Source organism: Taurulus bubalis, assembly GCF_910589615.1.
Source record: "Taurulus bubalis genome assembly, chromosome: 18".
Lineage (NCBI taxonomy): Eukaryota > Metazoa > Chordata > Actinopteri > Perciformes > Cottidae > Taurulus > Taurulus bubalis.
Genome location: NC_136606.1, coordinates 5,983,369 through 6,127,547, shown reverse-complemented (window position 1 = coordinate 6,127,547; position 144,179 = coordinate 5,983,369). Strand labels below are relative to the sequence as shown.

The 144,179-nt window shown below is 40.8% G+C and overlaps 2 protein-coding genes across 2 annotated transcripts; one reads left to right on the top strand and one right to left on the bottom strand.

The window, feature by feature from the left end:
• Nucleotides 1-12,456: 12,456 nt before the first annotated feature.
• Nucleotides 12,457-27,025, top strand: cdh19 (cadherin 19, type 2; the record flags this gene model as incomplete). The annotated part of the gene is made up of 11 exons (XM_079233944.1): nt 12,457-12,702; nt 12,848-13,142; nt 14,499-14,618; nt 16,575-16,742; nt 17,788-17,978; nt 19,366-19,619; nt 20,884-21,020; nt 22,330-22,451; nt 22,718-22,835; nt 24,761-25,012; nt 26,508-27,025. 11 exons carry the CDS (start codon nt 12,457-12,459, stop codon nt 27,023-27,025), a joined length of 2,421 nt encoding a protein of 806 aa, XP_079090070.1.
• A 20,953-nt stretch (nt 27,026-47,978) lies between these two features.
• On the bottom strand, nt 47,979-141,877 carry LOC306751033 (cadherin-7-like; the record flags this gene model as incomplete). The annotated part of the gene is made up of 11 exons (XM_079234544.1): nt 47,979-48,493; nt 56,057-56,305; nt 58,850-58,967; nt 69,143-69,264; nt 71,562-71,698; nt 72,781-73,034; nt 75,076-75,263; nt 77,144-77,311; nt 98,747-98,866; nt 109,921-110,215; nt 141,641-141,877. The coding sequence occupies 11 exons, from the start codon at nt 141,875-141,877 to the stop codon at nt 47,979-47,981; spliced, it is 2,403 nt and encodes an 800-aa protein (XP_079090670.1).
• Nucleotides 141,878-144,179: the final 2,302 nt, after the last annotated feature.

The window sequence follows — 144,179 nt, the reverse complement described above, 5'->3', positions numbered from 1 at the left end:
AAGAAAGGATAATTAAAATGTCTGATTGTCTATAAGCCCCCCAAACCATGTTTTGGGGGCGACTGTAGCTCAGGGGGATGAGTGGTCATCCCGAAACCGCAAGGTACCCGGCTCGGTCCCCGGCTCGGTCCCCGGCTCGATCCCCGGCTCGATCCCCAGTCCCCCAACAGCTCACACGCTACGTGTTTCTGAGCAAGACACCAACCCCCAGCTGCTCCCCGGGCGCCCCAAAGGGCCGCTCACTGCCCCCCAACCAGGGATGGGTCAAATGCAGAGAAGAATCTCCCCAAGGGGATTAATAAAGTGCATGTTTCTTTTCTTTTCGTTGCACACTGTGCAGCAATTGTGTGTTTGTATAGGTACCGTTGCTCTGTGTCACAATCTCGGTTTTGATTTAGTTTGTTTCCTGTTTTATTTTGAAATTCCCTGCCTCTTCTGTCCCGCGGTAGATCTTCACCTTTTTTTTCTTCTGTGAACACCTGTGTTGTATTAGTCTGACGACTTTTGTGATCAACAAGTCTCATTCAACGTTAGCTTGAAATGGTAACGCTGTGCTCGATACAGTCATGTGATGCAGAGGAGAGGATAACGAGTTGACTTCAGTGTGAACAGTGAGCTGGTTCTAACATAGACCACTTAATCGGTATATCTTAACAGGGTGTTTGCAGTACATACAGAGTATATGTGTGTGAGAAATCCCCTCGCACAACACGTTAGCCATTTTCCTGGTAATGGATCTCAGAAGCAACGCGCTCTTAGTGAAAGACCTTGACGAACAGATCTTAACTGCTCCGCCCAATCATCGCTGCAATGTGGAACAGCTGTCTACCAGCAACACCAGCACAAATCACTCATTAATCACCTGTTTGTCCTAAATACTGCAGCACAGAGGTGGCCAAAAAGGGTGCCGGCAATTTTATGCTTTCATTAGCGGCTAACAGCAATGATTACCCCGGAGGGCACTTGAAGGTGATCTTCGAGTTTTGTACAATTCAGAGATTATTATTATTAATAACTCTCAACCCTGGTTAGGAAAGCTGGGTGAAGCTGGGATAGCAGCAGCTTCATGATAAACAATATGTTTTGTTGGTGGGATAGAGAGATTACGAGTCTCTGCTGCAACGGAGATGAGATCACAAAGAAGCTGAGATGTTAACATTGTTCCTGTTGTCCTTATATAATGCTTTCCTGTCGCAGGTTTTAGACTTACCACTTTTGTTCGTGTCCCCAGAGGTGCCTGCTTTCCCGCCGACTCAAGGTAGAGGACATTGTCGGGACACGGCAGCTTATACATGTTAATGTCCCCTTTTTCTTATTCCACTCCTGTTAGATTGATGGCTCGGCAGTGGTTCTCATTGATCAATCAGACACAATCTGCGTCTCAAATGAACCCAGGCCAGGGGGATTGTGCATTCTTCCAGGGGAACCACATCCCTAAGGGTATGACAGCGCGCTGCACTGGATCGATTGTTTTCAACTTATTTGTGTAAATACTTTGTAACCTTGCCGATTTATCATCTTCATTTCTTTGCCACTGTGTGAGAAAACTACAATAGATATCAAGCCAGCCGGCTGACACCGGCCCTGACTTGTAATTTCCATCTTTGCGGTCAAGTCTGGAGAAGGATTACAGGAATGATGAGAATTAATTATGCATTTCATGAGCATGATGAATACCGCACGTTAAACTCAAAACTATATTTTCCCCGAGAACAGAGGAGTCGGCTCGCTCCTTGAGTGACTCCTTTGAGGAATCCTGACAGTTCTCACTCTCAGAAGATGATACTTCACCAACATAAGAAACGAAACATTGACTTTCTTACCACAATGGAAAATGTAGTGAGTCAACTTAACACTGTGTGGACAAGTCTTGAGAATACTGTATTATAGTTGTATCTAAGTAAGTAAATGGACTGCAGAGGACACTTATTTATGACACTTGTCTTGAGCTATGCGTGGACACTTTAGGCTACATTTGTGATTTTTGAAGTCACGACCTCAGTTCCATCTAATGTGTCCTCCACGATTTGCCTCATACCTCTTGTGGCATTGGTCCATCATCTCTAATCTTGATGTTGTCAGTTTAGAATTTCATATTATGAGTAAAAGCTGGGTAGCAAACTTACAAATTATTATTATTATTATACAGTCCAAAACAACAAGCAGAACCCTTTTGATTTGGTGTCGACGTGGCATCCTTTTTGTGTGTCATTAGTGGCTAATAACAATCTAGGGTCGTCGACCCCCAGTCTCTTCTTGCACAACAACACTTTGGCCACTTTCCAAGGGAAAAAGAAAACAAAAATAACATGTATTCAAAAGCACAGTAAGAGTTTTTCCTAAAAAACAATGACTCCCACAGAACAATAATCCCATTCGATCGCCACTTATGACCCAGTAGAAGAGCAGAGACTCTGCCCTCTGCCTGTATCGTCTGTTTTCCTTTCCTCTTGCTGCGATGGGGTTGTTTCTGAGTGTTCCTCTGCTTCTCGCTCTGCCTCCAGCTCTCCTTCCTCTCCCTCCTCTTCTTCCTGCTCTGTTCTGCCCTCCTCCATCCATCCCGACTGAGGATCGCTAGTGTCGCTGAGCCAACTTTGAACGTTGTGTGTTTCCCAACTGCAAACGGACGCGTCCTACTTACTGTTAAGTGTTCTGGGGGTTTTTCAACCTATGATTACGGTTTCAGATCGCCATGTGGCAGCATATGGCATTAGTGCTGTTGCTATGGTTATCTTCATCTTGATTAAGCTGTGAAATGGAGGTGGCTGCCAGGAAGTGTAACTCTAAATGTACCTTTTTTACATTTTTTTCTTTCAATTATATTCTCAGTTGTACTCAACATAGAAATATGTCTCCCGGATAATTATGATGATATCCAATATATTTACTCTACATATCAGTATACGCATAATCACGGACTCTGTTGCTATGTGGAAGACGCACAAATCAGAGCAAATTTAAAATGCTTTGTTGTTGCAGATGGGAACACAATGGTTTGCTTGGGTATTCTATTCAATGCTACTTTGTACTTCTAGTTGGATGACTTCTGTGTATTCTTGCCCTGCTGTGAGTTAATAGCTGAGTTTTCTGAACTGATGACTGTAAATGTTGCAGGACCTTTACTTGTAGCAAGCTTAAGATTCTCTACTAAGAATGCACTACTTTATCAAATGTACCTTGTTACTTGGAGCTACATATTTTATGGACAAACCACTTTCTGTAAACAAAACATTGCGTTCTGGTTCCAGGAGATTTCCCTCGCTGCCCAGGCGTTCAGTTAGTGCTCATTTGAGGCAGATTCCTGGAGGATTTAGGAGACCTGAAATGTCTCACAAGTAGTCAGCGAGCAGCTGGTTGAGAGTTGGCCGCCGGCCATTAGTCGGCTGGCTAAGCTGGTTCAAACATTACTTGAAACCACAACAGTATTCATAGATAAACGGCGACGTATGAATTTTAGCTTTCGTTGAGCGGTTCCAGAGAAAGTGACCAGGATTTATATATTATTTATCAGATGAAAGATGTTTTTATTTTTCTTTCCCTCTCAGACTTTTGTTTAGATGTCTTTGCAACTTTTCAATTGTGACCCAATTTATTTTCCCCTCCATCAGCCCAGGCGGTTGACAAATGCAGGGTCTCATGTGGAGGAGGCAGACACCGAGAGGAGATGCTGATGTTTCCTGTCGAATAGAGAGATCCACCTCGGGCAGCGGCGGCTCCGTCCTTATTTGTCATAAGCGTCCGCTGTTTCCCATGGCTAAAGACAAAGGCCACCGAACGTATGAGGAACATGCATTTTTAATGTGACATTCTCATCAAATCCACCACAGTGGACTGAGCAGAATGCCAATGACGCTTTATTCTTCTTCCAATTACAGCGAGGCGATGCAACAATATGAATATAAGCCGTGAAGGGCACAACATGACAACGCCTGAACCGTTCAGCACTTTGTCTCCTGTGAGTCTGAACTTGTGAACTTCGTATTGATGTTTCTGATTAGGCATTAACTTGCTTTTTAAAGAAATATTCAGAAATCATTAATCAGAAGAGCACAACATTGGGGGAAAACAACAATGCACGCCTGTATAGAAATAATCAGTTTAATGTCGGAGACACGATATCTTCTCTTCGTGCCTCCTGTGAGGAGTCTGATGTCTTCGCTGATAGAGAAATATACAGGATACAAACATGCAGTTTATCACCATTACAGTGTAAGTTATTTACACATGACATCCCTGTGAATGCTGATTTGACCGGACTCACCTTTTATCTTGTTGCAAATCTGTGCTGACCATTACTCTGTGTGTACATCATTTGACAGCCCCTGAAATGTCACCCGGAGACTGAGAGAGAGTCCGGTTCACCGCGGCGTTCAGAGAAAAGAAAGGCAGCGGGAATGTAAATAATCGTTGCTGGCACCAAACCACCAGCTTTCATCTCTGATGTTCTTTTTGCAGTGGTCGGTCCACACTCCATCATTATAATGAGGGAGGTTCAATTAGACAAGGTCTACAATGGGGGTTTTAAATGTCACAGTGCAGGTCCTGACATTTCTCTGTTTGATATGGAATCAGAATGGGAAGCGGAGGAGTTCACGGACAGAACTAATCTCAACCACCGAAATACCGAAATAACAAATTCCACCCTGTCACAAAGCTCTGAGGGAAGGACGGTGCGCCCACTTAGGAGACATTTACACCCCGGCAGAGCGAGCGTGCTCCTGTTAGAGCATCCTAATGATTGAATCTATTAGCATTGTTCAGGTTTATAATTAGCCCTCGGAGGCTAGCATGTGTACGAGAAGCATGCAAAGAATGCTCTTTGGGTATTTTAACCAAAAGGTTATTTAGTTGTAAAAAAACTCAATAAATGAAAAGCTTTTAACTCGTGGAAATTGGAGTGACCTGAAGCGAGGCTGGATTGGAGGGTAAACGCCGTTCAAAGCGTTGCTCATCTGAAATCATTGATCAAAAGATGCTCGATAACGAAGAAGATGCATTACGAGCTCCGGCAATGATTTGAAATAGTGGGCGTGGTCACTGCGCGTTCGCCTCTCTTCCGTCCCTCCACCTCGTTTGGAAGTGTTGTGACCGTTAGATGGATGAAAGTAGATGGGGTTATATTCACATAATGTTTCAATATGGCAGGCCTGGCCAACCCGCGGCTCCCGAGCCGCATGCGGCTCTTGCGTTCATATCAAAGTTTTTTTTAAATTTTTTTTTTTATCTTTTTATTGATTTTGCAAATACTTTAGACCACTGGTGTCGAAGTCAAGGCGCGATGGCTTGAAAGCCATGAAATCGTGGACCCGTTTTCAGTCATTTGCGGACCCGTTTTCAGTCATTCGCGGACACGTTTTCAGTCCGTCAGGACGGTCATTTTACATGGGCAAAAAAAATAAAAAAATCCTGTGCTTTTATTTTGAAGGGATTTTTTAATGCGGCAGAGTGCAATTTATTCAATTTCAGTCATATTGATGTCATGTGTTGTAACTCTGTTACGTTGTTCATTCTGGTCACATGACATCTATTGCTTCTGTCCATCCGGGGAGAGGGATCCTCCTCTGTTGCTCTCCTGAAGGGTTCTTCCTGTTTTCCCTGTGAAATGGTTTTTACTATCTTTATTTGGGGAGTTTTTCCTGATCTGATGTGAGGTCCCGGGACAGGATGTTATTTGTACAGATTGCACATTTTAATTTGTGATTTTGGGCTATATAAAATAAACTGAATTGAATTGAATATTCACACACTCCTCAATGCTGCGTTCACAACACACTTTACTTGCGTGAGTTTACACATCGGACTATTTGTGATAGTTTGCTTCATTCCCAACCTTTTTTTGTTATGTTCAAAAAGGCTGAAGTTATAACATTATTATGTGTGTTGTATTACCTTGTATCCTTAAGAAGCACTTTTGGGTTTTTAATTGAGTGTGAAAGGGAATATTTCTGTTTGGCATACTGTGATACTATCTCAGGTTCAAACCTAGGTGCCATATTTTCATTAAATCAAATTGAGAAGTTGAAAATGTTCCTCGCTTTGGTCGCGGCTTGTCATTCAGGGGTGATGGTGGGTCCTGCAGCCAGATCAGTTAAACCACTGCCCCAGACCACATGCATGTTCTTAGAGTTATGTCCTTCTCAACTGTGACAAAAAAGCTTTGAACACAGTTAATATAATAACGTGTGTTTAATCTTTGACTTTGTTATTTTCATCTGTTTTAAGTTTGATCTTTGATAGAAATGTTGGTTTCTTAACCCTAAATTAAATGGATTTATGTCGTAGTAACAGAGACATTTTAATTTTTGGCTCACGGGGGGGGGGATATGATGTGGCTCTTTGCATTAACACAGTAAAAAATGTGGCTCTTTGTCTCTGACTGGTTGGCCACCCCTGCAATATGGCGTTCGTGAATGTTCGTTGGTGATACAAAATGATCTTTCTCCTGATTCGTGTGTTTGCAAAAAGCCATTTCAGTGTCCGAATATTGAATGAAAAATGGGTCCAATATTTATTTTGGTGACTATAGAGCCAACTAATGGGTCATAATCTGTGTTCAGGTTACATTTTCCCATTGGATTAATGGACTCAGGACCTGCTGCCGGTCTCCTAGCGAGGCTCAGTGACTAAACCAGTGTGACAAACTGACTCAAAGGGGGCGTGTCCTTTCTGAACTGTAGCCACATGTCAACAGAGGATGGACATTCTCTAAAACTGGCTGCATCCAATAATACTGTGTCATGCAATCATGAGAGGGTTCAACTCAACAGGTACAACCACAGTAGAAAACTGAACAATTAACACACGTTTTAAAGAATTACACCTTGGAAATATTTTTTCTATCTTTTTTTTTTCTCACTTTTACAATAATGCTGATTCAATCAACTTAATGACTTGTTACTATAGTTTAAATTAGAATAAGTGAAACTCCATAGCTAATTAACTCCCATAACATTAATGTAATCCACTGTTGTAGCAATTAACACTTGTCAAAAGAAGTCGTTTTATATTTAGGGTTATTTAGTGAGGAGACAGCAGTTTATAGTGGAGGCAAAGAAACATGGAGAAAGTAAAGAAAGTGTAAGAAAAAAGATGATACAACAGTTTTTAATGCATAATTGAAATCCAACCCTTAAAAAACATAAGCTACATTTCAATTAGTGTGTTATTGTGCTGTCAAAGCTTTTGTTTCAGATCAGTTGAGAAACACAAAATTCAGATTTTTCTTCGTCTATACGGTATATATATATATATATATATATATATATATATATATATATATATATATATATATATATATATGACTCTATATACATAAGTATTAATATACCTCTATGTAAGGTCTATAATAACTTGTTTTTCAAGATATTTTTTTGAGTCTTCAGACTGATAGATCTATCTTTCTATCCAGAGTATACTGATGTGATTTGCCCCGCCCTTTATTTCCCAATATGGCCCTCATTACAAGCACACATAAACATCCGGGAGACAGCGGAGCACAAGCAACGTCTCAAGTGATTGTGCATACTCCCTTCCATAACACGTCAAATATTAAAATGCGAACACGCAGTAACGGCACGCCCTCTCGTCTTGAATGTCAAAAAACAGACTGTTGCCTTCCTACCACGAGCAGAAATAGTTGTCGCACAGTGGATGAATTACCATGCCCTCGCATGCTCCATCTCCACTCTAATAAGCGGCTGGATTGTTCACGAAAATGGGGAGGAAAAAAAAAAAAAAAACAGAGAGGGTGAAAAGATAGAAATCCATTTGTAAAGCCTGGCTGTGACTATTTGCATGGCGATGAAGGCCCCGAGTGTTCGGCAGCGTCTCAGACAATAGAGCCAGTGTTTGTTCTTCCCCGGGAAGTTTGAGAAGGGCCGAAGCGGGGAGAGGAGAAGAAGAAGAAGAAAAGGGGAGGTCGTCAGCAGGAGGGGATTAGGCATTGTGAAAACCACACGCATTCGCTTCTGCTATTGTGGTGACAGAATGGCTTTCCAGTACCAGGGCGTTTAGTTAAGCAGATTGTGTTCCTTCACACCCCGTGCGATGATCTCTCTTGACGGCGGCTGGTGACAAGTGGCTCGAGGGAAGCGAAGAATCACACAGACAGGTGGGTGTGGGTGGTGGACATCCTGTCAGATAATTTGGATTTTTTGTTTTTGTCAGAAGATATTTTGATGCCATTTCAGATTTTCCAAAGGATGTATAAAGAAAACGCAAATATACTGTAAATATAAAAGCAGCAGAAGGGAAATCTGAGATCCATCACACCTTTAAAGAGTCCAAGGGAAGGTTATTTGTGTTTGTCATAGTGAGGAAATCAGCATTTTTTGAGAGGGCTTCTTGCTTTTTTGTTGTTGTCATTAGACCTTCTTAAATAGCTGACCATGACTTTTTACTTTGTGGAGGAATAGTATGTTGGGGAAAGAGCGTAAAAGTGGAATCTTAGTTTTCCAAAGTGGTTATTCAGAGTTGACAATTTGAGGCAGCTGCATTGATACACTGACTTTTTTTCTTTTGTAAAATCCCATATTGAGTAGCAACAGAATACTGTCCTTCAGCGCATTCCACCTTTGGAAATTGAGTGACAATATGTGGTTTCCTTGACCTTTCTTACAGGTGTCCAATAGTTTGTTTACTTATTAAAAGGCAGCAGAGAGTGAGGCACAAATGGCACATTTGTGACTGCAGCACATCCTCCGTGTATGAGGGGAAAACCTTGGCCAACAATAGCGTGTGTGGGAACCGCTAGCATAGTGCAGAGAAAGTTCTCTGAATGTTGTCCACGTCTGATAGTTCGTGAAACTTGATGTAAAATTGTGTTACAAACGTTTATCGCCCGTCCATAATTAATTCAGTGACGATAATTGCCTGTAGTTTAAAATCACCGCTCTGTTTTTTTTTTTTTTAATTTATTTTTTAGCACCAGTTAATTGTTTTTGATGAAAAAGCAAGAAGGAAAAAAAAAAAAGTAATGAGATGAAGTCCTATCGCTGATAAATGTCAGTGGAAATTCAGATTACTTTGCTTAAATGTAATGATTTCCACTTAATAAAATAACAAACAAATGACATGAAGGCTTGACATTCCCCTGTCGTTCCGGCTCGGTCTCTGGACTCATTTGAGGTCCTGATTTAGGAAACATGAACTGCGTGTCAGTGTTGTTGTGTAACGGAGCTGAACAGTAAACAGCGGGTCCCATGACAGGCTCCCAAATGACCAATTAAGTACATATTGTCTTGGAAGGGTGAACTCAAAGAAGCGAGGCTTAACAGATGGATTCGGCTTCGAGGTTGCAGATATCTATAGAGTCTAAATTCAGATCCACTGTCACAAAGCTTTACACTTCTATTTCATATTTCTCCTAGATGCTGGAAAAGAAAGCTACATAATTAATGCTCAAATAGTTAGCGTTACTTAGCAGTTAGCGGCGGCAGTGCATATTGATGTGTCATTCACAATGTCAAGCAGCGGATTCTCTTCCTTTTATTGCCACGTTTAAACCTCTTTAACAGCACCCGCGAAGCATTTCTACAACAGAGCGACATTTTATTAACTAGAACACATCGCCATATAGGAAAATAATGCGACGGTCTCAGCCCATGTGGTGCTTAACATTGTGAGACCGCGGCTCGTTGTCATTCTGTCATGCGGTAGAGGAGCATACTGTACATACAGGCTACAAGAGGGGTGCTGGCAATGGGAGGAAGGCCTATGAGAGCTAATGAATGGCTGTCAACCACAGGGCACCCAGCACGTCATGGAGGAATGAGGAGTTCTTTTGAAAGGAGAAAATTGACCATGTAGAGTTGAGTGTTTCTTGGGGATATTATTAGTTTCTCATGGCGTGTACTCCTGTCCATGAAAAGTGATGTGTGCTTTTTAAGGCTTACCTCATGGATTTATCATATACTTTTTTTAAATCTGACTTTGACAGAGCCACAATTATGATCAAGCTCTATCAAGTTAGCTGTCACACATGGACATGTGTTTTTTCAGCTGCCTAATACCTTTTTGCTATTTACAGAGCAGGAGGAGGAAGTTTATTTTTGTGTGGTGTCTACTCATTATTTCCCCAGAATTTCATCACTTATTTAAAAAAAAAAAAAAAAAGGGCCATCTTGTTTAAAATTGGCACCTAAACATCTGTTGACCTGTGTGCACTATTCCAGCCACACCAGTAAAGGCTGATACCCCTCAAGGATGGATTTCTAAGCAGCCTCCTTGGCACCCTGGCAGCCGAACAGTAGCTCAGAGTAACGTCGTCGAGGACTGTTGTCTAGTTTTGGCTCAAGGCGTTCGGTTTTGGGCGCGTGCTTGGCAGCCCCGCGAAAGACCATAACGGCTCACGATTCACTGGCTACTAATTGGACTGTCACTCCGCGACGCTCGGAGATTTGAATCTGGCCCCGTAAAGACGTACATAAGCACAAACACAAGCTCCCTCATTCACGGTCTGTATCGAAATTGAATTTCAGAAATAAAAGCCTGCATCAGTAATTGATTTTACCAGCCCATTACAAATGGATCTTGGCAGCTAATTTAGTTTTACAAGATTAAACATGAACATTATGAGCTGTTAAGCATTAACACTGCGACTACTCTAACTGCTGAAACGGCGTCCTGAAGTATACTCTATATTCTAAATTTCCAGCGGGACCACCCAGTGCTAAAAATGCATGCTCCTGCACAGCACTTTGGATTAAAGCGTCCACATATTTGGGACTCGATATGTTATGTGCTGATATAACAGTGTCAAGAAAACTCTGTTAGAATGGTTGAGAATTATGGCCGCTGTGACTCCTAGCGCTTAATAACGTCTGATCCCACTGAGTGGTGATGTATGGTTTGCTGCTCGACTGGAGAGCAGTAAAGTCGGGTTCAGGGTTTCGCGTCTAGACAAATAATTTGTGTTGCTTCGCAAAGCAAACAAGCGTATAAGAAGAAAAAGTCTGAAACGGTAGGAAAGTAAAGGAACATCCACAGCTATGCTGCAGAGGCAAAAACACTCATTTCCACAGGAGAAATGAATTGCTAATTTACTGAAGGAGAAAAAAAGACTAGGTTGACACCAGTAATCACACGAGTGATATTTCGGTGTCTTTGATAGTGACACGATGACAGTGGATCATTATTGCTGCTAGAAGAAAGAAAATGGGAAAAGACACCGCAGTTAATCTGTTTATCGAAAAGGGGAATTGATGAATTTGTTGAAGTTCAACTCCGTTAACGTTGACAAGGGTGGTCAAGATATTGTATTTGTGTTGCCGTGACTAATTTGCTGTCTGGTCTGACTTTCGTTGTCCTTTCACTCTTGACCCCCTGTGCACATTGTAATTGCATCGATTCCACTCATAGTTTGTCAGAGGCATGTGTGTGTCTCTGTTTTCAATGTCTGGGGAGACATTGATCTAATTAGAAATCTTCATTAGTCGGCAGTGTCATGCTTTAGGAATGACGCTTTCCACCCCCCCGTGAAACACAAGGCAGGGCCTTGTCTGAATTCAAAACAGAGGGCTGTTTTCAAACGCCGGGCAGGACAGCAGGATGCAAGACGAAAAGACCGGAAAAAAGGGAGAGTTCGGACAAAGGGTTTTCCTTTTCTCGTGTAAAATTCAACCCCTGATCTTGCTTTCTTGGTGGAATTTGTTAAGCATCTGAGTTGCTGTTGTGGAATAGATTTGACATAACTCTTGATAGATGGGAGGATATCCTAATGTCGCCATGGAGCTCAACCAAGCAACACAGCCTCCATCGACACCTCCCATCATGTTGAATTTTATTTTTAACCTGGATGTTGTTAAACAGTATTAATTGCATGAAAGGGATTATTGTTTTTCATACAATTGAACTGTACATTTTGTATTTGGGCAAATACTTGAAATGGCTGAAGCTGCAACATTTACATACATCACAAACCATTTCAACTGTTTTAACCTATTATTAAATACATATAAGTAACATTACGTATTTCCAACATGTACATGTTGTGTTTTTTCCACTCTATAATCTTTACACGTAACCCACAAGCAGCTGAAGAAATACTCCCTGCGGTGCAAGTAAGCCTTCGTTTGTAATCACTGATATAGAATACAGTTTTTATTTATTTACTGCATTTAAATTATGTCATTTGACTTTCATATACACAACCTTTACATAATACAGAATATTCCACATATGTATGTATAGCTTTGTCAAATCTGACAAACGAGTTTTGGATTCTACGGCACTACATATTTAAATTTCCTCATTTAGCAAACTCTGCACTGCTGGAAATTTCTCACCACAGCCATTAATTAAATTGTTAACTTTTATTTCAGAGACATGAGCGTGCATACAAACCGCATCGTAACGAGATGGGATACAGCACTGCCGGGATCATGAATTACTGTGCTGCTGAATGAAGCGCTGGTTATACTGGACCAGTGAAACCTCCGTCCTCTGCCTCCACTAACCATGGCGAGTGAGGAGGAAAAGCACGGATGGACAGTAAAAATGAGCATGCCGAGTGTTTTGGCCATGGTTACGGTCTTTTCTATGATTCCTGGCGGAGTACTGAGCGATATGAGAGGTACTCAGGGTCTGGAAGCCCAACAATTGGCCCAAGGGTCTACTCATCTGCACCGCCGCCTGAAGAGAGGTTGGATCTGGAAACAGCTGTTTGTCCCCGAGGAAGATCCCACTCCTCGCGTTATTGGCCAGGTACCATTTCAGATTGAATGTCCTCCATGTCCTTGACACGCTTCTTCTCTTTTGAAAAAGCTTGTTTTCTGGTTCCCTCTGAATGTATTTGTCTTTTTAAATCAAGCTTTCATACACCCCCCCACCCCCCTCGTCTTTTTTGCAGCTCAAATCCGACTATGACCGAGGAGAGTTTTCCATCAAGTACATACTATCAGGAGAAGGGGCCGGAGACGCATTCGAGATCGATGAGTATTCTGGTGAGATCAGGACACTGAAGAAGCTCGACCGAGAGGAAAAGGCCTTCTACGTCCTTCAGGCCCAGGCTATCAACAGGAGGTCCAATGAACCAGTGGAACCCGAGTCGGAGTTCATCATCAAGGTGCAGGACATCAATGACAATGCCCCGCAGTTCCAGAACGAACCGTATGTGTCCAGCATCCCTGAGATGTGTCCAACCGGTATGTTTTTGTGAAGATGAAAGGAACGTTTTAACACGCACAAAAAAAAAAGCAGAAAAAAAGCAAAGGCAAGTTCAATGAAATGTAAAGGGTGGGTTCAACAAAAGAATAGATGTGGATGTTTTTTTTGAAATGTTAGTTTCAAAGAAAACTGAAAATTCAACAGCAACATTTGTTTCTAAAATTCCCTCCAAATGTCCCTATAACTCCGGATAATCCACAGATGCCACTCGCTGTGATCTGTTTTTACTGGAACTGCATTGAACTGGATGAAAAGTATAAAAATCAGTCGGCAGTGAGGTCTGTGGTTGAAAATGGTTTCTTTTTGATGTCGGCAACTTTAGTTCAGACTAAAATATCTTGCTCATTAGATGAGTGGAACATTTGTACAGATATTACTCGTGTCCAAGTTGACCCCCCCTTACTTTTCATCTAGCAACTAAATCTACATTTGTGCTGTTTTGGTTTGTGACAATGTGCTAATTAGCGAAATCTAGCTTTTTAATACCTGGTTTTGGAGCTGTGTTGGGGAATTATGTATTTAAAATATGATTCAGATATATAATATGATGAACAGATAGAAACTTTGCAGTTGGCTTTGTTGTTTGGAGAGTATACTTTTAAAATGAATTTTCTTAACTTAAATCTTGACTGAAGACGATGAACAAAAGGTTATATGAATGTCTGTCATCTGTCCCCATTCAGGAAGTTAAAAGTATTAGATTCTGAGTTGTAGCGTGGATGCCTTTATGGATATATTTCTTATATAATGTTATTACAACCACTGCCCTTTCATACCACAAACATTACCATTTCAATTTATATGTAATCTGCCTTTGCAGCATAATATCTCACTCGTAATAAATCATAATGCATTTGACTCGGAGAAAGAAAGAAAGCGAGAGAGGAAGGTTGTGGTACACCCCTGCATGGGAAGAAAAAAAAAATAAGCACAAGATGGACGAGGAGCGTGGGAGAGGATATGGTCAGTGGAGAAAAGGGTAGTAAGTGTGAAAGATAGAGCGGCGAAACTGAATGAGAACGGGATGGAGAGAAAACGAGCAGCAGGTGGACGGAGAGAGAGATGTCGCAATAGGGCCGGGGAGGTTGTCACACACACCTGCACCACCGTACTGCGTTGTGAAAGGCCAACACCATCATCCCCATTGTCAACATCCCTCCCCAAACCCTACCTCAACCCCGCCTCCCTTCTTCCACTTCCACTGCTCCCCCGCCCCCCTGAGCCAGACAGACAGACCCTGCGGGACTGTGGCATAATCGCTTTATTTCCCCGTCGACTGGAACTGCTGCCCGAGCTAACTCTGACTGTGTGATCCGCTTCCCCTCCCCCCACAGGGACCACTGTGGCCCAGGTGACAGCCACAGATGCTGATGATCCCATGTTCGGAAACAACGCCAAGCTCATCTACTCCGTCCTGCAGGGGGAGCCCTACTTCTCCGTGGAGCCAAAGACGGGTACCACTTCCAGATGAAGGGGCTTTTAGTTTGAAATGCACTGACTTCAGTCGTCATCGGGGGGGAAGCTGCTCGCGTCTCTCGACAACCACAGTTTGGGCTGTGGTTGTCGAGAGATTTGGCCGTGCAGAAATAATGTTTAACTTCATACCGACTGGGCTTACAAAACAAACAGAGGGCCAGAAATGTTTTTCAATCTCACACTCTTGAGACGGAAATCTGTTTTGTCTTTGGCTTCCACCCTCTGGTCCTAGTCACTTTTGACAAGTCATACACTACTCATCACTTTGAAATTGTGTAAATTCCCCATGGCAACGTTCTTTCTTTAAACAACTACTCACAGAGTTAGCTACTGTTTTGAAGCCAGTGGGGAATATGTGAGTGTTTCCACCCCGACGAGGAGTCTGGTTCCATTGATGCCGATGCATGTACGTTTACTCTGCTCATTTGTGTGGTACAGAGGTCAGCTGCAGCACCTCCCACACACATGGTTGACCTTGACTGTGAAGAGTTGGAGAAGGGCATTATTGATGTCGGAAAAAATGTTAACATGGAAATGAATGCAATGTTGAAAAGGGTAAATCTAACTTTTGGGGGGGACCAACTGTTCATTAACGAGTGGGCAGCAGTCAATATAAGTTAGTTCTGCTCATGGCTTCAGTTAACCTGCAAGGATAAAGCCTGGAGATATTTTAAATTGTTCTTATTCAGATTCCATGAAAAGGCCAAAACCCCTAACATATACTGTCTGAGTTTCCAAAGTTCGATGTATATTATGTCTCTGTGTAATAGAGCTCCATTGTTGGACTGTACACAAGAAGCATTTTGGCCATCGGCGTCTTCACCACCAAGTACAACCCAATGCTAAATGAGACATTTTTAGGGGACAAAAAAAGGTTCCAATCAACATCCATGAACTGAAAACACTGTGAAAGGGTTAAAGTTGTAGGTCAAGTCCCAGATCAGGAGATCTGTCAATCATAAGGTAGCCCCGCCCTAAATAATAACCTTGCTTTAAGGCCTATTTTCCTCTAAATGGGACCATTCTTTAGTAAATGAACATCAAGCTGTATTGAATTGGACTTGAAACTATCAATTCAGACAATAAACTCAAATCGTAAATAGAGTAACAAATCAAGTGAGAAGTTGAGTAATTTTCTGATAGATTTCTATAAAATATGACTTATTTTTGACTATGAGAAAGAATGCAAGTTTAAGGCTTCTCCTCTGAAGCTTTAATGCCAGGTCGGACTGCCGTTCTTTTATTGCAAAGAACATTGGCACCTCACCGCCCTGATTATGTAAAATATTTATTACATCAAATATGTAATAATCCGCCGTGAAAACTAGCCCCAAAAAATATACTATTTAGTCCTTTCTGTGTAACATTTTCCAAAAAAATTGTCCATTTGTACATTTTTAAGCCTTCTTTTCATTTTTCTGTCTGAATGAATAGACTTAAGACGGACAGACAAATATTTGGTTTTGCTCTTTACAAAAAAAAATTGTATCCTTAAAAAAAGAACGTCATGCGTGTTCCCAATACCCCTAACGACTGACTAGATATTGCAGGTAGTTAATGGCTGCTGAAAAACGTGCGTCTTCTAAACACAGAATTAGATGAAAAAGTAGTTTAAATGCCGACAAAACCAGCGTCTAATTCTCTTGATTCAACTTGATCTGTTTACTGTCGCCCACAGCCTCCGCTTTGGCCAGACAGAGGAAGCGTTAGTCACTTTAAAGCCCTCTTGATAATACTACGTATCAATCGAGTTTGCAGACTTTCAATTTATCGTGGTGCAGTTTTACTGCGGGCACCCTTGAAGACAACTTGAGGCGAAATTTACTCGCATTTTGCTGAAAACAAACATGGAAAACCACCCACAGACACACTTTGACAGCATCCTGTGAACCTCCTGTCTCCCTCCTCTCCGTCCGTCTCCTCCATCCTTGCAGGGATCATTGTGACATCATGGCCAAACATGGACCGCGAGGCCAGGGAGCAGTACCTGGTGGTGGTGCAGGTAAAGGATATGCTCGGGCTCAGCGGCGGCTACTCCTCCTCCACCACCGTCACCGTCAGCCTGACTGATGTCAACGACAACGGGCCCACTTTCCAGCACCGTGAGTCACCGCCATGAGTCACAGTGATGCAAACACCAGGCCATACGCGCTCCGGGAATCAATGGGAAGATGCACAAAGCGTCGCCGACTGCGAAGGACATGTTTAATATTACACCTAAGAGGCATTTATTTGATCACACTTCTCCGGTTCGGGTGGGCGGGTTTGTGCTGCGGGCGCCGCGTTCGGCTCTGTACGCGTCTTGTTGTTCAGCCGGCAGCTAAAATTAAAAAGGAGACAGTCGAAGAATGAGAGGGAGAGACGGGAAAAGCAGAGGGGGGATGTTCATCTACTCGTGCACAGGCACACGCGTCGCCCACTGGATGAATTTAATCATTCACACATGAAAGGACATTTGTCATGACCTTTAGAAACAAACCTGGGCTTCTCAGTGATAAACCTCACTAAATGAATGCCCCGGGAAGAAATCAATTCTGCGGAAATGAGACAGCAAGGATGATACCTTTAACTATTAATGTCACATTCACATTCATTGCCGGTGCTACTGTATCCCTTGGATTCAACCGTGGAGTCAAAAGGCCTTATAAATATTGTATGACCACGCTTCACTTTGAACTGCGCCCTCTGTTTTGTAACATAATTGGTAATTATTATCAGGGCTTTTTTTTTTTTTCTTCCAGGAGCAGCTGGTTGCCGTTAGTTTCCTCCCCAGTTGTGGCAGCCATCCAAATAGAGTCACTCAAAGACACAATCACATTTCCTCATCTTCTTATTAGAGAGTGGCGAGGATTATGTGGAGTTGCCACAACTTATCTGTGACTCACACGAATTGACCCTCCGCCACAATGTTCTCCCTTCTTATCACGTTACACACTCGCAGACTCTCTTGACGAGCTATTAACAACTTTCCGTCAAGCTCTGCAGGCGGTGTTTCAGTAAAGAAACTTCTTCTTTTTGTGTTGTTTTTCCACCAAAAGTGAGCTGCAAAAGTATCAATTTGGTATCATCAAGATTTTTGAATTCCTTTGGAAAATCCTATCCCAACGTTCTCCAATCTAATATTTTAAAACGTCCTTGTTTCTTCAGACCTGTACACCTTTGCCGTCCCTGAAAACGCCGCAGTGGGCACCACAGTGGGCAGGATCATGGCACAGGATGGAGACACTGGCATCAACGCCAGGATGACCTACAGTCTGGAGGATGACCTGGAGGAAAGCTCCACCTTCATCATCAAAACAGACCCGGTGACGCAGGGGGGAGTGGTTCTGCTCGCCAAGGTGAACACACGCACTACAACATCGCTTCAGTCTAATATATCAATTTTATACGGCCTTATTTTAATCTGATGTTTCAAGGGCAGCCGTGTAGACAGGAATCAAAGTGGTGGGCCACAGAGGCCAGTAGGTTCTGAAACATTATTTCTCCCAAAACTCTTTAATCTCTGGTGCGATGGATCTAATTAACATTACAGACACCGACGTGAACTAAGTTTAAAAAATAAATCATTACAGCTGATAGAGGGCATGGCAACACAATCCTGACACAGACAGCTGGCAGACACAACAGCAGCGGCGGCGTCGAAGCTGACCAGACGCAAAACAGTGTAAGAGCCTGGCACGGGGACCCGGCTGTCACACAGAGCCACGCACCTGGCAGCCATTTTGACTCCTTTCCAGGTCACGAACATATAGCAGCATCATCTGAGCCCGTGTGTGCAATAAACTACTGAAAGCATGGGCTTCAACTTGAGGATGGAGAACGTAAATAACTTGCTTTGATCATTGCATATCAGCACTGGAATTAGCCGTTTTTTATCCAATGGACACATCAGATGAGTGGTCAGTTGTGTAAGGGGATCAGGACTGTATGTGAAATGTCGACTAAACTCTGTGTACCTACATTTAGGGCTGAAAAAGCAGCCGCATGTGTCTATTTATTGGATCACTAGTTGAATAGAGTGCGTCTGTGGGAGCAGGAACCTTTTTAAAAAGGAGAGCTGAAGTATGACTTTTTTCTATACCACAGTGTTTTTCTGTAGCAATGGAAGCAAGCTTGGACATTTTGAGAAAAACATGTTTGTTCACTTCGTCATTTTAATGTTGCAGCTGGTAAAGATGGGGCTGAATGGAAACGTAATCCTTAATAACGCATACTATTCTTATATATATATAACCTGACACTCCTAAATATATTACATGAAAAATACTCATAGATTATTCTTGTTTTCCTCTCGGACTTGTTTTCCCTCATAGCGTATGCGTCTTCATAACACAGGAGAATTCAATTTAGATGCCGTGATAATGAAATAAAAAAAGACATCAATGACTCTGTCTCTGAATCATTTTGGAAATGCAATAATGTTTTTCATGCTGTTTTCTTATTACTGGGATCTTAATGTAAAATAAAATCTATTAAACAGCATTATTTAAGCGCACACTCACAGCTGGGACCTTATTGGCATTGACGAAACAATTTTAACATCTAGTCTGCGTCGTGTCCTGCTCCATCCGGAATAATCATCTGTCTTCAATTCAAGTTGGCAAAGCATATTTGGAAAGCTGTTACTCTTTAAGCCTGCTTAATGATGATGGACCGGGTGTTCTGTGCTTATAAGAGCCACTGTATTAATATGAATCGTTAAAAGGTATTTTCTCTTCGTCACAGCCTTTGGACTATGAAACCAAGAGGCGCTTCGTCATGGCCGCAGAGGCCGTCAACGACCACGTGGACACCCGTTTCCTGACTCTGGACGAGTTCAGGGACCGGACCACGCTGAAGATCGTGGTGGAGGACGTGGACGAGCCGCCCGTCTTCCTCTCGGCGGCCTCCGAGTGGAAAGTCCCCGAGAACGCAGCTGTGGGAACGGTGGTTGGCAGTGTTAGTGCCAGAGACACTGACGCAGTCAACAATCCCATCAGGTACAGTAATGTGGACCGTCAAGCAGGAAGAATGGCACCTGCCACCCAAACCGCGAGTATAACGACAAGGTATAGGCGCCCGAGCCGGTGGGGGCGTGACGTCCCCAGACAGCTTCCTCCACGCGGTGAAAAATCATTCCATTTCCAAAAGTGTTACTGGCTCGGTGCATCCGTTTTTACCCTTGATCTCTGGATACCCCTGTACATGGTCATATTTATCTCACATTACTTTTTGTAGGAAATGAGCCCCGCTGAATAAATCATGACGATTCTTTTTTCATACCTCACAGGCTTTTCTATCTATTGCCGTGGTATTATCACAAAGCGACGTGGCTAGGACGCGGGGATGTAATAAAGCACCATACGCTGTGGCATATGGAAGTGAGATTTGCAGTCATTTGCAGCTGGGACACGTTGCAGAGGAGACATCAGCAGTGCTGGTGCCTGTAGTCCATCTCAGCAGAGCTTAAGAGTGGCAGGTGCTGCATATCATCCTCAGCCTAGCGTGTATTACCGTCCCTTTGGAAACAGTGTCTCGTTGATTAATAAAATCAGGCTGACATTTTCGGGGGGTTTCCACAGTTCTACTAAATATGATGAAGTTTGCTTTGGTTCAAATTGGCTTATTTTCCGTGTGGTTATTAGAGAAGTGGCTCACAGAAATGATTCACTAGTCCGTGTGTTTCACTGCTTGTTAGCGTAATTCACCGTGGTGCTACAATTACTTATATTAATGAGTCTTAAAGGTACGGTCGTGCAGCCTTTCTTACAACAATTCTGTTTGCTTGGTCGGTGGTTGATGAATGTATGTTGTTGTTTTTTTACATTTATTTTTACATCATGTATTTTAACATAAAATAACCGCTGGCCCTAACTTGTCATCCACTATCAGAAAACAATACACAGTGATCTGTGCTTTATCACTGCAGCCGTATTTTTTTTTTTTTTTTTCGATATTTACAAGATTCCCTGTCTCATTGTATTTAAAATCACATTTCCTAACTGAAGACTTATATAAATGGTCAGGTTTGAAAGAATATAACATTTCAATGATTGTGTCCATGCCATCTGTGTGAGATGCTTTTGTTTTCAGTGTTGTTGTCACACTTGCTCGTGTTGCGTGCGCTCTTTGTTGGATATCTGTCAACAGATTAAAAAAAGAGAGCATTTTGCCTAATTAATCTCCCTGTGGTATCACAATGTTTTGTTGGCCCAGAAAGCAACCTTGACTGCTAAATGTGTGTCTCTGTGGTTTCTCTTCCAGATATTCCATTGACAAAAGGAGTGATAACACAAAAGCTTTCAGAATAGACCCGAACAATGGAACTATAACTGTCGCTAAAGCTTTGGATCGGGAGACTACAGACTGGTACAATGTGACTGTTGAAGCCAAGGAAACAAGTAAGGACTCCATGTTTCGCTCAATAGCATCTTGTTGATTGAGCCAATTTAGGGCTTATTTATCTTCCCTCAGTCATGGAACCTGTTCAGAATACATTAACAGCAATGTGTTGATCTTTGTCTCCAGCAGTTCACAGCCAGAAGTACCTCATGGGGGTACAGCGGTTGTCTGATGTAATGTGGAAAGATTATGCAGTTAATGAACTAGTGTGAAAAAAACAAAATGTAGTCAGCTGTAACACCTGAACAATACACGTTGAGATTGAGAGTGCGTGAAAACTAGTTAACAAGTACGCAGAGAGGTTGTAACAGCTAGCTAAACGGTAAAGTAACACATTAATAAATAAGTAGTTCAACGTACATTGTACTTTGAATGTCCAGCAACAATGCAATTTATATAACAAAAGTTAGTTGAAATAAGATTTTACTTTCCTAGGGACAAGAGCATCGGTCTCCTGGGTGAAAGTCCTGTGTTGGTTTCTCTGCTGTCCCCGTATAGACGGTCAGCTTTTTATACCACCTATATGTCACCTGACTTCCTTAGAGGCCCTTTGTGTCCCGGCTCACCACAGATTACGTAGGTTATGTACGAATTCTGGTGGATTACCTTTTGTAGGTATAAATATGAACAGTGAATGAGAACAGCCTGAATTATTAGCTAAAAGTAATGAGTAAACAATGTAAATAGTTATGTATAAGTGTTTGATAAGTAATTGAAAGTATTAGATAAGACCAATAAATAAATGTTTTAGACCAGTGATTTTCAACAATGAGGCCGTGTGAGATCGTCAGGTATCATGGGAAAATATCCAATTTCACTTTAAAAATATATATATATAGATATTATTTAAATAATATAATCCATTGTTGAGCATCTGAGCCTGCAATATAGTGGCTGGCCTAGGATTGAAGACGCTTTAAGCGATAGTACAAATGCAAACTTGGCAGATCTAAACATTGAGCGCTCAATTCTATGACAACATTATTGTATGCTAGCGATGTCCAATTTTAAAAGCAAAAGTGCGAAATAACATCCAGTTTAAAATAATGTGAACGCAAGGAAATATCAAGAAGTGATTGCTTCAAAAGGTCGGGGATCACTCGTCAAGCGTGACGGAAAAAACCCATAGATTTTCTTCGAAGAACTAAGTTTCCACTGTCTTCGTTTTGGAGGAAGCAATAAAACGTCATGTTTCTAAAAGAAGAAACATTCATCAGTCTTAAGTATGATTTTGACAGAGCTTTTAGAAAGCATTTATGATACATGTACCCAGTGGACTCCAGCAAATGTCTATCTTCCCGACTGCAGCGCTGAACCATTTATCCTCCTCTGCGGTGGTGTTCATCAAAGTGCTGGACATAAACGACAATGTGCCACGGCTTGCGAGAGATTACCAGCCATTTATCTGCGAGGGAACACCGGCGGGAGAAGTATGTATATTATGATGCACTGATGGTCATGATTTGCTATGTAGGAGCATTGAGAAAATGACATGAAGTGGACGGTTAATGTTTTCATATTGCAACATGTTGTATTGCATCTGTGCACTTTTTTCAACATTAAATGACTCACAATGAGCCAACTTAGTATTAAATAGCTTAATACCATATTTTCAGTTGATTCAGTCTTTCTGAGAAAGGAAATACAAATGAAATCCACTTGTATTTTCTCATAAATGTGTCTTTGTGTCTCTCAGCTCATTCAGCTGCTCAGTGTCGTTGACCTGGACGACCCCGTTGAAGGACACCACTTCTACTTCTCCATGGTTTCTGAGAAGCACATCAATCCCAACTTCACCATCAGAGACAATCAAGGTTTTAATCATTTAGCAATGCCGGAAGAAATGTTGGGATCTCTGACAAAAACACAGTTTCGAAACAAGTAGAAGTCCTGAATTCAAATGAAATCAAAGTAAAACAGTATTATAGCATCGATATATACTTTGAGTACCATAAATCAAACTTGCCCATTTCAGTATATCGATGGCTGACGAGCAAAATATCCCATCTGAAAAATTCACTTTTTTTAAAATGCAAAGAAAATTGCAGAATGCTATTGTTTAAGGATATCCAATACATAATGCAATAAATAAATAAAGAAATACACACAAGTGCAGATAGGAGGTTCCCCACCTTTGCTGGATAATTATGCAGATACATTTATTTATATATTTTTTGCACTTTTTTGCACTTTTAGCACTTTTTGCACGTTTTTTTATATTATTGTGTTCCAACTATTGATGCATTCGTATGGAACCATCATTAATGCAGCTGGTAAATCTGTGGCTCGGCCCTTTTCCACTGTTTCTAGTCTCTGTGCTAAGCTAACCGTACCGCTGCAGTGACACACTCAACATGAACTAAACAAGTTGCACTAGTACATTTCATCCTGCAAATTACTACCATTTTGTGTTCGGAGGCTTTAAGCTGTGGAACACAAGTGAATACGTGAAACCAGACGAAGCTATACTTAAAGTCCCATTTGGTGGCTGGAGGAATGAGCTGCGGCTTAACTGCAACCTGCGTGAGCAGCGGTACAACTGTGTGACAAAGGCAACATGAAGGCATATTGTTATGATTGCAAGAATTTGAATTTAAATGAACACTATGCACCAGTAAGTGTTTTTGCCATTTTTGGAATGAAATCCCTCAGTAGGTTGTTGTTTTTGTGTGTGTTTGACAAACCCTCGAGTATGTAAATTGGAAGATTGTTTTTGTAGTAGTCAGTGGGTGGTCAAGCTCTTCTCAAAGTTTATAATGAACATGGGCAGCAGATATCAAACAAAAGGTGTTGTTGAAGCGAGCAGCAGAGGGATATTTGATCGTATCGAATAAGTTGGGATGAAATGCACGCAGGTGAACTGTGCTGGTGGTCGGCCATGCAGGCACAGCAGTCCAGCAACCAGGGAAATAATAATCACATATTAAATAAAAGACGTTTTTGAATGCCACAAGGCATATTTGAGTTCCAAAAAGTTCTTGTTTGGTGACTTGATATCGTTATTGGGTAGCACTTTACAATAACTACACACTATTTAGCATTAGTTAAGCATGAGAAAACACTTAATTCATCATTTATGAAGCATTGTTCCAACATGAACACTCAATTTATGCAATTCATAAACACAGTTATACATGTTTTATTCTTGATTAATAAGCTTAACTATTATGCGTTTCATGATTGGGTTTTCATACTTTATAATTGATGGATTCCCCATTTTTAAATTAAGTATTAAGGACTTATAGATGATTAATAAGATAATGTATAAAGTATTAGTAAATTATAAAAAAAAATGAAATGTCATTTATTCATGCATTTCTTTATACATGTAGTGATTTATATATGCACTAAGGGTTAGGGACTATGTTAACATGTGCTTTATAAACATGCTTTAATACTGAAATGCATGATTAATTCAGTTGCTAGTCGTTAGTTTAGTATTTGTTAAGTGTGTTCTGTGACCTCATCTAATGTGAGGACTATCTATGCTTTACAAAGCATTAATACATGACATGCTAATGCTAACTAGCGTGTAGTTATTATAAAGTGCTTACAAGTGAATCAGAAAAAGATTTTCTAAAATGACATTTGACAAGGTGCTCCTGCCTTTCAGAAGGCTGGGATTGTATTTTAAATCGCATTACGTGTGTCAACTGAATTCAAAAATAGCAGCACTCACGGTGGAAGCAGTACTCAAGTTGTTTTTATTAAAGTGCACCTCTGTTCGCTTCATCTTTAGACAACACAGCCGGTGTCGTGGCGCGCAGGAGTACTTTCACGCGCAAGGATCGGACCCAGTACCTCCTGCCGGTCGTGGTGACGGACAGCGGCTCTCCGGCTCTGTCCAGCACCAGCACTTTGACCATCAGCGTGTGCAGCTGCCAGCCGGCCGGGCACTGTCCCACAGGGGGGGTGGAGGCCCTCGCCCTGTCGATGGGGGTCAGCCTGCAAACCCTGTTGGGGCTACTGGTCTGCCTCGTCACGCTCACAGGTGAGAAAGCACGGATTATATCCATCTATGGAATAATAAGGATGGATATAAAGGAATACACAGTTTTGTTTTGGGTGAGCGGGCTATGGTGAAGGCAGACAGGTCTTCTTCACTGGTCTTTGACAGGCGGTCAGGAGGAGCTGGCTGGGGTCACCCGCTCAGCCACGGCGGCACCACACGTGAAGAATATAAGGAATTTGAAGGCTAAAAAAAAGGTTGATGTTAATGAAAGATGTCCAAATGTAGAGCCCCAAAACCAACAAAATACAGAATATTGAAATAGACTTAAAAATGTGCTTTCAAAAGGAAAATAATAGTATAGCTACAGCTAATGTCTGGAGAAATTAAAGTGCAAGAGAAACCCAGCAGGATGATTATATCCAGTACAAGCCAATCAATTTGCACTACACGGTAAAGAATTCCAAAGTTGTTTTTTTATAGAAAATCATCCAGAAGTGCTGTTTCTTCAGACATCTTTCAAACAGCCAATAAAAAGGCCGCTGCAGAATCACCACAGATCTTGTTCTGCCAATCTTTTTGGCAAGAGTTTCTGCAGACCTCCGAGAGACGTGAGAGGCATTTTGCAAGTGTGTTTTGTTTCCACAGAAGAAGTGAAGTGTACGAGCGAGCTGATTGTTTTTGCTCTGCGGCCTCACAAAGGATTTCACTAACTCTGCTTTTCAGAAGATAGAACGCAACAGACATATATTTAAATAATATGTAATCCTCAGAAATTAAGGTCACCGGGGATCAAACTTCTAAAAACAATCTGTTTATTTTGATTGTTTGTTTGATGGGTGGGTGGATGTATACCTATCCCACTGATATTGTGTTGTTAAAAAAGTCATTCTTTTTCAGCGGATCTGTTGAGCTAGAACAGCTCCACCTCACATAATTTTGGCAAGTACATAAACGTGTGTTAAACAGCAGGATTTCTCATTAACAAATTTGCTCTTTTTCATTTGATTCCCCTTTTTTTTCCTTCTTTTTTTTTTACTCACCAGCGTGCCTTTAACACTGACTTTTAAAACGCTGAGAGCTTGCAGAGCAATGATGTCAGGTAATGAGCATACCGGTTGCAATACATCAGTAGCAATGCCATCCTGGGACGTTGATGGGTTTGCATAGTGAAGAGCTTTATTATGACCTCGGCTGCTTTGTGTCCCCTCTGTGCCCATCACATGAAAGATTAATGACAATACCTGCTATGCTAACATTCTGTCGGATGAGCACAATACCCGGCGAAAACACGGCAGAGTGAAATAAACGCTCTTTTAGCATTCGGTGCCGCATGGAGCAAATAAAGAAGTCTTCTTTATAATTTGCGTTCATTTAGATTTTTTTACGTTCCAGAAAAACAAATCTGGCTGCCATTCTTTTTGGTGCACAAGTAGACGCTTTGCTCCATCAGGCACCCAAGATGCTTTTTGTTCTCCCACTAAGCTCATGCCCTGGTGATTAACGGTAATGATCTCCCGCCGCGTTGTGTCTGCAGTGCTGTCGGTCCTAATGCTCGTGGTGAGGAGGCACAGGCGTAAGCAGCAAGAGGGAGTGGAGGTGGAGGATCTGGAGCTGCCGGAGACGGTGTCGCAGAAGGTTCTGTACTACGGAGAACCGGCGGGCGGCGGGGGAGCGGACCTGGACTTCTGCCAGCCCGTCGTCCCGTTGCGCCACCACCCGAGGAGGAGGGACCGGAGGCTGCGGAGGGAGGACGTCAGGCGCAGCATACGGATGTCTCTCAGAGAATCCCACCTCATCGGGCCGGACGACGACCTCTTCCGACAGTTCATTCTGGACCGGCTGGCGGAGGCGGATCAGGATGCTTACGTTCCTCCCTTCGACTGCCTGAGAACCTATTCATACGAGGGGGCCGGGTCTCCCACGGGGTCCCTGAGCTCTCTGGAGTCCTGTTCTTTGGAGCTGGAACCCGAGCAACCTGTTTGTAACCCCAGACCCTTCGTGGTTAAACTCACCCCGTGGTATTGGGGAGGAGAGGAAGACACCATCTTCTGAGAGGCTCTTCTTCTTCTCCTTGAACGGCTGTTTATCTAATCTTACCTTTATGCTACTATAATAATACCTCCAGGCGTTGCACTTGACTCAGCTCCTGCTCCCAGAGAAGAACAGAAGGAGACCGAGCGAGACCATGAGACGATTGTCTGCTCCAAAATGTTGCCATGTGTTTGCTGGCGTGTTTTTCGTGTTCTTTGAGATGAACTCTGCCAGGTCTCGTCTCAGCAATCCCCCCAAAACACACAAACCTTCTACTGAACAAACACGACGTGCGACTCATCCCGCCTCCCACTTCTACAGATCTCCTTCATGTTGCCAGCCTCGGCTCGGCGGTGGCTCCATTAGTCAGTTTGTAAGCAAACATAATGTTATGTTAATCAAGTTGTCATATTGCTTATTGCTAATGCGATACAAGCTGTGATGCCGTCGACTTCGGTAGTTTTGCCGATGTAGCCTTTTAATGTCAAAATGCCGGTTTACATACAATCAAAACCGGTTTGAGCTTGTAGAACCAGACCGGACTGGGACAAAAATGACCCAACGCTATGATGGACCAGTTCAGTGCAATTAAAATGAGCACTCATTAGTGACATGAAGTTCTACTTGAAGGAAAGTTTCAACAATTTGGTGAAGATGTTTTTTTTTTCTTTCTGGCCCAGAGTAAGATGAGATGAATGATGAGGCTATAGCAGCCTGTTGGCTAGGTTAGCTTAGCATTAAGAAACGTTGAAACAGTTAGCCTGACTCCTCCTTTAGAGTTGTTATTGGCGTTCTTCCTTTCTTCTGTTTAGCTGCTGGCTGCCGCTCCATATTTATCATATAGACATGATATTGGCCTCTCATCACTCTGAGTGACTCTCAGTGTATTTGACAAAATGTCGAGCTATTTCTTTAAAGATTAAATCAATCCGTAATGTTAATAATTTCACTCATGCCTTGCGTATTTGGACCCATTTTTGTTCACTCAATTGTTTTGCTTCTATCATTTTCCTGACAAGCGACCTGTTATGGTTGTGCAAATATTGGCTGTGGGTTCAGCATGACCTGACAACATGTTGAGGGTACAAACATGTTATTCATGCTCCAGAAACTGCAGTTTGCATCCGTTGTTCTACCAAAAATGAGTGTTTGTGTTGTTCAACCACTGTGACTGCGTGAGTTAACATTTTACACATCCAGTTGAAACGGATGTGTATGAATATAAGAATGAATTTGAAGTCAGAGTCCAATATGAGCTCTCCTTCTAGCTCTGTATTGTTCCTCACCAACCCCATATGGCTGCTTAGCTGGAAGCTGCATCAATATGTTTAGCTTGTCTGTCTGTTGTGTTGCACACAGGCTTCACCAGAAGAATTTGATCCTGAAAAAACTCAGTTAAGAGCTGCCTCTGTTGGCTGGAAAACCAAAACAATGAGTTAAAAAGGCTAAAGCGCTCCTCAAGATGAGGGGAAATGGAAAGTCGGTGACAAGTCTTTGCTGGTCCGTCACCAGGAGAGGCCGCTTCACACTGCACGTCGTCATTTGATCCATTCTTGATTAATTAATGCAGCCTTTACCAAGTACTTCTGCACTGAATTCAATCAAAGTTTAATCAAAAGGTGGATCGTTTTTAATCCGTCACATGGGTGGATTTTTCGGGCGTTGACAACAACCTATTTTGTTGTTGGGTACTGGTTGCATGTGCAGCAGTGTCAGTACCCTATGATGAGATCTTTCTCTGATCCACCTCTACTGTGCACTCTGTCCTCCTCTGACGATTCTTCACTGCTGAGTGCACAGATGAGTCCACGCCCAGTCGTTGAGTCTGAGCGTGAAGTCACTTTGGCAGATATATGTACGTCAAAATATGAAATACAACTCGGAAAAATCATCACAGAAGAAAGTAGATACACCAAAAAGGTAAATTCGACCATCATGAAAGTAAATGCATTGACCACCTTTGCCATAATGAGCAGGGTGAGAGTACAGTATGCAAGAGGGGTCTCAAAGAGTGCAACAATGTGATTCATGCTTTAAGTATTAGTTATTACAGTGTGATATTATTACACTTATTGTATAATACCTGCAGTATTGCTGACCTGTGGAATGCACAATTATGATACTATTTGTAATATTATTTACTTTTTTTTATCATGTTTTATATTTGGTATTTTTGTTCAGGCCAGTTTGTACTGTACAGTTATGTGTATTTGTATGTTACATTATGAAATTATATATATTAACGCATCCCTTCCTTGGGTATATGTACGGCAACGTATTTTTTTAAACAGAGATTTTGTTTCCTGATTAGTTCACACAGAGAAGGGTGTTTCATTTAATATGAACTCTTTAACATGTATAATGCCGTGTGATATGACTTTCTTGCTTTTTGTTGAGTCACGAGAGAGCAGATCACATGACTCGTGTCGGCCAATCAGCAGCGCGGAGAGAGCGCATGGGTGACCCATGGGTAACTCCAGCAAAGTAAAGACGGAGAGGAGAGGAAAAAGGCTCGATTTTTGAAATGTTTAAAGAGAGTAAAAACTCGAGAAACACAACAACTGTAGCGCTGCGAAGAAATAATGTATACAGCGCCTGGCTCTCTTCTTTTTCTCTCTCGACCATTTACAGTATTATTGGCAAGCGCGGTCTTGTTTGTTGTGTGGGTGGCTGCTCGCGGGTTGACGAGCTAATTGCATGGCGCTCGGGTCAGCCCTCTTTCACCTTCACGTCCACTAATTGGGCCGTCTGCAAAAGGTCGTCTTTTAGACCAGAGAGAGTATAAAGTTCTCACTGAAAGGAAAAGCTGAACACAAATATATTAACACACCAATTTGGAAAGTGGTTGGAAATCCTCGAGGTAAGAGACAATATGAAGGAAAGAACTAATCGCTTGACTCTAGTCAGCTTTTCCTTACCCGCCGTGGTTACTTGGATGATAGGTGCTCCACTCAGCGGGACAATTTCCAGACATCACTGCAACTCAAAGTGAGCTTCAAAAAGCTGCCGCTCTGTTCTATTCGGCCAGTTCTTTTTAGACTAAATCATTGTCTCACTAGGGTTTCTAAAGACACAGGTGCTCTGAAAAAAAGATCTTTTTAAAGTCCTTCCAACCCAATCTCCACTGTCCAACATGGAGGGTATTGGATTTGCCCACAAATGCTCTGTTATAATTCCCTTTTCAAAAAAGTACCGTAATGTCAAAAGTCATTCAGCTCCTGGTGTCATTTAACCTTCTGAATTTCTGTCATTACCCATGGTGAATATCACGGGTAATTTAACCTAACAGCTCCTTTCTTTGTGTAATTATACCCATTACAGCAATGTGAAGGATTTCGCTCCGTCAACTGTCTCTGTCCTCTGCTCAGGTTATAGATTCAGCTCTTCTTTTCAAACCCCGTGCCAAACCCATCACAAAGCAGCACAATGCTCACTGGAGGGCCTTTTGAGAGCGGACTCTCATTTGGCAGACTGTGAGTTGATTGAAAAGATGCCTGAAAGGATTTTGAGACTTATTTTTATATTTAAAAAAAAATCTAAATAATTAATCACATTTATGCCTCGAGGTTCGGCTGATCAGATCATTCACGTGCGAGTTGGTAATTAAAAGGTATGACGGTAAAGACGTTATTCTATACATCTCAATACTTTATTAGTGTCTCTAACAGTTTTTATCCAGCAAAACTCAAGGGTAGGTGAGTTGAATTGTTGATGTTACAACCTCAGTGCATATTGCCAATATATGTAGTATTGATTTTTTTTAACATAACATATTTTGTCCATATTGCCAGCATTTTAAATTAATCATATGACCCTGAACAATGCGAGCCGCAAATTAGAGAGCTCCATAAATTAAGCCCCTAGGTCTTTATGATCCCTGCTCGTACAGTAAGATGCTTGGGAAGATGATATGTGAATAACGCGTTTGTATGTTTATGGATTAGAAATCTTCGTTGATTAGCCACCGATCCTAGAAATGTCAAATTGCAAACAATTAAGCCGAAACCGGGCAGAGACTGAACCCTCGCCACACCATAATATTCACCAGCAGAGACGACTTCGACGTATGAGCCTCTACACACGAGGCTGTTCTCACCCCAGCATGTGTGCTGGTGTCAAATCCGACAGCAAATGTGTTAAAAGATTTTGCAAACTTTAATATTTTGGGATTTACAGAATCCATTTCCTGCAAGTGGCTTCATGTGAGCCTTCGCCACTCCGGTCCATTAATGAGCTGTCCCTCATTGTGAGGAGACTTGGGGATTGTCACACTATGAGAATAAATTAATAATGCTGTGCAAAAAAAATGTAGGAACTTGTTTTGTTGCTCACCAGAGGCCAATCAGGGGCTGTTTGGGGGGGGGGGGGGGGGGGTCTGGCTGACCGTTTACATTGCAAATTGACCATTTGCTAAACAATTCCCCCCCCGACGGTGATTCAATCATAGCGACTGACTGAGTTCAGCAGGTCTGTTCTCCACATGCTGAAGTGCAGTCAGAGTAATACTCCAGATATTAAACTGAGAGGGCAAATTCAAAATATCTAAACACACAAGAGTCAAATTGTGAGGAATGGATTAAACAGTGTGTTCATATAGTTTAATGTAAGCTGTAATCATCAGTATGCATGGCGAAATAACTTAGAAAAAAGGTCACTTCCAAGGCCAATAAGCACATTAATAAAACATTAAAAACCATATTCGCAACTAGAGCATCCACTGTGTAGTGTTTTCTTGCTGTGAGGAAGGATGCTAACTCTTAGCCTGGGACAATCACCTTTAACCTTAAATATTGTAATATGTATGGTATTTGTTCTACAGGGTTCTTGTGTCAGCTGGAAACATTAGAAGATCAGCCAAATCTTATCTATTGCAGTGTGTTATAGCTGGACAGGGACCAACACACTAACGTTTGTTATGGATCCTCAGATGGAAATTAGCTTTAAGCTAAGCTAACTAGAATCCATAACATTGTATGGTGTATATATGTTGTACATGGTCCTTTACAAATAAAATAGATTATCTAATATCATGGAAACGAGTGACTAGCGTTGTCAGATTGGGCGACCTTTGATGAAGTTGGGTTGAGAAAATAGCTGGTGGATGAAATGTGTGGAGCTTTTGTCCACATTTGGCAGGGATTCGAAAATATTGTGAAAGAAATATTAACAAGCTGTCATTTTATGGTCAAAAACACAGATTCATTAAACCTCCTTGTGTCCACTTACTCTTAATATTGTCTCGTTTCATTTGAGAAACATTTGCTTGTGAAGAGTTGTTTTCTTTTGTCAGATTGACCTCGAGGTCGTCGCCATTGACATTGACATTAAAATGTGCATACATAGCCTATTTATCTAACATTTTATCAGGGTATTTTGTTTTATTTATCCAGATATGAAGTTTGGGTGCTTATGATGCGTTTTCTATTGCACATTTATTAGTTTTAGTATTTTACATGGCTTTCTGGCAAAGTTATGATTTCGGCTGTTTTTTGTTTTTATTGAATTGGCCCAATTTGTGATTGGGTTGGAAACTGGGAGTCAGATCTGGCAACACTGTGTGTTGTTTTGTTTTTTATTTCACTGAATGTTATTACTGTGAGAGGAATATTCTAACATGAGCCATAATGATCAATGATTGCCTTGGTTAGACTATAATCTTTATAATATAATGTAAGTGAGTATTTCCTGCTGACCAGCAGGAGGCAGTGTGGAGACATGCCGCCTCTATTGTCCGTTGACTCCTCCCACGGTCACTTTACGGGACAATTGAATTATGATTTACATAACTTTTCCAAGTTTCCATCCGATTTAGAAGTTCTGTCTGTATTTATAACCAAGACCCATCTAAACTAAATGTGACAATACAAATACTGCACAGTCATTAGATGCCTGCAGTGACCTTGTTAGCCTTAATTGAATAACACAATGCCGCATACGCTTAAGGTTAGGCATTACCAGCTTTAATATATAATACCGCTCATGATGTTCATTTAGGAAGCAGCCATTTTGCAAGCACCAGCCCGTGTAGTGTGACTTCTTCCTAAAAATTAGAGGAAAGCACAACAGACTTTGATCCTGTGGTGGTGGAGTTAGTGAGCCTGTTGCTAATCACCAATCATCATTTTGAGTACAGCATAAAATGAACATAAAAAAAAGCATGTCCTGCCATTTCCGATGACAAATCAGATTGCAACTCACCCCGTGTCATGAAAAGTGAACAGCAAGCTGCACAAGAGGCAATAGAGTGGCGTTATGAATGGCAGCGAGGTCATCCTTCAACTACAAAGACTCGGCTTCAAGCCCCATCACAGACATCATCATCACTGACAAAGTGCGCTCGGCACTTATGTGGTTCTGTAATTTCCTGTTTGACTTTTATTGGTTGAGATGCACTTTTTGTTGCAGCTAACTAACCTTCACTCTGATAAAACATACAAATAAATGAGCTGTCTCAGCCGAGCCAGTTGGTTTTTGGATAATTAAAGGCCTGCAACACTTATATAATATCATAGTTTCTCACTATAAGAGATGATTTCTGACATGAACACACGATTTTCTGCCAAGTTTAAAACATCGTTGATTATTTTTACATTGAAGATTTTTGTATTTCTTGTTTTTCTTCTGTGCTCTTTTCACTGGTTTGAAGTGGGCAGGACTCAGTTGACAGTTGGTGGGTTGTGTGGTTACTGTCCATCAAATCTGAGCAAAAAAAAAAAACACCCACACACTCCTGATTAAGCAGATTAACTGAGATCTTGAGTGTTTACCTCCTAATAAGAATACCTCAGATGTGTGTTTCTATTTTTGACGATGCTTATTAAGCCATCAGTGTTGCATTTTATAGAGAAATCTTTATAATAACACATTTTTTGGCCGCTTGGAAACAAGCTATGAACACAACTTTCACATCACACCTTTTCTATTGCATTCAGTTTACATGCTCTATTTTATTTCACAAACTAGTCTCTAACCATCAGTCTTGAGATCTGAGATATATTATAGTATCTGGTTACAAATTTAAGTTTGAGCAATATTATTCACATCACACAAAAGTAATTTGATACAGTGTTATTGCAACATATTCATATTGGGAGCTTTAAAGGTGCTTAATTCCGAATTCAAAGCAAATCTAGGATTGTGAAATTGACTCCACATGGCTCTCAACATGGGGACGGCTCCCCTGTCTTGTGCAGTTGGGTCTATTTGCTCATGTTGGTGGATAGAGGGCTGTCTCTGTTATGGCATGGCAGGGCGTGCATTCATTGGCCTTGGCCCTACTGTACCCCCAGAGTCCAGTAGAGGGCAGAGTGTTCTGAGTTAGGACAAAGGTTACGTTATTGTAACCCCTGGTCTATAAGCGTGTCGCTCTCTACCAAGGAGGCCTTACTGCTCCTTAGCCGCATGCTTAGGAGATTGTAGAATGTCAGACAGTGGTGTGTGCTGCACATTTTCTGTCTGCAAATGCAGGCTTGTGATTGGAGGAGAGTATCACCCATATAATCCAAAACAGGGGGCCATCTGTGGTTATAGAACTAGGGTTACTATATCGTAACCTTTGTCATCTCAAAAGAACAAGGCACACTTATTGAGTCCAATTGACCCAAAACACAAATTAAATAGATTTTAAACTGAAGCACCAAAATAAAGTGTTTTCCTTTGTCCTTCTCCACACATTCTATCAGGTCTTTTCATTCAATCAAAATACACAATAAGCTATTTTCAGAGATTGGCTTCCTCCATCTCATCATTTTTTCTTCTTCTTCTTCTTCTTCTTCTTCTTCTTCTTCTTCTTTAGAAATAAATACTTTCCACTTATCATACGCAACACATCCACTTGATCTGATTTCATATTGTTCTTTCCGTAGGTCTGTACTATGGAACTACTATTATGGAATACCAAAGGCCTCGGGTCCAAAGTGAAAAGTCCCATTAATAAAGAAGAGATTACTTTCACTTGCTGTCAAGGCCCAGTGCAGCAAAAGGATTGATGCTCTCACATTAAATCAGCCCCTTGAAAGGTCCTTCCAAAACTGTATGAGTGCCAACTGTATTGGGGATTTTTTTTTCTTCTTTTTCTCTATTTTGTTTCACTTTCAGAGCATGTTCAGTGGTATTATCGCAGCATTGATATTGGGATTTTGCTTTGTTTATTTGTTGGTTTGGTCATTTTTTTTAAAAACTGGATCTGTCATTGAAGTTTGCGCACTTTCTTTCTTTCTTCCTCTCTTTCTTTTTCTTCCTCCGCTGCTCTCCTCGGAGCCACGGGGTTTGTTGTTCACTTTTTGTTGTCTGAGCCATCATTCAAAATGCAGGGCTTTCTTCTGACAGGCACCGAAGCAAGGAAATGAGAAATGACTTACACAGTTTAGCTCCTCTTCATTTTCACTTGCTTTATTATTATCAAACACGTTCACACACACACACACATATACAAACACACGCACGCAGGCGTGCCCACACACTTCACGCACTTTTCACAGATGATTAGTGAAGTCTCCTCAGCAAAAAGACACGCAAATCTGTAAAATGGTGAGAGGTTTTTTGTCAATGTCCATACATGACATACAGTACATTCGGTGGACTTTGACACCGCATGGAGCGATGGCCTCTGCGCGCCACTAATTAGCTGTCATTCATAATTGATTAAAGTCCGAATGTGAATAATAAATGGAAATTGGATTTTATTTGGGGTGTCTTGTCAACTACATTTACCCAAGGCACCACGGAGACCGGGTGTAAACGTGGAGGCATAATTACAAAAATAATTTGCCAGTCAAATTGAGCTAATCATGTTAAAGGGCAACGCGAGTCGAGATGTGTCACCGTTTTGTTTTTTTGTCTTCCTTTAATTCTTTACTCATTTGTTTTTCTGATTTAATAAAACATTCAGAACATGGGGAACGGACAGACCTGGTGTTTGCTCAAATCTGACACTTATTTTGAAGGATCTTTAACTTCTCCGTGAGAAGAATTCAAAAACAGACTTATTATAATTTCCTCTGTTCCTTTTCATGCATGAATTAGAATGTCAATTGTAGTTTTTGGTGGTAAAATGATCCAATCAGTCAATCAATCAGTCACAGAGATGATCTCATCTGAAGAGAGTTCCACCTTCTTCCCTCTCTGTTCTGTTTATAGTGTACAAGACACAATATTCTGATAAAGTTGGGAAAATAACTTTGGTGTTATGGGCCGGAGAGGAGAAGTTGAACCACAGGCTCACTGATGACATTCAGACAGGTGAGTACAACACACATGCTTAAATACCTACTTTTAGTTAAGTTAAAAGTCTTTTGAAGAAATTGTGCTTTTACTTGAGTATTAGTATTCTTTCCATCCCTGCTGTGTACTCGAGAACTGAACCCCACGTTTGAAGTGTTTGCACTTTATTTAAATATGTCCATGTTATGCAACTTTATACTTATACCTACTGTTTTTCTCTCTGTGTGTAAACAGCTAAACACACCACTAATGCAGCGACACGGTGCTTTTATTTTGAAGACTTTAAAAGGCCTGTTAGTTACTTTCTGTTGGCTCATGTTGCTCAGCCTTTCTTTGACCCTGTTTTAAACCATATTATGGTAAAATAATGTGTACAGTGTGAGGGCAGTTATGTTTTGTTCTCCACGCAAGCAATTTTAGTAATCACTACCAGCCAGCCAACAGTCTCTTCTTCATTTTGGATGTCTGTGTGTCTCTATTGTGTATGCCCATATTGTGAGGTGCTCTACAAGTCAGGAAAAAGCCATCGATGCAGTCCTCAGAAGTAGCACATCATTAATAACGGAGGGACCTTTGAAGATCCTGCATAAATGTCTAATTAGGTTTGGTAACCTTTAGGAAACTCAAGTGGGTGAATACTAAACAGGCCTGGAGATCTTGTACTGCATGGCAAACTAAGCCCTCAACATGTGGGAGAGAGCGCTGACATTGAGGAGGTTTGTTCCCCCGCCTTAAAGGGCATGCAATTTAAGCCACATTACAAGCGCGTCTGAACTCATTGGCCAATTTCTAGCCAATTTATCGTAGTTAACCACCCTGTGTATACACGTCATCAAGGAGGCGGAACTAAAATATGCACTGTTTTTTTTTTTTTTTTTTTAATCCTGCCCTTCAAGCTGCGTGGATCATTGTTCTGCATAACTGTGACAAGCCTGTGTGGCATTTAGCAGACCCTAAAGTCTGAGCCTTCCAGCCAGCAGCCTTTTTCCTGCTGATAGTGTTAGAGGGATGTGACCTGGAAAATACTACAGTGGAAATAAAGCACTGGGGGTCGGTTTACACTGCACTGCCCTTGCCTCTGTCTTATAACACCTGTATTAAACGTTGACAGCACATGGCAATAAAGCATATTGCCATGTTGTGTTTTAATACACCTCCTGCTGCTCAATAGGCTTCAGTCTTGACCTGCAGGTTGAGATGCTGCTGTCTAACTGTGTTTGTAGTCTGGTTAGCAGCAGATTTACTCCAAAATGAACAAAGAAATGACTCTCAAATTTAAGGAAGCATTTAAAAAGAGACACTCTACTTTTGCAAGTGTACTAAATAAGCATCTAAAAACATGAAAATGGATTTATTCCTCGAGGCCCCAAGATTCGATGCATCGCAAAGAATGGCGTCCTCGGTTTTCCATACCACTGCATATGGATACTTTTTCATCAATTAATATACTCAGCTGCCTTTATATCTGGGAAGTGCTTTCAAAAATGTTGACAGCAACAGCTGCATCTTTTCAATGCCGTGACCCACCGCAGTGTAGGTTTAGCTTGCAAGTCCAATATTGTTCAAACGGAGCAGCTAATATTGGTAGCGAGAGGAGCATGTCAGCGGATTGCCGAGTGTTTGAATGCCGGGGAGACCAGGCGAGAGGAGAGGAGAGGGGAAAGAAACTAGAGACAGCAAAACACAGTCAAGACACTGCTTTGAAATGAAATGAAACCAAACTCCAAATGATGTTCTGTCAGAATCGTCCACGTTTCCTTTGCGATGCATTTCAGAATGGAGAAATGTATTATTAATGCTCTGCTGTTACTGTGTTCATTAAATATACTAATTACAGTGTAATATAATGTAATTGAAAGGCATTAACTGGTTGGTTAATCTTCTGAATGAGAATTACAAGTATCCAATAATATACATGGTATTGACAAATACATAAAAGTATATTGAATGATACCGCGAGAAATCATTTGATTACAAACCTGGAAATACATCCTCTGATTCAAGAGAAAACCGCTATGATAAACTGTATTAGCATAATAACATATGACATATTCATCTTTATTCATTCTTTATATTACCACTAGACATACGCACATTACTCTGCACTCTGCTTTATGCGCTGGTTGGGTGCCAAACTGCATTTTGTTGTCTCAGTACTTGAACTCTGTGCAATGACAATAAAGTCAAATCTATATTACGGCACGAAAAGACATAAAGGACCTGAGTATGGAATGAGTTTTAAAAAGTACTTATAAATACATTACATTGTACCTTCCTGTTCCGGTGTACGTAGCAACACAAACATGTAATCTAGTGCAACAATGTCAGTTAAAACAATTTTATTGCAAATTGGGAAGAGTTACAGGCCGTAATGTACAGCAACAAATATATATGTTTTTTGTTTTTTTATGTCTCCCAGCAGATTTTATACTGGCCAGATCTTCTGAAAATAAACAGATTGTGACCCGGCCATGACACCCTAAAGCAATATACACATACACACGCGTACCAAGACATACATCACAGGCACTCAAACATATTTATTTTATGCACTAACCGACACACACGCAGGCAGAGGCACCAACACAAACACACACATACACACACACACACACACACACACACACACACACACACACGGTTGTCAGAGCACAGTTTAAAATCAGAGGGGCTGTTAATGGAGGCGGACAGCTTGGCTGCTGTTTCATCAAACAGAGGAAATGCAGATCTGTGTCCTGCAGGATGCAGGGAATTGGATCAGCTTCCTTCAGTCTGCTGAATTTGAAACACATACCAGCGGGGATTAGACAGCCTTCACCACTGAACACTGACTTTCTAATGGCCGTCCACAGGAAATATTTACTCTGTGTCTCGCATGTGTTGACACGCCCATCAGGAGCCCAGACTCTTCCCCCGGCCCGATGGCTTTTATTTAGCTGCCAGCTATGTCACAACCTCGAGGACATTTTCCGTATTTACGAGAAGTCCCAGAGCGGCTGAAAACTTTTCTTTCTGATTGTGTTTGGTATCTGGTTTATGATTATAGCAAATGCAAGGTAATAACAACACTGGTGGGCCTGCAACTTGCTAATGTTATTGATTAATTTGGCCAGTATTTTTAGAACGGAGAGGCGGTATGAGGACACGGGGACAAGTTTTAGCCGCCATATTATTATACTGTGCATTGTGTTATTGTGGGCAAAGTAGCAGAACTACTTTACGGATGTATATCAAATAAATAATAGAAAATGTAAATAAATATTAGTGGTAAATGAGATCCTAAATGACAAACTCAAACACATGTTGGTATTTATTATAATTATTTCTTTTATTGTTAAAGATTCAAGGATTTATTTGTCTAATATTCATATGTATTTAAGTGTAGTAGTGCATTTTCTTCTTCTTCTACTCCCCCAAATAATAAATGTACAGCAGAGATGAGAGAAAAAGATGAAATGGACATTATCTTGATCGCTTTGACCGTGACACGTCAGCATCCTGAGCCGCCGCGCTCTTATTAGACTGTAAGAGTTATTTGTGATGTTGTATTCCATTTTTTAACCTCTAATTACCCTGGAGAAGCGCAGCTCCACTTTAAAGCACTTATTTAGTGTGTGAGACAACAACAAAAACAAGTTAGACTTCACGCCATTATAGGTGTCAAAACAAGGTATTTACTCAGACTAAATGCGGGAGCGATGCAATTCCATCAGAGCGTAGGAACCATCCACCAGATGTTTTGTCATTAGGTATCAAGGCAGCGCCGTTCATCTCCACCATTCAACAAGGACAGGGTTTTTACAATAGCATTTAAAACAAATCACTTTAAGGCTGATGTTATTTTAGGAGAATCCACGTCAGGCCCTCGGGAACCATATATGTAATTTGATCACGTCCCACAATCTGTCTGCGCGGTCTTTACTTGAAGGTGAAGGTCAGGGGGATGGAGTGTCAATTATCTTTCTTTGTTATCTTCCATTAACTGCAAGCGCAAATACAAAGTTTAACAAATGAACGTAATCTCTCGCACGCCCACGCCACTCCCTTCATCCTGCTTCTTTCTCCAGAGAACGACAAAGGGAAGGTGTCAACTGGTTTTTGCCGTATTGATGGAGCCGGGGGTCTACGGAGACCTCTAATTGTCTGAGTGAACGGTCCCAGGAAGAGCTAATGATATGCTAATGCTGAATGGCAGACATTAGGGAGGCCAAATGACGGCAATCCCAATTACCTCTGAGGGACGGGCCTTGTGTGGCTTTGTCACGCAAACAAACTCGGTAAATATAAATAACTTTGGGGAACATTGGCTGAAAGGACTCCGGGGTGGCTGACAAAATGTCATGGATCTGAAGGAAAGAATTGAGGAACCGGAGCCCGAGCGACTCGCGCTCAAACAACAGTTACGCCTCCGCACTTTGTTTTCCGCAACAAACAACGAACCGATTTACATCTTTTCGGTTTCCTATGAGAACAATTACATCGGTGCATTGCTTTGCTTTACCGAAAGTGCCACACCACGTTCTGTGAAAAGAGTGCCGGAAACTTTTGCTCGTTCCCTTTGTTCCTAACTTTTCCTGCAGTGGAGTTTGGCAGGAATACGGGAATATCATCATCATGTTTACCTTAGCAGCAGTCGCTGCGCGGGGTGCAAGCTGTGGGAGGAGGTTAGTTTTGAATGGCACAAGATTGAAATATGCCACAGCGGATTTTTTGAATTCCCGAGCTTCCCTCCTTGTACGTATCCCCTCGTGTGGGTTTACCGGCGAATGTATCTGTTAGTATGTATGTGTTCCTGTTTGGCTCGGCTTAGCTGGAGATTGCTTTCCCCCATCCCCACCTCTAGTGTGTGCAGCATATGGCCATTGTGATGGAGGGTAAAAGGAAATGACAGGCCATTTGAAGATGCTCTAGTCCCTGCATCATGAATAATGCAGAGGGTGCAGCGAGCAGGTTCTCAGCGCGAGCTTCAAAGTTTATCGGCCTCCCCTGTCTCCCTGGGAGAGAGACTACAGTGCTGTGGGGGAGATTAGACCGACACTGAGCAGGGACCTGGTCAAACTTAATTAAATACAACCAGGATAATTCCATCCTCTGATTGTGCCATTCGGTTTTATTAGAAAAATAAACCCGGCGTTCTCCCCACCTTGAAATGACAATAGAAACGGGGAAAACAGCCGGTGAATTATTAAGCAGGGTGTCGACTGTGTGCTTAGTTGCCTCATGTCAAAATATGCAAATGAGGGGATGGCAGAAGGCGTGATTGATGAATATTTTCATTAATTATGTCAGACAAACAACCAAAGATCCGCAGAGAGAGAGAGAGACATCTTCCGCAGTAGATTCAGACTCGTGAGGGCTTTTTTTTCTTCCTGCAGCCCGAAGACGTCAGACTGATGGATTTAAACACAATAGTGGTGCTAAAAAGCACAGCGGTGGTGTTAAACTTTTGTTGATGGGCCATAATAGTCCCATTGATGGAGGATTTATTAATCATCCTGATTTGACTGTATAATTCATCTGAAGATGAAGAAAAAGAAACTCGGTTGCGGTTTCCACTCCATACTTTCCAGAGTCTTTCGAGATCTAATTAGCCCTGCAGCCCCTCCTCATGGCAGATGTAAGCCTACAGAAGAAGCCCCCTCCGCCGAGGCCATTGTAGCATGTAACTATTTTCCGTGTCTACATGATAAACAAACACTTATGCCACCCACATATTCTGTGCTATATCAAGCCAAGCTTGGCTAATGATGATAAACCTACGTAAAAGTACAAAGTGTTGCTAATTAGGCCTACGTCGATTATGGCTCATTAATGCTGATGTTGCCCTGACATGTTTTTGCCAATCATCACTGGAGAGGGCTCCACTGCATCATTTTCTAATTACTTTAATTCATCATTGTACTGATGCTCTAAGCATGTTTCTATCTGCGGTCATGTATTTAAATGAGGATTTGATTCATTTAAATCACCCCTCCCCTAAAAAAATTGAAATAAAAGTGGGATTGTTTTTTTTTCCTGCAGAGAGCGGACTGTCCACTCGCTCCTATTGTATTTTGTATGAGACATTGCTCCGAAAGATTTTCTTTCAACTATCGAAGGCAAAGAAATTGGATGATGTAATAAGATTTTCTTCCAGGGTGAGTTTTCAAAGCGCACATGTAAAAAGTCAAAGTAAAAAAAAAAGTTTGGAGAACTAGGATCAAATACAATCTGGATTTAATGGTCCATGCAGCCATTTGGATTGATGGACAAAAAAAAACAACATTTTCCCAAATTGGGCCTCTCGTCCACTCACACTTCAGCACCACCTGCACCCAACAGGCTCTACATCCTCACACCTCCCTCCACCTTTCTGTGTTCAGGGTCGTTTCATCTGTGGTGTTTCTTCATGATTTTTTGGGGAGCCACAGATTTTCTTGTTCTCTCTGAACTTTATCTTTTTCAGTTTTGAGTCCCAGATGTTTGCTGAGGCATTGTGTGTGTTCTGCACATCTATCATCAGATGATGAGATGAACTGTGTTTTAAAGTTTGCAATGCATTTATTCATCATGTAAATGCAGATCATTTGTTAATACATACATACTTGTATAATTGTGTTTCCTTGGACCAATACATAGTAGACTGGATATAGTATTATGCATGACATAAACAATCATATGTCTCTTAGATGTGCAGATTACAGGTATGAAGTTATTTAAACCTTCGACTCTTGGAGGGAATTTTAAATGCGAGTTCTCAAAATGATTTAGTTGTTCATGACTTTTCTGAGAAGAACAAAATGGCCAAACAAGTTGTACATCCTGAATAATTCATAATTATCTAAAAACGTATATCAGAAATGTCCTCCACTGTCTACTTTATCACTCTGGCCAATTCCCTTGGACATTAATGTCTCATTGAAGGATCCATTTGGGCTTATTTTCCAGTTATTATACAAAATGTCTCAGTTTTTTCACACTATTACCCATATCTTGCCACTTTGACCTACTTTTCCACTCCTCGCAGTCCCCAGACGCCTCCGGAGCAAGCTGTTGCTCTCATATTCCCACACACATCTCAAGAGAATTATTTATATTGCCCAGGTCTGGGACCAGTCTAATTTGTGTGGAACTATAGAGTACACAAACCTCAGGTCTGACATTTCTCTCGCTGAAGGCGGGCAAACTGTGAGCGCTGCAGAGAGAAACAGAGAATAAAACATGGCGCTTGCAAAGGCGTTTGATCTCCCGTTCCCTCCTTTTTTCTTTTTCAAAGGACCAGTGCGGAGTCGTCCGGCTGATGCCGGTGCAGGGGCTCCGTTTCTCTGCCGCCAACACGCACCCCGGGATCAGACGGCCAGCGCGTTATTTATCTTAATTTTTGTTCTGCGTGAGAGCGAGAAAGCGAAAGGCAGACTTTCTTTAGAGTTTTGGTTCAGGCTGGGTAATCGCAGAAATAAATATTCACCCGCACGCATTAATATGCGAAGACTTAGTCCCCAGTTGGCTTAGAGTTCGTGTTGTATTTCAACTCAGTGTGCTAGAGAGGAGGGCATCTAATACTTGATTTGAATGTCTTAAACCCCCACAGAAAGACATACCTATATGACACATTAATTTACCTTCATAACGTGGACAAATTCCTCTCACGATGAAACTGCCTACATATTAAAAAAGCGAGTTAATGCATCGTATACTGGCACAGACATCATAATCTTCTTTTCCTTAAAGTTTAACGCAAAAAAACATTTTAGAAGAAGTTTGAGAAATTGGAGACTTTCTGTAAAAATGGACACCTCTTTGTCAGGGTCAATGTGTTGATGATGCACGGTTATGATAAGAACGGAGTGGAGTGTGTGTCGCTGCCCGGGGGCCTCCGGGGCCGAGGCCAACACGAGTAATCAGCCGGAGTCCAGATTGAGCTCCTGATAGCGGGGGGGGGGGGGGTCCCTGATTGCTCATAAGTGGCCCCAGGCAGCGGCTATTTAAGACACACGTTCTGCTGATTTTGATTGACAGCCGGTCAATCAAAATCATCACCTTGTCGTGGCCGCTATCAGTGCATGTCTGTGTTCAGGTTCTATCTCATGGGCTCCATGTGGTATACCAGCTGCATCCTGCCATCATATCACCAACATCTGTATTGGTATTATTACTAGTAATATTTTTCTTTAAGAACCCATGGAGGAAATGGAGGATACATAATCGTGTCGTATTTGAGTTTCAATGTGTTTTCATTAAAGTGAGACTATTTAGCTGTTGCTGAATAACCACTGATGGGATGATGCCAAATGCTAAGCTATTGTTCAGATGCTAAAGTATTAACACTTTTAACACACACATTTTAGATTATGAAATGTTTAAAGTGAGACGAACATACCTTGGTAATCTCCCCAGTAGACGACTGTCGTGTCACTTTTTCTGATCTCAATTTTCAATCATTTGAAAGCTTATCCAAAGCTCCTCTGAGATTGCGGCCGTTTTAGCCGTTCGTTCTAGAATTGATTTTTATTATTTGATTTGAATTATTTATAAGGCATCACGTGTTAAAGCCCCAGACTATTGGTGAAATGAAATGTGAAGTTATTACGTGTCTTAAAAGCGGCACAAATGACACTATATAAAGTCTTTAGGATGAACTCTATCTGCCTTCAGCTTAGCAGTGAACTGGAGTCATGCAACCGGGGTGTCGTTTTATTTATAGCCTAATGCTAGCTTTTTGCAAAAATCAAAAAAGTTGTTTATTTGTGACGATTATCTTGAAGACCAAAACATGTAAGTGTCATAAATGTTTGTTTGCTATTTTCTGCAAATATTTTCTGCAATCCAAAATCCAACGGAAAAATCCTATTGGCTTTTCGAGAGAACTATCAGCATCACTTTCACTGTCATACTTTATGAATTCTCTATTGTAGTTATGTTTCTCAACACTAACATGAGCAACCATGAGCTGCTGCTCATACCAGACCAAGTGAGGCATAGCAGCAAAGTGCAATGATGCGTTTTATTGCTCATGAATTCAACTTTTTTAATCTGTATGAGGAAGAAGGTGTTGTTTCTTCCCTCAAATGAAACATAATCTTAAAATGAAATTATTAAAATGTAGTGATTGTTTTACCTTTTCTTATGCTTTTCTACACTCTTAGAAAGTGTTTACGTGCAATGATTGCAACTTCGACTGATTAACAAATCAGACAAGAGTTTCCATAAGAACCCTTTATTTTTAATGATGCATGTCCGGTACCTGTGAATAGTAACAAAGAACCCTCCCCACATGTCTTACTCCAGCTTTGTCTGAACTGCATCATAATGAGTACACACACCGTGACCTTGCTCACTCCTGACTCACATTTAAAACATCTCTGATGTTTTGTTTTTGCCAGGTTCAAAGCTTTGGAAACTATGTCAATACCTGTAAGGAGACGCCATATTTACCAAGCAAAGATGCATAACAAGTTCATTGCAGGCGCTTGCATCACCGTGAATAATACTGTCAGTTGTATTTGTGAACCTCCGAGTGCTGTTGAGAAGTAGGCTACTATTTAACTTAAATCAAGATTGTCGTGGGTCATCAATCCGTTCAATCTGCAGTTCTTTTTACTTTTATGACACTATGATACTTTTAACCCCACTATATACAAACAAAAACATCACTTTTTCATGCTATACTATACTATGTCTTTTTATGGCATATTTATGACCTCCATACTGTGACTTTTTGACATACTAGACTTTGGCTTATTTATATTTGTTATGAAATGCTGTGATCTATGAACTAGGGCTGCTCAGTGGTGTAGTGGCTAGCGCTGTTACCTCGGGGCCCGGGTTCAATCCCCGGTCCGGGCGGTCCTTCTGTGTGGAGTTTGCACGTTCTCCCTGTGGCAGCGTGGGTTCTCTCCGGGTTCTCCAGGTTCCTCCCAAAGACACGCAGCTCAGGTCAGAGTCTCTACATTGCCCATGAATGTGAGCATGGATGGTTTTCTGTCTCTATATGTGCCCTGAGACAACGCGTGGACTATAACTGTATGTTTTTCCTGCATTCTTTTGCTGAGTTCATGAAAAAAGATAATTTTATACTTTATATTTGATGTTCCTACCTTTTGGCACACAGAAGTGATGCATTTCATGTTGCAAATGTTTCAGCTACTTGGCATTAGTTACAGACACGAGCTCACTCTGGACAAAATAAACCTCCTCTATATTCAATGTTACCGAAACACAGTGTGTGTGTGTGTGTGTGTGTGTGTGTGTGTGTCCACGACATCTAACACATGTATTAAATCCATTGCCCTATAAAACACTTATAAACCGATACTTAAAATATTTTTGAAACATGCATTGCTCAGATAAACTGAAATAAATCCCTGTAGTCTTTTTAAGGAACTGAATGTCAATTTTATTTTCAGCAAAAAGGATAAAAACATCATTTGCACAATTCTGCCTCTTCAAAATAAATAATACATATCGGTTGTACATGACACCCAATTAATTAAGCTGGAAAAACAAATGATCATACAGAGTCCTTTTAGCCATCATTTAACAAACAACCCACGGACATTATTGATTTCATTTCTGAATGACATTATATGCTTAAATCTGCAAACTACAGAGGCAAATTTCATTTAATTACAAACTTCATCGAGTTAATGTCACTTCAGAAACAAATACTTTTTTTCTAGAATCTAGGAGGCGTGAATCTTGCCACCAAGCACAACACGGACTGATCCTTCAACAAAGCTTTCTGGTGAAGCAGACAATCCCAGGACCCCCACCCACACCCCCCACACCCCCACCCACCTCGTACAAAAGCAGAACGACCGAATCCTGACATTTTATAGCTCAGAAATCATACATTGGACTCGTCAATAGAAAGGCGGAAGAAAAAACAGACTTAGACAAACACTACATTGCAACATCTGCAAAGTGTATTGTTAGGCGAATAAGATAAATTATACTTTCCTGTTTCACCCAGTAGAGACATCAAAGATGTGTCATTCTTTTTATTATTTGCACGGCATGTCTTCACATCGCTTCCTCGGCACATCAACGACTTGTTTATGCCGTATGAGAGCAGCTGAACTTTTCATATAGTGTTGAGAGGTATGAGGCCATGAATAATGTGAAAAAATGTTAATGAAAACAAAAATACCGTCTCTTTTTACCTTGATCCGCAACCACAAACAAAAATAAGGAGAATAAAAATAAAACCCCGCAGAAATTTTGTTGTCAAATTTCACATGAACAGGCAAGTGACTGCTGATTAGCCGCCGGGGACGCAGCATTTCATGAGACATTTTCTTTTTTTTTTAGCACAAAGATAGCAAAGGAATGCATCAAAGCAAAGAGAGCTGGGCCCGGGCCCATCGCTGGAATGAAAGGACAGGTGCCTCCCCGTAAAACGACTCCAACATGTATGCATTCTGCAGTCAATGGTTGGACTGGAGCCCAAGATCTGAAACCTTTAATGTCTTTTAGCACACAAGGTCTCCTCCTCAAGTCAAGTCACTTTTGAAATCTGTGTCAAAACTCACCCCGGCACGCTTTTGAAAAATCCACACGAGGAGGTAAACAAACCCCAAAAAAAACCCACTTTGAAGTCAAAGTGTTTCCTTTCAATCTCTCTTCTGTTGTCTTTGAACCTTTCCTCCGGTGCACTAAGGCAGACAAAATCATTTTCCTCTGACAATAAATTACTCGTTTTTTTTGTTTTCTGCGTTTTTTTTGAAGTCCGAGAAATGTTAAAGAGAGAGAGAGAGAGAGAGACATTTAGGGGCTATGAGAAGACGCTGGTCCCGTCGCTGGTGCCGTACAGGTCGGCCAGCTTTTTGAAGCGTGGTCCCCAGTTGCTGAGATAGTCATAGTTCTGATCTGAGTCTGTACTTAGCGACTCCAAAGAGCTTAGTGACTCCGCGACGGAGCCGCTGCCTTCGAAAGCATATGTCTGCAGAGAGTCGTACGGGGGCGCCGACGGGTCCACGTCAGCATCCTTAAGGCGCTCCCAAATGAACTCTCGGAACACGACGTTGTCCGGCAGGGATTTATAGGACGGACGAGTAGTTGCCGAGTAGTGAAAGAAGGTGGGCGTGTCGGGCGTGACGTCTCGCCTGACGTTGGGGTCCCTGATGACGTTGAGGTTGCGGAGGGTCACCATGTCGAAGGCCTCCGTGTCCTCCTCCCCGCCGCCCTCGTCGTCGTAGCGGACGATGTTCTCTCGTATGTCCCTCTCCTCCTCCAGAATCAGAGGCTCCTTCTTCCGCCGACGCATCGTCACAATTAGCAGAACCATCACTGCAGAGAGAAGAGATGTCGGAGTCAATATTAACTGGCAACATGCATGTTTCTTTTTGTGCCAGCCAGCTGAAAGGACGCAGGGAAATGTGTCATTTACAGAGCTGAATACGGTCTGACAGATTCCAAACGCTGGTGAAGGTATTATGTATTTATATATGTAAAAAGTAATGGTGAAATAGGTGAAATAAAGGCCAAAGTATTGGATAAACTGTGGAAATTGAAAAAAGTAAATGGTTAAAAATGATTCCTTAAAAGTAACAAATACATGCTTGAAACATCCGGTTTCAGTCTCCAACCACTAAAGAAATGACAGTTAAATTGTAGAGAAATATGATTGCAGGCTAATATTCCTCCATTTGTGTGTCAGGGTTAAATAAAACCGCGTTTAAAATCAATTCAAATGAACATATTTGACACATGCCAGTGGTGTCAATGAAGGGGCGTTTGAGTTCATCTCGTAGGGCTGTGGGGGAACGTCTGACTCAAATGGTTTGGAAAACCACTGCACTATGAATCCAATTATAGTTTACAAAACTCAACCTGCAATGTAATTTATTGTGCCCCTCTGTGGTTTCCACCACCTACATTTTGCTTCAAGACTTGTGCAAAACTCCACCAAACTGCAATGGCCGTCCTCCTGAGCTCTCACCAGGAGCCCTCCTCCATCCTGTTCCCTCTGCCATACATTATTGCTGAAAATAACTCCACGCCCAAGCAAACTGGCAAATGTCTAATGATCCTCTATCCATCAATGTCAAGCTGGTGCCAGTGAAATATCACTCCGCGGGCCCATATTTCTTTTCCTCCTCGACGTCGAGCCACTGCAGGCAGCCGAGCAAGAGGCCCGGGAAGCGCATTCAAACGCCACTTCACGCCCTCTAATAAGGGATGGAAGGGAGGAAAGTGTCATAAGGACGGGCTGCAGGAGATGAATGGGAAGGCTCTTTTAGAAAAGGTTCCTCCAGTCCACCACTACTAATATCCATGACACTTTAAGACAGGACGCCACACTTTTCTGATGAAGATTGTTTCCCTTAATTTCAGGAACTCGAGTCATTCTAAATTCTATTCGATTCAGCGGGGGCTTCTCCAAAGTGAATTACAAAGTGGCACATTGAAATGGAATATTCTCAGTGCTTTCCAGCAAAGCTCTTTGGGGTTTAATGCCTAGAAGGCAGCCTTGATGCTTCACAGACTGGAAACGGGCCAACGTCCAATCACATCCTACTAGGATGAGCAGGTGGATGGCCGGGCATACAAATAGTGAGACTGTGTCAGGTACCAAGGGTCCTATAAGAAATGATTTCCAGCCCAGTGGAGCAAACACACACACACACACACACACACACACACACACACACACACACACACACACACATAAGATACGACCCGTCATAACACGTTTACTGACGATGTACACTACATTACAAAGAAAAAAAACAAAGCAAAGGAGATCAATTCAGAGTTACAAAGGCTTTTTGCTGAAATTGAATTGTTTAAATAATCTACTCGGCACAATCGATACTGAACAAGGTGAGTTTTCTGCGCTGCCCTTTTCTTACCAGCATGCATCATTGAATGCACTTTCTCATTAGAGCATCTTGTCTCTCCGTGTGCTCTGTGATTCAGGTGAAGCTGGGACTGATTATTCATTCATTTTGTGTCTCTGTGCCGCAGTGCACTTTCTAAGAGAGGTATCAATCAGAAGCTGTCAGCTAGGAAGATCATGTTTGTAGTAGTGTCATTCAATTTTTTTTTCGTGTGTCAAAAACAAAATATTAAAGGCCCCGAAAAGCTGTTTTCTCGGTTATTGCTTTACGAAGAAATCCGACGTGAATGACAGTTTTGGTCATGAGATATTTCTGTGTTTGTGTTTTTTTCTCTGAGCTCTTCTAACTAGTTTGAAAGGGGCGGGACTCAGTTGGTACACAATGATGTCATGGCATTTGACTGTCAATCAAATGGGCTCAAACCACATGCACAGTCATGAAGAAACACAGGTTTTCACTGTCTGTCTTTTCATTCTCAACAAACTCTTCTGAAGTTCTTTTTTTTTTCTAATTAAAATGTTCACTGTTGCTCACTTAGTTAGCGTTCCAGTGGACACGTTAACGCTTTAACGCACACAGTGGGTTGAACAGGTGTTTCCCTCAATAACCAAATAAATGAAACTCCCTCGGCTAAATCGCTGCTGTAAAGTATTCCAAATCAAACCATCAATATACATCATTTGTCAACTGCTTATTATTTAAAAAGAACCGTACCTCTGTGAGGTCATTCATAAGTCTTAATGTGATTGGACAGATCACTGCTGCAGTTTAGCTTCTGATTACCAGCTTGATTTGATGGGAGATTAATGAACCAGCTGTTCAGTATCCCATGTACATGTAAAACCAGCATGGGGTGTTTTTCATGGCCAAGTTACTCACAAAGCCAGACAGAATATTTTTCACCTACAGATCATGGTATATATAATACATAGGATGAATCTGCAATCTTGGCGCCTATCTATGAAGATCCAAAGCAGTCTTTTCTCAACTACTGTCCTACTTCTACAACAATAAGGTAAATACATATAAGTTACATTACAAGCAACTTAATGATTTTAATTGTTCTAAAACATTTGAACTAATGGGTGATTATTTTCATTATTGTTTAGTCTTATTTTCTCAATTTCTCAATGAATTGTTTGTTCTATAAAATGTCTGAACATAGTGAAGAATGTACTGCGTACATCATTATTGATTATTATCAATTGATCTGCAGATAGTTTTCTCAATTAATTGATTAATTGATGTTTATACAAAAATTTGCAAAACAGTTCCAAACTTAAAGATGTTCACTTTACAGTGACAGAGAAAGGCAGAAAACCGTCACATGAGAAGCTGGAACCAGTAAATGTTTGTTTTTTCCAAAATAAATGACTGAAATAAAGAATTGATTATGAAGATAGCTGCAACAGGCATTACTTTACTACTAGTTACTGACTTACTGACATATAATGCATAACTACCAGAAACAATAAGGAGCACGGTGGAGAGTCGGCTAGAAAACAGAGGTGTCTAGACCGAGGTCTCATGCGTTCTCATCAACGTGACAGATATCACTCTTCTGCAACAAACTGCATTCTGCAGCACAACGCGATGAAGGGCAGAGAAACAATCACAACCTGCAAACACAAATCCTCCATGTTATTGGCTTCTTTATCAGCGCCGCTGTATGTTTGCTGCATGATTCAAACAGCTTTTATGGCTTCTTTGTTGTTGCTGATGTTATCTGTCACACTTGCGTATCCGTCCGGATTCTTTTTTCCCCGTTTTTATTTTTGTTCTATGCATCCTTCTGCAAGCTGTTAGCATTACAAGAGGTCTTTTTTAGCTTCTGCCAGGATGTCATTAGGAAGACAAATCTGCTCTTAATTGACTTGCTTAAAAAAGATTTCACATTCTTCCTTTTATTTTTAGCACGTCAACAACCAGTGTGACGGCAAATAATTGCACAGTCGGAACACATAAATCCGTAAGGTTACAACGTGCACAGTGGAGCTCAAAGTTCAGATCTGGGAAAATAAATGAGTCTGAATGCAGACTCATAAATAGAAGCACAGATGGAGGGGCAAACACGGGACACGGGCAGTAAAATGAGAGGCAGTTGTATAGACATGAAGATTTATAGAATCGTACTGATAAGCAATACTCAGACAGAAATAACTGTCTGGAGATTTAGAGTGCCATCATGTAATGTCCTAATTGGGCCTCTGGAGGATTGAGCCATACCAGACATGCATTGGGGGAAGAAAAAAAAGCCACTGGATCTTACCAGGATAACGATTGTCTCAGTCGTTTGGGTGCATCATCCCAAAATGACTGTGTCATTAAAAAAGATTTGAAATGACATTTCTAAAAAAAATAAAATAAAAAAAAACATCAAAAAATCCTACTTGGACCCAGACATTTTCAGGCATTTTACTGCAAAGAGTAGAGGACAAGCTCTGTAATTAAATCTAAAAATATCAAGCGATGATTAATGACCACTTAGCTTATGAGTGTGTTAGAGCCAAACCAGTGTGCACGCGGCTCTGTGTGGTTTAAAGCCGGGCAGGTGGGAACTGCACACTCTGTGTGAACCGCTGGGATCGAATCTCCTCAAACCCTGAGACCAGGAGAGGAGGAGTGGCGCTCTGGAGAGCCCTCCACTCGCAGCGTTGCATTGTGGTTATTAGACTGATGACAGGTGGGAGTGTGTGGTGGAGGAAGAGAAAGAGCCGATTGAAGAGTGGTTACTGAAGTACTTGCAGGTACTTGTACTTTTGGTGAGAATGTCCTTTATGTGCTTCTTTCTACTCCTACTTTGTACTTTTAAATTCACTACATGTATTTGACAGCTTTAATTACGTCATTAATACAAATAGAACTCAACTAATCATTTATGATATAGTATTATAAGTTAAGCTAACCAGCAGTATTTTAAGTAGTTGAAATCAGCTCCACCTTTATCAACCTTTAAGAGGTATTATTAATGAAGTACTAATTCAAATTTAGTATATATTTTTCTGAAGTGACTTTAATTGTCAATGCTAATACGTTTTGTACTTTTACTTAATCAAGTAAGCATTTAAATGCATGACTTTTACTGGCAGTATTACAACGTATGTTTACACTGAGGTATTCCTACTTTCCCTTAAACAACCGATGTGATAACCGCCGTTACTCGAGAGCATCTGAGGACGGCAGCAGTTCGGGGGTCTCATTCCGGCTCGCGTCCAAAACGACACAATCACACGCAATCACGGTCGCGATTGCTACCCGCAGATTGAAAGAGGTCTTGATGGAAGGGCATCAAGGAAGATGATAATACAAGGATCACACGTGGGCTGCTAATAACAGGGAGGGGGGGAGGGAGGGGGGTATGCACACAGAGCAAACAGAGAAAAGAAGGAAAGAGGCTGATCCAATTGAGCAAAACAGACTGATGGGGACAGCTGAGGACACGCACACAAACACACAGGCGGGGCGACTTGGAGGTATATTAAACTGGAGGCCATTAGTTCTAAGCCCGTGGCCTGGGGCCATGCCGTGCCGAATAGAGCCAGCTTTCATTAGCCATGCCGGGTTCAGGGTTGCACCGCCACATATTTCCCCCTGTTGCTCTTTTGAAGTTTTCATTTATCAAGAGGAGTGTTCTCCGTGGCAATGAAAGGCAGACGAACTTCAAGGCGACTGGAATGAAAAGCAAAGTTGATCATCAAAGAAGTCCTTTCAGTTATTGTATGTGCTGTTTAGATGCTTCTCATCTTTCAATGAAGATCACCTCAGCGGTAAACTGCCGGAGGATTTTATGAGCAATAATGGAGACGACGGCTCGGTTATGGTAATGAATTATCATTCACAAGTGGCTTTACTAATGAATTGGTGTTGCACCAGGAAACAGATACAGGGTATAGCGTCTGTCCCTGATGCAGTATTCCATACAATACTTCTCTCCATGACCTCCATGAAACACGATAATTAAGTTTATAAAAGACACTGAAACGCATCTGGAGGAAAGAACCACGAGAGCTCTTTTTCGGAGGGGAAATGATCTAAAATCTCATCACTGACTCAGGCTGCTGCCTTCAGGCTCTGCTTTCTCACAATGAAATTACACTTATTTTTTTCCCGTGTAGTGTGCTCGAGCGCAGGAGGAGCGCTGTCACATAAATGGCACGGCTTCATAACTGGCAATAGAAGGTTTTTAATAAAAAGCTGCTGGAGACTGAAACATAAAGTATACATACTTACAGGACCCTTATGTTTAAGTGTCCAATCAAGTGAACGTGTTCCGATAAAATACAATTTTTTTTAGATTAATGCCAACACAGCTAATGCGTCTTTTGGAGAAAAAAATCTCTTACATTCCTCGAGGGTTGGATAAACATAATTAAATATCTTAAATATGATCACAGTTAAATCCTTGGCAGAGCACAAAGTCCATCAGACCCACAGAATATATTTTATAATCTTCTGGGTCCGACTAAACACTAAAAATACCAATCATCTAGTTCACCGAGCCTGCTCAATTGATCCTGTTGGCAACATCTCAGTGGTGTTTTACTTGTAAACACCCAGGCTGCTGCTCAGAGCCGGCTGACCCGGGTCACATGTATTTACCAGAGGAAATGTGAGGGGAGGAAATCTCCCTCCAGGTATGACATGTGCAAGAACTCAAGACGCAACTCTGTTTTAGCGAAGCGTCTCGCAACACTTAACCGCCTGCAGAATGCAGGATGGCAAAGAGAGGTCTGGATGGGTTGTAAAGACGGAGGTAAGCAGGGGCTTGTAGCGCAGTGCGTATCTAGCATTACCGCCACTTACCGAGTCTGAACTCAAATGTGAACCGCAAAGATTTGTCGATTTAAATATATTCCCGCTGCAGCAAAGCCTGCGAGCTACTTCAGGCACGCAACGAAAGAGTTATAAGACAAAATGAGATATTAATGACCTGCCCACTCTTTTGATTGGATAAAAGTCTGTACAAACATTAGAGTGAGTGAGGGGTCAGAGAAGGCCGAGAGTCGGACTCCCAGATTCATTCCTCCCATGTGAGATGTATTGCAACATCATTTGATTGTATTCATAATTTGTTATATTTTACAATAATCCAAAATAGTGAATGGCTAAAAATGTTTAAACATCCACCATTTTGTTATGTCATTAATATACCCTTCTACCTAAGATATCGGGATGGAGGGTATTGCTTGTTTGTTTTGATTTTGTTTTGTTTTTTAAATTTTAAATCAAGGGGAAGGTCCAAATACATATTAGTAAGACCGGGGGGCTACTTACTTTCAAAAGAAATCAAATCAAAGATTCAGCCGCTTCTCCCCAATCATTTTTTTGCACAGTCCCTGATGTGATGCTGCTTCTGTGAAGTCCATTTGCTTCCTATCTATAACTCTGATGCAAACACTTTCTGCCATCTCTGCTGCTGCTGGTCATATTTCATATGCATAACAATGTGTATGTGGTGCTTTCTGCTGCTGCTTTCTGGCATTCAGCGATTTGCTTTTGCGTGCCGTCTGTCATATTAGCTGTTAGGCTAATCGACTTGGCAACAAACAGAACGTATGGTTTTCCTATTACTTAATAACTGAGTTCTGAGGAAAGTACATGAATGTAACGAAGAACAATTACTACAGCATTGTACTCAACCAAACAGAACAGCAAAATGCTAAAGCATCAGTAAGATTCATTAATTATCAATAATATAAAAGTATTACATTGTGGTATAATATAATACATTATATATCTATACATATCATTATAATATATAATACTTTGTCCACTGCCTGGTGATATAAGCAACACCATGATGAGACAAGTTTTGAGCAATTTTGGTGAGCAACTACAATACAATTGTTTTCATATGTCTTCATATCTGATTGTAGTAGTTAGTGGCCAAAGCTGCAAAAAAGATCACCTCTACAATAAAGATCACTCTTCAGCTCTGTAACAACCTCTTCAGCTCCATAAAAAACAACACAAGTCGTTGCTACCTCTGACGGGGTCGTATGGATCTTACCCAGAAGCGTGATGATGCAGCCTAAAATAGCCACGAGGGCGCCGGTGCTCAGGCCGGTCGCGGTGTAGGCCACGGCTCCGCAGGACAGGGCCACGCCGTCAGAGTCACAGTCACACACGCGCACAGAAAGCGTGTTGGTGCTGCTCAGGGCGGGACTTCCGCTGTCCACGATCAGCACCGGCAGCCGATACATGGGCTGCTCCCGCCTCCTGAAGCCGCCGCGCTTCGTCAGTATGGAGGCTGTGTTGTCTGCAAAGTAGAGGAAGACCAACACATTGGTCAGACTTGTGAAAGAAATGTTTTACCTGAAAGCTGTGTTTGATGTGTTATTTGCTAAGTTTATTGGCATCAAATTAACAATGGGCTGCATGCAAATGACTAGCAGGAGCTTTAACGTCTATCCTGTAATGATTGCTGTGCTCCGGTGCAGTTTGAAATGATTTTACAGTATAAAAACAGGAACGCCAACAGATGGTGTCATTAACACAATTCATTATATGACACACTGTGGCGTCTCTCCCTGGTTCTGACCACCTGTTGGCTAATAACGGCTTTGGTTTGATGGTAACAACATTTTAGATGAAATCTCAGCGTATGAGCGCGAAAGAGGCAGCCAGAGGAGAACAATATGCCATTACAGCAGCAAGTCATGACAAGTACTTCAATAGATTGAAATGCAATTTCAAATTGAGCAGTCACACTTGAAATGTAGATTTAGCCTTGAAGGACAACTCCTTTGTTAGTCGGTGTTCAGCGATATTCAGATTGCTCTTTGAGTTTAAGAACAAGGTAGAAATTAATCCAGAGATGGGTTCTCTTGTAAATGTTGTCATCGTTGAAGAAAACACAAAGATGGTTGGTAACAACAGTGAGGGGCTAAAAATAAAATGAATATAAAGTCTTGGTTGTGTCTATTATCTAATATCAGATGTTAAAGCATTAAGATGCAGGGTAAAAGTACTGTGTGTTACAATTATATGAGTGGGGAACAGTGGTGTAAGTATGCAGATATAAAAGTAGTAGTACCACAGTGTAGAAATACTGTTACAAGTAAAAGTATTGCATTCAAAAGTGCAGCGGATTTAACTAATCCTTTTTAGTACTTTGATCATTTGGTGTACTTGCAAAGATGCAACGATTGACACCACATGCGCACAGAGAGCTCATATTTGATCATTGTGAAGCTACAGCCAGTAGCAGGTTAGCTTAGCTTAGCTTAAAGACGGCAAACAGCTGGGCCACAGCTCACTTGGCTCCGTCCAAAGAAGAGAATCATACATGCACATAACCAACATATTGGTGACACAACCTGGCTGCTGCTGCTACCTCTGAAATGTAACAGGAGCACAAATGAAACCCAAAACTTTTACCTCAAAGAGTGTTTAGCATAAAGCATACAGCAGTGGGGTTTCCTACGTGCTTTTAAAGCTATATGCAAAGTGTCCCTTCACGGGGAGCTCATTTTCTTTCACCCACTGCCTTGTGTGTAGGTGGTGAGCGAATCATCATTATGCTACAAAGGCCGAGTCCAGCCTGTGTGTTAAAGGTTGGAGCTATTCTGTGATCTAGTACACGGAGATCCTGCTGTCGTGCCTTGTAGCACAAGTCTCAGATGTGCTCCAGTTACTGCAGAAAGTTTGTTTTTGCATTCAGTTTTGATGAACAATTACAGAAAAAGGGCAGCGAGGGCATTGTCATGTCAGAATTATGGTTTCATTTGGCACGGCTAGGCACGCCGGGGGGCACCGGTTACTCTGTACTTCTTCTCCCGAGTCAGATTGCAGAGTAGATTCTGTCCAGATTCGGGGGCAGATATAGTGAGCAATGGCCAAAGTGTCAATTGCATTGCTGCCAGGCTCAATTCGAAGGAAGTAAGCAGCAAATAGACCGTACCTAACTTGACCAACACCCTTTACAGACTCCGAAGGCCACTGGCAATTTTTCTCAAGGGAGCCTTTGATTGAGCAGCTGAATGCAACAAGGCTGATCTGAGATGTGGGGCTTTGACAAGGTTGTGGACGTGTGGTATAATTTTTTAATTAGCGACTGACTCCAAGGTTTCGCCAGCTCTTTAAGACCAGGAAATAAATACAGTTTAATCCCCGTTTCACCATCGTACCACCATCGGACACAGCCCTTCATCGGGGTTTCATGTGGTGTTTTTTTTGCCTGTCCGTGCATAGCCGACATTTTGTAACTACAGAAGAAATCGAGAACTTTGAGGAGCTTTGAGAATGTTGGTTTGCCGATAAGAGGAGAAACCTGCATGAAAAATAACAGATCCAAACGTTTTGCATGTCAGCTCATGACGGACTACCCTTGCATAAAGTATAACCGAGGCTTATGGCCTATTTTTGATAATCATATCCCTTTTTTCCAGTAGTTTTTATCAATACATTTCTTCTTCTTTCTTCCTCCTGTACATACTGACCGCAACAGATCGAGGCTTCAATGTAAGTAAAATCCACAGACCTCAGTTTCTGCTAAATTAATTCAAAAGTCCACTCAAAAGACTTTTATTTTGAAAAAAACTAAGACTAAGACTACTGAAGCTTGATACTATTGCTTCAAATAAACCAACTAACATTACCTGCCAACAACAGGCCAGAGAAAATATAATTATTTTCTCCTGTGGTCTTTTTTTTGTGGTGATATTGAACTCAATGCTTTCTCTAACTTTTACAGATTCCCTGGAATGTTTCTGCAAAATGTCTCCATTCAGATCCCAGATAATCACAGAGTAACAGTAACACCAGGTACATATTTTGTTGTAATAACAGACAGTTGTCACACCTTTGTTATCACGCAGGGTGAAGTTGAGGTTGCCGGCGACAGGTGCGGCGAGGGCGAAATAAAAGCGGTGGCCGCTCAGAGGTTCATCCTTATCGACCGCGCTGATGGTCTGGATCACCTGAGGAGAAAAATAACAAGACATTCCAGATCAGTCATCTTGTTGATCGTTATCTGATCTCACTGACAGATTAGATGCATCTGAAGCTGTACGTTGTTTAACGTGTGCATGCAGTAAGAACTACGGTGTCAGTTTAAGGAAAGCATTGCATATGCATCACTTTTCCCTCCGTCATAAATTTGTTTATATCGAAGTATAAATCTTTCCTAAAAAAAAGCCGAGCAATGGTGTGAGTGAACTAGAGAAAATCCACGTGATTGTGATTGATGGAAAGGATTTGTTTTATAATAGTTTGGCTGTGATTTCGTGTCATTTATCTCTTCAAGTGCAGTAAGTGCTTATTTGGCAAGAGCGTGGCAACCTCTTAGGGATGAAGTGTTTTCTTTTGGGAAGTGATTTCTTCTGAAGCAAATTATTGTCCAGCGTCTATTCTCTTTGTCCCCACACCTCAGACCATGACATCCATTTAGAGATATAATGGTCCGACACAGAAAAAACAATGGATTTATTATATTTTTTTGCATTAAACTGTTCCTTTGGGTAATGAAAAATCCAATAATATTGTTTTGTCCACCAAATAGTTGAGATCTCCTATAATGGCAAACAAGCATCTCCACCAAACCACAGTAAAGTCAGGTTAGAGTGAAAGTAGACTTTTAACAATCTGCATTCATCTTTCTCCATTTTAATAAAGTAAAAAACATGTTCTGGTCACACAGCTCTTTTATGATGAAGAGCAATAAACATTTGACATGTAACATGAAGACACAACATGTTTTAAAGACAAACAATTATAATTTGTTTGTAGATTTCTATGAGCCATCGCTGGCTTCGCAGGTCTACCTTCAGTGATAAGAGTGACGTTCGTCAATTTCCAAAACTATTAATGTTTAAATTTGGCTTTTTGAATCCTATATTACAGCAGATTTATCTCTGTAGTTACATTGTTATATATTCTTAGACCTTTTAAGTGATATTTTCCCTTAAAAAGTCTACAAATATAGAAACAAAAACACAATTTATATTACTGACAACAGTTTATCATCATGATCAAATGCATGCCATGTTAATTTCACCATAAATGGACAATTCTACCGACCAGTTTTTGAAAATTATTACGAAGTCAGTCTGAGAAGACGAGTAAAGGGTTAATGAACGTTACACACATTCTTCTCACTCTAGTCACACACACACCTGCCTGGATTGACCACCGTGCAATAAATACATAAAGCCTGTATCTTGAGCAGAAACAAGAGTCAGACGTTCCCACTTCATTATTACAAATATGAAAATGACTCATGATGAGAACTGTTATTGCTCGAGGCGATGCGAGACAAGCATTCATATCTCTGAGTTAAACAAGCGAACGCTATTTGTTGCGGCCCACTTTATTTTGCCTCTGAACTCCAGGACTACACAGAATCTCTCTCCCTTTTATTGTATAGCAGTGTTGACATCTATAAATAATGCAGGAAATCAAATGACCAAATAATCCAATTTATTTACACCCACCAGCAAGTGCTGTGATAATTTCCTTATGTGCTATCTGAAAATCAAATGGGCTCTTTTAAGCAACAAAAAAAAACACATTAATTTATTCTGTGCAGCTGCACTTAGCTGCAGGAAGAAGGGGAGGGAAAAAAGAAGACAAATCTTACTCAGTACATGCTGTACAGGAGGGGCATATCACACACAAACATGCTGTATAGACGACAAATGATAGCCGCCGCGTCGGCCATCAAAGTGGGAGTCACTGCAGCAGTGTCCTTATAAATTTAGATCAAGCGTCCTGAATCCTTTGTAGGAAATCAAGGAACTCAACCCTGCAACAACTCACACACGTGGACGGGATCCAAGAGATTCTTAGAAGCAATTCACAGTAAATTATCACATCTCCCAGCACCAAACAGCTCTGCATCAAAAACAAAAATTATGGAGAACAAATATATATATAAATATGGTGGGGCGAGGAAAGAAGACGAAAAAATAAAAGCAAATGATCCATCAGGGCTGAGACATGGATTATCAGTTGTCAGCTGTGATTAAATGCTGCTGGTTACAAGCTGTCAGGTATTAGGGGTTGGTGTAGGTGGCAAACGACATCCTGCCAATTATTAAAACTGGCAGGCGGGGTGAAAATTCATGAATATTTAACTCTTGTTTCTTAACCAAATTAAAATAGTTGCTCTTTCACTCTTTCATCCAAAGTAATCACAAAGTAGGCTTTTTTGTTGTTGTTGCTGTGTTCTGTTTGGTACTGCAGCGCAAGGGGAATTTCTATGTGAAGCCGAAATGCAAAAGGAGGTTATCTGCTCCCGCTCAAGAACATTTGGGATATCTGTACGCAGACAGAATTGATGTTTGTGTCAGCACCACATCAGTGCCACAACCACTGAGCACCTAAACATGCAGTGTGTGCATGCCCGGCTGCATATCATGAAAGCTGCCATTGATTCAGGGATCATAATAACTCACATGCCTCTCACTCTGTTATGGAAATTTCACATCTGATAGAAAGCTCGCTTTGTGGCTCTTACACCGGCGATGAATCCGAGACACAATTTCAACTCTTTGATGTCCTTTGAATATTGCAGATGGAGTCGAAGCTTATCTCTAGTAAGGTTTCTATTTCCCTCTGCTGAGGGAAAGGACTGTAAATCATCCTTAAATCAAACACTTTGTAATGTATAATGCCTTTCATTAGTGGGGCTCTGATGCAAGGCGTTCCTGAGAACCTTTGGTGGGGAATTCTCTAATGGGTTGAGTAGCAGACAGGAGGAGAGAGGCATGGATGTGGACATAAATTCTGGCTGAAAGACATTAACGGCAGCGGCAGACTGGTGCCTGTCGCAGGGCGCGACTGAGGAGGCCTATGAATCACAGAATTAGAGCTTTTTTTTCTTTCTTTTGGAGTGTACACATCGGCTGCACATCAGATCAAAAAGGATATAAAAAGGACAAAGGTGTCTCTGTTTGTCGCTTTGGAAAAAAAGGAGGAGGAGGAGGAGGAGAATGTGCAAACAACAGGGGCATGCACACACACACACACACACACACACACACACACACACACACACACACACACACACACACACACACACACACACACACATACACACACACACATTTCCATACACATTCATTGGGCGTGCAACGATTGTCATCTTGCAGTGACTGGCATTAGATTTTCTACTTTTATCTCAAATATGGGGACATCTGCTGTGTGTTGAAAACATGTGGACACTCAGTCACAGGAAGAAGAGCTAAACAATGAAAAATAGTAAACAAATATTCCCACATTCTTTTGACTTGCGACCTCTGAAAAACAAAGCACTACCAATACTGGATTTTTGAGGACTATGTGGGAGTTTAACAAAATACATCTTGTAATGATGTATACATCAGTATTTAACAGATTTTTATTATTTAAATATTCACCAAGATACTGTATATGAGCAGGTCATTTTCTCTTGTCAGAATTCTCTGGTGGACTAACTATGTAATCGTTTCTGACCTAAACTAACCTCAATTCTAATTTTGCATTTCTGTTCCGAATGTTTTTATTGTTTCATATCAGCCGACATCATATATACTGATATATATATATATATATATATATATATATATATATATATATATATATATATATATACACTATGCAAGAAGCTAACCAACCACCAGGCTGAAGTATTGACCCATCTCTAATGTCAACCCTCATCACAGGTTGCATACAATCAACCAAAGAGTCATATATACATGCCAGTCATTACATATCTAAAGAGTATCTTGCAAACAACAAAAAAAAAAAGAAAAATCAGGCTCTATAACTGGAATGTGTTCATATTGAGTTTTAAAAAGTGTCAGATTTCGTATTGAGTGCTTGGACATGTTTCGTTTATTTGTTTCTGATCAGACATTTTTGAACCTGAAACAGTCAAATTAGACATTTTTCCAGCATAAGATATTTTAATCAGGCAAAGATGATGCAATGAGCCATTCAGCATATTTAGTTAAATGAAGAAGAGCCGTGTGCATGTATTCTCCACCACGAGGCGTTGGTATGGCGGTTCAGGTATCATCCTGATCTCAACAACAGCGATTCCCACAAATGAGCTTCAACCCACGATCAAAAAACGCTTCCGTCTGTAATCTACTGAGTCCGTATTTTGTGATTGAAGACTTGGGTCTAGTAATTTGGACTCACACTCCTCCAGACTACGCACCACCTGGATGATTGAGCTGAAGCTTCACAGACCAAATACCGCCTGCTCGCTCTCAACGTCCACAAATCAAATCCTGCCAATTATAACGTGTGTGTGTGTGTGTGTGTGTGTGTGTGTGTGTGTGTGTGTGTTTCCACGGCGCGGAGTTCAAACATTCATGATTTAATCATCCCAAACACCTGAAGTGCCTCGCCGAACTACTACGACCATAATTCCTTGCACCTTTGACACACCGAGCGTCTGTGTGTGTGCCGACCGCGACGCCCGCCGGAGAGACAGCTCGGAACGCGTTGGCCTCCGTAATGAGGAAAGAAAAGCCGGCTAATGTAGCGCGGCTACACAGAGAGGCTTTGGTGTGTGAAGAATCTGAGAGATAACGAGCTTGAATAATACTTTCCACTCTTTGACACCAGCAGAGTAAACACCGCTGGAGCATTTTGAAATTGACTTCTTTACTACTCTCAAATACGCAGCGTGTTAATATTGTCTGTAATTATCAGAAAGTCAACCGGATGCGTCATACATCAAAATCCAAGCCAAGCCACTTAAAAAGTTGAACTAAGAGTATAAATAAGCATCGCATCAAATAGGTGGCAGTTGTTGCCATGGCGGCAGCTGCCACCGGGGGGGCAGTGTTGATGAAGGAAGGAAGGAAGGGAGGGAGGGAGGGAGGAAGGGAGGAGGGAGAGGTGATCCTGCGTTTTTCACACCTTTCCTATGACATCGACGCCCAAACATCACCCGTGTGACACCCATAACTTTGTGAACCAACGGATCAACAGCACCCGCTCACACATTCCACCCTGCTGTCATCACACATACACACACACACACACACACACACACACACACACACACACACACACACACACAAACTTTGTTGTGGCAGTCAATATTCAACAAATGTCATCTTTCATTCATTTTTCCTTCTTTAAAGCCGGCTCTCTCGCTTCACATTGATTGGCCGAATCATTTGTCTGATATTGGTCTGAATATATATATATATATATATATATATATATATATATATATATATATATATATATATATATATATATATATATATATATATTACGTTTTGTTGGCCTGATCCTGACGAGCTGAAGCCGTCGAGGCTAAAGTGATCTTCTGGTGAGATCTGAGATTACATTTTCTCCACGTTTCTGTCTTTTTATAGAACAGACAGTACACTGCCACGCACTAATCTCTTCCACGTCCCTCTGCGCCTCGACATATCCGTTTTCATCTCCCACCTTGATGCAACACTCATAAGAAACCGATAATTTCAATGAAGACTGGAGGTGTGAAGATATTTATTGTGTTTGTGTGACTGATGTTGACAGCCGAGGCCGTAGTTTAGAGGTGTTAAGTAAAGTTTTGATCAGGGAGAAGTGGGGGAGAGGACACTATAAATATTTTTGACAAAGAGTTTTCAAAGTAAGTATAACTCCATGTTTTAACACAGGCAACTACATGTACATAAAGCCATAATGTCAGTGATCCAGGACTATAAGAACAATGTTGATGGAGCATAAGCAGTGTTCCCTCTAAGCTGCTCTAAGCAGGCCAGTCGAAAATCTTTTTTGCGCCAGTGTTTCTGAGATAGGAGTGAGCCATCTGCGCAATAATACGATCTTTGATGTGATAGTCCAAACTGACACTTTCAGACATATTTAAATATGAAGAATATGACGTTATTAAATTGTTTATATAGGCTACCTTTAGGAAAAATGACACCATGTCAATTTAATAGGTCTATAATTATTGTTAAGCCTGCATTAGCATTTTTCTTTCAATGAAGTTCCACTTAAATGTTGTACCTGCTGAGAAATGACTAAACACCTTTGATACTTTTATTTTTTATATTATTATTATACTGGTTCACTGGTTATGACTGATAATGATATATATATTTTTATATATATATATATATATCATTATCAGTCATAACCAGTGAACCAGTCATAACCTCCCCTTATTGAAGTTCAACAAAGATCCTTTAAGTTCAACTAAACTGACTTGTAAAACACCATCATTAAAATGTTCCCAAAGTCCAGCCATTGTAAAGGATATTGAATAAATATCAACCTTGTATACATATTGATGCATTTGCTGTCATCTCTTTGAATCCCCTATGGCTAACGCAGGCTTGTGGTCATTTCCGGCAGGTCGCGTGGTTGCGAATTGCTCACAGTGCTGAAATGTGCGCTCAGAAGAAAAAAAATGTGCTCAGTGCTGAAAAAAATTAGAGGGAACATTGGGCATAAACAATATTTAAATATAAAGGATCTTTGTGATTATTCCTTATCTCAGTTTAATTTATGGTACAATCATGGAACTATACGCAAACAGAAGGTATAATGTTGCAATAGGCTACAACTCTTTAGACATTACAATCTGTACAACTAGGACCTCACATCGGGAAGAAACTACCAACTGGTTCATTTTTTTTCAGAACATATTTGGAAACACAGTCACAGAGTATATTTTCCTCATGTCTCTGTCTCTCTCTCTCCACCTGTTCTTGACTACCCAACATTCATGAACCCCAGGAGGATGCTGGTCCTCCTCGGGGATGCTGCGGGAGTTCAGGGAGGGGCGGTGCAGCAGATTGGGGGCGCAGCAGAATGCCACGTCCACTCATGTATGTAATGGTTACACTGAAGTGATTGTACAACGTGACCCCCACCCCACCACCATCCCCCCGCTGCCCGGGCCCTGTCCACCCCATCATAATATCAATTAGTATCATGGCAGAAGACAGACGCACCGGTGATCCGTAACAAGTGGCATCTCTGGAGAGCGCCAGTGCCACGAGACGGCCTTAATTAGGCCTGAGCAATGGCAGGTTATTCCATCCCTGCACTCCCTGTTAATCTGAGCTACAGAGCCACAGAGTCAACCCCGGCCCCGACTGGCAAATGTTATTATTTCATCTTTGCAGCTGTGCATAAGCCAAGGGGCGTGGCAGCCAGTGGGCGGCCGAAGATTTTTTTTTTACCAACACTTTTACAGGGAAGCAAACGCAGTCGCCGCAGCCAACAGTCGGGCGCTATACAGCCGGGACGTACAAGTACACACAACAGGAGCGTTTTAATGAATTAGGAATCAGGGAGATGGCAGAGCGCACATCTGACGGGCTACGAGCCCAACCAGTCGGTCTGCGAGCCGACAGCCGACGCTGTAGTTGCAATTCACACCGGGCTCCGCATTCAAATGCCAACCTCTCTCCTTCCCTTTGCTCCCAATGTGTTTTGGGGGGTACATTTCATCATGCAATTTCCATTTTGCCTGCCTTTATTATTCAGACGGAAGGTGCAATCCCGCCGGCGCACTTACGGTGTTGCCTAAACACAAGGGCTGTATTTGAGTGGGGTTTAATAGAAATTGGATCAGGGAAAAATAAAAGTGAGAACACTTCTCGTCTGTAGGAGTCTCTCAGTCGAGCATTAAGGTGAAGGAGATGAGGAAGCGCGCTTCACAAGCGAAACCTTGATTTACATTTTATTTTTGGTGCACATTTGCATGAAATCGGGGCATGATTTTCAGATATGTGCAAAATATTACACGTAAAACACATGGCCCATGTCATGAAGCCGGATGCAGTGTTGGGGCTTTATTGTGTAGGAATAAATAAACGAAATAAAACCACATGGTTTTGGAAAATTTCACATGTGACATATCTGAAAATCACATATCAATGTATAACATTCAGAAATATTAAAAACATAAAATTTCACTTGTGTTTTTGTCCTTTTTGTATTGATCATTCTTTTTTTTCACGAAGCAAATTTAGTTCCCAATCCGTCCCCGTATTTTTTTATAATGTTTTACAATATGTTAGAACTTTGCATGCATCGAAACAGCTGTTTTTAAGCGGTCACATCTACAACTTCACATGTTTATAATACATAAAAACACATTTCGAAGTGTGATTTCTCTAAAATGTGACTGATACTGTGGGATGAAATCAACGTGAGAGACAGAGACAGTGAGATATGACATTTTTACCCAGTGCTCGTTAGTATTTTATAATAACTTCCCCGAACTTATCTTCCATTAAACTTAATTTTTTTGAGCCACAGTACTAGTTACTAACTTGCCAACTACCTGATTAACTTCTACACTACCTAAATGCCTGCTGCAGCTAATTCACTTAATTCATCAGTCAGATATTTCTCTTCAGTCGAATGTAAAGGAAGTTAAAAACAAACTATTACCACGTTTAAAAACTAGCTAGTATCTCCAGCAGCTCTGGTTCTGGCTGCTCCACTTTCAGACTCTACGGAGAGCATTTGAATGCAGCACGTCTTCTCGCCGGCTGGATGAGGACAGAGGCCTCCGTCACCAGCAGCTTCCCCGCTTTGCAGCAGTGAGGCTGCGAGCTCCACCGAGGGGTTCGCTCACAGCTCAGCTATCACTGGCATTGAGTGAGCAATCTGTCTGCTTCAGCTGAGTAATTACAGATATGCTGTACCTTTTCCTGCTGATGATGCTGTCATGGACCGTGGCTGTTGCCATGTCCTCGGGGCCGGTTTGATTGTTGGGGAATTACTTTGTTTCAGTATTGTCATCGGCTCTGCGCCATAATTTATCAGATGCTATGTGGGGAGAAATGTACAAATTATCTGTTGTACTTGAAAGTCAGGGTGCATTGATGGGTGATAGATGGTTCCTAGGGAAGCTCTAAATTTGATATTACTGAGCAACGACACTCATCTCAAGATAAGTGGCAGCATCATTAACCAAAAATAGACATTCGGCTGTGGCAGAAACGCATTCTTCAATAATGATGGCAACTAATGTAGAAGCAATGTTTATTTCAGCAAATACTGTGTAGCCTCAGGCTGGAATCTGATTAATTAAATATAGATTCAACAATACCTCAAAACACCTCAAGGTAGGTTGAATTGTAAGAACTGAACTTCATTCAGTTTTTTTCTTCTTTTTTTTGCGATTTTAAGTCTGAACAAAACAAATAAGAGACAGACAGAAAACAACACAACAACAGCAACAACCCCAGAAAGCTTCACCTGCGAGGCGCCACACTGTGGTCAAGCATCAAGCGCAGAGAAGAAAAAAAAAACAGACATGAAATATAGCCTCTCATTTTTGCAAATGAAATTTGTTCACCCTCCCGTGAGCACGGTGACAAACAACTCTGAAATATATAAATGCAAATAGCATATTTAAAAGGGCCTAATAGCCATTTTGCAATACAATGCATCATTCTGATCAATTGTACTTATTCAGGTCCACACGCCTCCTTCACACTCCGCGTCTGATTGTATTTTCCAAATGCCAACGGATCGCCGCCGCCGCAGACACACAAGTCATTCAGCAACAGTGAAGCCAAATGCTAAACAAGGGGTGGGGAAAGCTACGCATGGCTGCAGCTTCTTTCCCCCTCCTTCTTTTCCTGGATCAGATCGTCTTAAAGCCCTCAAATCTCTCTGGGCCCCTTTTTTCTTTCTCGTGATTTTCGCGACGCCTCCTCTGCCTCGCTGCCCTCTGCGGTGATCGTTTAATTACACAAAGCCTCAGAACGGAAAGTCAAACCTCGGCAGAGCGCCGATCCTTCCCATCACGAGGTATCACATTACGCCGGGATATTATTGTGGATTAAGACCGCGGGCAGAGTCAAGCACTGTCATTAATTCAGTCGGCTCTGACAGTATGGAAAGAGAGTTACCTCTCCAATGAATGATAACGCTTACAATACCTTCTATTAAATCTTAAGGATGTGTCTCATACTAATGATGCCATCTCCCTGGGATGACCTCGAGCTGTGAAGTGGATGTGTGCGCAGTGGACTTGTTTTGAGGAACAAGAAGGAGTTTTAATGGCTTTGAGCATCAGCAGGCTGCCTGTGTGAGTCAAACTTCAAGCGGGCATGGGGAGAGAAAAGGAAAGGGAAGCTGGACAGACTGCAGAGACATTTCAGGGTCTTACCTGTCCTGCCATGGCGTTCTCACAGAGGATGGTTTCATAGTCTATGGCAAAGACTGGAGCATTATCATTTATGTCCAGCACAGTGATGAGAGCGATGCCTTTTCCAATTTGGGTCGGGTCCTCTGAAGGAGAAAAAAAGAGAGAGAAGAGAAGAGAGTCCCTGTCCCTGTTAGAGCTTTCAGCAAACTTTCTTTTTAAACACTTTAATTCTGCCTTAACTTTGCCACTTTGGCCATTTTATGGAATATTGATCTATCTCATGTGTTTTAATTAATCACAAAAAGAGGAGGAGGGAGAGAAAAAAAAGTGCTGCTGTAATGAAATATGCAGTGTACCTCCAACAGCTGGCGTCCATAGCCACTCTGCTGTGGATCAGCCAAAGTGATTACACTCGGTGCCGGCTTTTTGTCGGGGGGGTGGGGAGGCTGCGTGTGCGGACGAGCCGTCTCGCTCTGTGGGCTTCACGCCTCTGTCTGCCTGACACACACTGATGGCTAAATGGCTGCGTCTGAGTGCAAGATGATGATTAAGCCTGGCGTCGCCCGCCACGCCGGCCAAAGATGACGCGCTGACATTCGGAGGGGGGGGGCGGCTGATTTGACGGTGATAAAAAGGACGCGCGGAGCCTCGGGCCACAGGCTTCTTGTCACTGCCGCGGTCTGGCCAGAGCGGATGAAATGTGAGTGACTGCAGCTCAAAGATGCACGACATCCCTGTACCAAGGAGTCCCTGCACTCTCTTCCGTTAGAGAGAGAAACTATTTACTATAAATACTGTGATCAGGCATACAGGGCAGTGGATTATGTGGCCAGTCCGTAAACTCAAAGATGTGTTCAGCTAGAAACGGCTCCAAGTGTCACTGTGAGTCAGAAGCCAGTACCTCATGCATGAGGGACTGTTGTGACATTTCATATGGCTATTATTATATGCTGCCTTCTCTTTGTTGCTATATCAGGCAAGCGCTCACACTCGGGAATCAACCGAATGGTGTGTCTGTGTGCTGTTAGATGTAAATAAAAACAAATCTTTGAAGCAAAGAGTGATACAAAAAAAGGTTTTTGAAGACAAATGAACACTTCCTTTTCATACAGTGTTCAATGTGAGGATGCGAAAGCAGAGGATCTGCCAGGCTGACAGGCCGGCGTTCGTTTTTAACGTTTACTAATGTGACGCAGCGGTCGTGAGGGCTCTGCGGATCATGTGCTGTTGATTGTTGTCCATTGTGTTTACATGATGGAAGTGAAATGATACGAAGGCTGAAGAAGAAGGAAAAAAAGGCACTTGCGTCCTTCGAGCCATTGAGCGATAATCAAAAAGGCAGGCGGCACTTCTTCACATCACATTAACATAGTTCACCCGCGGGTGAGATCGCCCACTCTTAGTCAGCATCTCGTCCCCACGGCTCATGGACACATGGAGGTCGACTGTCCTGTATGTGAATTAACATTCCCCGACAGCCCCACAACAACCCCAACAACTGCATTGCCCTCTGCGCAGAAGGCCATAGGACATTATGAGGAGGATAACTGGACAGAGGCGACAGTGTCACGATGACAAAGTCTATGAAACCATAGATCCTAACAAGTATCTGACCATTCGCTCAGCCCCGGTGGCAGATTTACCACTCAAATGTCTTTTATTTTTGTTTAATATCAAATAGACTCAAGAGAAAACAGGCTTATCGTTTCTAGCCAGCAATCATCCCTTTTGCAGGCCGAACTGACAACTGTTGCTAGCAAATTAGCTGCTATAGCAAGCTAATTTAGCTAGGTGAGATCCCCTAGTTGATTGAGAACAGTGTTGACATTTTGCGCTCCTGTTGAAATGAGAATCTTGTAAAAAAACAAAAATGTCTGTACTACATGCATGCTATACAGAATTGAGCTCAGTTTGTAGGGGACATGTAAATAAACTAGGGCTGAGCTTGTTAGCGCTAGTATTTGTACTTGAAAGAAACAAGTATGATCAGACTGTTATTTCATGCTATCAGATCCCTGTTTTGCTGCCTAGCTTACTTACTTGTTCTTATTTTCAAAGTAAAGGTTTGTAGGGCTTTGAAGATGTGAAAATAAATGACCAATGCACCATTGGCGGAGTTTGTTGGAGCCTGAACTCCGATAGCTTTCAGGATGAGTTTCAACACATTTGGGAAAAACTACACTTCGACAGGGCCTATTAAAACGCATTAAACCCATACATGAATGTAGTACAGTAAGCTAATACAATGCTCTTGGGTCTTGAAAGTAACACATGGTTACTACTGTTGGTAGTAAGGTTGTTTGCCAGATTTGATAAAAAGACAAACACCCACTCCAAACTCTTAAAATGGCGAGTTTCACTCTAACTACACACCCACCAGGGCTTTAGCGGTGAACGGTCAACTCTGGCTTGGTAGAATGTGAGCTGTAAGTAAACTTACGGCTCTCGATGGCGAAGATGGTGAGGTTATGGATCAAGTTGGCCTCTCGGTCCAGAGGCTTGGCTGTGCTGATGACCCCACTTAGGGCGTCCACGTTAAAGAAGCGCTCCAAGTCTGTGTTTCTGTCAATGGAGTACCTGCACAAATACACAACCATACACACACAGATGACATACCTTTAAAAAAAAAAGCTTTTGGATAGAGGCATTTATTTGACATTTTTGTAGTTCGTCAAAGATTATGTATTTCTTCCATCAAACTGTACAGAAATCAAGAAATATGTTCAGTTGATAAAGAGAAAGAGCTTTAATCAAACACCAATGAATTGTGTTCACATTTTCATGTAACATGTTTTCCAATTCATACAGTACTCATGATTAGCACACTTCAAATTCAAAAGTGAAGCAGAAACTTGGACCTTCATAGTACAAATTAAACAAAACCCTATTATGTGTTGATCAAATTGAGGTCTCTCTGCTTGGCCCTCAGCACACAACAGCCTTTCAATGCACAGCAACTCGTATTTCTAGAGAAAATTACAACTTCAATTAGCCTACATCCAAAGGGTATTATTGCAATGTAATTTGACTCTTGTGGCTGCATTAGTTCCACAATCATTTTAATTTCAACAGATGTAGTGAAATATATTGCAGACGCCGATAACAGTCACAGGAGCAAAAAGAGGCAATTTACAGCTACAATGGTGCAGTAATTTGATTTTCTGATTAAGATTACTAACAATCCTAACAGACCAAGCATGAATACCACACAATATTCATTTAATTAATGCAAAATAGAAGGGGATCTCGAGAGTGACAACGCACAGATTGGCAATACGAGTGCTTGTTTTGAGTCACAAATGCCACGACACAAGTGTTGAGCCTTGACCCTCCTGAAGGAATGCCCTTCTCTTGTTAAAGATGGCATTTCACTTTTGCAAATGCTGCACTTCTCGGCCTTGCCACCATCTGGCATTGTCTTTGCGACAGCCACATGGGGGGACTTTCGAGGGTCTATGAATTCTGCGTTTGCAGATTGTGTGGAGTAGTTGGATAGAATACCAACATTCATTGTCTTCACTTGATTTGGGCGCTCATTTGGGATTCTAAGAGCACATTTGTTCTTTAACAAACAGCTGTGGGAAATTAGCTTGCACTCTTTTCTGATTATGATGGAAAAGTGACACGAGAAGAGATGTTTCACACGTTGAAATTGTTACCTGATGGCGTGGTTGGAGGTGTCCGGGTCGTGGGCAGAGACTCTCCCGATTGAGGTTCCCACTCTGGCGTCTTCCGAAACGACCATCTTGCCAAGCGGCGTGGAAAAGACGGGCGGCTCGTTCACGTCATCCACCGTCACCCTCACCGACGTGGTGTCGCTAAATGGGCCCGCGCTCAAGAAGTTGGAGTCGATATTCCTGTTTGTGGCCTCGATTCTTAGAGAGAAGCTGCTCTTTGTCTCAAAGTCTAGAGGCTGGAGGACACAGAATACACAACATATCATAAGAGAGGTGGCAAAAACATGTTCAGTTGCTCTTTGTTTGTAATGTACTTGGCTGTGGCGACTCCACATTTATAGCCAAGGGTAAAAGAACAGTTCATATATGTATGTAAGTCTGTGAATCATTCATACAATGCTGAGATATTGATCCCAATTAAGGATGTGGATGGGAAGTCAAACTTAAAGTCATCTGCTGATGGATTGTAGTTGCTTTATGCTGTGAAGCAATACTATTGATTTTCAGAAAGGCACACAAACACGGTGAAAAGCATAGAGAAATAAATGCTTTTGCGATACTTTTGTCATTTTGGCTGGTTTATCGAACTCCCCCCGTTCGCAGCGGATAATGTACCGCAGAGGACCGCTCATTTGACACTTTCATTATCGGCGACTCTCTGCAATGTCGTAATGGTGCGAGTTTGTTGCAAAACAAACAAAGAATCAAATCGGCCCATCTGACAAGCGTCCAACAATGGCTCTCCCTCTCCTTAAAAAAAAAAAAGCGCTGCAGCAATGAACTGTCACATCCATGTGGCCCGAGGAGCCCATTCCAAGTCCTCTGAAACCATGAAATGTAAAACGTGAGCCATGAGCGCTGGAGCGTCAGAAAGTGAGGCAAGAATGTGCAACACATTTCCTGCGTAAATGAATAAGCGGCGCTGTTACACATTTAACTTGAGATGTTATATTTTATTTATATAGGCGGATATCAATTATATTATTTATAGCATCTTGGTTACAATGGTGAGAGGAGTGTTTTTAAAGGTGTTTTAAGTCTCCGTTCCCTTCATCACTCCATACAGTGATCGCTCAAACCTTCGAGTGACCATGGGATGTAAACTTCAATCCGAGGTGTTGGAGATAATCAATGCTGATTTATCATGAATGATGATCACTTCATCTAAAGGTGCAGGAGACATCTTGAAACAAGGGAGAAGGGAAACCGGCAGTTGTCCTTTTCCTCCAGTAAACAAGCATTTTAAATGCTTTCATTATCCTTTTATTCTGTGTATTATAACCAAGGAAAACATCAATTATAGTGCGGGAAGTACAATCCTCCTACAATGCTGGTGCACTATCCAATACACCACAAATAAATAGGAAAACGTACAGAGCCGGGGTTACTCACATATATTTCTCATGGTGCCAAATCCCATGAAAAGACCAAAATCAACAAAGCTGCAGTCTCTTAATACTTTCTGACTCCCCCACCCTGTCTGTGCACTCAGCCCCGTGCCCATTCATTCCTCCTAAATACTTCAAACATTTAGTCACAAATATGTAGTTTTCTTTTGGAAACAGAAAAAGGCCAAGTAAGTTCCCGAAACAGCGGCGCTGCACTCTAGTTCATATAAATGTGACTCAAACCAGAGTAAATAGTATGCATTTGTTTGTTGGGGGCTATTATCAGCTGTGGATTAATACACATTTTGGTGCTCCGGTAAATATTTACAGCTGCAGGACGTTGTGTGTGGGATTGACTCAAAATAAGTTACAGTCTCCAGGTCCATGGTAATGAAGGAGCACATTGCCCCGCGCGACACTGCGCCTCGTTGATGTGTTTTTGATCTACGGCACAGAGGATTCCGCTATGTCAGGCTGCACAGGGAATATACCTGGTAATAGGATCAATTTATTGTTGGTTTAGGAGTTTTCATGTGCTTTAATATTTCACATTGAGCTTTAGGAATCATTCATATCTGTGAGTTAGCGACACATTACAGTGTAGTAACTAACATGGAGAAACACACAGTTGGCATCCAGTTGGAAGGAAACATGTTGTATTTTGATATCTCTTTATCTTGCAAGTAGAACACGACTTGGAATAGTCCATCAATATTCCCGGCAATATTCAATTCCACACGTTCGTTCTAGCCAACAGCCAGAAAATGTTGCTGTATGTCTCACTGACTTTCAGGAGGGAAAGCGTCGCAACCATTTATGTGCAGAGTCACGGTGCACGGCTTTAAAGCCAGAGGCTGTCTTTGTTTTTACGCCGTTTCATTCGCGGTACCTTCAGGAGAATGACGACCCCGTCTTGTGTGTTCTCGTCCGTCGTTATGTTGAACATGCCGGGCCCGTCGCCGTCCATGATCCTGTAGTCCATCTCTGCGTTGGAGCCGATATCTGCGTCAACCGCTTTGATTTTGGCCACCACAGATTGCACCGACAGGGACTCCTGCACCGTGTACTGGTAGTTTTCTGGAAGAGGAAGGACAGGAGCGGTTGCTGGTAATGGATGTGCTTATTTCACCACCAACTCACCTTCAAGCAGCTCGGCTTTTTTTCTTCTTCTATTTTTTTTTTTATATACCCCCTTCAGCTTTGATTCGGCTGTGTGGCTCCTCAATAAATTCATGTTGCATAACACAGACAGGCAGCAACTGTGACACATATGGAATAAAGCACTTTGCTTCCACTTCATACTGCAGCATTGGCAGCGGATGATGCAATGTGTACGTTGGATATACATTTAAGAAAGCAAAAAAACTGCAGGTTTTACAGCCGGGAGAGAATATTTAGCAAAATGTAAAATGCTGCCTGAATTTAATGAGATATCGGCTTGGACCAAAAAAAGACAAAGTAAGAAGAAAAAAAACAAGACTAATGCTAAGATCCTTTTGCTATCTTTCATGGGATGAAATGTCCACTTGAAGATTCTATTACTCAAAAACCCTCCATTGTGTCCCCTTGGCTTTTGTCTGACCCCTCGGATTTAAAGTACTCTTATAAGAATAAAGAAGGGAATCATATTCATAATCATAATCTTCCCAATCACCATGGCAGAGCTCATTACCAGACCTTTCTGTGTTCCTCACAGTGTCTCCCTCAGCCACCGTCTAAATGCTAATCTGCCTGACATTGTTTGCCGCCATGTAATCTTTATAATGGCTTTTTAATTTGCCGTGGAATAGCAGCTCTTTAAAAGACCGAAGAATTGCTTTCCTCTCTCTGATTTGCCCCGTGCACCTACCTCTTCTCCCATCTCCCCCCGCCCTGTCCGCTCATGCAAGCTAACCTTGGCTTCTCCTGTCTCGTTTCTTCCGAGGACCAGCTGAAGGTACTGCACTCTCTATCAGCTCTGATGCTCCTTAATGGTCTATTGACTCTGACCCATGACCCTGTGAGGGCAACAGCAGGAGCTAAAAAAAAAAAACTCCTCCAATGTCTCTTTCTTCCCATCATGACAGCACTGGGTTAAAAACGCTGTTGATGACTTGTTGTGGAGACTTGAACCTCTCTCCTCCACCCCCCAGGGGCCAGCAAATTGACTCTGCTTCATAGCAGTCCAGTGGGGAGTGCACCAGCCAGCCAGTAGTCGGGGTATCAGCGGTAAACCGATTGCCGGCGCTTCGGATTATCATGAGAAGCGCTGCATGCCTTTGAATCTTAAAGCACGGCCTGGAAACCATTTGCAGCCCGTGAAATAGGCTGACAACAAAAAAAAAAGAAAAAAACGGAGCACGATTGATCCCGGTATCGAACGCCGAGGCAGCCCCCAGCTCTGATGAAGAGCAAAGCAATGGAGGTGCACACCTTGCAGGAAGGCTGCTTTTTAATTTAGTTGTAAAAGACCAAATGTTTGTTGGAAATATAAATTCAGGGAGGTTGCAAAGATAAAGAGAAAACTGTGTCTGGACAGCGGCTAACAAAAACTTTGGATGAGGTTTAATGGCGGAGATTTAATGAGTGTAATTGGCTTCTAAGATGTCTGAGTATTTTCTGTTTTTAACTTTATTCTAACACGCAGGAAAAGTGTTGTTGCAGAGTAATAGAGCACATCTTATTTTTCCGCAATGATTTCCTTTCAAGGGTGGAATAACAGCCCAGGCATTGTTGTCCCACCATCCATTACATACAGTACAAAGTATGCGCCCCCATTTGGTTCAGTGAGTTGAAGTGGTTTTCCGGCGATAAAAGATCTTTAAGCCCCATTCAGCTGGAACAAAGAAAACATGCAAATGAACCAAGGAGCTGATGGCTTTACTGCTGATTGTTGAGTAGCTGTTGAAAACACGGCGTGTACTGTGCATGTCAAGCTTAATTGACCCTGTAGGGACAATCAGGAACAGGAGTCTTACTGTGAGTAAACCGAGGCGGGTTGTCGTTGACATCGGTGAGCGTGACGGTGACGGAGGTGGTGCCGGAGAGGCCCCCCATCTGGCCCACCATGTCTTTGGCCTGGATGACGAGCACATACTGGTCCCTCGTCTCCCGGTCCATGTTTGGCAGAGCTGTTCTGATGACACCTGATGAGAGAGGCAGAGAGTCAGACGTACTGTCCCTATAGACCAGCTCCAGTAACCCTCCATCGATCATTTGGAACAGATTTTTTAAACATGGTGTTATTTAACACATTTTCTTGGGACATATACATGCAAATTAATTTCTGTCCATGCAACTATGGCCGCATGTGTCATCTCAGGAATACATTTCATCAAATAGAAATTGTCAAATAGAAAAAGCATCTTAAACCACCAAACCAATTGACAATTTTCTCCAGATACCACTTGAATAATAGGATATTTCCACACTTTTTAAGTAAACTCAGAATGATTAATCAGCATCATTAAAGCTATGACATCTGGAGGTTGGTAGGTATGCTGATCAAGCGTATGTATTCATCATTGATCATGATTATTGACTTGGCTTTTCATCTGTAAGTGCTTTATAATTGTGCTAAACCTTTTACAACAAAGATCCTGTGGGTTGAGTGCGATGACCCCGACACCTGCTGTGGGTCGTTTCATAGAAGGCCTTCTCATAAAGTGCATAGACTTCCCCAATACAACATCTCCCAGGCTAAATTGAAAACTTGGCAGCCCTGAAATACACATATGTTCTCAAATGAATTTTAATAGTATTATTATTATTAAATTACAGTCATTCTTTAAGTGATTTTAGTCAGTGGTGAAATCTAAAGAATCAATTTTGTTTTCTAATTAGTTGAGCTCTACAATCTTTCCACAATGGGAATCACTAATAATAATAATAGTTATGTTTCTTTTCTATTCATGCGTATGTTGTGAGATCTTTTTCTTTTAAGAGGATTGATTGTGATTAGAAATTAGTTTCGCCGCATAGCTTTAAATGCCTCCATTCACCAAAAGTATTGTTTTTTATTACAAAAGCATAAAAAGCTGCATCTCCCAGCGAGTTGACAGACCACTCAAGCACAGGAAGTCCAAAACGCATGGTCACATGTTCACATCAGCCAAGTAGTGATTACAAGAATACATTATTTGAGGTTAATGGGTGGATGTCCAGCCTGTTTACACAACAGCAATGAGTTGTGACTCTTCCTTGCCCCCACATTTGCCGTCACTCCAAACTATTTAGTAGAGTGACACGTGATGAGTTTAATGTTAAGATGCTGTCAGAAAAGTGAGCACATGCGAGAGGACATTTTTCCGCCGCCAGTGGAGGCATTATCTGTCTTTCCTTCCTGTCATGATTGATCCGTCGTCAGAAAAGAAAATCAGAGATGTGACAACAGTGGCATCGAGTGAGTGGCATTTATCGGTTTGCACCTGAGCTGCTGCAGGAAACAGCGTCTGTGCACAAAATCCTAAAAAGCTCGTCGTGAAATCTTTTCATTAATGCCATTTTTTTTCCAATCTCAACTTTATCTTTGGGCTGAAAATGATGATAATTCCAGAAAAATATTACCCACACAATGCAAAGAAGAAACGTCCTAATCCCTCAAAAGCAATCACTGTTGCTTTCAAAGTTAATGACTTACCACACAGTGTGTTTCATTCATTAAATGGCACTTATAAAAGATGCATGCAGAACATGGAAGATTGCTCATTAGGAAACACACAAAGCCAAAGCACACAGTTCCTGGATAAATTAATCATTTTTAGTTGCTTTATCGCATTCACAGCCTGATGAAGCAGATCAAAGTCTCTCTTGCTTGGAGTTAGTACCTGAAGATTTTTTCCTATAATCCTTTAAATTACCCGGAAATTCAACGTATAATTGAGGTCCAATCTCTCGGGGAAGGATTAAAACACTGTTGATTTTAGATGAGGAATCCTCAAGAGACAGATTTCTGATAAACTCGCATGATTACGGTCCAACTATGTATAGTATGTGTGCTCTGTTTTCCCTCTGAAGAAGACAGATGCTAGTTGTGTATGATACAGTATGGGCGTTAAAAAATAATGTGCCATACGCAAACCTTTCATCCACAGCACCCCCCCTTCCTCCAGGAACAGAGGAGGAAGGACAAACAAATCAAGTAAAGTGGGTCAAAAGACTTCAAGACAAAAATGAAGATGCCTTTTGACCGTCAACGGCGAGTGTACTTGAAAAATAAACAATTCCATTAAGTGTTTAATTTTCTTTCTCTGTGCCATCCTTTATTAATGTCATTACAGTCCCTTCAGCTGAAAACTGTTATTGGCTGCTGTAACTAAATGGCTCAGTTAGCTAAATTATAGTGAGCTGTCCACTTTCTTCCCTCCCAAGTCCCTGCCAGTGGGCTCACATTGGGACGACGCTGATCAATAAAGCAATAATCTGTTGTGGTTGCTGTGCAAAACATGCCATTTCAGTCCCGCATCAAATAATGAAAAGAGTGGGTCGTCGTCGTGCAGCAGTGGGGGAAAACAAGGCTGCCTTTCTGTCCTTTGGTGAAGCCCCAACGACAAACTCAAAACATGTCATCTGTTTCTTTTCTTTTAGTGCGTGTATATGCTGAGAATTTAGACATTCATCTCTGTGCTGTGGATATTCACCCATCTGCTCCATTTATCCCTCACATCCGTCCTCCATCCATCCTTTGACCACTTCTCTGAGGCGTCTTCCACAGTGTAACCTTGCAGCCAATTAGAGAGCACCACCACTGCTCTGGTGGCTGCTGCGGCGACACCTGTGAACCCTGTTTACTTGAGTTGCATCAGAAAGGGTTACCCGGAGCCTTCAATCCAGCATGGCTCCCATAATACTAGTTAGACACAAACAGAATACAACTTCTCTCTCTTCTTCTATTCTATTCTATTCCATACCACATGGCCAGGACAAAGCATGCATGTCTGGACTTGAAAGAGGAATCTTTCAACATTGGAGAGAAGAAGCACAGCAGAGGAGGAAGCTGGATAATGGTTGGATTATAATAACAGCTGCGATGGATGCCTCCAGAAAGGTGAAATAAACTAGAAAAAAAGATGTTGAGCTACAGCCAGCAGTGAGACAAATGAATGCTCTCGCTAAACCATAGGTAGGCTGCACACACAATTGATATACTTGTTTAATATCAGCTTGGTGTGTTGGAGCCTGAGAGATATTGGCCGTGGTTAATGATGCCATGAATCCTGATTCCCCCCCCCCCCCCAAAAAAAAACACCAGACATGTTTCTCCCCCCTGCCTCGGCCAGAAGCACACATACTTCTCACCGAGCGACGCCGCTGATCCACGCGCCGATGTTGCGAGCCTGTTGTTTGTCTGCTGGGTGCCAGCCCCCTCGCTCTCTATCTCTGTTACCCCGTGCGGCGCTGGTGTCATTCCCGGGGAGAGGCGATGATTAAAAATCCTTCTGTCGCTATCTCGGCAGGGCCTCGCATTGCGCCCGTGACTCCTCGCCTCCGGTGCGAGCCAGACGCATTGTAACCGCGCATTTATCTAGCTGTCTCCACACCACTGGCGGCAGACGGGTGGGCCACGCTCCCTGCTAAAGCCCCGATGCTTGACATTTGTCTTGGGAAGAGGAAATAAAAATGCAGACTGCGGAGGGACCCTCTGGCTCTGCGTGCAGCTATGAGAGGTGCTGATGAAGGTGATGAACACTTAAACATGAAGGGTGCAGTATGTGATTTGCTGAGCCCTCAGGCGGTCCACTTACAAAGACTAGATCCCCATAACACAAAAACAGGCCATACAAACTGGGAATAAAACCTCCAGCCCAGGTAGTTTATTACTGCGTGACATTCAGGCATCATGCTCTAATCACGGGTCACCATACCTGCTCAGTGTGAAAGGGCCACAACACAAAGGACCCACATGTTATATATATAAATATATATATATATATATATATATATATATATATATATATATATATATATATACTTATATATCAAGATATAGATATCCTGCAGAACACAGGATCCATTCGTTTGTAATGTTACGCTGAAAGGGAGCGTGTCCATGCGTCCTCTCATCCAGGTGGTGTGTTGTTGTTTGTGATTAGAATTGAAAAATTGCATCTCCCTCTCTACATTACAGGAGACAGCCAGATTTATATCTAGCCTTAAGCTGTAATGTTTTCTCGATTTAGTGCAGTCGCCACCAGAAGATTCTCGTACGGCGCCACGACAAAGCGCACTTTTTAAAGAAGAGGGTCAAAAAGAAAAAGCACACGTGGGTTTTTAAAAAGGCCACGCTAATAACTTAATCACAGCCTGATCACAGCCACCACCGTCTCCTGCTGACCTCTGCGTCAGACGTTGCCACATGATGATTACCCAAGGATGGACCTGGCCTTTTCCTTTATTTGAGCATATTCTGTTTAATTAGATTCCCGGACGGAGAAGGGACAAAGCTCGGTCCGTCCCGGCTCCTCTCAGCTGAGTGCCTGTCACATTCAGATGTCATACTCGTGTCGCTCCGAGAGGCATGCCGTGTCACATCTTAAATACCCCCTGCAGATTGTAATTAATCCTCTCATTCAGGCACCTGGCATTTTCTACTAACACAAATCTCTTGTTATTCCAGCCATTGAGGCTCACGAGCAGACATGCATGCTTTGCAGCACTAATGTGCGCGGATAATTGTCTCTAAAGGACTTGCCATAACGCCACGGTGCACGAGGCTGGAGGCAGCTGTTCAAAACTCCTTGAGCCCGCCATCAATTAGAACGCCGTCCTTAACAGAGCTTACCGTTTCAGCGTCACCTTCAAACTAAACCACGAGGTATCGATCAATATATATTACAAAATGCTGTCTTAACTTAGCACCCTCAGGCGTGGCAACTTATGTATTTTGCCGACATTATATATTGCTTGGAAGTTATTGGAGCTATTCGGGATTAAGTACTTTTCCCAAGGACACCTTGTAGATTCAATTTGGGATTAAGAACCGGAGTAAAGAGACTTGTTAGACGAGAGTATGACAGGATGCTACCAACCTAACACCGGGTTATGCGCATCATCCCCACCACCCCCTCTGACCATTAGCCCTCTGCCACTTAATCGCTAGTGCAGTATTGCAGCGAGGAGCTCAGAGTGTATTTCAGCTCAGGCACTTTGTCAAAGTCACCCTCTGCTATGGCCCAGGCGTGTGCTGCAAATGGGACTAATTAGTAGCTCGCAAAGACAGAAGAACGTTCATCCCACAACACTCAATCCTGGTCCGCTGTCTAAAAAGCTGGCGTCTCACCCCCAGAGCATCTTCAGTCAGATACATGGTATTGACAATATGTTCAAAACTAACCGTTAACACAAACAATGTGGGCCCTTTCACAGACGAGGCAGAAGGCGGACACAATATGTAACACCTGTGGGGATTGTAACGCCATTTAAAAACAGGACTAGGGCACTTTTTAGAAGAAAAATAAACCTTGTTTCAATGCACTTAGTTGTTTTCATTGGCTTCTTGGTCCGGTACCAGCAGTAGCTTGTGGTAGGTAATGTTAGCTGACTTCATATTGTGGCATTACTAAGTCAGTGAGTTGGCTTCATGCCTCTTCAACGCTATTCACTGACTGACTTTGGGAAATAAGAGCAATTCCGTGTGTCATTATCTGGTAACTTCCAGTGGAAGACGCTGAAAACGTTAGTCCCGGTTTGCGACAAGTTACTTGTATGAAGCCTATTCAAGAAATTGTCATTGACATGTACCAATTCTACTTTCTACGACTGCTGTTTCCAGTACCGTTGCAATGGCTTGCCTTTTGCTCACATTATTTTCCCCGACGGTGGAAGAAGTACTGAAGTATTTTGGCAGTACTGCACAGTGTGGAAATACTAAATAAGTAACAGTCCCGCATGCAAAAGGAAGTCAAAGTCCAAATATGCTTAAAGTAGCCAAAATAAAATAACACTTCATGCCGAATGGTCCATTTTAGAGTCATTTCCTGCATTTAAATAAGTAGTAAATATACATTTTCATTTCGTATTGGATAATCTAAGTCTTCTTGATGAGGAAACGTTTGGATCTTTTTATACTTCATGGTTTCTGGTCAGAGTGGCCGTACCCAACCAGAAGAGGAGAGGCAGGGGAAGTGAAGATAACGTTGTCAAAATCGATTGAAAAGCAATTATTCCTTTCAATTCATATCTTCTAACATCTTTTAGTATTTCTGCGTTGACGAAAAGAAGAAGGTAAATGATTCCACACTGGAATTGACTTTAGCTAGCACGTTTGTTTATATATATAAATATATAGCGTATAGTATACTTTTTTACAGTGGAAATTCATGTTTTCGTAATCTGGCTTGAGTCGGACTTGAACAGAAATGCAGGTTGAATTGGGCCTGATGATAGTTCTACTGTAGGAGAACAGTCCACTTACAGTAAGCAATCATAACCCATCAAATCGTGAAACATCAACCTTGGGATTTAAAGAACCCACTTAGCTTAATGAAAAACACTTCAGCAACGGAGGCTGTGAAAGTATGAGCTCTGGTCATTGAGCTGAATGGCTCTAAGAAAAACATGATATGAGAGTATAATGGAGAGTTTATGGGGCAGACTTGCTGTTTGAGCATCACTTAAATAAATGTCTGCTCTCGCTCTAATTGGTATTGGTGTCATGAAGTCTAATTCGAGACTCGGCAAAGGGTTCAAGTGTTCTCGCAAACTTTGTTAAAGATCACTGAAGAGCCAGAGGCGAGTGGTCAAGTTTCTGGCAGTCCCTGGTTTAGAAATTACCGCTTGGACACAACGTGATGAATGAGGCCCCTTTTTAGTTCTCCGTGGTGATCATTCTAATTTAATTTTAAAATAAGAAGCAGAAAGAGAGATGAGTTGCTTTTGGATAATTTAATCAGATTTGAGAGCATGTTAAGTGCTGTGCTTTTTCCCGAACAGGTCAAATGAAATGAAGACAAATCGACAAAAAATAATAAAAAAAATACAAAAGTTGGAACGGTTTGTAAAAAGGGGCCACGGAGGGAAAAGTTGATGACACAACAGGATCTTTTTTACAGGAAAACAGCAAAGCATTTTTTTAATAGCATAAATGCTTCCCCAAGGAAGTTCTTCCTGAAAGGTAACTAAATTAAGGGGGACGAAGCGAACCGTGTGAACACTTTCTAATATTTCTATAATAATTACAGTTGTGTCTCGTAGTTTTTCAGGGAGCAATATAGAAGAAAAAAATGAAATCTATCAAAATAACCTCCATAAACCAACAGAGACCTCGAGACAGTAACAACGGCTGCAGGATTTGATGCACAAGTTACTGTTCCATAAGCCGTGTTTTTACACTCAGCCGGTGTTCAGGTTGCTCTTGTCAAGCAACATGTCTTCATGCTTTTGGCATCGACTCCCACATGGAGTCACACCTCTCCGTCAGCCACCCATGCTATTCATTTCTGACACCAATATTGCGTCTCATAACCACGAGATCCAATCGTCTTCTAAGAGGACGGAAAGAGAGCCAAGTATAATCAGTCGTGGTCATGAAGAGATGGGCGGCAGGAAGCCCAGGTGCTGGCGGGGACCCAAGGGCTGTGTCTGGGTGCACATTTAGGTCTGTGTGTGTATGTGTGTGTGTGTGTGTGTGTGTGTGTGTGTGTGTGTGTGTGTGTGTGTGTGTGTGTGTGTGTGTTTTTCTATCCCGGTGGGGACCAACACCTGACATATCACTCACCCCGTGGGGACCGATTTTCCCCGTGGGGACCGACCCCCGGTCCCCACGGGCACGAGCATTGCAATCAATAGGAAACAGCCTGCTGATATGCCTGGTGCTTTTATTTTGAAGAAAAAAAAATGGACCCCACGGGGTTGATTTTCCCTACTTTGTGTGTGACCTAGTGGTCATAGGGGGTATTGCGGTGTGTGTCGTTGCACGGTGGGGACCGTTTCCTGACAAAGTGTGTGAAAGTGTGTAAGTGTGTATATCCAATAAACTTCATATTTCATAGATATTATTACAGTTTGAGCACTTTAATGTAATCAGACTTTCATGCTATCGATTAAGTTTTCATGAAATCCATGACTAAACCCATTTAATCAATGAACTTCCTTTCAAAACAGTTTTATTCTTAACCTTTTAAGCCTGTTTCGAAAAAAAAGTCTCTTTTTATAAAACTTAAACTTAATTATCTCCACAACCACAATGTTTATGAACTTAAAAAAAGTTACTGTAAATTTAAGTAACTGTTAAGTGTAAGAACTCTGTGAACTTGCTGCGGCGACCGTAACGTTTCACTAAACTCGTGATAAGTACCCCTTACAAAGTCAGATTTCACTAACAAACACATCCACGTGACCGGAAGGCTTGTGGGAGTCTAACAAAGCAATAATAATAATTATAAACCCCCCTATTAGTACCTGTAAAGTCACAAAACGTTGTTTTTCTTCTTCTCTCTGTCTCACGTAACTGCTTTCTGTGCCTTTCGTGTACCGCCCACATTTCTAAACACGTCATACAGCAATGTTTTCCCAAAATAAAAAAGAGTTTTGATTGAAAATCCGTCGCAACACCCCTAAGCTTCGTTTTATTGTGATTCTTTAGGTCCTAATCTTACCCAAAAGGTGTCGTATTAGTACGTGGGATGTTGGTAAGGGCCTGAACCATACAGTTTGTACAAGTCGGCAACCGCTGCAAAAGACATTTTTGGGAAATCTTGCTTAGATCATGCTGGATATTCCTAGTTATGATCAAAATATGTTATAAAAGTGATAAAGAATTATATAAAGTAACACAATTAATATAACCCATTTGGGGTTCATACGACTACTTTAACACGGGGAACAAGAGGCACAGATCTACGGAGAAACTGATGATCATTTTTTGTAGACCTAAAGTATTCTTAATGAATAACTATATTAGTATAAACTATCAACAAACCATGAACATGCTTATTGACTAGATTATTTTTTTATTTTATTATAATTGATAGATAATTATGTATATGTAAGGAGCTCCAAGTGTTTAAAGTTGAGACTTCTGAGGGAAAAAAGGGCCTGAAAGAGGACAGCCATAGTATACAGAACCCAGAAAGATATACAAAAGTTCCCCAGTACTTAAACTGAGACTATAGGTTTGCTGGTTATGATATTCATACAAATAGTAGCGACAAGTAAGTCGATATTCTGATATTCATAAAAACTGAGACTATAAGTAAGCAGTGGTCTGACATTAAAAACAAAAACCATAGGGCTGTAAGTTAGCCGGTGTTCTGATATCATACAAACTATAGAGCTGTATGTTAGCCAGTGTTCTGATACTTATACAAACTGAGAATATAGTGAGCTGGTGTTCTGATATTCATACAAAAGGAGGTCAGCAGATGTTTTGATAGTCATAAAAACTGAGGCCATGTAAAAGCAGGCTTGTTAGCCGTAGTTCTGATATTTATACTAAAATCCATCTCTAAGTTAGCCAGTCCTCTGACGTTTAATACAAACCAAGACTGTAAATTAGCTGGTTTTCTGATGTTAAAACAAACCATGGCTATAAGTTAGCTGGTGTTCTGATATAAACACAGACCATAGCTATATGTTAGCTGGTATTCTGATATTAACACAGGCCATGGCTGTAAATTAGCTGGTGTTCTCATATTCACACAGGCCATTGCTGTAAGTTAGCTGGTGTTCTGATATCATATAAACTATAGAGCTGTATGTTAGCCAGTGTTCTGATATTTATACAAACTGAGAATATAGTTAGCTGTTGTTCTGATATTTATACAAACCAAGGCTGTAAGTCAGCAGCTGTTTTGATAGTCATACAAACTGAGGCCATGTAAAAGCAGGCTTGTTAGACGCAGTTCTGATATTTAAACAAAAATCCATCTCGAAATCACGTTTAATACAAACCAAGACTGTAAGTTAGCTGGTTTTCTGATATTAACACAGACCATGCCTGTAAGTTAGCTAGTGTTCTGACATTTACACAAACCATGGCTATAAGCCCACTACTGTACTAAGCTAGCCTGTTCAGAATTTATTCAACTGCCTTTGGAACTATACCAGTTCAAGTAGTCATGTTCACTACTTATATGACCTATAACTTGTAGTAATAACTACAACTTCATACAATTGTCATAATTGTTGTGTGTATGCAAATTTGATTCATTCAGATGCCTTACTTTTTGCATGACGTAAGCACACATTTAAGCGGTCACGGAGTTTCAGCTTTTTGCCGTCAGTAGGAACATGCGTTATGAAATGTAAAAATAATATTAATTATAAACGCGAGCATTGAGTACTAAACTATTAATACAGCACACTACGATAGTCAACTTACTATGCTTTTTGTGTAGTTTGTAGCATCAGCACAATTTATTAATTTAGAATTAAGGATATAAAAAACATATTAACATATTTTTGAATATGGATTGGAAAGATAAATATAATAACTACACACTATTTAGCAGTAGTAAAGCATGAGTAAACACTTAATTCATTATTCAAAAAGCATCGTTCCAACACTTATTAGTAACTCATTAGTATGCAATAGTATGTAAACCGTTATTAAACATATTAACATACATTTTCTTTTGAAGCACTGATGTTTTCGTGACACATGAATTAGGCAATGCAATGATAATATTTCTGCACTGACTCAAAGAAGTGAGGTATGAACAAACCTTTCCTGACATTTGCGGTCCCCATTGGACCTATCCCCAAACAGCCGTGTCACGGAGTTTCAATTGCTCACTGTCAGTAGGAACATGCGTTATGAAATGTAAAAATAATATGAATTATAAACGCGAGCATTCAATACTAAACTATTAATACAGCACACTATGATGGTCAACTTACTGTGCTTTTTGTGTAGTTTGGAGCATCAACACAACTTTGTAAAATGTATTTAGAATTAAGGATATTAAAAAGATATTAATATATTTTTTCTTTTGAAGCACTGATATTTTCGTGACACACGAATTAAGCAGTGCAATGATAATATTTCTGCACTGACTCAAAGAAGTGCGGTATGAACACACCTTTTACTGACATTTGCAGTCCCCATTGGACCTATCCCCAAACCGCCGTGTCACGGAGTTTCAATTGCTCAGTCAGTAGGAAATAATATAATAATATGATAATAATATGAATTATAAACACAAGCATTCAATACTAAACTATTAATTCAACACACTATGATAGTCAACGTAACTATGCTTTTTGTATAGTTTGGAGCATCAGCACAACTTATTAATTTAGAATTAATGATATTAAAAACATATTAACATATTTTTGAATATGGATTGGAAAGTTAAATATAATAACTACACACTATTTAGCAGTAGTAAAGCATGAGTAAACACTTCATTCATTATTCATAAAGCATCGTTCCAACACTTATTATTAACTCATTAGTATGCAATTCGTAAACAGGTATAAATGTTTCATTCTTGATTAATAAGCTTGACTATTATGCGTGTCATGATTGGGTTTTCATACTTTATAAATGATGGATTCCCCATTTGTAAATTAAGTAATATATATTGCAAACCAATGAAGTAATATATATATATATATATATATATATATATATATATATATATATATATATATATATATATATATATTGCAAACCAATTATTAAGGACTTATAGATGATGCACATGTGCTTTATAAACGTGTTTTAATACTGCAATTCATTATTAATTCAGGTAGTTAATAGTTGGTATTTAAGTATTAAATATGTTCTCTGACCTCATATAAAGTGAGGACTATCTATGCTTTACAACTCATTAATAAGTGATATTGAAATGCCAGCAGTGCCTCAAAGCTGAACAAAAGTAATAAAGAGCATTAATATGATGGTGATGGGGCGATGCCCGTCAGTGGCACGAGTGGTGAGTATGTTTCATAATTCGTACGTACACATTATGGATTATTGATATTCGTCCAGTATGCTAGCTGAGGTCACAGAACATACTTAACTAACGACTAGTAACTACTTGAATGAATCATTAATTGCAGTATTAAAACACGTTTATAAAGCACATGTGCATCATCTATTGATAAATCTGCTCAGGCTTGGTGTTGACTGGTGTATTGCAATACAGTTTACTCACGATGATAAGGAATTCCTTGTCCTAAATGTCTATACACCCTATGAGTGCAATCACAATAAGAATGAATATCTAAATAGGCTTGCCTCAATCAATTCCTTTATTCAAGATAATACTTCTTCTAGTATATATGTAATTGGGGATATGAATGCAGATATCTCAAACACTAGCTCATTATTTGCCAATCATATGGCTCAGTTCTGTCAAGATAATAACTTTATATTGTCAAGCGAAGTGCTTTTGCCTACAGATAGCTCTACATACATTAGTGAGGCCTGACACTATGTCATGGATCATTGTATTAGTACAGCTGATGCACATGCTTCATTGAGAAGTATGGACATTCTTTATGGGCCAGCAACAACTGATCATATACCTTTTTCTATGTCGATAAATGTTGATGATCTCCCAGCACTTACGAGCAATGGAATAAGTGTCAACATGGAAAAACTGAGCTGGTCAACTCTCACAAAAGGAGGACTTTTTAGCCTATTATGCTCGTACAGACAAATCTTTAAGTAAGTCATCTACCTAGAGATGATACTATGTGTACTGATGCTAACTGTAAGGATGTGGCACATAGGAGAGATCTCTGCTCCATGTATGATGATATAGTGAGTACTTTGTATGAAGACAGTAAGCCCTACTACAAGCATCAAAATAAGAGTGAGGTATGAACAAACCTTTCCTGACATTTGCGGTCCCCACTGGACCTATCCCCAAACCGCCGTGTCACGGAGTTTCAGTTGCTCACTGTCAGTAGGAACATGCGTTATGAAATGTAAAAATAATATGAATTATAAACGCGAGCATTTAATACTGAACTATTAATACAGCACACTATGATAGTCAACGTACTATGCTTTTTTTTATAGTTTGGAGCATCAGCACAACTTTGCAAAATTAATTTAGAATTAAGGACATAAAAAAATGGATTAACATATATTTTCTTTTGAAGCACTGATGTTTTCGTGAAACACAAATTAAGCGATGCAATGATAATATTTCTGCACTGACTCAAAGAAGTGAGGGATGAACACACAAACACTTTTCCTGACTTTTGCGGTCCCCATTTGACCCTTGCCCATCCCCCACCCTGGTTCACTGAGTTTCACTTTCCTGAGGAGGACATCATAGAGACATGCTGCATCAAAAACGACAGCAGCACTGACAGACAGAGACAACTGATGGCCAAAGAAGGGAGAACAAATGAAAATAAAGTAAGTAAAGTCACATGAAACTAAAGTTAACTGTTTTAGTTGTTATTTATTAGTGAAAGCATGGAGGCTAACATCAAGGTTTATAGCCAAAAGCTCTCCAATGAAAAGCCTTTTTGGGGGCTTTATTAAATCCCAAAACTTATCAAAGTTGACATGTATATGGCATTAGCTTTTGATATTGAGTATTTCAAGTTAATCGTTCTTAATTAACAGGCCTAAAGGCCTTACACAAAACAAGTTAAATCTTAATTCCCCTTACAGCAGCTCAGTTGTAGTTAGAACAGGAATCTGTATTACTCTTCACATTGTGTTTGCATGCACCAGGTAACCAGGTTAATTACTGGTAACATTCTGCAGATCAGTAACATACTTGTCTTTTGAATCTTTTTCATCATGACCAACATTATAATTATATATATAATTATGACTGAACTGCCTAATGTGTGTTCTGCACGTGCTCATATGTAAGAAGCAGTAGAAGCATTTCATTTGACATGGACTGGTCTCTGAAAACCACGACCTGCCTTCAGAAACCAAACTTCTTGTGATAGTCATGACAGTTAAGAAATCCGCTCACTGGAACCTGATTAATTGAGTGCAGGTCAACAGTGACTAGAGCTTCCTGAACTTCACTCAAGCCAGTTTAGTATTTCTATTACAAGTTTAAGTATGCATGATTATTTTATAAAGACTCTTTTCAATGGGGCCTCTTGCATTACGTTTTATCAATAGAAAATAAAATATGTGTTTAATTAATGTGTTTGTGTCTGGTGTTCAGCCCTCAGAACGTCAAAACCCTGAGGCGGAGGCCTCACCGCCACCACAGCTTTCATTTGAGCTGCTGGAGGCTTCCAAGATGTTGGTAAGTATCAAACAAGTAGTTCTTTTAGTTTGTCCCATAAGACAGGCCTCCTTATAGGATAGGTTACTTCAACCTGGCCTTTATGGCTGTTAAGTTTTAGATTTATATACATATTTCTTCCCAAATTCTACATAACTTGCCTCGTTGACCTGAAAAACTCACACCATGATTACATTGTGTGAGAAATACAGACATTCTGAGCTTCATTCGTAAACCTTGATCAAATGTAAAAAATGACATTGAATATACCCAGCGATATTTAAGACGTTGGTGTTATAGAAATAATTCATGATTGGTTGTGTGCAAGCTATATGCTTTCTCCAAACCTAAGACTACTTTTATCTAACACTGTCTACTCCTGTGCAGTGCCTCACATTTTACTTTCCTATTGTTACTAATGGGAAAATCTACTGCATTTGGAACTTAAAGCATGTATCTACCCTTGATATCTGCTTGTTTGCAGACCATTATGTTTTTCATAATTTACAGTTTGTATCAGAATGAGTTAGGTTTTCATATTTTCATCACACAGGAAAAAATTGCAAACATTGTCCCAACCATACATCCACCGCTGTGTTGCCATCGTGTACCTTTACTTAAAACTACAAGGGTTTCATATCCTTCTCCAATGTATAACAGTAACTTCGGCCAGTGCTTTATATTGTTTTGTTTTTTCCTTAAAGGAAACAAGCCTGGACTCTGAGAGCGACACAGAGATATTAATCCCTGAAAGTCCCTACTGCTTCTTATATATATATATATATATATATATATATATATATATATATATATATATATATATATATATATATATATATATATATATATATATAAAATAAATTCTGGTAATTTTCAATATATTTTCTTCTCAAATGTTATGTTACAAACCAACAATGAACTGACCGACTAACAAGTATTGTGAATGCATCCAAAATAATAGAACTCGTCCAAAAACTATTTTTGAGATTTGTTGACAAAGAAAAAGTGAGAAGATTATCAGCCAAATCCTTTGGTAAATGAAGTAATCACTGTAACATCACCTTTGGTATGCTAAGTAATCACAACCCTGACAATCCATGTTATATCCTCACCCTGGCCCTGTATGGGGGTTGATTGTCAGGTTCAGTTCACAATGTAAGATTGTAACAGTGATGCCCCAAAAACAGGTATAACCACCACCAGTCTTTACACTGGAGCAAATAAATACAGATCATTTTAACCACACAGTTAATAAAGTAAATTAGTTAAGTAAATTGATGCCATCTTTTGATTTCTGTTACTGATATACTCATCATTTGTTACTGTTACAGGCTCCTCAAGGTCCAAGAAAAAATAGCGCCTTGACTCTGGCAGGGATGACTCTAAAACAGGTATTTCACACACTAAATGCACTCCTATTTTGTTCCCTGCTTTTACAAAAAAGGGTGAAATTAAAAGAATATTGTCCTATTGTTTTTAATATTCTACCTATTAAATGGTTTTATTATTCTTTAATACTTTATTAGTGCCAAGTTTAATCTGTCACTCACTTCACTTGTGTGATGAGAGCTTGTGCATCCTAGCCTGATTAAAATGGCTTCGATTATGGCTTTAATTACGTTTGATCAGAAACGCATCTCCTCCCTGATTATGTTTGTGTTTGATGTATTACACATACATTGATTATACACGTATACGTTGATTAAACACGTATTTTAGTTTAATCGTTTTTTATATTTGTGTTGGACGTATTACAAATACGTTTATAATCGTGTGTTTGTGTTATTGTTTTCTTGCTTTATTTAAGCATATTTTAATTTCTAAATTCGGCGGAGAAAGAAAAAAAAGAAGGATTCCCTCAGTAGCGGCAAGCGAAGAGGGGCGGGGTGAGCCCGGTAACGGAGCCGGTCTGAAGACCGCTTGCTCGCCGTTGTGAGGCCGGTACCGATCCCCGGTCGCACCGGGGCTCGGTCTTCAGACGCTTGGCCTCCGCCGTCAAGCCGGCGGTAACGGCCTCTGTCTGCCCGGCTCCGGTCTTCTCTGAGTCGGGTTGTTTGTGAATGCAGCCCAAAGTGTGATGAACTCCATTTAGTGCAGTGAACCACTGCATCATCAGCAGACACTCGGGTCTCTGAGGTCACATCAAGTGCAGAATCTGACGTGAAACATCCACACATCTTAACTGTACTGGTCATACAGAAATGTTGTAATGTGTCAAACACAACGTACTGCTACAGTTCAGATGTGTGGATGTGGTCAAAAATGTGCTGAACACATCAATATCAGTATTTTGAAAACCGGATGTTGGGTCCCGTGACTGTTTCCGCCCGTTTGAATCTGTTTCACGTCAGATTCTCCAGCTGATGTGACCACAGAGACCCGAGTGTCTGCTGATGATCGCAGTGGTTCACTGCACTAGATGGAGTTCATCACACACTTTGGGCTGCATTCACAAACAACCCGACTCAGAGAAGACCGGAGCCAGGCAGACAGAGGCAGTTACCGCCGGCCTGACGGCGGAGGCCAAGCGGTCTTCAGACGGCTCCGTTACCGGCCTCACCCCGCCCCTCCTCGCTTGACACTGCTGAGGGAATCCTTCTTTTAGAGTTTAGAAATTAAAATATGCTTAAATAAAGCAAGAAAACAAGAACAAACACACGATTATAAACGTATTTGTAATACGTCACACACAAACATAAAAACAATGAAACAAAAATATGTGTATAATCAATGTATACGTGTTTAATCAATGTATGTGTAATACGTCAAACACAAACATAATCAGGGAGGAGATACGTTTCTGATCAAAGGTAATTGCGAATGCATATTAGTTCTGGGGGAACTTAATTTTTAGGAGACAGGGTTGCCCACTGAGGCGCTAAAACCCAGATATAACCTGCTTTGGCCCCTAAGTCAGATTTCTCTCCTGTATACCATATATGGTTATTTGCAGCCAAGCACAGACACATTTCCTTTTGGATTTAAGTTAATGTTAATTATTTATTACTCAAATTAGTAGTTTTAACAGTACTTAGCTGCTAGATTTTATGAACAAATTGTGCAGCTCTTGAGGTGGGCAGGTTAATGCTGAGCTGTTGGTTGTGTTATGTGCAGCTGTGAAAATTACTAGACCTACTGTTTTTAACAGGAGAATAAATACACCTTGGTCAACTGAAGTTGAGACCTATTTGCATATATTAAAGTCGACAAAGCAGCCGTTTTAGTCCGCCATCTGAGTCGAAACAGCAGCTGTTTTAGTCCGCCATACTTACAAGGTCAACAAGCTGAACAGTTGACCTTGTAAGTAAGTATGACAATTCCCACTGCTGAACAATTGAAGCTCTATGAATCAGTCAACTCGAGTGATGTGCAGTCTGTTCATGAACTCTGAAAAGACGGTAGGCTGCTCTTAAAATGACAGCAGCTCTATACAGGGACATGTTTAGGCTTAATCCACATCAAAACATAAATGCAAATATAAAAATGATATATATTTTAACGGGTGGGAAATTAATCTGGTTACTGACAATCTGCAGGTTACATCAGGGTTTTCAGTACGAGATAAGATCTCTGTAAATATTGCGTACATCCCTGATTGTCTTTTGCTTTCTTTTTGTCCTTTATCGAAACCTCAAAGAAGAGGACTTGGTCACTCAAAGAGGTTAATGCTGTGGAGAAGACACTGGTGTCCTTCATCAAATCTGGTAAAGTAGCAGGAAAATCTGACTGTCACCTGTATTAAGGCTTCACCAAAAGCTCTTAGAAATAGAAGCTGGACCGCAGTTAAGTTTTACGTGAAAAATCACATCACTGCCATTCAGCGTGAAAGTGCAAAAATAATTTACTAAAAAAGACATTGCACTTGTTCGTACACGTTTCATACATTTGATGTTCTTTGCAGTTTTTTGTAACTGTTGTCATGGCATGTTTAAAACTCTTTGGCACCTAGTGTGCTTTAAATCGATGTTCTGAATAAAAGCTTTGTTCAAGTATGAGCTTAATTTGTCTCCTCTTTTGTCTAAGTGTTTTCTTGTAGTGTTGTTTGCTCAACAATTATAATTTAAAATCAGATATGGTCTGTTTAAAAAAAAGATGATGAGATTTAGTGTTAATGTAATCTCATAATAGAGTTTCAACCAATATAGGTAGATTCAATGATTGCCATGAACTGTAGAGGGCCTCACAGTGGTGTTCATTGCATAACAATAGACATAACCTGATTTTCGCTCCCCCTGGGGACCAGTCCCCAGGGGGAGAGAAAATTCAGGTTTAACATTTTTAAGAGAGTTTTTGATGTTTAAAGTCATATTTGTGTCAACAAAAAATTATCATGATTTTAGCAGTTAAAACCATGACTCTAGACCCTTCAGAAAGGGTGGGCCCCACCGGGCTGCTACCAGTCAGTGGACCCCATGGGGTAGCAAAAACGTGTATGTGTGTGTGTGTGTGTGTGTGTTTGCCTCTGGTTTGACAGGTTAATAAACCAGCTGTGGTCCTACAGAAAGAATACCAAGCTGGGATTTATCTGTGAGCTTCAAATTTTACGCTTAAAGCAACTTTGCAGTCCTACACTTAAAAAACACTCAGAAGACAGCATTTTATTTGATTTTACACACATTGGTACCGTCTTGCTCAAGGACACCTCGGAGCCAGGAATCTGACCTCATTGGCATGTGTAGCCTCCGTAGCAGGAAGCTAAGAATTGTAACTATTTTGTATTGTAAACTGTTGAAGGAGTTTCCACTGCCAGAAGGAGATGTCTATACCCAGCGTTAGCATTAAATTTGGGCCAATACAGGGAATATGTGGCGTCTTATTCGGGGAAATTGGATGTCCCAGTGTTTTAGTAAAATGAGATCTCCTCAGAGGATCATCTTTCAGGTCATCTGCTGAAGAGGTTTTTTTTAACCTTTGGTTTCAGTTCTTGAAAGTGGATACAATAAAGTTTAAAAAAAGGTAGGCTATGCTAAACAGGCTTTTCCTGAAAAAACAATGTAAAGATGTATACAAAAGTAATTCTTCTGAATCATCACTTATGACCCACAGTATCTGGATCTGCCCTCTGCCTGTACTTCTTTATACATAGTATAGTATTCTTGGCGCCAGACACATATGCAAGCACCCATCCAAGAGGACAATGGTGGACACAAAGTAAATGTAGCGAGGGAAAGCGCAAAGCGGACAACGCTTGTTCCAAAACAAGAGACAACGCTGCTGTAAGTAATGCTGCAGGTGGAACACCGGCTGCTTTCTGGTGTCGCGGAGTATGCAAAATATGCCCTAAAAATGCATTAATATGCCTAACACATGTATGTGAAAGAAAGAGAAGTATCTCCAGTCTGCATTTCCCCTCGGCCTTCTCGAGTAATTTAGCTCCTTTATGCTCATTGTTTTTATAACCCTTATCTTCACCGGTTTGCTCTACTTATCAGCACCGTTTCCAGATTCAGTGAAAATATAAAACCTATTGCACACGACCAGTCCAGCAGCCAACAGCGGACAGATAAAGCTTGTGAACATAGTTAAGCATTCAGCTGCTAAATAGCAAACCACCTTAATGCTACCTGCTCCAAACAGCACACAGTTAGCAGCTAGCTGGTGAACATAGCTAGCTAACCAGCTAGCTGGTGAACGTAGCTAGCTAACCAGCTAGCTGGTGAACATAGTGAAGCACTTAAAGCAGAGAGATCAAGATAAGAGTCCAAATCAAAGTTGACTCTCTCAGCAAAGTACCATTAAAGATGAATGAAGACGGAAATCTTGGAAAGAACTTAATAATTAAATAATTATTTAAGACCGTATAAACCTCTCAAAAAAGTAAACACTGTAAGATAGCCATCTGGCCTTATATGGTCTGTCTAATAACCACATATTCTGTCTGGGAGTATACAAAAAGGTCCAGATTAACCAGCAGCCGTGGATGTCAGGTGCTTGAACACCAGCGGAATTAGTTGCAGAAAGACATTAAAGCACAAATAAGTCACAAGCTCCAACCCAAACTCATCTTAATGAAGGTGATCACAGTATTTTTTTTTATCACATTAATTGGCCCACAGAAGTATTAGCTTCAAGCAGCCATGAAGAATCACTTAAAATCAAAGATTTACATCCTTACAGAAGTCCCAGTGGAACCGTCGGAGCTTAAAGAGTATCCATGAGGAACTTTTTTCATTTAGAGGGCGTAAAACATGTAAATGTTCGCCCCCAAAACACAGAGACAGAGAAATGTGTCCTAATGAAAGCTTCAGCGGGAGGCTTCATTAGTCGAACGTCTCTCTAGAAAGTGAAAAACAACATAGAAATTCTGTACACTGCGCAGACTTCACAGATAAGTGTGCTGAAATGTTGATGCTCACAACATCTTCTCCTCCTCAGACACCACATCCATTATACCAACACAGTTTGAAGTCATTTCCTTTCTTGTGATATATATATATATATAAATAATCATCTCTCTCAAATGCTTTTATTTTCTCCCAGTGGTTAGACTCATTGGATGTTTACAGTGAACCTCGCAGGTCACCGTGGAGTATTTGCTGTCGAGCATCGCCTCATATTTCTGTGTCTGCCTGATTGTGAGAAATAGCCGACATGAATCCCTGCATTGCAGTGGCTCTCACCAGTTCATGAACTACATTCATAAAAATCCCGCCGCGTGTATGTGTTGCTCCCGAAGCAGAGGATGAAGCCGACGGGACGGCTCATATTTTTCAGTTTTCTTGCAAGATTGCTTTGCATGAAGTAGCCAAGCCTCGGCAGGGCAGTGGCTAATGAGCCAGATATGAAGATGTAGCGAGGACCGCCGCTGCACTTCTCAGGATGAAACGCACCACAAGTCAACACACTACACTCACATCTTATCTTGCAGTTTATTTCAGCCCTTTTTCTCTGGCTTTAAATTTTCACTGTCTTTACAGATGGCTGATTTGGTCGTCAGCTGCCTTCTATGAAACTCAGGGCTTGTTGATTGCGAAACAAAAGTATGTATAGTGTTTTCATTCTCAGCATTAATGCAATTAGTAAATGTACTCAAGTTGTATACGTATGTACAATTCCCAGGTACTTCAGTGGAGTATTTCAATGATGCGTTACTTATAGAGCTTCTCTAAATAATATATTTTTGTTAAAACTAGTGACTTTACATATATTCACATTATTGATACACAATATAACCCACAAATTGTAAATGTGTTATTATAGATTAAGCTGCAACATTTTTCTGAAATGTGGCATTCTTTATAATGAGTATTTTTTTTTCAATAATGGTAATCCATTATCTATGACGAGTTTACCTCTCATAAAATCAGCTAAATCAACCAACTGTCCTCTTCATCACCCAACTGTCATTTGATTCAAATGTATAAATACAAATACAGTTGAAATGAGCCACGTCTGTGCATTAAATCACCACCATTTTGTTCCTACCTGTCTTGGGCTCCACTGAGAAGTAGGGCTGTCCGTGGACGATGCTGTAAATCACCCTGGCGCTGTTCCCGTACGTTGGGTCATCTGCATCTGTGGCGGCTACTTGCACGACCATGGTTCCTGTGGGAAGACAACCCTTCATTAGTTTCCAAGACAGCATCCGGAAGCCAAGTCAAACAGAGCTAAATGTGGAAACAGTCGTCACATCATCAGAGCGTGTGACCAATTCTACTTGAAAGAGGGAGAAAGCAATGAAAATGCAACTTCTGAGGCGGTAAATAATCCCATTTGTCATTAGTCATAACACATATTCATTTGTTGTTTACTTTAGTTTTGTTTGGAGTTTCATTTTTATACAACTGCCTGGTTTAAAGCACTTCGTCACCAGCAAAAGATCTGACATGTGCTGTGTACTGGCTCTCGGCCTCAAACGCTGCTAAACAAATAACACTTTTGCAATCATTTGCAGGGGATGCTGCAGCAGGATTAAAGTATAACTCCGAGCCTTTGGAGATCATTTCGCTGCCATTGTTTCCACTTCCCTCCTGCAGATCAGTCAGCAGCAGCTTTTGCGGTAACTTCAATCTGTTGATTCGAATTCAGCAGCCAAATGGCTTCTGCAACCAATCTGTGCTCTTTTAAACTGGCACTTTACCCCCACCAAAAAAAATAAATTATTATGCATCTCATATCCCACTGATCCCAGAACTTTTTTTTTTAGAAGAGTCAAAGAGTTTGAACTTGTCCTCCAGCGATGTCATAGGACGACAGTGTATCTTTGTGTTTCACTAATTAGGGCTCAATAAAATCTCTGTAGATAAAATAATGTTATGAAACAAGTTTTAGAAATAGGCACAGTTGGGAAAACCTTTTTCCTTTCTTTTTCCCCCCTTTTTTTCTTCACACTCATTATATAATTTTCCAGTAAAGATCGTTGTCAGCAGGCACAGATGGTAACCCATTCGGTTACTGATTTCAGGATCCGCAAACTGCTTCTGGAGAAGATGTTGATCTGCAGAGAGGGAAATGTAACTAGGTAAACAAAATAAAATCTGAAAGCGAGAGCCAGGATAGCAGTTTTACTGCAAACACATCTTAAGCGTTGTTTGTTTAGGATGCTTTGTGAAATTCGGGCGCTATAGTACACATTGCAAGGCAGAGCTCCTGGATTAGATGGAGGGATATGGCTCTTTGTAAAGTGAAAAGGGGGACATTTAATGTAATTAACAATGCAAGTTATATGCAAAAAAAGACATTGTAAGCCTGGAATCCATACAGCAAAACATATAAAAGATAATCCCTTAAATTACCAGAAATTAATACTTAACCTACCCATGAAAACACACACCTCGTTTAACCTGTGGAAACAAGTATATGGTGAGCACAGATCCTGTAATTTCTGCATTAATCTAAAAAAGTGAAAGCCAAACCCATTAGATGCCTCCTAATTTAAAAAGCCCTAAATTAGCAAACTAAGTATAGTTTAAGGGGTATATCATTCGTCTATAATTCAAGCAGCCACTTAAAAAGACCCTTTGTTAATGAATTTAACAGCTTTCAATGGGTGACTTTGGCTGTTAAATAAAGAAACCAATTAATGAAGTACCAATTCATGTGTTAATCAGTATTATATAATGCACACATCCGTTAGCTTGAATGCTAACACATCACCCTCCACTGCCTTTTAGCTACTGAGCCACAGTTATCGGCGGTAGGTTTGATTGACATGTGATGAGACAGTCGAACAGGAAATATAACGCGTTGTACTCTGTAAAGAAATCATTGCCATACAGTTATATCCCATACTTCTCAGCAAAAAATGAAGAAAAAAACCTGACATTATACAGCGGAGTACAGCTGATAAAGTTATAAAACCCAAGATATAAAGTCTGATTTTGTTTTAGTGCCCTTTAGAACCCCGAATCCCCCAAACCTCCTCCCGGCTTACAAGAAGGAAATTTGTTTTCAAACCCGACTGTGAACTCTGCTGACAACTGACAACTGTTTCTACAGTATTGTCCTCTCCCACTCTTCCTCCGAGGCAGAGGAGACATCAGACATGACTCCTTATGTGTTTCTTTTAAACATACCGACTGAACGCGGTTGACGTGACTCGAGCTGACAGCCGTGGCTCGGGAAGGTAAAGGCAGAGAAGCGTTTGAAGATTCCACGGAGAAAAAAAAACATAATCAGCGACAATCAATTTCAATAGGTCGGTCATATTGCTGTGAATTAGCCTCGGTGCTCCAACGAGGCTCATTTAACGGTTACAGATTTTTAATGTCAAAGAATTGATGGCCATCTGATAATATATTACTCTGGCACAGGCCATTGTTTGGTGTTAGACTGTACGTCAGTGATGGCCTGAAAGCTGACGCCTACTGAAACACTTTGCACCGGTGAAATCATCAACAAAAGCCATTGTTGAAATAACCTTGGAAATGAAAGAAGATGAAAAAACAGGCCTTTCCCAGTTTGACACATGAATGAATATTTCACTTTAATGGCTAGCTGCACATATACCGAGCTATAATATTGTAGCATCTGGCAGAAAGTGCTGTCCTGCAAGCTGGTGATATTTTACTCTGAAGAAAACATCCTAATAAAAATCGTACTTTCTAACATGAGATGTTTTTTTACAGTCTTTTTACAGAATGAAAGTGATCATGGAAATTGAAGATTAAAGTCCTCCATTCTGGCCATAAAGCAAAATTAACAGGCTCTGGCTTGAACAATATAATAGAAAAAAGCTTGGAGAAGCTGGAGAAGTTATCACCAAGCCAGTTGTAGAAGGACACCTAGATTATATCATCACCTCTTAGTCATGACAGGTTATATTACAGGTAGTTTAAAACGCCAAGGTCAAAGGATGGCTCTATGAAAGAGAACCAGGGCGACGGGGAAAAATCTCTATTACAGGTTGATAGTTAAAATCACTTCACGGAGTGCTCTGCAGACGAGGCTGTAAATTAACATTCAATATGGACTCGAGCTTTTAGAGCAAACGATATTGTCAGAATCAAAGATAATCCCATCCGAGTGAGCTGCCCGTAGAAAGAAAAACAAAAATTTGAATAGATTCTTTCTGCTCCACGAGGCTGTCATCTGCTACTCAATTTGCCCCGTGCGCGTCCCTTCAATATGTGTCCGTCTTCATTGACGTGATGGAGCTGATCTTCACATTTTCTGTGTATTTCCCTGCAGCTGCGTACAAAACAGGTTTCCTAATCAATTCCGCATCTTGGGTGAGCAACTGTCATCTGCCAGTAATGAAAATAAATGTGGCATGCTCAAAATGTGAACAGGAGACAGGTATTCTTCAGCCTCGAACACGCACAGGCTGCATCCAACTGTCAATATGCATTTCTGAATGCACAATGTGAATTGCATGCATCCTCAAATGAGAGGCCGTCTTCTGCATTTGGAAGTACAAGCACATCAATAAAGGAGATCTGTGGCTCTAAAATGTAATTGCAACATACAAAAAAAATCTATTTTATGAATATTAAAAGAGTCCATTTAAGCCAACTAATTCTGCAATGCCTTCATGAGTATTCAAAGATGCCACAGTTGATTACGTTGATTGTATTCTTGCACATTCACACCTGCTCCCTGTTGCTTCAGATAAACAAGGTTTAGAGTTTAATTCACATTTATTTATTAGAGAAAACTAATGACAGCACTTTTAAAGAAAGTTACTAACTACCTGCTGTTTTCTATGTGTGTCAACATCCAAGGTACACTCTGTGGCCACTTTATTAGGTACACCTGTACAATCTAATGCAACCTAATACAACTGTTCTGTCATAAAGTCCACTTTTATGTTGCCCATAATGTTCAGTTCAATGACAAAAGGAAAATAAAACAATGAAACACCCGACAATAAAATGTGACCCAGTACACCCAGAGGTGGAAGAAGTACTCAGAGCCTTTACTGTAGTACAAGTATAATGAAAATACTCCATTACAAGTAAACGTCCTGCATTCTAAACCAGTTATGTGTCAGCATACATGTATTATCAGCAAAATACACTAAACATATGAAAATGAAAAGTAGTATTTGTGCAATAAAATGTTCCCATGGCAGCATTAACGTGTACGTGGCAATATACGGCTGTAGAGGCTCAAGGTTGTGCTGATTGTAACTCTTTTATATACTGGTGTCTCGTTCAATCTACAGCAATGCATCATATTTTATAAGATCATATGTTTGAACACTGCAAAAAAGGAATTTCAAGAAAGTAAAGAAAGCCTTGTATCAAGGAAATAAGTCATATTTTTGCCCAAAAAGAATATTAATCTTGTCAAGCATGTTTTGAATAGAAAAATTATCTAATTTTAGGAAAGTATGCCTTACTTTTTCTAGATTTTTGGCTTATTTTAAGAAATCTTGTCAAGCAAAAAAATCTGCCAATGGGATAAGTTTTTTTTGCTTTGATATAGGATGATTTGATTGAATATAAGAATGTTTTGATTCTTTCTAGAAGGGCTGTTTTTGCAGTGTAGCGCCGCTGTTCTGTGAAGACGTATCTCTAAAACAGCCTTGTTTTTATCTCCGTGACCATGCATTCTCCAGCTGATCCAATAGGCTTTTTAAAAATAGTATTTAGCTTGAGAATTAAGAGAATATATGGAAAAACACATAAAGGAACACTTCATCCCTTAGTTCATCCGAAACAGTCAATTTCGACATCGGCCAATTTGCGTATACATGTATGGTTTTCACAGGAAGGGAATGAATATTTGTAATCTGAAAAGTAACTGAAGCTGTTAGACAAATATAGTGGAGAAAAAAGTAAAATATCTACCTCTGAGGTGGATATAAAGTAGCATAAAGTGCCAAACCTTCAGATTTGTAATTAGGTCCAGTACAATACATTAACTTAGTTACAAAGAGTAATTAGTATCTGAGAAATAAACACTCCCAGCACTCTCAACTTTCCCTAAACCTGAACCCTTTTTCATTGCCATTATTAAACGTCTGTCCCATCTTTGATCTGCGCTCTCATGAATTAGACAGGAACCCTGACAGCTGCATATAGAACTGGCGAGTAGTAAATTCAAGAGCCGTGGCCTTGAGTTGACATTACATTCTCTCTGCTTGTAATGAGCCCTCAAACGGCTCCTATTGCCCTGCCGCTGTGCAGCAGGAGAGAGACAGAGAGCCAAGCCCTGCCACTGTCACACCTCCAACCGTCCTCAAGCTCTCCTGTCTTTTATTTGACATCCCCCGCCGTGATTAAGACAAAAGCCTTCGGAGATCCCCGGGCCAAAAGGTCTCCGTGCGTCTGGACGAGCGCTGCCTCTAATTACTTTAATTAATTCAATTCATGATTTCCTCTAAATTGAACTCGTTCATCAGCGGCGCAGAGCTGTGACCATTAATGATTTAAAGACATCTATAAAGGAATTATTGAGGACAGGAGGTGCCTGCTCTTTACTGCGCTGATGATTGCTTTGAGCAGGTATTTACGAAAAGGGAGGTCGACGCATTGTTCTCTCGACTTGCGTTGAAGACCTTTTGCAGGAACTGGCAGAGTAAATAAAGCGGCGAGGGTTACCCGGCGTCTCGGCGCTCGCGGTGTGAACGCATTCCCCCCTCTGTGGTTGATGTACCGAGTTGCTGTCTTATCTCGGGTTGGACACCAGACTCCAAGCCCTTGTACTCTAATCCTCTGGTTCCTTAAGCCGGAGCTCTGTACCCCCCCGTTGACAGTCGGCTGTGTAATCCTTCAGAGATCTCCCTGCCTGTGCAGTAAGCAAAGCACTGCCTCCCTTGGAACGACCCCCACTGCCACTGTGTACCTGCTGACATTTTTCATTTTCTCTTTGAAGGTTGTAAGGAAGCCATAACACCTTTGTTTTCACTCATTTCCATCTGTATGGCGGCAAGCATGTTTGAGGTTTTGAGGTGATGCTGATATGCACAATGACCTTTTTAGTGCTTTGAGTTTATTGGTGTACAAAAAAAAGTGCAGCGTGCTTTCATTTGCCAACGGTGGTAAAACCATGAAATTTAAAGTGGCTGTAATGAATAATTTTATATTGACATGCATGTGAAAGGGGTCGTGCTAAATGATTAACCTGCAGGGAATGAGCCTCTGCAGTTTACCCTCACTGTAAGGGAGCTTTATAGCATCTTTCATTGTTTAGTTTTACTGGTCCTCAACTTTACTGTTCTGCTTCACTCTCACTGATTTTAAAAGGTTGCTCCCAGCTGCTGTTTTCAGCAAAAATAACATCTAAAAACCTTCTGTACACTATATCTGCTCGGCAGCAAGCCGCAGACAGACAGCGGTAGCGGCTAGCTGGTGAATATTAGCGGAGCCTTTAGCGGCTAAAGAGATATTTCCCCGAGCAGTTGGTGGTGATCAACAGAAGAGTGACAGTAAAAGAGAGTGAATATCGAACAAACATCCGCTACATGTACAGAAATACAGCTCAAAGTGAGAGCCAATGTCAAAGTATTTGCTAACACTTGTGCTAGCTACTTAAAAGGTGATAGTATGTGTTGTTTTCACAGCTTGTTAGTGTTGCCTCAGGTGTGGCAAAAATACATCTAATCAATCATTATTGCAAGTTTAAAAAGTAATTGAACACCCGCTTCCGCTTTATATATTCAAAGAAATGCATTCAAATTAAAACCTCACTCCCCATGTTCCCCCAGTTATCACAGGCCCACTAACACACTTTCATTCTCTCCTTTTAAATTAGGATGAGAGTTATGAAAGTAGTTACATGTTTTTGAAATTCTTGATGGAGGCTGCGTGGCAACATCACAGATTTTTGCAGAATTTATCTGGAAAAAGGCAAAACGAACTTCCATACAGTTCACTCCATAAGCTGGTGCGTGTATATTAGGGTGACCAGACGTCCTCTTTTTCCCGGACATGTCCTCTTTTCGAGACCTAAAAAATGCGTCCTGCAGGGTTTCAAAAAACGTCCAGGATTTTGCCTCGTTGGATATTTGTGTTTCTCTGGGTCTTTCACAAACTAGTTATTACGCCCTTACAAGTTTTGGAAATGGTATCTCCCTTACGTTCCACCTTTTTGCGCAAGCTCTGACTGTAGAGAGAACTGTCATTGGTTGACCGATCTCAGTGTTGCCAGATGCACGATAATTATCCTCCAAATACGACCATTTTGAGCCTTTGGTACGATACTTCGCCATTTCCAATCTGGCAACACTGAGCACCTTGCCACATCCACTAGTTGCATTGTTTACAACAGCACATGACATCTGCAGCCATGCCGAAACATAAATGTAAGTTCACGGACAAAAAAAAAATAAATACCCATGTTTTTTTCGCCTCGGCCGTGATGCTTTGGAAGCTGAGTGCATGCCATGCAGAGCAGGCACTTACGTTCTTCATTCTTAATCAAATATTTTATTTTATTCTTAATAAAATAAAACGTATTCTTAATATGTGGCCATATTAAGAATGTATTATTTATTATTTAGAATATTGTATTTGTTATCATTATTGCTTTATATGAGGAGGACTGAAAAGTGTCTTCATTTTCTTATTTTAATATGTGGCTATATAAAGTATTTATTATTTAGAATTTTTTATTTGTTATCATTATTGCTTCAATATATGGACAACACACATTAAAGAAGCACTGGACTAAATGCCACAAAAAAGATTTGTTTTACATTTGCACTTTGCAATTTTTGTTAAAGTTCAATAAACATTTTTGTCATTTCATTTGTGACATTTGTATGCATTCACATATATATTCCTATGCGGCATGCTATACACTGCCTCCACCCCGCGACGAAGTGTCGTCTTTTTCACAAACTCAAATCTGGTCACCCTAGTGTATATGTTTATAGTCAAACAAAGTGACCATGTAATTCAATAACTCAAAAAGGTGGACAGTCTTAGACATTCTGGCTGAATCCTGTTGTGTCTTATCGCACATATTTGAACAAAGTTATGTTGATTGTGTAAACTGACTAAACTAAATCCACTTCTAATCTTTTCAACATTGTTGGACGACTGATTGCTTGCTCCCATCCCGATAATGAATTATTATTCAGACTGCAGATTGAAGTGCCTGACAATTCGTTTTGTTTATGACCAAGGTACAGTATCAAATATCTTGAATTATTCATTTTCCTCTCTGGGAATGTATTGTGTCATTGCAAATGTATGTTTTTAATACATGTCAAAACTGTATAATCGACAAAAAACCCTGTAAAAGAAAACAAATATAATGTATAAGACACCTAAAGGATCAAAATTGTGTTTGCGTTTTTACAAATCAAGTGAACTGCAACATAGCACATATCACCCTGTTTCTGTCAATTGACTCCCAAGTTCAACCCTGCCTGCAACCCATCACTCATAGCTCACTTGTGATTAGACCACAGCTCCCAGCATGCCTGGGAGCGCCTTGAGAACCCTTGGGAGGAGCTGGAGGAAGTTAAGGATGCCTGTGCGGCTGTGTCTAATGGATGGATAGAAATGTATTTGTCTGGATCAGACATTTTTCAGAGACATTTTTCAGCAGAACGGTCCCTGTACGTAACGGGCAGTATGAACCCTGAGCCCAATTTGTGGAAAACATGCCCATGGCCTTCAAGCATGATTCAGACCTTAAGTTTGCTCAAGTCAGTTTTCAAACATGCGTCACTCATCAACATTTCTAAGCCTAGAGCTGGTATATGTGAGGCGATAAATATGTAAATGTGGGTACATCAGACTTACTGAAAGAAACCACAAAATAGCATTTTTGCTGAAGTTTATGCTCGGCACCATCCATTTCTTCTTGACCAAAATGTAGAGTTTAATTAGCATGTATTGGTAACCTGGAAAATTCAAACCAAGAAAGAATAAACAAACCTTTAAAAAATAACCCAAACAACCTTTGTGAAACTAATATGAGAGGCGCTATGTTAAGTTCAATATAAAGAGCACATACACTACGGTGTATCAATATGGAGGTCACTCTCTCGCTCTGTTTCTTACACACCTGCTAAGCTGAAAAGCCTCAGGATGTTGTTGTGGCTCATTTGCATTTACCAGCATTTTGAGCTGGAGCGTGACCCGTTCTTAACCTTGGAGGAAATCTTGACCATGCAGCAGGAAGCAGTATGTTAAAGGTAGGGTCTGATATGATGGCTTCCTCCAGGACTGCATTTAAAACAGACAGATAAAAGAAATATCTGCTGTGATTAATGCTAATGTGATGAACGGAATTGAAGCCGCTGAGTCCTTACGACATCCAAGGTACCACAAGTATACATTATAATAACTTTAGTTTGACATGTGAGGTTTGTTTGTTGTGACTTTGCCGATCATCTGACTTCATCTTGCACCATCATCGGATACAAAATGTGAATTTGTCCAATACTTTGTGACAAAATACAAATCTTATAGCATTGCCATCAGCCTCAGCTGTAGTTTGTGTTTACTACCAATTAGCTAGAATAAGATAGTGAATATGGCAATCATTATATATTAGCATGACGTCAGCATTTAGTTCAAAGCTTCACATAGCTGCTAGCATGGCTGTAAACTCTTGTCATCTATATTAACTATGATCAACTGACCCTTTGCTAAATCCCACCCCTCATACGCAGACTGGCCAATCATAGCGTAGCGTCGGCTAACTCTGAACAGGTTCCGACAGCTATACGGCTCTACTCCATAGACTCTCATGCAACTGCTTCTAAACATACCCCTTCTAAAATGTTATGTTTCTATGTACAAACCGGTGGAGCTAACATTAGCAGAGTACGTTAGCACATCATAAACCAGCGTTAGCATATCATTGCTATGCAAGCTGAAGGTACACTGAATGTAAACATATGCTGCTTTTGCTTTGTATGATTGCATCAGTGGATGAAGACCTACCCAACTCCACAGGAACAGTGTTGGGGTTTAATTGTATTGTATTCTGTCTCGATTGCCAGGTGGTTCACTGTTACACTGTGATCTGTCGGCTTTAGCTTCTGTCTTTATCTTTTGAACCTGTTTTCACTGCTCGATCAGTTTGAAATCCTGATTATATACTTCAGACGCATATTGTAGACCTTTCTGTCTGCTTCTCTCTGAAATTGCTTTTTTATTTTTTTTTAAATGTATTTATTGAACGATTAAGAATAGTTTGTGACAGTATGGGTTCCATGGTAGCTCTGACAGTTTGATGGAGCAGCAGCGGGGGGGCGGGTCTTAGCAAAGGGTGAACGACACTGAATAGAAGGTAGATAAGAAATGTCTGATAGCTAAATGAAAGTAAAGTGTTTCTTCTACACATTTTGTCGATATCAATTCAATAACTTCAATGAAAAGATAAATAATATAGTGTAATATTTAAAGACCTAGCCCACAAACTGAAAAGAAAGACCTCTCTGATAATCTGGTAATTGTCTGCTTATTGTTATATATATATATATATATATATATATACAAAATCATGGAGCTGCTTTCAGCAACTGTGCTCTAAAAGCAACTACCTGTTCATAATTGCTTTCAATTCAATTTTGCCAGCTTCAAACACTGATTTTTTTTTTCCTTCTAATATTTTTCTCTCAATATATTTTCTGAAGCTCTTTGAATTTTTTAAATGTGCTACATGAATGAAATGCCTTGTCAAATATTCTAAGGGGAGACTTGGGACAAACAGTACAATGTTTGTACACCATCAAACTGAACTGAAGGTTTTTTAAAGCTGAAAAACCACGCGAGGTGAAGAGTACTACTAAGTGCTTATTTATGAGCATACAGTATTCGTGAAAAGAAGAAAGAAGATAATAAACCTGCATGGTCTGGCTAAAGTATGCAAAAATCCAAGTAGTTTAACCAGTACCTCAGTTGACGTGGAGCTCAATTCATGCACAAGAACATGCTCATGCGGGTTAAATTTGGCCCAATGTGATTTGTGCATATTGAGTGTTACAAAGCGAACACGCTGGATTCAAATTAATATTGCAAACTTCCCGATTCCCCCCCATGACCTAAAGACTGAGAGAGATGAAGACAAATTCAGTGAGGTGGAAAATTATCTAATGCAGATGTCGGAGCGAGAGCAAGTCAAAGAGAAAGTGAAAGTATGAGAGTCTGTAAAAAAAAAAAAAAGAAGAGGGATAAAGTAAATGACTGGAATAGGGGAAGATATACAAGAGGGAACTATATGGGATTATATAAGGCTAATGGGAGGCTTACCTAAGGGTGACATCTCTGGTACTCCAGCCAAGTACGGTCCATCTAGAAACTTTGGCTCATTATCGTTGATGTCCTGGACCTTGACCACAAATTCAGACCTGGGCTCCACGGGGATATTGGTGACTCGGTCCACAGCCTGAGCTTGGAGGGTGTAGTAGGCCTGTGCCTCTCGATCAAGGCGCTTTGTGGCGTGGATGTCCCCCGTGTTCTCATCAATGGTGAAGATGGAGGAGGAGCCCTCACCAGTTAACACATACTTCACCTTGCCATCCCCTTTGTCCACATCTGAGTGTAGCTGAAGGGAAAAAGAACATTGGATTAAGGCGGACGTATAAGGAATCTACTGGAGAAAAAATCCTTTCAACATTTTAGGTGTTTTTTTGGTCTTGAAGGATTGATGATTAATGATATCTTACATTATCTATTCAGAGATAACAAGCTAAATTGATGAAACTGGAATGTGAACTCTAATGTATTTTAGAACATTTCATGTCACTGATTTAATTTAATGCAATGTATAAATATATCATATTAACTATTAGTAAAATATGCAAATCTTGTTTAAAATATTCATCTACACCATGTGAATTTCACTGCTGATATGTACAGCAAGCACGCACACACGATATAAGCAAATAGACACCATGTTTATTGGACAAACATACAAATCACATCAAAACATGCAGCATGTATGCATGAATTAATGTTGCTACAAAATAATGGAATGAAATGGTGGCACTTACTGCAACGTCACTGTGACTTGCTTACTAATGTAATACATTACATAACATTACATTTCATTTAGCTGACGCTTTTATCCAAAGCGACTTACAATAAGTGCAATTCCACCATGAGTTACAAACTCAGAACAACAAGAATCAAGAAAGTACAATTTCAATAAAGTTAAACTACAAAGTGCTATCAGTAAGTGCCATCTAAGTGCTACTAAAGTGCTACTACGGTGCTACCTTCTTTATTCAAGGTGTGTTTTTAGTTTGCGACGGAAAATGTAGAGACTTTCTGTTGTCCTGATGTCAATGGGGAGCTCATTCCACCATTGAGGAGCCAGGACAGCAAACAGTCGTGACTTTGTTGAGTGTTTAGCTCGCAGTGACGGAGCTACAAGCCGATCGGCAGAAGCCGAGCATAGCGAACGGGCTGGGGTGTACGGTTTTACCATGTCCTGGATGTAATAGCCATTACAGATGATCAAACTGGCAATTTTCCATTAAAACCTTTCAGAAATAATGACCATTCACCAAATAGATCACCAAATGCGACGCAATGACATATAATTGTCTAGAACGCTGTAATTTGGAACATCGAGATGAAATGTTTCCTCATATGCCAAAAACATTTTGCCAAAGATGTAATGAAAAGCTTTTAAAACGGTGCACTTGGAAAAGTTTCATGCAAAAATACTTCTGCCGCAGGACACTCAACATTAACCTCGTCTTTGGCATCTTTTTCTTAAATTAATCTAATGTCAGGTGTCAATGCTTCTTTTTGCCCACAGATAGTCAAATATTCAAAAAGCCTTTTAAATAGCAGTGAATGAAGTCTCTGTGTTCCATGTTGTGCTTCTTTTCAACCATTTCCTTTGGAATAAAAGGAGCTCATGGTTTGGTGGACGTGAATGTTCTCGGCGGAATTTCTCTTTGACATCTAATTATTAAAGTTGATTTTTTTTCAACAGTTCCCTCTTGTTTCCACCAAGAGCCGCCTATTGATAGCAAAAACGATTCTACAGGTGTTTGCCCCCTGAGAATCAAGAGCAGGATGTCAGGCCACAGTGTCAGATCCGTCCTTTTGAATGGCCACATATAACCCCCTCGTCTGAAATGATCGGCACACCAAATAACATCAAATGCATCTTTTTAGCTCAAAGCATCTGGGCTTTCACTATGAAGTCTGAGTTGTGTTCCTTGAAGTTGATCAAATATTAATAGGAGTTTTTGTAATGTTCGACAAATAGACATACAGGTCTACAAAGAAGTCAGACAAGCTACATTTATATCATTGAACCTGTGCACTGACTACAACAGTGAAACAAGTCATGAGTTTCAAGATGACTTCAAGACCCCTCGTCAAAGTACTACTCCAACAAAAATAATCCTTGAGCAAAAAGAAAGAACACACAGCCTTTTGGAGCATTAAAATTACCATGACAAGTAAGCAACCCTGAATAATCTTGTTTGAAGTCGGAGTCGTATGATGGCCACCGACCACTTCAATGTCTCACCATCAAAGCCATGACAGAAACTGGCATATATCGTCGAGGGAGGCCATTGTTGGGATGGACGGATGGACCATTTTCAACTGTCAGCATTTAGCAGAGTGCGTATTTATGTCTTTACTCCATCACCTCCAACATGACAAAACACCTCAATTAGCAGCATGCAGAGCAAGCTTTTAGTAGATTTTCTTTCAATTATTTTTCGTGACGAGTCTCAATATTTGGTGTGAAAAGTGTGCAGATAGAAAAAAGCTTCAATTGAACCTGTAATTGCAAGACCTCAACAGTGTCCTCAATCTTCCTAGTGTTTTGCAACTGACTGCTTAGAAATCCATAAATTCAGGAAAAGGCCGGTGTGAGTATATCAATCTGTGGGTTTGTTAAAATAGCTCTTTTCAGATAATTGTTTTTCCTACTCATTAAAAGGATGATCCATTTCTGTGGCTTTCTGAAACTGACATTTGGACATTGGTGTGGCTATAAACACTTGCGATCTCTGACGTGGTCAGACAACATGTCTTGCACTAGTTCTGAACGATTATAACCCGACTCCTTGAGACTCTGTGGATCAAATTAACAGACATGATTGGTGACTATGCATGACTGAAGATTGAAGAATACTTAGGATTGTAAACACAGCTCTCACATATTTCAGGACAGAAACTTTCCAACATGATTTGCATTTTGCTTCACGTAAGGAAATGAAATGGTGCAAGTTACTGTGATGCCACCGCCACTTGCTAGAAATTATCAAACATGCAGTTTACCAACAAAACACCTGGTAATAATGGACTCATCTCACATAAAACCCAACCTCAGCCAATGTTAAAAGCACAACATGTGTTTATATCAATGATTATTTGGTAAATTGCATTAATTTTCCTAAAAATGAAAGAAATCCTCAGGAAAAAATGTATCTTAAAATGTAAGGCAAAGCTTTTAAAACATACAAACACAGGTTTTGTGTCTTGGTGCAGACAGGCTTTAGATTCTCAAAGCTTTCACTCCGCCTTCGAGTAAAAATACTTCTGTCGCGGTTGAGGCCCGATAGCTAGTCCAGGTTATCAAAGAGAACATTCTAGACTGCTCCCTGGCTGTGCTTCAAGATCATGTCCTTGAAAATAACAAACGGCACGCAGGGAGACGGGTAAGGCTGAGAACGAGCCCGTGGAAACATCATCATTTGGGTCCGGGAGATCTTCGGCGTATTCCTAACACTTCTTGAGCCCCGCTTGAGGTCAGTAGCCAACTCTCGCTGATGAAAAGCTGTCAGGGTAAAGGCCCGACTTCCACAGTCGTCTGAAGGTTTGTCAAAACCTCTTTGATGTCACATGATTTTACCCTCCTTCCCACACCTGAGCCCGTGCTCAACAGTTTCACTTTCTGCAGTACAGAGTTTGAAGACAGAGAAATTAGAAGATCATTTCTTTCTTTTACTGTCAAAATGGAAGAAAAATATTTCCGCATTGTTTCCAGTGAAGTGTTGTGTTCTTCTTCTCCTGTTGTTCATTGTGTAGCGCAGTGACAAAAGCCAATCATGAGGCGTTTCTTTTTCATATTACAATGCACTCCCACAGTAATATTGTTGAAACTCTTCCTTCAATTTGTCTGTAAATGTCAACAGCTCATTATCGGATAAATAACAGTGGTGTTTCAGGTTCGGAGCCCGCGCTGCAGGGTAGGGGAATGATTAGGTCAATATTATATCGCTGACACTGAAGGAGTACATGCTGAACAATGGATACAACACCAAAGTTCTTAAATTAATGGAATCCATCAGCGCGGGCTGATGGATGCCGCGTTTGGGCCGGGATGATTGCATCGGCTGTGTCCTCGAGCCTCAGCCTGCATATGTCGCCGCTCTTATGGAGCTCCCCGTGTTTGTCCTCTGTCTGCGGCTGTCAGGAGCAAACTTGAGGAAAACTGTCAGCCGTGGAGAAAGTCAACATTTAATCTCGAGGAAGCCATCCGTGGCCGTTGATTTCCAGGCAAATGCCATGGACGAGAAGGACAAAGCCGACAGGTCAAAGGTCAGGCACACTATGTGGTCATTCCAGTGAACTGTTTGCTCTATTTCCCATTCAACGCAGCAACTGTCGCCACATATTCCATCTCTACATCTCATCAACACTGAGCGCTGCATAAGATATGTGTAGCGTGGCGGCTTATTAAAAGCATACCCCGGTCAAATACCTCCCTTTCTCATTAATCTAACCCGTTTGAAAAACCGTCGCTGCTCATTTTCAGGTGGTATTTGAAGTTTCAACTCTAATTACTTTTACTCAGCGCTATAGTTGCTTCACTTGCAAAAAAAAAAAAATGTAAAGACTCCTCTGTAATTCTTTTCTCCGCTTCCCTTGAGGTGGGTCTAACGCAGCGTGCAGCGCGGCGGCGTAGCTCAAAGGCACTCCGAGGGATCGCGAGGGAGGGGTGGAATCTGAACACGAACCCTTCTGAAATCAGTGCTGACACTTATCATCACTTTGTATGCAGGCAGTCCTCCAGGGACCAGCCTGTTAGCTCTGTGTTTGCTTGTTTACCTTGTAGTGAGGGAGAGGGGGGGAAAGCATAAAAGAACCCATAACAACTCAGAGAAACATGCTCGTCCTATCACTGCCACTGCACAATGTGCCCAAATTGTTCTCGCATTTTGGATTTGTGCAATTCGACGCTACATGAGAAATCCTGTTGGAAAGTGTGTAATTCTATTTAGTTCCTCTTTACGCCCATTTTGGGTTGGCACTGTGCAACACAGCGAGTGGAAAAGTATAAATAAATATGAAAATACAAACAAACGCTCAAACCTCAAGATGTATGTTGCGAGCTTTCTATTTGCACCTCCCTTGAGAAAAGAACAAACTCCTCTATTCAACGGGACTGTGCTCAATCCAAAATGGATACAAAAGTCCATACCTACAGGCAACCTGTGAGCAACGCTGGATCCGGTACACCGACACAGCCTCCGCCACTGTTCAAGGGCCCGTAATCAACAATCGCCCTCAAGATATTTCACAGAGCGGCTCAATGTCGGGGGGCTTAACGGGGTCTCTACGAGCAAGGCAGTTTCACAAACAACCTAAAAATATAATGTGACGCATGGGCGACTGCACTCTGACATTGTTTCCTGAAAACCTGCACAGATCAAGCCTTCCCCCCTCTGTGTAAATCACACGCTGTATAATGTTGTTATCATACCCAACAGAAATCATACATTTTCCATGTAAATAAACGTTATATTACAGGAATGGCTGCAATAAAACATACATGAAGCGCACATAAAAGAGGATGGAAGACGACGGGGTTAAGAAGGGTCACTGTGCCGCATAAAAGAGCTGAGGGTGTCGACGGGGGCAGCTGTTACTGACATGCTCGGCTTTTCATCTATTCACTCGGCCATGTTCTGGGGAGTAGCCATGGTGCTGCGCTCTGACAGAGGCTCAGCCGCTCAGCCTTCCCTCTTTCACTTCCAGTCGGGCGCTGGGGGAATTAGCGATCACCATGGAGAAGCTGTTAGCCATCACACGGCGGGGTGCAGATGCACGGGAGCCGCACACATACGGCTCGTAGTCATACTCCCTTAAATGTAGTGAATTATGTCTTTGTGTGTTTCATGTGTAGGTCCCTCCTCCATTATCTTTTATGTTCTATATTGCACATATGTATAGGCTGCTTTTGAATATTTCATCTGATGCTTTTATATATATATATATATATATATTATTTTTTTTTAATTACGTAGTTTTGTGTAATTGCCCCGTCCGACTTGCTTTGCTGCCTGAAGTATTGAATTGTTTCCCTCTGTATTACATATGTACAGCACTTTGTAACAGCGTTTTTCTAAAGCGCATATATAATAGTTATTATTATCTTTGCATGTTTTTGTAAGTGTTTAATGCAAATCTTAAAGCTTTTGACAGTGTGTGTTTGTGTGTTGGTTGTTTGATTTTATTGACTTGCGAAGCACGTCGAGACTTTGTTTTGGAAAATGTGCATTATTGTCATATTCAATCCCCTAAACACTAAAAAATGCCATGATTGTGTGTACTGGTTTGGATTATATGAAATGGAGTCATTGAGACAAGGTAGATTCCAGCGTAAAGGCAATACAGTTTATAAAAAACATAAACCTCTCCGCAATTTGTGAAGCAATTTAAGAGATTTACTGTCACTGAGGATTCTCTCCAACAAAGCTCCATTTATTTTTTCTGAGCAGCAGTATTGTTTTTGGACTCATTTGCAGTTAATCAGTCTATTTTCCCAAAATAACTGTCAGTTATTTACTCTGGCAGATGAAAACCTTCTCAAGCACAAAGATATTGAACGCTGGTGCAGGGTACATTTTCCTTTTTAGCTAAACTCCCTTAAGTATCTGAGGTTCATGTGTCATCTGAAGTGAGTCTGCCATGCTAAGAATTACGCTACCCTAAAGAGCAAATTAGCAGATATTTTAACCACATTGGACGGTTATTTCTGCAGGTAGCTGTCTGGAGAAGTAAAGCTGGGAATTCAGTTTGCACAAAGTATAGTGGCAACAGTAGAAAGCCAAGTTAAAGTAGTTAATGTGTCAGAGGACAGAGCAGCACTCTTTCTTTATTTATTGCACAATTAAAAAAAGATAATTAAAAAGGAATGAGGGTGTATTGACCTTGTTTTGTTGCTTTATTCCAAAAAGTCATTTTCAACACATTTTTGAAATATAATTGGCTAAATATTTCCGCTAACCTCCATGTGTTGTTGAAATAGTACACTGAATTTAAAGCAATAGAGTTAAAAGTAGGTCGTCGAGTTGAATTTCATTTAACATTACAAAAAAAAAACTTTTGTTAACACTGTGAACAACTTACAAATGTCTTAAAACGTGAATTCTTTGCCCGGGAAATATCCTACGCCACTTGCAGTTGAAGTAGAAGAACTTGAAAGCCTCTGAAGTGTCAGCTAAGAACTGAAAGGAGTTGAGGCGTTAGTTGAACTGTTCCAGTTAAAAGCAGTTTAATCACTGAGAGCATTTTCAGTTTTTAAGTTCAAGCCCCGTTAGCGGTTGAATAGCCTCTTGAAGTGTAACCAGTGAGAGCAGTTGAAGGTAGCGCAGCAGAAATAGTTAAAGTGTGTGCATTGCAGTGACGCTATTGAAATAGAAGTAGTTGAAGTGTCACATTAAAGAGTAAAATCATCAAGAGATTTCGTAATTTATTGAACAAACTCCAAAAAGGAGATATTCTGTTTGTCTGTCCCCAATAAGCTGCTTCACAATGAGTGAAAAAGGCAGTTTAAATCTACACAAACAGATGTGTGTGAAGGTTTGACAGCAGGGACAAAGAAAGCTTTTTTTAGAGAATAAATATGAAGATGCAGAGCGGCACTTTCCAGCGGGGATAAGGGATATGGGTTCACGGCTCTCTCTCTCTCGCTCTCCGACGTGGCGACTGTTCACACTCGAGAATCGGCTTTCAATCAAAGTCAGGAATGATTTTCTGAATTGTGACTGCCATTTATACACTTTGTCTCCAGCCGACAGGCGCAGCTCCTATCTGCACCTGCTGGCTGAGTCATAACACCGAGGAGATAATGGCTCCGTTTCCATGTGGGGAGAATGAATTTGGGCCTTTTCAAGGAAATTGAAAGTCAAGATCTCAAAGGCAAAACAAAAGTATATACACACACGTGTGTTAAATCCAAGTTCTGAGTATTTATTAAATTAGCCATTTATGTTTCCTTTAGCGTTTTCACGTTAAATCATAATGAATGTGAATGTCAGTTACATGTATTCATACAATGCAATGTGCTTTATTTGTCCTTTAAACACATGAACTCGTAGCCCGTGATGCATTCAAGAGCCTGTTTTGACAAAGTGAAACAATCCGATCTGACAGGAAACACTGGAGCAGCCAGTGCGTACGTTGGGCCAAAAATAATAAATAATATGCATCAAAGAAATGCCTAACAGGTTACATTTTTTAAATGTTGAAACAACTTTAAACATATCTGCAAAGTCAGAAGAGTATTACAAGTAATACGGACTCTTTTATGGTGTTTGGAGAACAAAATAGATATGATATCTAGTTTTGTCTAGTCATAATTTCAATTGAAGATATTCTCTCACACATCTCTCATGAGATTCTCCACACAACTCAAATCATTAATTCTTACTAGTCTAAATGCAATTAAAAAGATCTCAGATGTAATTAGTGTTATCTGACCACTTGGCACTGTGGATATCTGAAATGTGAATCCCATCAGTACAATAAATAATAAATTATAGAACAGCGCAATGCTTTCTGTGGAGTCATTATAGATATCTTTAAAAGATTTCTGACGAGTTGAAATCTAGCTGCTGTTCTTACCAACCGGAGAGCAATAGCAGATATCTTGAATTATAAATCTGCAATAGGGTCAGATTGTAGTAATTACTATTCAGAATGTATTTGTTGAGGTCTCATATGTAGATAGTTGTGATCAAGTGAAGGTACAGAAGTATTAAGCAGCTGTATCAGTTTTTGTAGATATTAGAATGTGTTAAGAGCGTTATTGTTCAATGAAATGGTTTGACCAAACCCTGTTTGAGTTTGTTTACAAACTTTTTATTAAACAATAGATTATTTAACTACGATATTAATTCTGAATTTCCCTGTCCTTCATTGTACATTTAGCTTTAGCAGTTTCTCTATTTTTCTCCAATTCTCTGCTGTAATCTGGTCCTGGCTTTTTCAAAATATATTATGAAAATATTGCATTGTCTGCATGACACAGTAATACACATGTCATTCATTAATGTATAAATACATTATAAATACTACACATGCTACTTATACATCCACAAACACACAAACAACTACCTGTTTAAGAACAAGAGATGCAGCAGCTCTCACATTAAAGCTGCTCATCCGCTGCCCGACATGAGCTACTTATCAAATGTGACTAAAAATTAACTTTGATTTACTTTTGTACAAGACGTCAGAGTTCGGAGTCGCCCTTAAACACACACACACACACACACACACACACACACACACACACACACGTTAATTAAAGACTTGCTGGAGAGCTTCCCAGGTCTGTCAAGCTGGTGCCCTGACGCCTTTTGTGGCGTGCCAGCCTCGCCGCCGTGCAGATTTATCATCCACATCAATGAAAGTAATCACGCTAGCAATCAGGGCAAGCTTGCACTTATTTTTTTATTTTTCTGTCTGTCTGTGTGTGTGTGTGTGTGTGTGTGCGTGTGTGTGGCATTCAGCTGCCCTCATCATAGAGATGCACATAAATGGAAGACAGGAATAGGCATCCCTTTCAAAGTATCACAGGTGAGGGAATCAAAGCTCTTTTGTCACAAAAAGGCTCCTTAGATGCAATCGGTGTGACGACTGTTTGTATTTTTTCATGTGCAAAGTGAGTACAGGCTACAGCTGACAGTCTATTGAAGGATGAATCACAACCAAAACATGAACAGTAGGGAGGGAACCGTATTTACATAGCGGGTGGCGTCAATACGAGAAATCGTCTTTGTATGCTGCAGCAATATTTAAAATGTAGAAAAGTGACAAAATTGGACAAACAAGCAGTTAGCTTGTTACGGAAATTAGCTTATTTACTCAAAATAAGGTGGACATGTATATCAGTGTGAATGAAGAAGATGAAAAAGCAAACTGCATTGAGCACTATACCTCCATCAGCCTCTCAAAGTCTCTCACTAGCTCCAAAGATGGATGTAGTGCACGTTTTCTTTATCAGAATAAACTGAACTATTCGAAAACGAGGACTTATTTCATTATGTAGAATTGAGGTTTGTCAAAAAATACTAATTGCGAAATGCATTTTGTCATAATTCAATCCATCTAGTCTGTGACTTCTGTGAGGTTTTTGGTGAAAGTGACAGAAACGTTCAAAATAAAATAGTCTCAGAACTTTTTACTCAATTAATTACGAAGGTTAAGTAGAACGGGTCACAACCAAACTGTGACGCTCACACGCCAATTATTTTGCCATTATATCACACAGGGAAGCGCTAAGAGCGAGCATCTTAGCTCATCATAGCTAATGAGGACCAGGGCTATTGATATGTTGATTGGCCATGAGACGGACTAATGAGACGGATTGTGTGGACGGGACAGACGGCGTTCTGACTGACAATGGATCTCTCGATTTTAGCGTTTGAATAACTATGTTTGCAGTAGAAGTTTGTTTGGGTGACATTGCCACAGGCTTATAAATGACATAATTGCCAAAGTACATGCAAAAGTGACAAAAAGAGCTGCTAGGGAAGAGTGCAGGACATGCAGTACAGTGTGAGAGGCCATGGGGGCTATAAATAATATATATATATATATATATATATATATATATATATATATATATATATATATATATATATAAATACCACTTGGCATACCGGACTCAAACTCCTCCAGTGCTTCAACCTTCTGAATCCACTGAAACAACATGTCCCTACTGACTATACCCCTAGGTCATGGATTATGGATACTTTTAATTCATTCATCACAATTTGACACATAATATATTAACGTTCTGATTTTCTACTGAAATGTACAAATCTATGACATCTGCACAGCGCTTGATAAACGGATCTGCTTTCAAATGTGCGAGGATAATATATGTAACTTGTGATTCAGTGGCATTTGTATATAATGTGAAATAAAGCCTATAAAGGCAAAATTGGACGCTTTATTCGTGACAGTTATGTGAAATGCAGGGGAGGCATGTGTGTGATAAAGATTACGAATATGTAGAATAAAATAGAAATAGTAGAAATACAGAGGATAAATATATATATATATATATATATATATATATATATATATATATATACTGATGAGTGTCAAGTATAAAAGGTGTATAGTGTAGTGACGTGTGTACTAAAGTATATATTGGTGCAATTACATGTCTGTATACAATAAAAGTACTTTTGATTGTTAAAATGGTTCACTTTTAACATTTTACTTTTAAAAGCAGATGCCAATCTGAAGGGTATGTAAACAGTATTTATATTCTATGGAGGACATAAAATGTCATTTTTATAAAAGGAGTCTGGCAGACAAGATTATTGGAAAAAAAAGTTAAACCAAATCTATATCAAAATGTACATCTGAATATGCAGATTTCAGCTACTTTTGGGACCAATTTCTGTTCAAACACAAGTTGTTTTTTCTAATAAAATAATACATATAATCCTATTGAGAGATGTTACAAAAAATGCAAAAACAGACCATAAACGTGTGCATGCACAAATTTCAGTTATTGCATTGTGTCTCTCCGTGTCCCTGCCTTGCCATAAACAGACTCCACCGTTATTCACGTTGCTTTGTTCTGCAACGCGGCGTCTGCGGCTGATTGAATTTAACACGAGCAAATAAAGTGCCGCACTGTAGCTTCCAAACATGACAAGTCCGAGCATGACGTGAACAACAATGCACGGAAATGAAAGCTTCTTTTAAAAAAAAACTCTTTGGATCTAGACGATAAACGTGAATGACCTGGTGGTAAATTAAAAAAAATGGCGAGACTTGCTGGAAGGCGATGAGTTTGCAGGTACGCATGAGGCTCATGGTAATTTGTTTCATGATTTAGTTTGTGTACTGCACCTTTAAATCCGACAAAGTGAGATTATCCTTATTTTCGTTTGGAAAAAACATTGTCTATTGTGCAGAAAAGAGAAAAAGGTGAAATCACAAAAGATGTTCAGCAGAGAAAGAATCAACACAGGATTTCAAAAAACTACTGCAAACTACTCTATCATTATATTGTTACCCTAGCGTGTCAGCTGTGTACGGGGAACTCAGTCTGCTCACACACAAAAAAACGCAGTCCACTTTGTGTGATGACGTCTATAAAGTTAAAATGTTGTACAACTTTAGAAAGAGCTCCACTCTGCCAACAAAAGTGACAGGCCTTTCCAAAGTGGCTGCTTTCCATCTGTCTTGCAGCCACTCACCATTGGCTGTCATATTAAAAAAGGACCTGGCAGTTTGTTAAAACGCCTTAAAACTGGCCAAAATGAGGAGGGTATTTCCACTGTACCATGTAGTAGTATCGACTCTACTTTGTGTGTAAAAATGACATTAAACTTCTGCAGTTAAGAAGGCCTCGTTACATATTTTTGGGGATTCTATGTGTCTTTTCTGTGAAAGGTAACTGGATTTGCTCATTTAAACCCGTCCAGGTGGTTTGAGTTCAAACGGCGCTCATGAGTCGTCAAAGTCACGTTTATTAAACTGTGAAGTGGTGTGCAACCGCCTGGGAAGGGATTTCAGGCCAGCACTTCAAGCAGATAATCTCAGATCTGTCTGTCACACACACTGAAGTATCAGCAAAGCATCGGCTGAATCGCCAAGAAAGTTTCCAGACTCTTAGTCCATCGCAAATTACCGTGAATCCACTTAGACGTCATCAAAAAGAAGAATCCTTCTTATTACTCCAGAACATGCCTGAGAATCAACAGGTGTGCAAGTGTTCTACATGCACACGAGAAGCGATTATATCTGTTTCTGCATGACTTTTAATGGTTGCCAATTTGCGGAATTGTCAACAAATATAAGATGAAGAAATGTATGGAAGACTATTGACAATGAAATGTCTGATGGCGTTAACATTGTCACTGTGAGCATATTAGCATGCTGACGCTAGTGTTTAGCTAAAAGCACCCAGCAGCTAGCATGGCTATAGATCAGGGGTCTCAAACTCGCGGCCCGCGGGCCAATTGCGGCCCGCTAGCCGATATTTTGTGGCCCCCTACTTGACATCAAAGTTTAGTGTTAGTGCGGCCGACGCGTTTTTCTGAGGTCCGCGCGCGCGGCCCGTAAGATAACGTTTACTGGACGTTTCTATTAATAGCTCCGTGAAAAAACGGAGTAGAAAAAAGATTCAGATGCTGCTAGATGCGCCAAAGTCTGGAGGTTCCGCCCCACTTCTCTGTGTGATCATACGTGCCTCTCATAGGAGCACACAGCCTGAGGCGTCTGTGTCGAGCTCCACCTTTCACCTGATTTGTTGATTCAGGTGTCAGTCGACATTTTGTGTGAAACTACCCAATGAACACTCAGGAAATCCCTAAGGACCCACCCACCCACATGCGCTGCAAAGATACACTGGTTTTTATTCAGACAGACAACACACTACCACGTGAGAAAAAAAGACCTTTTAGTGTTCTAAAAAATCAACACTGTCCAGAGAGAGACGGCAGCTCTGCTCCGCTCAGCTGTTCAGTTTTACTCTGCGCTAGACACACGACCATGCGCTGGTTAAGAGTACACAGTACACACATACATACACATACATAGTACATATGTTGTTCTGAAAACTGTTCTTGAAAAAACGAAACTGAAACATGCACATTGTGTAAACATTGTAAATAGTTTGTTTTTTTATAGAACATATTTTGACTCAAATATATAGTAAATATTTTGTTTGAAAACAAAAACTGTTGTAATATTAATGTTTCATGTGCACACACCCCATGAAGCTTGATCTGTAGTATGAAGTCATTTCTCAATCCCGAGTCTGTTGCAAATGGATCTTATTGACTTGCAGTGCAACAGAGATCTAAAAGCTAAATTCAGAGGCACAAGGAAAACCAGACATGACGCTTTCTGTGTGGCCCTCCGGTGAGATCACAATACCAGCGGTGGCCCCAAGCCAAATTGAGTTTGAGACCCCTGCTATAGATAGATATCTTTGTCTTGTAAAGATGTAGAATGCAAACCCCTTAACTATTCATGTATTCATCAATTCCCATTATTATTATGTGTCCCGTTGTGCCAATAATGTCAATCAGACCACATTGTGGAGCAGCGCTTTGTGTATGACGATGCATACGCATGCTTTATGCAGCACAGTCAACACATATCCAGCTGGTAACCAGCTGTGGAAAATTAAATAAAAAAACATGTGTCTCTGTGTTCATGTGCCTTGAAAATGATTTGTCTTCAAAGAAAACAAATACCAGATACAAAAGGTTATGCATAAGAAAAAAAAATATCACAATCAAATATTCACATGTGGACCATTATTTAAATGACTCACGTTTTCTTTGGTGATTCAGACAAACACTGCTTTCATGGCATTTATTTGTTGTTTGTTTTTGTTTTTAATGCTTGGGGAAGCATAATTGCTTTTGTTTGTTTACTCCAGTTATTCACACGCACTCAAGCTCTCCCCGGCAAACAGGTTTCGATGGTGTTTGACACACATTATTTTGATTAAAAACCTGTTCAGCGGAGAGTACTCATCGCTCCGAGCACTCGGAGGTGACCGCCCGGTGACAGCGACATCAATAATCTCTTCTCAGGCGACACTCACCTCCAATACACGGACGAAGATGACCGACAAGGACAATGGACAATCCAAATATTGGAGAAGTAGATCAGGAGAATGATAACCACCTTGTTATTACCCATAAATCATAGCTCTTTCAAGAACCGGAGACTGACATTACTTCACCATTTATGCCTGTAACACACAAAAACTGTTTGCCGGGGTTTAGGACATCAGCTCGGCCTGAGACATTTATCGTATGTCTCTCCTAAATCACTTCCTGTCAACCGTCTCCTCTCTAACAAAGCTGCACTTGCCGGTGACGCGATGGGAAAGGGGAGGGGCTTAACGCTTGGACGTGAAGTGAAAGGGCAGGCCTCCTCAGTGTTGGGAATAAATACTGTCGTCGCCAGTGGGAAATGCTCCATTTGTTTAATGTGCCATTTCCAGAAGTGGAACCCTTGTAATCGCACAGACATGGCAAACCTCGCCATGTATACCACCCCTCTGGAATTTGATCAGAGCTGAAACTGTTTACCAATGTTTGCAGCCTGACATTTATTGAAAGTGGCCTTTAGTAAAAGTCATAGCTAAAGCGTGAAGAGGTTTTGTGATGAGCCCGTGAAGCTTCTCCACTTTCTGGGCCAATAAGGCGGAAACCGGTGTGTTAAAAGAGCGATGTATCAGCGGAGGAACAGGTGCAAACAATTATATCTGTATTTACTTAGACGTGTGCAAATGAGAAGTGCGGCTTGCAATCCAGAAGCTTAATTATGTTTAAGGTTTGGAGAGGCACCGAGACACAAGTTCACCAATGTTTGTGGAAGACGAAACGCGCACATTGTTGTGTTTGTGAGCATCTGTGTGTGTTTGTGAGCCATTGTAGTGTCTTTGTTAGTTGGTCCACCACCTGAAATATCAATTATTATTGGATGGGTTGCCACACAATTTGCCACTTGACGAGGGTGGCCTGAACCACAGGTGCTTTACCCATGAGCCTTCATTTTTTTTGTCACCTTCGTGACTTATTTTATTTATTTTCCTTCATGTTGCAGCTCAGGGGGATGAGTGGTTGTCCCGTAACCACAAGGTAGCCGGTTCGACCCCCAGTCCCCCCCCGTAGTTCACATGTTGAAGTGTCCTTGGGCAGCCCACTGCTCCCTAACCAAGAATTGGTCAAATGCAGAGAAGAATTTCCCCAAGGGGATTAATAAAGGATAATTTCTTTTCTATGTTTTTGATATGCCACAGCAGAAGCCGCAGGTAACCAGCCGGGAAGCAGACCGGCAAAGAATGAAGGGAGTAAAAAAAAGATTGAATTAAAGTTATCCTTCCATAGTTTGTTTTCTGAATGTTGTCAAGTATAAAAATACCCCAAATGAACACTGTAAGCAGACTACTTGATAATAAAATATTTCAACAGCAGTTTTACAGGAATTATTCTGCACCAATATCTTGGATTCATAAGCGTTTGGTCACCGTGAGCGATTTTCACTGTATGAATCCACGCCATAGCAGAGTTAAAGTAATTACATGTTTTTGACTTGTGAAGATTTTTATTATCTACAATGTACACCCTGATGTCACTGTGGCTTTTTCCACGTCTGCGAGTCTTCTAACTACACGATGTATAAAAATAGACTTGTTTTCCCGTCACCTCCCGTTTCTCTTTTAACCTGCAACTGACCTTTTAGTTCACGCTAAGCATCTGTTTCTGAGCAGACAGCATCTCACTTCCTTTGTTGACAGTCTGTCTCGAAGCAGATTGCATATCAGCAGACGACACCTCCATCCTTCAGAGCGCGGTATGATCGGTGCCCGTATGCAAATGCAATGATACACTCTTGAATAACAACTTGGTTCGGTTTGAACCTTTCTGATGCTTGAATACCCAAATAAAATACAAATATGGACACGTCATAGCAGCCAAAGCAGTCGTTCAACACGATTACTTACTGTTCAATCTTTTGCTCACATGACATTTGGCAATCTCCCTGTCGAGATCAAGTCAACTTTGATTCTGTCTGCCGCTCGTGGGAAACCAATGTGTTGTTCCCGTCGTCGCAGTCTGAAGTGCAGACAGCAGAAGAGTCATCGTGACACCTCCGCTGTACGAGCCACAGTCTGCTGAAGAGACCCCGAGGCCGAGGGATGAACCGTCAGCAGACGTCTGGCCAACGCGGGGATGTAAACTCCGTGTGCTCCGGGATTCTACACCAAACCAGAACGGCGTGACTCGGCAACTTGGAACTACTTTTCACTGCATCGTTTAGCCTGAAATGAGTTCAAATCATGGTCTCATCCAGAATAAAAGCAATGGAAATGTAGCTTATTTCCTTTTACAAAAGTTTTTTTTAAAAGTACACTTTTATCTGATTTGAAAACATGTTTTATCTAACATATCTTTTCGTGGACAAGAGTTATATCTATATGTTAATAGAAAAATCGCTACAAATAAAAATAAATGTGTCCTGTCCTAAAAAGTGTTGATCATGCTTTATTTAGCATGAATATAATACATAAATATTTCAACTGATTGGTAGAGCATTTATTATTTATTGATTCAAATATCATTACAATGTTTCTGAGCAGTCATTTACATAATCTTGTTTTTTAAACCCTCTGAAACTAAAGCAAATGAATCTGAAAGCCGCATTGCATCCTGGACCTTTGTTTGGGCCGAACACAGCGCCAGAGATCGCTCAATCACAGCGGGACAAGTGCAACTAATTGTCTACAAGATATCAGGGACATCTTTTCTATGTGGCGAATTAGCATGTGGAGCGAGTCAGATGAAACCCGTCTGCAACTGATTGAATAATTGTGTTTGACAAATACAGATGAATCCGGTAATAAAGTGCAGCATGTTTGCATCTCAACGCCGACCACATTTACGTGCAGAAAACCCATTTTCACCCATGTAGATTCAGATCAGATTTGTTCACTTATAATATGAATTTAGCCGACACAGAAGTCAAATAAAAAGGCTCCCTCTGTGTCTACAGTCCATTATTAATGATCAGTGCGAGTGCTGTAGAACAACTTTGTTTTCTCCCATTTAATCTCCGCTCGCCTTCTTCTACTTCACTAAATGAGTGCCTACATTTCCCAAGATGCACAGACAACATACCAGAGGCAGCTTGTATGGATTTTATGTGTAGGTGGAGAGAGCAGTCGGGATACTGTAAATACATCTCTACAGTAAGAGCTAGAGCTGAAGTGTTTTGAGACCAAACTCAACATGTCCAGTGGGTGCACTCTGGTCTATCGATTGTATTTGTGCTTGAATAAGAGTCTCTTGACAATGTTTTAGACATAAAAACTAGAATCTGTCAGAAGTTTCTTACGGTGGTATTCATTAAAATCCCGTTAATATTAATATCCATCGAGGTTGTAGAGACAGATGTGATTAAATCCAGGAACTTTAAATCTAGTGTGCGTGCGGAGGAAAACATACAATGTAATATGTAAAATGACATGTAATAACATCAGCGTGCCATAAAGGATAGTAAAAACCTTGAGAACAGAAACCACACATTTATCCATGTACTGTACATATCTGCATATGAGTACTCAATGTTTGCTCCAGGAGCTCCTGGTAAGCAGACAGTTTTATATGAGGTACTTTAATTGATGGAATGCTATGTAAAGTAGAGTTGATCATATATAGGAAAATAAAACCGACGTGAATGACCCCACGAAGCATTTACCCATCTGCATTACAGCCCACAGCTAATTAGAATGAAAGCCCACTGGAGCACGCAGTCAAACTGGGCTGAAGCACGTCCACACTAAACTAGATGAGTGTGCGTTGATGTCAGTCTCTTTAATAACGACCGCACTGCATCACACTGAGCCATCCTTTCGCCAACTGTAACGCTGCTAGAGGTGTGAAAACTGCTGAAGTCAATCTTTTCCACAGTTCACAAACACAGTAGATCAGTTAATGAAGACAACTTTTGTTCTCTCCTTTTAAATACCTTCCATTTCCCTGTTAACGGCCTTTGTGTGGATATAATTGGATTTTTTTTTCTGACAAAAAAAAATTGTCTCAAGGACAATGTCTCTGAAGAAACAACAGATTGTGCATTCGACTCTGTAAAGATGTGTTTTCATTTCAGAAAATGTGTATTTATATTTTTCTAACAAACATTTGAAAGGCTGCAGCTAACACTTATTTTTTTAAATTATAGATGAATCTGTCAATTCTTAATTGAATTTAACGCCGAAGCCTAATGAAAAGATAATGGTAATGATGAAAAATGTCCAAGGAGAGTTTTCACATGTCTTGCTTTGCCTAACCAACAGTCCAAAGCCCAACGAAATCTCAGTTTATGATATATGAAAAGCAGGGATTATTCCTACTTGAGAGGCTGAAAAAAAGCATTTATGCATGCATAACTACATTACATTGCATTACGATTAATTGTTTAACAAAGTAGTTGCAAATCATGTTTCTGTCGATCGACTAATGAATTAAACATTTGCCATTTCTGCATTATACAATGTGAACCTTATCATGTAATGCTGCTGTTAAATATCCTCTTATTTGAGAGGTGCATTGCACAGGAAAGTATAATTTATGTTCTCCACCATATTTCAAGTATTTGACACATTGCTCAGCTGGACTTTGACTCGAAGAAGTCAAACTGTGCTTGTATCTATACCATGTCCATGACAGATGGCCATGTGGGAATCACACCTCCGACTAGTCTCGCTATGAGCTGCAGCCTGTCCTCCATGTGTAGAGAGAATATTCAGAGACTCTCAGTACTTTTTAGTTTATTAGCTGTGATGTGTCTATCGCCACAGTACTCGTTATAATCTTAGGGATACAATTGAGTTGTTTTATTACTGATCAATCGCATGATTATTTTCTTTATTTAAATACAGGAAATAGTAGAACAGTGCAAATACAAATGCTGAAACTCAAGGTGATTTAACACAAAATATTTGTTTGCTAAAAATAACACAAAAGATATTGAATGTATTATCATGCAAAACAAAGAAAAGCAGCTAATTAACAACTGCTTGATACTTTTGCTTGAAAATTGACTTAATGTGTTGCACAATATGGCATTGTGCATCGCCCACCGATGGCATTGAATGTGACTATAATAAAGCTTTTTGATAGCACTCATTGACCTATACAACTTAAAGGTCCACATATCCAATACTTCCACCCCTGCCATGAACTCCTGAATGGAACCTAGAAAATATTTTTCACATTTCAGTTTGGAAACTTTAAAAATGGTGAATCTGAGGACCTTGAAAGGAGCACTCCAGCATTGTACATGTAATTACTGCCTGAGAAGAAGATGTCCTACCTAGGTTACAAGGACGTTGCAGTGTTTTTGTTGTTGACCCGGTACTAATTGGTGTAGATGGCCAGCATTCCTCCAGTTGCAGGGATTTGGAGAAAAAAACGCAACTCAGAAATTGCAAAAATAGTTTGATTTTGTGTTTGAGGGAAAACAGATCCAGTGTGGCTACTACCCTCGCCACCATGACACAGGCGAGGACTGCGGCCATGTGGCGTGATCTTCTTTACCTGATTATCACTTTCTATTTCCTGGACCGACACAAGTCAGTTGCAGTAAAGAAAAACACGTTTGCTTTGCGCCAGCTTTTCCATTTCCCGTCATTCTCTGTGTACACACCATAACATGTCCATCGCCCACCACTGGCATTAAAGTATATATTACGAATCCTGAGCCATGTAATTCAAGGCGTACTTTAATTCTGTGGGGAGAGAATAAAAAAGCCCACCTGGATTATATAATGTGACCAAAGACGCTGTGCTGGTGAGGAAGAAAAGAAAACACCAGGATAATGCCATCTCTTTTACACTACTGACAGTGCGGCTACGATCCAAGGGGATTATAAACAACTCAAACAAGCAGTACTACTTCCAACAATAAAATACCTTATTAAACCTCAACATGAGAGGGCCTTTGGGAAGGAAGACTTTTGATGTGTGCACAATCCCTCCAGTAGTGAATATATTTAGTATTGCACGACAAAAAAGAGCAAATCACTCTCCTGCCTCCATTCTTCATTGTGAGGGATATCAGGAGCCAAATTCAATAACTTTAGATCATAGCCTAATCCATCTATGAATCATCACATAGTCTTTGCATAGCCTTAGCCCCTCGGCATAATTTAACACTGTCAGACTATGAACTCATCTCCTCCATAGAAAATGAATGGGCTTGGTTCCAAAAACGGGATATCTTCACAAAAATCCCTCAAACCTCTCTGGAGCCACTACGTTGAACTGACTTCCGGCTGTGTCAAAGCGATATCTACTGGAAGGATGGAAATAGACTGAAATGGAATACAGTTTGGTCTGAATGGAGGTGAAATTATTTGTCTTGCACGTTTAGTTTACTTTTTAAATAGACCCTAACCAATCATCAGCGTAAGGCTGAGGTCCTATTGGCCGGCAGTAAAGTGCAACACATATAGTTTGGACTTTGTTGTAAAAGTTGTCACTTTTACAAAGATTGTTATGGAATACATTATATGAAGCAGGAAGAAACAGACAGAAAAGAATAAGAAGAAAGGGATCACAGAGGTTATTTGGATAGCAATAAGAAAGAAAATGTCCTTGGTTTGTCATGGGCATAACAACGTTTGAGAAAGAAACATTATTCTCAACACAACACAACGTCTTCTGCACCACCTAAGATTCACTTATCCCTGTTGTCCCTGAAATTGAATGACGGCTTTGGGGAAAGAGAATGAGAAGAAACCGAATTGATTCGGCCACCAGCTCTTTCCAATACACTTATTGTGCTTCTGGCTTCAGTCTGATCATGACTGGATCGAATTTCCAAAATCAGTCAAGCGGAGTCAGTAATGAGGGGGTTAGTTTTGTTCATTGAAGCAGCCAAAATCTGAATAGGGCAATTATGCTTTTACAGGCATGCCTGTACCTCAGATGAGAAGAGCGAGCGGCAAAGGTCACTTTTTGCATTCTGATTATTAACTAGATAATGCCAAGTTGCCAAGCTCAGGCTTTGAACCAAATGACACAGGCTAGTTTCCCTATCTACGATTTTTTTCTCCTGTCAACCACTTTCAGAAATCAACTCTCGGATGGATTGGCACGCATCCTTAGTTCATTCATTCAGACTCCCGAACAACAAATCCTTGTGACTTTGGAGATCCCCTCACTTTTCCTCTGGCGACACATCGACTGTATAAGAGATGTTGAATTAGTCTCTGTGACGTCACCCACAGGTTTCTAAAGCCGTTGTGAAGCTCAAAGTCGGTGGCTCCGGCCAACGGGCCAAAACCTACCTGTCAATCAAAATGTCCACACCCTCAATTATGCCGAAGTTTAAAGTTTGAGAGAGAACAAAACCATTTCCTGTGCCAGACTATTGGGTATTTTAACATGAAGGTCTATAGGGATTGACTCACACATATATATATATATATATATATATATATATATATATATATATGTCAACCGCTTTCAGACTGAAAAATCTCCCTATATATATATATATATATATATATATATATATATATATATATATATATATATATATATATATATATATATATATATATATATATGTGTGTGTGTGTGTGTGTGCGTGTGTGAGTCATGCCAAGATACGATTTTCCAGTACCGCATGATTGATAGTTGAGGCCCATTATTAGGCGAGAATAAAAGCTTGAATTCTTTTTTCACATTCTACAATGCAATTAGTGACTATATGCAATTAAAATGAAGAAAAAAAAAGACTAATGTATTCAACACAATGATTCAAACATGCGAATGAAAGATAGAAATGGTGATTAACGCATCCAAATGCGCTATTTTCTTCCTATCCGTGGCCATTCAAAACCAAAAAAAAAAAAAAGTAGGCATTATCTCTGTGTTCTCCTGCTGCCAAGCATATTTTTAACACAATGAACCGGTGACAGCATCTTGGGCTGCTACCAACATGGTCTGCAAATGATAAAATACACCTCCAAGAGCAAAAGGTACAGAAGCACCATTGTGAATCACCAACATTAGTCCGATGACTGGCCCATACAATACCCTAATTGCCTAGTGTTACTATGCATGAATTCTTTCTGCACAGAGCAATGAGCCGCTGCACATCCTATCGCTTTTCAAGTCACAAAACATTAGCTGGAACCAGAACAAAAAGATTTGAACACATTATTAAGAAATACTTGCAAACTGTGACATGACATCCTATGAATCTTTTGAAACTGCTACCTGATTATGGTTTCAACGTATATATATATATATATATATATATATATATATATATATATATATATATATATATATATATATATATATATATACTGTATATATAAATGAACACGTTTGAACTAACACACAACAATTTGAACTTAGCACACCCCATTTACTTTCAACACAGCTCAAAGGGAAGTTTGGGTGTGATTGTCATGCTTTCAGAGCGAATGCCAAGAAAGAAAGCTGTAGTAGAAAGGCTATACTAAGAGCTTTTCCCAGTACATGTAGGTCATTTCTCCTCCCTGTGGAAATATAGGCAGTTTTAGGATTAGGGGCTGTGATTCATTATGACGGAATTTAATTACAGCACGAGGTGGCCAATGCATCCCCCGTTTTAACATACATCCATTGGATGGTAAATGTCCAGAGGAAGGTGTGGGGGTTGGCTTGTATGAAAAATGTGTTTGTGTGTGTGTGGAGGAGGAGAGGAGGCTTCAGGTTACTCTAGAAGAGTTTTACATGAGCACACACACACACACACACACACACACACACACACAAAAGCAGATCATTGCCAGTAATCAAGTTAAGGTGAGAAAGTCTGATAACTCGTTTATGTAATTCTTCCCCCAGCATTTCCAAAAAACAGTCAGACATCAGAATCAATCCTCGGTGCACTATTGTAAACAAATAGAGTGAATGCAAATTATTATTAAAGTGCTCTCCCATTGATATAAATCAAACAAACCACCAGTTTGTTATGGCAATTAATTGTTGTCAGAGATAAGGTAGTGCTGTGCTGTTGTACCTTCAAAGCTATTTCAAATAATCTCCAGTACCCTGCATGGAAAATTGTATTAATATTAAACACTTTGTATAGGTGGATATTGTAAAAATAATTTCAGCAACGTTAACAGCACTTCTCTAGGGATGGACCTCCACTTTGGTCCAGACTGGATTATCTCAACAACTAATAGATGAATTGTAATAACCTTGGTGGCTCTCTGACTTTTCACCTTGCAAAATAACAAATTGTCCGAATCTTTTATTTATTGCCAAATACCTGCAAAACTAATGATATTCCCATCAGCCTCAGTGTTGCTCCATTGCTGTGCTCACATACTCTGACTCGATACAACAACACACAACACCACGAGGGCAAGGTGAGGTTAACCTCTCGTCGGTTTAGCTTCAGCGGTGCAGCTGCTACGATAACCACATGCACAAACGGGTTGAAACCATCAAAACAGGTTCCCAGTAAGTTTCCCCCACATAAACCAGTATAGCTGTGAGGTTGTGAGCTGTGTGACTTCCTGGCATAATCTGTCAGCATCTATATGCCGACGATACACAATTATATCGTTCCTTTGACCCGAATGAAACCAACCAATTAAACAACCTCCACTTGTGCATTTGCACAAATCAATAACTGGATGGCGTAACATTTTCTACGGAAACATTTTTCCTCCCGTCTAACATTACTTACTCTTGAACAACCAGCTCAACTTTGACCAGCATCGTTAAAGAAATTACAGAGCTGTGCGCAGTTTGAACATTTATCCATTAAATGTTGTCTTGTCTGCTCACTTGTATTGCTTTCCATTGCATGATGTGGCCTTAACCTGACTCAGGTTAGAGTTAACTGGGGAGTTAATTGGTTGTTGTAACAATATTTTTACTCAAGATCAGCCACACAACAACTTATACGTCTACTTGGATTTATTCCATTCGTAATCACAAATAGGTACTATTACAAACTATATGTTTTACCAAATCATAATTTCCGCTCAGATTTTAAAATGAGCAATCGTCCCACCGACCCCATCAATAAAAGTACCCGTCCTACGGAATCATTGGTTTTTTGACCAAAGCCTCACATGCAACAAATCCAAGAAACGCAGATGAGGTCATACTAAACCAGGTTTCCCGTTCACAAATCAACCTCTGCTAATCAAATTATTCATCTTCCCTTAACGTGAAAAATGAGACCAAGTTTCTCACTCAGATGGATGTTTCTGAAATTAGACTACGGCTGAAAGTGGAGAACAATCCGATTACTATGAAACTCCAATGTTTGTAAGAGTCAATGGAGATTTGATAGGTGTTAACCTGGGGTCCCATGAGCACCAGAGGGTAAGACAGAATTAACCTAAAAACAAGCTTCATTCTTGGAAGAAGAAATAATAGTGAGATGAGGAAACTGAATATTGCTGCAATTGTCCTTTAAGGAAACATTTATGATTCTGTCTGGTGGTGTATCCGGCTGTATGAAAACCAATTCCAGAAACCCTGAGATCAAACTGCTTTAATTTCATACACATGTGAAATGCAATTAGTCAGTGCATGAAAAGTGACCGCCCCTCTCTCATGTCTTTGAGGAAGAAAGCCGAGTAGCCTTTGCACACAGACGCCTGACCAACCTCAAAAATCATGCATTTAGTTTTCTGTCCTCCAACTAATACTAAATACGTATATATCACAAAAGGTAAATGCTCTTCTTTAAACCAAAAACCCTTCCAGGAGGAAGAGGTAGCAGACATTTAACTGACTTCTTTGAAATACATGAGCTGCTGTTAAGCCAAGCAATGCATACATTATTCATTGAAATGGAGAAGAATGCTTGATACCCCCAATATACCAAACACAATAGTCTCCAGGCCACCTGTTATCCATTTTGTAGAGCGAAAATGGAGAGATCTAAAAACGTAACTGTTGTGTATTCATAGTATGTCTATACTCTCCGCACAGGCGGAGGACCTCTCTTGAATTATTCAAGGTCAGACCTGTTGGGGATGTGGAAAATCCAATAGATCAGCACTTCAGGAAACTTCCCCATACTCAGACAAAAAAAAGCATATAAAAGAGGATTCAGACAGAAAAGATGAAATAAAAATCTCACCACTCCCTCTCGCCCACAGTAGTCCTTAATATTTAATTACGTTACAGTATTAGCTACCAGAGTAAATATTTGTCTTCTACAGTACATCCACCAAATGCCACAATGATGGACATTTGTTTTCACAGAGCCATAAACAGCGCACCATAAATTTGAAGAATCGAAAGCGGGAGGTGCGACTAGGCGAGAGTGAGTAAATCTAAGCTCTAAATAACCTCTCAAAGTTGCCAAAAAGACAAACTGCTTCTGTGATGAGTGCAAACATATGAGATGTAAATCACCGCACAAGACCGACACCCCTTTTTCAAAATGTCTGGGATGCCTTTGTCGCTTGCCCACTTTGGCTCGGACGGGTCTTTTTTTCCGTGAGCATGTTGTAAACAAAAGGATAGAATGCTGGGCTGTAGTTCATTTTATGCACTGTGTCTGGAGAACAGCACTTTCATTCGACAGATTTATCAAATTTAGAGTGTGCAAGCTACCCACTGGAGAAAAATTTGCCTTCAGAGTTTATGGGTCAAAGCAGCTGCAGTCCCTGCAGACCCACAGTCTACCCACTCAGGTGTATTTACTGATGTTCTCTGATTAGACCTTTCTCAGGACTGCGCAGGCGTGCACACACTGTGCTGGAATGGCAGCGCGCTCACTCTCCTGGGACGATTGTTGCAGGTGTTATGCTGCGTTCAAGGCGCGCTCGACTTTATGCGGTGGAAAGGGGGTGTGGCTTATCTCCGTAAAAACAGTTACTATTTCCTCCATCCACCATTGAAATACCCACTAGTTCTGCTGTATACAGATATATATATATTATAAAAAATAAGCCGTGGAGGAACAACCAAGTGTGTCTTGTAGTTGGCTGCAGTTTGGTAGAAAGTTAATTTAATAGACTATTGGATTTCAATTTTTCATGAAATAAAAGTTACAAAATTGTTTTTGTATGCTATGTAAGAAAATGTATATTGGGAAAAAATTGAATTGGCAGGGCAGATTATTATTTTTTTTTAATTGACCAAGAATATTACAATAAGTGCATCTCTCTAGTCTGCAGCTTTGTGTCATGAGTTAAACAAATATAACTTTTGAGTGTAGTTTGGTCATAGCTAACAGAACTGATCGCTATGACGGGACACAACTAGATTCAGCAACTCCATTTGCCAAATAAGAAGCAGCTAAACATTACTGTTTCTGCTGGCTAGCCATGCAAATGATCAGATGTTCTTATCTGTTTTTAATACGTCATTAAGGTATTTTAGAAAACCGATCCGGGATCTGTCACACATAACACAACCACATCGCGGCAGGAAGCTGAAATAGATAAATAAAAAAGACTCGTTGTGACTGTTTTGTGCGACTTTAGTTTGGTTAAAGCGTTAAACTGGCTTGTTTTGGTCCCCACGTCTGGTTTGGTGAGGTTATGGAACAATGATGATGATCGTGTCCAATGGTGTAAACTTGGCGAACCCATGAATGTGATGTTGAAATAGTTCTCTCTCAAAAGCAATAATTCTACCATCTTGAATTTTTCAGCGGCATGTTGTGGAAGAAATATTGACAGAGACCAGTGCAGATGTATCTGAGCTGTTAGCTTAATTGGATATTTTTTAACACAGTTAACCCCTCTGCAATTATAAGTATTCATATATTTTTTTCCCTGGATGAAAGACACAGTTTATTGAGCGCATTGGTCTTGAATCAGCCACAGCTTACACTACACCGACTTGACTTTGTCCTGACCTCTTTGCTGGACATCTATGAGCTGCGCTGCTGATGTTGACTCCAGTATTGGCCCCTATATGCGAGAGAAAGTGTCAACAATGTTCCTCTCCTGTCCTTTCCACTACCCCGCCGACAACTACCCTCTAGTCTGGTTTACACTGCTGTTCTCATCCTCTTTGATTCCCTGGCTCTGATAAAGGCTTCCCCACCATCCCAGCGGGCCCCAGGATGTCTCATGAGCTCCCCCCTCTGTGAGCTCTTGTCTCTGGGTGCCGCGTGTATGATGTCCCCTCTGTCAACTCGAATCACCCTCCTTTCCGGCTCAACATGCTGCTCTCACCCCTCCCCAGCTGCACCGCTGCGTCTGCGGCACCAGCGAGTGTGAGTCGACGCCACTGAGACTTGACCTTTGCAGCGGCGCCCCGTGCTCTATGATTCCAACCCATTTGACAGTGAGCGGCTAACGGAATGCTAATGAAGTTGCTCGCATAGTAACCATGCTATGCTGGCTCCATTGTAATTATCTGTGGGATTATCCTTGATGCCCATGATGCAAATTTGTTTTGATTATTAAACTGAATTACTGTCATGCACGACACCAGGCTCCTGCTGCCAGGTCAGAAATTACTCATGATGCACACTCATCAAAATGCGTAATCGCTGTTGCAATAAATATGATCAAACAGTGGCACTTGTTGCAAAGAGGAAAAGGAAAATGTCCTATTTCCTATGTGGTATAAGTCATTTCCCTGCTGCAGTTTCACTGCAGTCTCAGTTGACGACGAGCTATAAGAGATTTTACCATCAACAGATGTTTCCCGTTTGAGGTTTTTATTTTTTCTTCATTGGTAGAAGCCCTTTTGTGAGTGTGAGGCTGAATGCAGCCTGAATTAAAAGGTGATATACGTCTAAACATTCCTCTGATGGTTTACCAGACGGCAAACTTTGAAGACATCTCGATAAATAAAGTGAGATTCGGCATCAGGGCTTTGTCTGTGTGCTTGTAGCTCAAAAGGCAGCTAATGTATCCGGTCACTTGAATTAAAACTTATCCATGAAAAAAAAAAGAAAAGTCCTAGTCACAAAAGTTATTGAACGAGAAGAGGGGATGTTTCTAAAAGGGCGAATCGAGGGAAGTCGGCGCATTAACAGAACAAAGGTCCAATCATGTGTTACCATAATTGCGCGCCTGCTAACGTTGCTTATTCAGCAGAAGCTACAGATTGGTCCGTTTCAACACTTGCAAATATTTAATCACATGAACACCCGGCAGAAAATGTTAATCACATCATGTTTACAAGTAAGTGTTTGTTAAGTGGATGAGCCGCTCCGGCGTTTTTCGCTTGTTTAAATATGTGCGTGGCCAATTTGCAGCGGGGGGGCTGTGCAGTTTGTTCTTTAATGTATGTTTCCAATGGCTTGATGTGACTGCAGCTGATTCCGGGCCAGTACACTTACCGGAGGCAGAGTGCCAAGGCATAATAGTACATTTGGTTGTGAAATTCAGAATCTGACAGAATGCATTAAAGCCAAGCAGACTGCAGATGCGAAGGGAGTAGCCAGGCCAAAGTGATGACTTCCCATTTCCTCCCAACTGTATCATATTTCCCTTTGCTTCCAGCCAAACTAATGACCAAATTGTGCAGCAACTGTGCCATTGTTTGGACACAGAGTCCTATTGTTTGTCATATTAGATACCCGCACACATCTCTGACAAAAGCAATTACTGTTTATGTCACTTTGGTGTTTTTGCCTATCACCGGCTGGAAATTTTGGGCGCTCAGTTTCATGGTTTTAATGTTTTTGTTTTTGCAGACGCTACATACAAAATACATTTCTAGTAAGGTCATTTTCTTGGCATGGCCGGACCTTCCACGTCACTCACACTGAGTCACGGGGTCAGGGTGTCCCGCCCGGACAGCAGCGGCAGCGGCGTGCCCTTGTGATACCAAACAAACACACAGCATGTGACAACTATGATCTTAGGGAACAAATAATGTGACAGCACTTCAAGCTCCCAGGCAGTCTGCTCTGCCAGCGGGGACTGAATGAATCCGATTTTTCATATTTCTGAAAGGGTTAGATCGAGCTTGGGCACGAGGTCAGATGTAAAGATGTAGCCACTCCGGCTTTTTACACCTTGACTTTGCTTTGGGCTGCAATACTAAAAGAAAAAAAACAATCAATACATGTGTTAAAAAATATTAAGAATTGCTGGTTTCGAAATGTGTATATGCGCAGATCCCTACACATATATGAATAAATAATCAGCCTGTTTATGTGCTGCGGGGTTGACCGACAAGAAAAACAGACACAAGTTAAATAAAAATTAAATAAAAAACTCAAAATGCACTGGCCTCTCTCTCCTCAGATGGAAAACACAAGGCAAGGACACAACATCTAAATCAGAAAACAGATGTTCACAAGCAAAGAAAAATACTCTCGCCACAAGTCAGATAGAGCAGATATCTGGAGACTAACAGATCAGACAAGAGGGTTTTTAAGATACTGTGGATGCCTGGACAAAAAATGACCTTTAGCTGAACTCCAGCAGTGTCACGAAATACTCTCATTCTGGTTTGCTTTCCTCCAGCAACCCTCCGGCAAAAAATAGAGGAGAACAATAGGACAGTCAAATGTATCCTAATTCCAGCTGGAGACGCTAATCCAGTTCAGAGACAGCAAGGAAATGGGCTTGTGAGAGCAGACCCGGCAAATACATGCAGATGAGAATGATTATCCTGTAGATGAGCGGAAAGATGAAAACTAATTTAATAATAAGACCAGAAAATTCTCCAAGATAACAGGGATCTAGAGACCAATCCGAGACCCATCTGGCCCGCTTGGCAAACACTGGAGTCGTTTTCTATGCGGGAGCTGTCCACTCACAGAACGGTGCTGAAAGCTTTGTGTACAACAAACACTGTGATGCAAACCAGCGGATATACAATGGGCAAGCTCAAATATTTAAATTTCATAAACAAAAATATATATACTGTATATACTAAAACGTGTTATAATATGGATGTTATTTAGATTGGAAAGTAACGGAATAGTGCATGTTGAGGTACTTTTGTTCTACATTTCAGATGGAAATATTGTAGTTTTTATACTTCATGTACTTGACAACTTTAGTTGCTAGTTACTCTCAGTGGTGGAAAGTAACTAAGTAGATTATTTCATGTGTTAGACTTGCTTACATTTTACTTGACTTTTTCAATTTACTGCTGTCATTTGCATCAACTAAGCCACATTTCAGAAGGAAAACATTATTTTGCTTTTGCTTTTGCTATTACAATTTTTTATCCGCTTTAGTAACAAGTTACTTCCAGGAGTGGACCATTACTTACTAGCTATTCAGGTTCTGTATTTAAGCACATTTTGAGGTACTTGTGCCTACATCTTACTCGACCAGTTAAATTATATAATATCATTTCAGCTACTTAACTACACTTCAGAAGGAAAAAAAACAACTATAGCAACCAGTTACTTCCATTAGTAATCTGTAACGTAGTACTTTTTATTCAGATTCGGTACTTAAGTACATTTTACTTGACTCTTTTAAATTCATACTGTCTTGAACAAGTATTTTTATTCAAGTTCTGTGCAAAAGAACATTTATCGGTCCCTGGTTGTATTTTACTCAGCAACCCAGCAAGAGTAAGATGCTGCTTACACATCTAGGCGCCACTAATAATACATCCAAACATATAATATGATATTTTTTAACTATAGTATGCACTGGTGTGCATAATTTGTTTTACCTGAGCAAATGTGATCCACAACAGAAAAGCAGTGATGCCAGATCTCATGAATGCATGTCGCTGCATCCTCACGTTAACGAACACCTTCTGTGACACTGGGAAGCTTTCAAACTTATGCATCTGCCAAAACATGCATTACTTTGATCTATTTGCTTGTACCTTGGTATCACCTACTGTACAAAGACACATTTGAGTAATATATATATTTATTTATTTATTTCTTCTGGGGACTGATTACAATGCAAATTACCCTGTCACACCGTACACCAGCCTCTAAACTAAAACTGCGCATTTATATGAGCACGTACCTCAGCCTGGCTGGGAAAGAAAAGCAGAATACCTTCCTACACAGTCTGTTCATATTTCATGTGTTTAACATTGTATATAGGGCATTGGGGAATATGAACAACTGTGTAAAACACTGCTGTGTCCCAGATTTTGCAGGTCATTATTATAAGAGCGCATTGATATGTGCACTAAACCTGCTGCCAGACCTGCAAAAACATAGGATATGTGTAAATCAGTTCATCATGAGGGTTTATCTTTTATTTTATGTGCATGTAACCACACATTGTTAAGCCGTGCTTATACTGAAACATTAACAGTCACAGATTTCTTACCTTGCCAACATAAAGTGGTTCATTTCCCATGAACTCCTCCAATACGAAGAACTGGTTCCATACCCAGCTGCGTTTGTGCCTGTGCAGGGTCTCCCAGGGGTCTGGATCAGAGTGCGGGGACTTCTCCAGATCCCCAGAGCTGGGATTCAGCCCCCAGCAGCCCCTCTGCCGCAGGGGACCCAGGAGTGCCAGGAGAGCCAGGGCTCCGCATATGCCTGAGCAACACCACCCCATCATCTGGGGCCCCTCCAAAAAGCACCGAGGCCAGAAGAGGAGCAAAAAAAAGAATGAAAAAATAAATAGACGGCAAGATATGAAATGTCAAAACCCTGCAGGCTTTTATCCACACAGTCCGGACCCTGTGTTTCACCAGAGAGCAAGAGCAGTCAGACCCTGAAGAGAGCGCATGGGTTGAAAAAGAGTCAAGCTCTGCATTTTGTCTTGTTGCTCTTCTTTTTTTCCTGATAGGAGACTAGAAGTGGGGTAATTCCCTCTACTTAGGAGCCAGGGAGTTGACATTAAAGCTGGGTAACAGGGTCAGGGGCGACCGGGCAGGATCCAACACACAGGCGGTATAATTGGCACCTATCGGAACAGAGAGAGAGGGAAAGAAGGGTGGGGGGTAAAAAGAAAGAGACAAAGACAGAGGAGAGAAGAGAGAAAATACCGTCAGCGATATTGCCACTGTGACCGCAGTCACTTTGGACAGCAAGTAATGTGCTTGCTGATGCAATGATAATGACGTTTTTCACCAATACTGAAGAGATTGGTCAAAAACGAATAGGCAGTAAACAACGTACGTACAATCAACACAGTGTCCTTCACCTGCACATCTTGTCTGAGGTCAAGATGTTAATGAGGGTAAGATGGAGGGTGAAATGACAATGATTTCACCAGCGGCTAAGACAATAGTGGCTGCGCGGAATAGCAATCAAACGCCGCTCAGCTGGCTCCCTATTATCCGGGCCTCGGCGCTCCAAGGTTGTTATTTTGTCACATTTTCTTTGTCTAAGATCACCGGCGTGATGGCGGCGTAGCGGTGGCGCGCCACTCAAAACTAACAAGCCACATGATCCGCGCGGCGAGCTCTCATCACCGAGATTAAAAATAAATCTGAGCTGTCAGCGGCACGATGGGCCGAGCGCTTCCTGACCTCTACTCCGAGCGGTCCGCTCGCCAGGCCAGAGCGGCACGCGAGGGGATCTGTCTCCCTGCCGCCGTCATGCCGTGACAGATCCCCCCCCCCCCACCCAAAGATGCCAGAACATGAAGCCCCCCTCAGAGCAGAGAAAGGAGCCGGCTCCTGACAGATAATGTTCTTCGTGTCACAACACATCCTGGGAGTCCCGCAGGATAGTTGAGAAATTACATAAACTCCGTAATACCGCTGGTGTTATCTGTCTCATTTGACGCGTAACAGTGACTTCCCTCAATAAATATTTTGACGGAGGAATATGGAAAACGTGCAGGAGAGCTCGCGGGCAAATTTATGCAATTTCTTGGCGCGATACTGACTAAGAAATGACATTTAAACTTCAGGCGGTCTTGTGAAAGCAGTCGTTGGAAAAAAAAAGAAAAGCTGAGAGCTTGACCACACATATTTATTTCCTCGCTGACCTCTCTTTCTCTCTCGTCTACGCAGTAGTATTGGCAGGGGCCTCGACGTGGAAGGTAATTGCTTTGGCATAAAGTGACCTCTTTCTTCCCACACAGATTCTTCGGTTCTCATTTTGACTTCCTCTCTGTTCCCCCTAGCAAAAGAAATACAAAACAGCACAGCACACACATCCTGTGTGGAAGTGATTTGTGCTGTATTTTTATTTTCGCCGTAGCAGAGTGATTATCCGGTGCTAATAATCAACGCGGATGTGAATACCAACTGTCTGGCCTCTGCGGACCCCGAGATGTTTGTCAGATGTCCCTGAATGTTGCGAGGTCAAGTCGTGGAGCCATCTTTGAATATTTTCCGGGTCAAGGTGCAGAAAGCACACAAAACAAGTCTCCAGACTTCATCCCAGAGGCCGTGAATGTGTGGAAACACTGATCTGCTCTCATGTGAACTAGAACACAGAATACACGCCATCAGGGCCGCAACACATGAATGTGCACACACACATACACACACACACACACACAAAGTCACTGCCTCTGCATGGCAATTTAATGGTAGAGGTGGAAAGTGGAGCAGATCTGCCTGCAGGGCGGCTGTGGATGCAGGTTGCAGCGGTGCTATTGCGGGGGAGAAAATCGGCACAGGGTCAGTTTGAGCCGGGCCTTCAGGTTAATGCTTTTCATCGCGCTAAACCCTGAACACTGGAGGAGACGGGAGTCAGATGGAGACTGGAGATAAAACTAATGTGGGCCGGGCAGATATCGGCTTGTTATTAAATGAGTTTTCACTGATTTGCTGTCTAGTTGATTTGTCCAAATTATGGAGCAATTCATGCTGCAGAGAAATCCATTTTTCCAATACGTCTCTATTGTTAATCATTTTAAAGATCACAGGCGCGTAACGTCAAATCTAGCTTGAAATGAGTTG